The 144179-nt window shown below is 33.7% G+C and overlaps 6 protein-coding genes, 1 long non-coding RNA gene and 1 other non-coding gene across 10 annotated transcripts in view; 5 read left to right on the plus strand and 3 right to left on the minus strand.

The window, feature by feature from the left end:
* Positions 1-271: 271 nt before the first annotated feature.
* LOC136989905 (medium-chain acyl-CoA ligase ACSF2, mitochondrial-like) lies at positions 272-31379 on the plus strand. 3 transcript variants are annotated; one of them, XM_067288208.1, is made up of 16 exons: positions 272-486; positions 14311-14491; positions 14572-14700; positions 15189-15242; positions 15767-15885; positions 15967-16014; positions 16858-16975; positions 18245-18340; positions 22604-22752; positions 22819-22910; positions 25131-25204; positions 25284-25376; positions 25456-25604; positions 26919-27060; positions 28655-28765; positions 31229-31379. In XM_067288208.1, the coding sequence occupies exons 1-16, from the start codon at positions 416-418 to the stop codon at positions 31346-31348; spliced, it is 1746 nt and encodes a 581-aa protein (XP_067144309.1). In that variant the 5' UTR covers positions 272-415; the 3' UTR covers positions 31349-31379. The 3 variants fall into 3 exon arrangements, 2 of the variants coding, with proteins under 2 accessions (XP_067144309.1, XP_067144310.1); XR_010882972.1 differs by lacking the exon at positions 31229-31379 and having other exon boundaries at positions 26921-27060; positions 28655-28747; XM_067288209.1 differs by lacking the exon at positions 272-486 and having other exon boundaries at positions 14405-14491; positions 14606-14700.
* Positions 31380-33841: 2462 nt separating this feature from the next.
* Positions 33842-68358, plus strand: LOC136989845 (medium-chain acyl-CoA ligase ACSF2, mitochondrial-like). The gene is made up of 16 exons (XM_067288129.1): positions 33842-33965; positions 42675-42861; positions 44148-44276; positions 44617-44670; positions 44753-44871; positions 45800-45847; positions 46038-46155; positions 47163-47258; positions 47338-47486; positions 47570-47661; positions 51682-51755; positions 67456-67545; positions 67616-67764; positions 67839-67980; positions 68042-68152; positions 68242-68358. The coding sequence occupies exons 1-16, from the start codon at positions 33901-33903 to the stop codon at positions 68356-68358; spliced, it is 1740 nt and encodes a 579-aa protein (XP_067144230.1). The 5' UTR covers positions 33842-33900.
* Positions 68359-76353: 7995 nt separating this feature from the next.
* Positions 76354-93463, minus strand: LOC136989746 (medium-chain acyl-CoA ligase ACSF2, mitochondrial-like). Its single transcript, XM_067287997.1, has 16 exons — positions 93329-93463; positions 90837-91023; positions 87505-87633; positions 86876-86929; positions 86676-86794; positions 83884-83931; positions 82945-83062; positions 80278-80373; positions 80050-80198; positions 79875-79966; positions 77587-77660; positions 77200-77292; positions 76981-77129; positions 76765-76906; positions 76593-76703; positions 76354-76503 (listed from the first exon to the last, which is right to left on the minus strand). Exons 1-16 carry the CDS (start codon positions 93382-93384, stop codon positions 76384-76386), a joined length of 1737 nt encoding a protein of 578 aa, XP_067144098.1. The 5' UTR covers positions 93385-93463; the 3' UTR covers positions 76354-76383.
* Positions 93464-94874: 1411 nt separating this feature from the next.
* LOC136989846 (medium-chain acyl-CoA ligase ACSF2, mitochondrial-like) lies at positions 94875-110295 on the minus strand. The gene is made up of 21 exons (XM_067288130.1): positions 110196-110295; positions 107776-107961; positions 107671-107713; positions 105920-106106; positions 104563-104691; positions 103950-104077; positions 103137-103323; positions 101538-101666; positions 101149-101202; positions 100948-101066; positions 100847-100894; positions 99972-100089; positions 98596-98691; positions 98368-98516; positions 98193-98284; positions 96071-96144; positions 95709-95801; positions 95490-95638; positions 95274-95415; positions 95102-95212; positions 94875-95012 (listed from the first exon to the last, which is right to left on the minus strand). The coding sequence occupies exons 1-21, from the start codon at positions 110293-110295 to the stop codon at positions 94893-94895; spliced, it is 2454 nt and encodes an 817-aa protein (XP_067144231.1). The 3' UTR covers positions 94875-94892.
* Positions 110296-114881: 4586 nt separating this feature from the next.
* LOC136989912 (uncharacterized) lies at positions 114882-116355 on the plus strand. The gene is made up of 3 exons (XM_067288215.1): positions 114882-115121; positions 115568-115771; positions 116237-116355. The coding sequence occupies exons 1-3, from the start codon at positions 114973-114975 to the stop codon at positions 116298-116300; spliced, it is 417 nt and encodes a 138-aa protein (XP_067144316.1). The 5' UTR covers positions 114882-114972; the 3' UTR covers positions 116301-116355.
* Positions 116356-121259: 4904 nt separating this feature from the next.
* TRNAH-GUG (transfer RNA histidin (anticodon GUG)) lies at positions 121260-121331 on the plus strand. The gene has a single exon. It is a non-coding gene; the product is annotated as a tRNA-His (tRNA).
* A 9691-nt stretch (positions 121332-131022) lies between these two features.
* LOC136989906 (uncharacterized) lies at positions 131023-131585 on the minus strand. The gene is made up of 2 exons (XR_010882973.1): positions 131504-131585; positions 131023-131132 (listed from the first exon to the last, which is right to left on the minus strand). It is a non-coding gene; the product is annotated as an uncharacterized lncRNA (long non-coding RNA).
* A 3668-nt stretch (positions 131586-135253) lies between these two features.
* The window catches only part of LOC136989904 (medium-chain acyl-CoA ligase ACSF2, mitochondrial-like), a 13296-nt gene continuing 4370 nt past the window's right edge, over positions 135254-144179 (plus strand). The window contains exons 1-7 of the mRNA XM_067288207.1: positions 135254-135423; positions 138647-138836; positions 140458-140586; positions 141993-142046; positions 142121-142239; positions 143474-143521; positions 143902-144019. Coding sequence (XP_067144308.1) covers positions 135362-135423; positions 138647-138836; positions 140458-140586; positions 141993-142046; positions 142121-142239; positions 143474-143521; positions 143902-144019 — 720 coding nt within the window. The 5' untranslated portion in view covers positions 135254-135361. The remainder of the gene's footprint in view (positions 135424-138646; positions 138837-140457; positions 140587-141992; positions 142047-142120; positions 142240-143473; positions 143522-143901; positions 144020-144179) is intronic.

Genomic DNA, 144179 nt, shown 5'->3' on the forward strand with positions numbered 1-144179 from the left:
TTCCATTTGTGTCTCTCAGAATTCATATGTTCAATCAATCTATAAAATTTAATTTTAAAATGCTCTATTTACATACACGCGTCATTATTTTAAAAAAAATTGTAATGGCTTGTCTTTGATATGTCAATATCTATATCTATATCTAAAAAGGTAAAGTGCATTTTATACTGATTAATTTAAAACAAAAATGTTTTTATCTCAGGCGTATCCAATCGAAAATTATTTTCGAGTATTTTATTTACTGTCGATTTTATCTGACCTTGAGGCAATACAATAGGAAGAACTTTTCAGTCTAACCACAACTGCAAGTGCAGTTATTTTAAATGTTTTTTAAAGTATTGTCATAAAATTATACTCACTAAAGTAGTAGATATAACTGTCTACCGTAAAATTTTATAACATTCTATATAAAATAATGTTTTCTATGTCGTGTATTGGTCGACGTTTGAGTAAAATTAAAGTGTTTAGAGTAAGAAGCCAATGGAGGTAAGTATAAATTAATTATAAATTTTATTTGTAATATCTTCGAAACTACAAGATGATCACGGCCGTATACAAAGGAACAAGCAGGGATTATGGTTCCGATTTGGTTTGATGGGATACGGCAAAGCAACACATCAAAGGAGAATGCCTCCAAGCAGGACTTTCTAAGAGAAACTGTTTCTAATTAGGTATTAGACATGCGAAGAAAACCTGGAAAACTAGCGCGTTGGTGAAGCACGAATTCAGACCAGAACTGTGTTTTATCCACTCGGCCACTGACGACTGGTGGTTTTGTGCTTGACACATAGGACTAGAATTAGAGTCTATTGTGGCCGTCGGCCATGATATTGTATATTTTGTATATTTTATATTGAATTAGTCTTAGATTTTCTTTGTTCCTTTGTCTAACTCTTTCTAGAACTTTCTTTTGTCTAACTCTTCCTAGAACTCTCTTTGTCTAACTCTTTGCCCTTGGGGGAGGATTATCTTTCCCTCAATAGTAAGAACAAAAGAGGGAGTGAGGCCCTGAAGCAAAACAGACAGAAAGAGTGCCAGTCTGGGTTGGAATCCCGAAGAGGTAGGAGCTGAAAAGGAGTGCTCCAGAAAGGGAGAAGGGTGATCTAAGAGGATAAAGTGCAGAGAGAGATCATCGAGGAAAGACGACTCAGTCTGAAAGAAAAAGATTATAGACGAAAGATCTATAAGGAAAAGGGCTACAAACGTAACAAAAGAGAGAGATCCGAAGTTGTTCCCCACCAAAAGACACATCGCAAAGAAACCCGGGTATTTCTACTACTTTTCTTATCTTTCCTTATTTCTTCTATTCTTCCAATTTCTTTTAGTTTTAAGTTAGTATAAGTTAGTATAAGTTAGTGTAAGTGAATACGGTCCTCGTCAGATTGTCGCGTGTGTGCAAGATAACTGTTTTTGAGGACAAATATTTAATGCCTATATATATTAAATTCTGGAAGTTGTAAAGTTGGGATCCTATGTAAGGAACCTGTTCAGAGAGAATAAAACTACTTTGTATTAAGTTTTATTTTGTACCATTTCGCTCGCGGGATCGTGTACCTCTTGTTACGAACACTACACTATTGTCCTTGTACATACGTCCCTGTTTGTGTGTAGCATCATCTTTCTAAATGTTATCTTCAGATGCTATTATCAGGAGACTTCATCTCCCAGTTCTCGATGATAACATTTTACAGAATTATCAGATATTTAAAAAATCACACTTTATGACAATGATAAGAAATGTATTAAATTTAATGTAAATTATGTAAATTAATATAAGATAAATATTTTAAAATAATTTTTAAAACTAATCGTTTTCAAATGATAACGATGATTAATATTTGTTTTAAATAAATTAAGAAATCATATTCAATCTATTAAGCGTAAAAGATAATTTGATAAACTGCGATAAATGAAAGAATTTGTGAACTTTGTAATCTCATCAAAGATGTTAGATTAAAATTCTGCTAAATCATTTTCTGTACATTCGTGTTGACAGAAATTTCATAACGTAAAAATGAATTTAACGTAAAATCGACGGAAAATGTTTAATCAATCTTCATATTTTTTATATTTTAACTTACTGATAAATCCGCCGGTGGCCTAGTGAATAAAACCACTGAACACCAGTAGTTGGTCGTTGGTGTGTGCCTGATCAACAGGCTAGTCACGAGGAGTTTTCTATTTTCTTTACGAATCCCTGTAATACCTAAATACGAACGGCAGACCGGTAAAGCAAAACGACAGATCGCTGTGGGGGATCCAAGATTGAATCCAGGAGATTGAAAAAAACCTTAAAAATTTTTAGGGGCGGTTTGTCACGGATACGTAGATCCATCCGGCCGCTTCTTTGTGGGCCAGATGATGTTATCTGGACTTAATGAAGTTAGTCTCGGGGTGAACATTGGTCAGTATTGGAAGGCTCTTATGTGACAGACTGGGGCTATGTATTATCACAGCATGTAATTGGACAGCTCATCCCAAGCCTGGGCTCCTGTCTATTGTTGTGTATAATTCATTGCAGTTTCTTACTATACTTTTACCGTAGCGCAAGGGTTACTTGTTCCTGGAGATTAATAATCCTCATGTTAACATACGCTAGCATATTAGGGTCCTGTTCATATATGCTGTCCTCTAATCTTATGAGGTGTGTAAGTTTGCTATACACGGCTCTTCGAGCTTCTAATTGCCTTCCTTAGGCAAACAAAACGCAATTATGAAGGAGGGAGTTGCAACCCTTTGGTAACGAAACCCTGTAGATCAGGCCTGGCTAACCCAAATTGTTTCGCGGGCCACTTTGATCACGCGTAATATTACGGTTGGCCACAATTTAGACAAACATGCTTTTAAAAAAGTAAAACAAATACAAAATGAATAAGATATTATTGTTATATCAAGAGTTCGTACTCGCACTTTCGCATTATAACAATGACACATGCAAATTTTCATTTATTGAATTGTTTTAATATACACATAACGGGAAACAAAAGTTTTAATAGCTATATAATATCGCTTAGCGGGCCACACAATTTAACGTGACGGGCCACATGCGGCAACGCGGGCCGCAAGCCCTTTGTCAAGGCCTGCTGTAGATAGACATTGGGTACATCTTATTCTTCTTATACTCCATTAAGAAACTCATTTTCTTAATAGCCCTGGTGAGAACCAGGACTTTTCTGCCATAAAGATTGGCTCTTGTAACCATAATTCAAAAAACACTTATAAATGAAACTGGAAACAAATATACCAATAACACTACACTTTACACACTTTTCCAGCACTAGTTTAATCAAAACAAACGTTTTCGACCCCAGGTCTGCCTCAGGTTAAAAACGTATTAAAATACACATTAAAGAGAATAACTGAGTTCTAATGGCAGAACTATAACCGCTATTTTTTAATTTACAAAATTTGAAAAACAAACGATTCACGTATTTTAAAAGTTCTACGAACAAATAATTTACGTATTTTTAAAAACATCAAAATAAATAAAAAAATTAATAAAATAAAACTATATATTGTGACATCGTTACAATGCTAGACTATAATTTTTAATCATATTTTTAATTTATTTAATGGGGGGACGCTATAGTCGCTGAGGCTGTTGGCGTGTTTCGAAGTGAAGTTGTACCTGTTGCGGCTAAGTTTTCGTAATTGCTTTTAATTATGGATAAATTTGTTAAATCTAAAGAGTATGTGGATCGGGATAGTGCCAAAGAAAGGGAAGCAGCTTTTGAGAAGAGCGCAAGGATATTAAGAACACCACCAGGTAAACGTTTGCGGTCCTGTTCCACTGGAAGTGCTGTTAAAGCCAGAGACACCAGAAAGAATTTGGATCAAGAATTATTCTTGGAGGAGATAAGAGGTATGTTGACTGAAATGAAGGATGCTATAGAATTAAAAATAGAGACGGAATTACGGTTAGTAAAAGATAATTTTGTGCAAATGAACGATAAGATTAATATACTGACGGAGAGAATCAATAAATTAGAATCCGTGCACGACTGCGGAAATGACTGTAACAATATGCAAATTAACACTACTCTAACCAAAAGAGTTAACACACTTGAAAGCAATCTAAGGAAAAGAAATTTGGTATTGTTTAATGTGAAGTTGAATGATGGGGAAAATCTTTTTGATACAGTATCGAAGTTGATTCGGGATGTTGTTGGTTTATCAAATGTCCTTTGTGACTGTGTCAGACTTACAAAAAATACCAGAAATAATACGATGGTTTTGGTTACCTGCATTTCCATACAAGCGAAAAGAGATATATTGAGCAGCTGGAAGAGTAATTGTACCAAATTGGATGTTTCTGACTGGAGGAAGGCAGTGCGCATAAGGGAGGACCTTTCCGCTGAATGTAGAGAGAAGAGAAAACAACAGATGGATAATTTAAGACAGGCCAGAAAGGAGGGGAAAATTGCATATTTCAAAGGCGATAAATTGGTGATAGGTGGAAACATTCGCAGGGTTGACAGGGATAAAAATGAGGCTAGCTGTGTTAGTGATTCTTTTTTAGGAGTAAGCATGATTCATTAAAAGTTCTCAGTTGGAACATGAACGGATGGAAGAAAGAATATGAAATGGAGTATTGGAGCATTGTGAGAAAGTTTCATATCACTTGTTGGATGGAAACCTGGTTGGGTGAATTAGATTCAAGAAAGCCACCGACAGATGTAAGTAATACATACGAATTTTATAAGATTAACGCTACTAGTATATTTGATAAAGGGCGAAAAAGAGGTGGGATGGTGCTGATGATTGCTAAAGAATTGAAAGAGATGGTGGTTCGTCCCATTGAAGATTGGTTGTTTGAAGTACACTGGGAAAATATTAAGTTAGTTTTTGTTTATATTAGAGTGGAAGTTTATGTTAAATGTTATAAGTTACTTGAGTCATTGTTTGATTCTTTTCAAAATGAAGAAATATATTTATTGGGCGATTTTAATGGCAGAATTGGAACTTTGAATGAAATGGAGTGGGGAGGTAGTGTTTTTCCATCATTGGATTATAGCGTGTATCGGAACTCGCAAGATAAATGCATCAATAAGATAGGTTTGAAGTTAGTGGAATTGTGTCAAGCAAAAGGGTTGATGATTGTGAATGGCCGAGTTAAAGAGGATGTACAGGGAAAATATACTTTTTTCTCACACTTGGGTAAAAGTGTAATTGACTATCTGTGTATAAACGGTTTGGCAGCTGAGAAATTACTGTACTTTAGTATAGATGACTGTATTGAGTCTGATCATATGATGCTGCATCTTGAAGTTTCTGTCAAAGGGTTGGAAAAAAAGGGCTACTCTAGACAATCGGTCCAGTTTAATACACGATGGAAGAAAGAATGGCAGGAGGCGTTTGTAAGCGAAATTCAAGGTATCTGTTGGGACAGGCAATTTGATGATAGTATGAGCAAATTAAATAATCTTACTGATATGGTGTCTGGTATAATGGATAAATTTAGATATAGAGAAAAAGGAGTTAGACACTTCTCTAGGAGTAATTCAGAGTGGTTTGATGATGAGTGCGTAGAACAAAAGGCTGATGTGAAAAATAGGCTCAGGAGATGGAGGAGACTTGGAGAGGATTGGAGATTGGAAGAATATTTATTATCGAAACAAAATTTCAGAGCGCTATGTAAAAGTAAGAAACAGGAATATTTGACCAGTTTTAATCAACTGCTTTCAAAGTGTAAGTCAAGTCAAATGTTTTGGGATTGCATTCGTAAATTACAAGGTAGAAGTAAATTTCGTATACCGGAGGAGATTAAAACTGAATTGCTTGTGCATTTTAAAAGCTTACTGTTTAGTGATAACCTAGATAAAGAAATTGTTTGTTTGGAGATGATAACGGTAGGTTATCTTGACAGGCATATTTCTCTCGAAGAATTAGACATTGCTTTGAGAGAGGCAAGGTCAGGTAAAGCAGCTGGCCCGGATGGTATTCCGATGGAATGTTGGAAACTGGTAGATGAGCGATTGCGACAGAAGCTGTTGGATATTTTTAATGAAGTCCTGGCAACCGGAATTTACCCTGATGGTTGGAAATTGGCGAGAATATTTCCCATTTTTAAATCAGGAGATATAAACAATACAAGCAACTACAGAGGAATCTCATTGTTAAATACTGTTAGCAAAATTTTTTCAACGATCCTATGTAAAAGACTGATATTTTGGGTAGAGAGTGAGCATATTATATCAGAGATGCAAGCGGGTTTTCGTCAAGGGTATTCCACAGTGGACCATATTTTTGTTTTGTGGAATTTATTAAAAGAAAGGCTAGTCAAAAAACGCCGAAAAGTATATACGTGTTTTGTGGATTTCCGGGCTGCATTTGACTCAGTGAATCATCTGAAATTATGGAGGAGGCTTGCTGATTTGAGGTTAAGTCATAAAATATTGAATTTATTGCGATCGATGTACACGAATATGTCAGCATTTTTGATGGTTAATGGTACTACTACTGAACCCTTCCACTGTAACAAAGGAGTTCGGCAGGGATGTCCGCTAAGTCCATTACTGTTTTCTTTATATATCGACGGTTTGGTAAATAGACTGAATGAGATACCAAGATTTAATGGCCTATGGTTGGGCAATAATACTTATATCAAGGTTCTGTTGTATGCAGATGATGTGGTGATTATGGCTGATAGCCCGTTTGAATTACAGCTGGCAATTGATGGTCTTATGAGTTTCTCAACTGAGATGGACTTACAGATTAATAATAAAAAAAACTAAAATAATGGTTTTCCAAAATGGTAGTAAAAGATCAAGTAAGCTTAAATGGTTTTTGGATAAACAAGAGATTGAAATAGTGGAAAAATATAAGTACCTGGGCCTTTGGTTCAAATATAATCTTAACATGAAAGACCACTTTGAGATTACTGCGGGAAAAGCAAAAGGTGCTTTGGTGAAATTATCTAAAACCGTTAATATCCCAGGGTTAGCCTCGTATGCTCCACATTTTAGGTTGTTTGATTCAACAGTTAAATCTGTTATGTCGTATGGTGCTCAGGTCTGGGGATTGGCTAATGTCAATAATTTTGAGTTAATTCATAGAGACTTTTTGAAGAAAATGCTGGGCCTCAGATTTCACGCATCGAATGTGGCTGTTTTGTGGGAAACTGGACGAGTACCACTGAAAATCTTTTTTATTAAAGCAGTTCTAAAATATTATGTAAGAATATTGGAATTACCTAGGGATAGGCTACCTAGAATCAGCATCGAAAGAATGTGGATGAAAGCGGAGAGTAATTCATGGTGGCTGGATTTTAAAAATTGGCTGGAACGGCTGGGATTCGGTGATATGGTTATTGAGAAACAAATTGATAGATGGAAAGAACGGATACCGTCCATAGTATTGAGATGTATAGAACTAGAATTACAGGAAATGAAGAATGTGCTGAATAGTTCTGGGTTGCTACGATATTATCGTCTGGTTAAACCTGATTTTGGCATGGCAGGATATTTAAGAGACGTTGGAATCTCTATTGCGATGAAAAAACAGATTGCGAAACTGCGGTTAAACTGTTTTATGTCAAGAAGTGCCTCTTTGGTGTGCATAATTTGCAACCAGATTTGTAGTTATAGTGAATGGTGCTTCCATATGTTTAGTAATTGTGGAAATGATATGTACGGGGAATACTTAAGAATGTTGCGTGGTGGTTCTAACTCCAATTTCGTGGATTTGTTAAAATTTAACAAGATGTTAAAGAAATTAGATGGTTTGAGTTAAGAGAATTTATTGTTTTGTTCTTCCCCCCTTTGATATTGTATCGAACTATATGTCAAATAAACTATTATTATTATTATTATTATTATTATTATTATTATTAATTTATTTAATTTAAAATATATACTCCACTTGAAATTAGTTGTGACTTACCCCTGTACATCATACTTTTCCTTAAACAATAGAGTCGTGCCGACTATCTATCTAACACCTTTTCAGGGAGAATTTTTGAACTGAAATAAATGACTTCCAGTTTGCAACGGAAATTCTTGTATGGTTAATCGGGGCCTTCTGTCCCTGAAATTTCCAAATCTGTCTCGTCTTTCATTTGTCTGACTCCGTTCTAGAGATTAAGAAATGACAGCCAGACAGTGGGAATTTATAGGTCTACAATTTTTTCAAATTACACCGAATAATTACTCATATTATTAACAAAAATTTTTAAAGTCGAGCCTATGTCATTCTCTTGCCTCATCGGGTTATCAACTAAAGACTGCCATGCTTTAGATAACGTTTCTTTCTCGTTGAAATTAATGCATTCCCTTTTTCTAGATGCTTGGAATATTTCAAACGCTTTCATTGATTGTAACTTGTTGACGTCAAACACCTTTTTAAATAATTTAGCTTGATTCCAACATGCTGACACCCCTCGGCTCGCTCGCAAACTGGGCAAGTGCTGCGGATAGACTATTTGTACGAACATCGTATTTATGTTAACCCGAATACCTAAAGAATGTTAACCCATATGCTCAGGGCCTATGGGTTAACATTCTTTTAGTGGCGCCTATGTATGATAACTTTCGACCAAATCTATCATCCCACACTGGGATAGTGTATACCCCAGGGGCTAAGTTTCTATCTATAGAATCTTTACTATTAGCTAGAAGCCTAAATATAATTAAATTACGTCTATAAGCTATTCTGGAATTCATATGCTTTGCTAATGAGGAAGTCAGTCTATAATACAATATTATACAAAAAATCTTTGAAACACAAGTTAACAAGGACACAATTACTGGGAGTCAATTTGAACCGTTTTTATACACTGGAAACAAAACAGCACGCCTCCAATCCTTTAGTATTACTCGCAGTCTTCAAAATTCTAGTGAAACAATTAAATAAGATCGAATATACAAAACCAACCTTCAAAATTCTGTAGGAATACCATCAACACCGGGTGCGATGCCAACTTTTGATTTACATAACACGTATCTCAACTCACGCCCCGACCAAAATAATCACTCATAAAAGACTATTAAATCCACAGAATAAGGGTGAACAGAACCATAAAAAATATAAAAACATGTAAACCACTCCTGAAAAGAAATATTCACCTTGTTATAACTACAGTACAGTACATCTAATTTTATATAAATTTGTTGATCTGTTTGATGAAACCGTGTCTTGTTCTATAATTTAGACTTAATAAACACTAGTGTTGTGTGTTTTTTCTCAAAGATACTTGGCAAGTTTTCTATCAAATATCTTTATTCATTCTGGTTGAGGAAGCAGGAGTGAAGTCCTTTAAACAGGACTTCACTCCTGCTTCCTCAACCAGAATGAATAAAGATATTTGATAGAAAACTTGCCAAGTATCTTTGAGAAAAAACACACAACACTAGTGTTTATTAAGTCTAAATTTATATAAATTCCAAAATCATCTACTGTATTACTTCTACGGAACATACCAGAACTTTGTGGAATATTTAAGAAACCTTCTTTTTATCTAAAAAACTTTCTTAACTAAATTACGAGACACAACAAATATTCTACAATGAAACTCAAACTTTAATTATGATTACCTTGTATTTACAAGGGAAACCTTTCAACCCATACACAAGTGATGTTTTAAATAATGATTTGATGTATTTATTTCTGAGAAAAACAAAACTTGCGTTTATTTTTGTGTTTTGTTCCTCCAAGTGCCAAATATTGGCTTCAAAATTTGCAACATTTACATAGACATATGACTACCTAATACTTTCTATCTAGCTTCTCTATTGGCGAAGTAGTAATAACAGGGTGCATTTTTTTACTTCTCTACCTTTGTCATTGTGATTATAATCTAATTTGTAGATATACCCATGTATTTTTTAATACTGGCTGAGTTGATTTTTCTGTATATTAAAGTGTTTATAACTAATTGTCGCCATTTTTGGTAAAAGTTTTACAACACAATGATTAATTTATCATTTTTGCTATCTTGTGTATAATAATAAATAATAATAATAATATAAAATTGTTCGAATATGAAGCAAAAATGAAGAATTCTGGAAAATTAACAGATAAAAAATATAACTCTTTCTGTATTTTTCTTCATTTTAGTTCAACAATAGTTCAGCAAAATTTTTTAATAAGTAAAGTCACACATGACTTTATTGTAAAATTCCTCAAATAACATAAACACACTTGTTTATTTTATTATGGCGAGATGGCCAACTTCAACAATTACGTAAACAAATAAAAATCTCGTTAAAAAACAATAAAATGCAATAAAAATAATCACCATCGAATTAAATAGACTTAAATAGAATTAAAATAATGACATATCCGCCGTAGACTTGTTATTGCCTCTAAAAAAAAGGCGTGTGAAAAGACCAAAGGATATGGACTCATGTATATGTATAGTCTTGTAAGAAATATATTCTTTACCTAAATGACATAACTTTTACGAACTTATTTTCATTGCAACAACTGTACAAAATTTCCAATTGGTAAAATTCCAATCGCCTAAAATAAACCGAAACTTTAGAAAATATTTAATTCTTTCTAAGCTGTGCTTTGTATCACCAGATAATACAAGATATAACCACATCCCCACCATTGCAGCTTGAAAGACATGCACCACTTGTGTATAAATGTATGCCGTTATTTTTGAAGACCAATTTTTGGCACTTGGAGCGCCGGACGCAGAAATATAAACATATTTTTGTTTTTCTCAGGGAAAAAAATACGTCAAATAGCGCTTAAAACATCATTTATTTCTTCTACAGGTTGTAAGGTTTCTCTTGTGAGTGCAAAGGTCAAATCTTCTTTACAAACAAAGAATACTTGACCTAAAATTAAGTATATATGAAAAGAATTTTGAAAGGATATTATAATAATAATAGAAAGATAATTGGTTTCATTATGCATAAGTACCGTAGGTTATTATTTAGTAAATTTTATGAATTTTTTTCCTGTAATTGAAATATTTATCATTTATGTAATCGTTTATTAAATTTGTTATAAAACTAAATTTCCAATTTTTTTATTTAAGCCAGAGGTATAGATAAAAATAAACTTAATAATATACTCTTGATCTCAAGATATGAGATAAAGAGTGGCCAGGCCCTTAATATGCGATATGATTTATGTTTTTGAGGCCTATAATATATTAAGGAAGTTAAAGAAAAATCATATTTTTATAATATAAATTTTATATACTGTATCAGTGTTGCAAACGTGTCAGTTGTCTCCAAATTATTTGTATCTAGCTTTAAAAATACACTGATAAATAGATGATGGCTCAGATTCTACTCTTGAGAATGGGGTGATGTAAGCAACGTAACACATGTATGATCTTTCAAGAAGGAGGTCTTCCCGGAGGATTTTATATAGGTAACCGGCTCCTACGTAGACGTTAGAAAGGTGAAGAACCCCCAAAAACTTCATTTAACTAACCCATTGGTGGGGTGACCAACTACCAGTGTTTACTAGTTTTATCCATTCGGCCAGTAGTAAGCTTAAAAGTTAGGTGGTATGTTCTGACTCGTTTCCTCCTTAATAATGCTTCCATGTACTGTACAGTACATAAAAATTTTATATTATAGATATAAATACTTGATGTAACTATATATGTGGAAAGTAAAACGCCATCTGCCGGCGAGACGACGAGGGCGGGACGAGACGCGACTTCGCGAGAGGAGACGACGGTGGAAGAAGAACGCGCGAAAAGACGGAAGACGAAAAAGAAGTCCTACATTTGTTTTTTATAATAATCACAATATTTTTATATAATTTGTATTCCTTAAAACGTTCCTGTTATCCAAACCTTTCTTATCTCAATTAAAGTTTTTTCAGAGACAAAAGAAAAAGTCTCATGTATATATATATATATATATATACATATATAACATATATATTCTATAAACACAAGTTGCATATATTTCTATGGACATACTGTATATGATGATTTTTAATGGCAATAATTATTACACTTACAAATTTTCGCAATAATTCTTTTTGGCAAATATGGCGACAGAAGAGACTTCCACAAGGATGAATTTAAGGGTGCAGTACACATCTGCATGTGCATTCTAAGGATGTTTCCCGAATAAAGCCGGATACCTCAGTTTTAAAAAATTTGTAAGAGATATTGTTTCCTTTCTGCACTCTTTCTACAGATCTCTGGATCCGCTACTAAATATTCATCTTCATTATCATAGTGGATCATCTCTAATTAAATTAGCTACTATCTTCTCACCCATATGATGAAGATAACAGAAACTATAAACAACCACTTCTTGGAATGATTATGATGAAAAGTCCAACAGTAAATGAGGGTCTACTGTAGAAACAAAATAATGGTTGTTCCAGTTAATTAAATCCATGCAGATTTATGTTGAGTTTATGTATTCCTTCTAACAATCTAATTACGGATTACTCCATATTAAAATTGTGATATTTTTTTATTACTCTGTTCACACACTAAATTTACAAATGCAGGTTGAGTTATCAGTTTGTACTTGCATAAATAAGGCATTCGCTTAATTATGCAATCACTTCTATTCACAGAACGTATTCTGCATTCATAACGTTTAACTAAATGCGCATTTAAATACATGTTAACACGTCTGATAATTTATACATAAACCCACCCAATCTAATAATAAATTTTTGCTATGGAATGAAATGATACATACATGGTATAAAATTTAAATTTTATTAGTTTGAAAGATGTTAGTTTACTTCGTGATATTTAGGTTTTGTATGTGATTTTAACGATAGAAAGTTTAAATTGATAAGATTTTAATGGTAGCTAGTTTTAACGACAATAGATTTTTAGTCAGTCCGTTAGTCAGATGGGAATCCACGACTAACTACAAGTAGTTAGTGATGTTATAATTTAATACACAGTTTTTTTTAAAAAATAATTACTGTATTTCTCTAGTTTTTAATATATTCTGTCAGTTGTTATATGAAAGAACATTTTTATTAAATTAATGAAATACTTTAAATTTTACAGTTATGCTCAACTGTCTTCGTAGGATAACAAACATGGTTATCTTAACATAAGTGCTATGATATTTTATTTTTACGCTTTATAGCAGGGATGGCCAACACGTAGACCGCAGTCGACCGGTCGACCGCAAAGGTTTTGAAAGTAGCCCGCGAAGCTAAAGTTGAACAATTTGCTTTCTCTTAAATTAATGTTTAAAAATCTTGATTCAATAATTTATTCTTACAATAATAGACTGTCTGCGCAACGTACCCATACTGTTTGTATTTATCCCGATGAACAATGCAAATGAATGTTAACTTTTAAATTAATTCTAGTCGCAACGCATGCGCATATAAATGGCAATCGCATAAAATGGCGCAAAATCATGTGTCAGACAGTAACGTGACAGCCCCTGGCTTCAATGCACTTGTTACTCCTTGTTTGGGCACTTGAATCTACTTTCAATTTTAGTTTTTTTTTATTTATTCATACAGCGAACGGAAGCAGGTATGTTAGTTTAGTAATTATTGTTTTAAATGTTAATAACATTTAACCTTATTATTTTAGAATAAATAAACAAAGTACAGGCCGGAGTAAAATAAAACCTTATCATTATTAATTATTTATTAAAATATCTATGAAAAACCCTAAAATTGTTTGCCCATATTCATAGTCGCCCGCAGACTATATTTTCCCGAAAAAGTAGCTTCTAAGGGATAAAAGTTTGGCCACATCTGCTTTATAGTATTCTTCATTTATCTGATTATAATTGTACTTTTATATTTTTCAATGAACTTTGCTTTCCATTTGAGTTCTCAAACTCCTTCCCTTGCGCAATCCAAATGTGTTTTGCAACAAAGTTCTACAATCCTACCAAGAAAAAGAGAGAAAAAAAATAATTACCCATTTTCTTCTTTAAAAAGAAAAATAAATGTATAATTTTATGCGAAATTTTAAATGAAAATAATAGTTGAATTTTGAAGTCTTCTTTTTCTTTAGTGTTCTGCTGTTGCCATCACATCCATACAGCACTATCTTTTTCACCAGGCTTTCCTGCCTATGGCTCTAAGTTTAAGTCCTTGTAGAATATTTCTTCCTTCAGATCTTTAAATCCTCATGCTTGCGCGTGGATTTCTCGGTGTTTTTTCTTTTTTACTTGTGTAATACCTAAAAAGGACCAGTTTTCCTAGAATGTCCTCCAGAGAGACACAGTGCCTTGGCAGATTGCCCTTGTTTTTCCTTATCAATCCTCAACCCTTCAAACAGTTTCTCAATTCGTTGTTGTAAATGATTATTTGTTTAGTTTTTCCAAATTATACATTTTCAAGAAAAAAGAAAAATATTTATTAAGTTTCTCTTAACATTTATCTATTTTCTAGGTGCATTTCCAACAGAAGAGAAAAATTAATAAGTTATCATCATGAACTAGGAGAAACTCCTTTGAGTCCATTGACTCTTGGTGAACTTGTGGATATAGCTGCTGATAATTGTGGAGATGACATTGGTTTTGTTGTACCTTACCAAAATATAAGAAAGACGTTTTTTCAATTTAAAACAGACGTATGTATTATTTACTTTAGTTTTATGTATCTATTAAATTTATTGTCAAAATATTTTATTTAGTTTATTTTTTAAATAAGGTAGATGAAGTTGCTTGTGGTTTGATGGGTTTAGGTTTACAGAAAAATGACAGACTCGCCATTTGGTCTCAAAATTGCTACGAATGGATGGTTACACAATACGCTGCTCATAAAGCTGGTCTTTTAGTGGTAATATTAATTTTTTTTGCTATATTTTATACGAAATTTATAATTTTATTAAGAGTTTCTCGCATTAAAATGTTGCAAGTAAGAAATATATTAATGTTTTCTAATGATTTAAGCATATTACAATCGAACCCCAAATAACGGCCATCTGAAACAGTGACCATTTTTAGAAACAATTTTTTTGAACAAAACTGCATACAAAATAACCTTCAAATCATTGCCACTTACGAACAACAAACATCTTTTGGGTTTCCATCCTAAAGGCACCAGAAGAACCGTTTTCTTTGTAGATTGGATGAACCCATAATGAAATTGTGGTTTTTCATGGATATGATTGGTTGACAACCAATTATATTATTGATTAAAAACACCCATCCACCTTTCCCATATTTTAAGAGACCAGTCAAAAGTCCAAACAACGCATCCAATCATATAAAAATTGTATAACAGAGTATTGTTTAAAATATACATATAATTTTTATTTCTTTAAGGTTTGTGTAAATCCTGCATATCGAGCAGCAGAACTTGAATATACCCTGCAAAAGGTATTTGTAAATATTGTATTATTGTGTTATTATTTTTTTATTAAAGTGACGTTAATAATTCAGAAGTAATTGGACTGTAATTTAAACAAATTATAGATTTATAAATTCCCATTTGTCGTCCGTCTGTCTGTCTGTCTTTCCTCAATCTCGAGAACAGAGTTATTGATAGCTAAGTGTAAGACGAGATCGGATGTGGAAACTTTAGGGACAGGAGGTCCCGATATATGAACTTTCGATGCAAATCGAAAGCCACGTTTTTTCAATTCAAATATTTTCTCCTGAAAGGTGTTAGATGACCTGCACGACTCTATTGTTAAAGGAAAAGTATGATGTACTGTGGCAAGCCACTACTAATTCGAGGTGGAGAGCATATATTTTAAATTAAATAAATTAAAAATATGATTAAAAATTGCAGCCCGGAGTTGAGACGATTTCACAATAAATAATTGCTCGTTGTTTTTATAATTAAAAAGCTATTTTTATATAAAATTCTTAAGGCAAGTCCTTCGAAATACATGTTTCAGATGCAGTGTAAAGTACTTGTTGCAGGTGAATCTTTCAAGAACCAATCGTATTACGACATACTTTGTGAACTTATTCCCGAAATTCCTAATTGTAAATCTGGAAATATACAATCTCAAAAGTACGTTAAAGTACTGTATATATAAAACGTATGAAAATAAATAACTAGCATTATATAAGTGTGTATTTATTTTAATTTCAGGTTTAAGGATCTTAAACATATAATTAAAATTTCTGATAAATCTTTCTCGTAAGTAATCGTTATAAATTATTTTCTTTTTCAAATCTTTTGTCAAATATATTTTTATTAATTAAAATAATCATATTTTCTATATTTATTGGAAAATAATTTTATGCAATTCTTTATTTATTTCTGTATATAAAATTTTATTCATTCTAATATTTTGTTTTTCGTGTATTGCCGGATAGATTACCCGTAGTGATATATCATTTGTTTTTACTTTTTCTGTACTGAAAGTTCAAAAATGACCCACAAAAATTTCTAGAGTATTTCGATCCGGATTCCTCAGGGCGGCAATCTGCCCGTCAATGTATCATAAAATAAAAATATCATTCTATTGCTCGTCCATTAGCGGACAAATGGATAAAATATTTATCAGTTTGTCGCGGGTTAGTGCCTCACCAGTGGGTTGATTACATGGAATTTTAGGATTTAATTCACATTTATAACACTTAAATAGATGCTAGTTTACAACAGAAAGTCTTCCTGTGAGGGTACCTTTAACAGATAGCCCAAATGTGGCATTGCTTTATTTCATTAATCCAATCCAATCCACTTCATTCGTTGTCTACGGTTACTCTGGGCTCGAATTACAGTGATTTTTGATTGCATGGTTACGCTATGATTTCTGAGGCATAACAATATTTCTAAAAGTAGATTAATTAGATTAACTTTACTCATCATCCTTTAATCATTTTAATTAATTCCCTTGAGAGTCAGGCCCACCCATATTCGATATAACTGGCCGGCTATATAGTTTTATATAGGGTTCTCCAGTTTAACTAATCTGTCAATTTTTTATAATAAAAGAAATATAGATGAATTAATTTTTATTTACTTATTTTTATATAGAGGAACCTATTCTTTTAAAGATATAAAGAAAAATGATGGGACAGACAATAAGAAACTGTTAAATGAGAGGATGAAAACTGTTCAGATGGATGATCCTGGCTGCATTTTATTTACATCAGTATGTATCGTTATAACAAATTAAAACAACTTTAAAACATTACATTCGCAGAACTGCTAGTTTTCTTATAAACTTAATCTTAATTGTTTTCAAAATATTAAATTTACAATAATAAATACAGAGTGAGGGTAGAAACACACTAGATATTTTCTGAACATAAAAATGCACTTTATGGCAGAAAAAGCAAATTATTTTTACGACCAAAAGAGAACTGAAAACAGAGTTTTACACTGCTCAACTTGTTTGTTTCTGTGTACGACACATACTAATGAGAGGGATCGTCTGCGATTGTTATCGAAACATCATATTATTAAGACAAAGGAAAAGAAGACGTGAAATATCACAACAGAATTAGAAATATTTATAATTCTATAAATATTCATGTAAGAAAACATCCCGAATTATGTGATAAAACTCATAAAAAATTATAAGAATTGTTGTTATGACTAAGCTAGTAGCCATATATGTTTTATGATTTTACGTTTCTAGCTAGCATTATATATTTGTTGCAGTGGTACCCAAAATACGGTCCCCGGGAAAAAATACGGCCAGCGAACATATTTAACACATCACTTAGGGACGACTCAAATATTACGTCAGCAGTTTATAGTGAGGAGATTCAGTTGTATTTGACCATTACTGACTATGAGGGAGTGAGTCTTCGATGATGTAAGATTGCACCCATCATTTATTTCTCTTCCCATTGTTACAAAATCGACTGAAAATAATACGTGTGTGTTTGCGAATGGTTGACCAGATGACATAATTACGAGCGGGAGATACCTTGATTTCTTCTGACTGGAATTATGGGAAAAAAGATCAAATATGGCAAATTTCTGCTGATGTAATTCTTGAATGACTCTTCGTAAGTGGTAAAAATAGGCCTACGTTTTGTGTCTATAGAATTTGCAAAACGTTAGTGGCCTGCCTATGTACAATTTATGCGCAATTTGGAGCAAAAACTAAATTAAATTAATGTATATTTACCAATACAATAACTTTATTTTATCTTCAAGTGATAGACAATGCCATTCATTTGAGACTGCTCATTTGAGACTGTATTAAACAAACCTCTTTGAGTCGAACTAGATATAATTTTCATCCCTTTCTTCCAGGCTACTCTGCCTGAAAGACTATCTCCAGTAAAAGTGAACATTAATTTGAATCAATTTTGTTATAAAAAAATAACAATCACCAATAAGATAACATTAGAATAAATTTATCGTTGATTTTCGTTATTTCAACTAATTTATTCTTTATATTTATTAGGGAACGACGGGTTTGCCGAAAGGAGCTGTTCTAACACATTTTCAGATGTTAAATCAAGGTATAATCTCTTGTAAACTTCTTGGATTCTTTGAAAAGGTAAACTTTATTTATGGCTCAAATTAAATAAAAAATTAAGATAAAAATAAAAGTAAGAGAAACTTTGTTTTTTCAAACTGGTAGTTGGTGAGGGTTTGTGCCTGACACTTAAACCGGGAACCAGTTTCCCATCAAAGACCTCCCTGGTGGCATCCCCCTTAGCAGATTGCCAATGTATTGTGTCGCCTTACACCAGCGATTCTCAACCTTCTTAGCTCCGCGACCTCCCAAATAGTAAATATAAATAAAATTAATATTTCGCGACCCCCTCCAAAGGTAATAATAACAGTAAATTATAAATGTAAATTTTTTAAATATTATGTAATCACATCGCACTAATTTTATACATTAAGAAAATACCGACAGTATAAAAAATGTGATACAACTATTCCTATTATTTTATGTCGCTGTGTTTATAGCGACGGGTATGAACACGCATGTATGACGTGTATTGTGTGACTTGATGTGTACGTGCTCTTTGTGATTTGATCTCCTTCTATAATACTCGCTGTGAGAGCATGTTTGAACATGCATATGGATGCGTTTGAACAAGTCGTGCTGTCACTAGTATAAAAGAGGCGCTGGCGATTGCACCACTTCAGTTAAGTTTCGAATGAGAAGCGTGCGTCTGGTGCTTTTATTTTAGTGTGCGGTCAACCGTGAAACTGAATTGTTTTTTTTTTTTAAATTTCGAATGAGAAATGAATAAATTTGTGAAAACGAAGTGAGCCACTACATCCAGTGAATCGGTTGGTAAAAAGACAAGGTTGTACAATGACAGTTAATTAAATTATGGTTTCACCCGCGACTTCCAGGTTGAGAAACTCTGCCTTACACCATCAACACAATTCAACGAAGATTTTATACTTAAGTTAATACTAACATTACTGAATCGATAAATTTATAATTTTCTGGTTAAGTAATTGTTCTTTTATAAAATTTGGCTAAATATATTTTAATTTTGTTAAAAATTTAATAAAACTGTTTTTAGTTAATAATACAGCGATAAATTGCTTTGAATGAATTTCTAATCCTAATAATAAATATGTTTCAGAAATTAACTTAGAAATACATATTTATATAAAGGAAAAATATATATATATATTTCTTTCTGCATAATATATATTATATATATATTTATTTATTTATTTGTTATTTAAACATGAATTTAATTTATTATGAAAGAAATTGTTAAAGAAAGGAAATCAATAATTAATTTTGAAAATGGTGATTTAATTAAAACATTAAAGACATGATAAAGTCTTTACAATTAAATTGTTTTAAGGATTAAAGGATTAAACGGGAAAAAAGTTTAACTGCGTTATGAAAACACAGAACAGCTTCCACTCTGAAAACTTAATCCTTGTTAATGAGAATGTTTGTTTTGAAATTATTTTTTAATGTTTAATTATAACACCTGCCGGTTTAATAATTAAAAATAACTTTTTTATAAAATAAAAATAAAATTAGAACATAAATTAGAATTTTTGAGTTTTAATATTATTCGATTTCTCTTACTTGTGAAATTTGGCAAACAACGATAAACATTACATGTAATAAAAGTCTCAGCAAGTTTTTCATCTCAGACATTACGTGTGCTCATCCTCGTAACAGGATACGCATCTAACCTACATTCAGATCTCTGCCACACATTGGTCAACATGTCTGGCATGATGCTTTGAATTAAACTTCACCCCACGTGATTTCTTTTTGTGGTGATATGGAAATGTGAGAATCCGAGACTATAATTATTTATAGTTTGATGTAAAATTAAATAATTTAACTAAAAGTCTATTTTATGTGTTGTGAATCAAAGCGGGACTTTCTTTCGTTTTTAAAGGAAGTTACTGAGGATAGATGTTAACTTTGATACCAATTCAACTAGGAAGATCTTTGTTGCTTTTCTCCTCAGGTGACCCAAATTGTCCCCAATGATTGGACAACTGAATTAAAAAAATAAGAAGAAGCGCGGAAGATTTAGTCAAAGGAGCATCATCTTCTTCTTTCTTTTCTACAGGTGTTTGATATAGAGATTTTAGCTCAGATAGGCTCTTTCTCCGACTAGACATGTGTATATGATCGCTACGCGACTGAAGAGCCAGCCGTATTTCGAACGGCCTAAACGCACGCGCGGGAAATAGTGCCTTCCGGGAGGACTTTTATGGGGAACTGGCATCCTATTCAGTCGTTATTGGCTAGGAGAAAACCCGGAAAACTCCTAGCAGCCAGCCTGTCCGAGTCGCGCCGCAACCCACGACCAAACTTCCCAGTGTTCAGGGTCTGGTCACCACGGCGATGAGCGGCAACAGAGACCACTCGGCCACTGGTGGGCCTATCAAAGGAGCTGTGCAAAGAAACGCCTTTATATCCTTGTGTTTCCCATCATTCCACTTTTCTGCCTTCAGTCGAGTTTGATCTTGAGATCGACAATTAAAGAAACAGTTCATCCTAAAATCTCAAGCCGAGAAAAATGAAATACCGTGGTAACAAGTTATGTACTTATGTAAACTCTCTCTCAAACAGAAAATATTAATTTTAACGTAATAGATCGGATTTTGGATAGTTCCATTTTGTAAGAGGGAACTCTAAGATATAGTCGAGGATTACAGTGGAACCTTGCTTAACGAGCACCTCGATCGGTCTTAAAATCAGCAAGAAGCAGCAAGTACTTTTTACTTGTTAGTATTAAAACTCTTGGAACTTGTAACTAATAGCTTGTAATTTGTAATTTTTATACAACAATATTCAGACGTGCTAACCAGAGTGTGTCCTGCTGTGAAATGTGATGACATTCGGATGTGGGCACACGTGATGTCTCAGGTAAAAGCTTTATGAGGGGTTGCTCTTTTATTTCATGCAAACATTGTTAGTGTATATCAAATCTAAAAGAAATTAAACAATATTAAATCTCTGATAATATTTTATGAATACTCTGTTGAGCTCTATGGAACAAAATATATATTTTTTTTTTTTAAATACGTTTATTAAATTCATGCTGGTTTTTCTTGTTTTAGCATCATTTCAGCGTAGTACGAGCATTACGGTAAACGTACAGTAGTGAACCGAAAATCGGAATCAATTGGGGTCGGGTTGTTCAGATTAGGGATTGGTTCCGATTACGGTTTATGTACGAAAAAATATATTAACCTGTCCGATGTTCAAATTTTTCTTCGTTGCGTGTCGCTTCGTGTTGAATTTTCGTCGATTTTAAGCCTAACGAAAATTTTTATAATAATAATCGAGGCTATCGTATCGTTAATTTAAAAATTATTTCTGTATTTTGTACAAACAAAATAAATACAATATATTGAAGAATATAAAAACATGAAAATTATACTTTAGAAGTAAATTTAGCATCAAAAACGTTCGATTCAGCACGACACAGTCCGACTGAAAATCGTGCCGATTACCGGCGATTCCGATTACCGGGGTGCCGATTTACGAGTCTCTACTGTATCTCCATAATGAAGTAATAAGATGAAGCCCGAAATAATCATAAATCTCTATAAACCCATATAAATAAAACCAATAAAACAAAAGAAATAGAGTTTTTTTTAATGTAAAAAACTAAATTATAAAAATTTTCATGTTTTTGTTCTGGTCTCTGCTTGTTTCTCTCTCCATTGTCTTGTTTATTCATCATTTACATTAGTTTTAGTTTTTTACATTGTGTCAGGTTCTTCATAAAAAATAAAAACTGAGATCATATAGTCTTTAAGAGATTCACGCGTTAACAAATTAATCACTAATAATAACTTATTTTTTCCAGTTTCGCGTGTTAATTTAAATTTTGGTCAGGTCTACTTCAATATGAACAATTTTCCTAAATTTAGTTTTAGAGAGAATTCTCTAATTAAAGATTTGCAAACAGGGTGACTTCCGAGAGGACTTTCTACAGGAAATGGCTCCTATTTACGTGTTAGACATTAATTAGACACTAACCCGCGGTTTTATCTATTCGACCACTGGCATTTAATTATTTAAGAATTCTCAGAATTATCTCTATAAAAATTGTGTTATTTGGAATTAAGTACAAAATTGCTACGAAGAACTTATCATACAGGAACACTTTTTAATATTATTTATATTTAATCTACTTTTTTCATCGTTCCTGTATGTAAGATTAATTCCAAAGGACACAACCAAAAGAGAGAACAATAAGCAATTAAGTACTATGTATAAAAATTGTTTGGTGTTTTGAATTTTTAATATTTTCAGTAATTAATACAGTTAATTAAGTTATGATTTATTAAATTATCTCAGAAACCTATAATTTGCGTTCAAGTTCCACTTTTCCACATATTTGGTTTATCGGGAGGAACACTTTTAACATTGTTATGTAATGGCACAGCTGTTTACCCATCAGGACATTTTCATGCTCCGTCTTCGCTTAAAAGCATAGAGGAAGAAAGGTAATTAAAATATTAAAAGAATTGTATCGGTCTTACGTCATTTAAATTTGTAAACATTTTCATTAGATGCACAATGGTATATGGAACACCAACAATGTTTGTCGATATGCTAGTCCACATCTCTAAAGGGAATTATGATCTTAGCAGTTGGAAAGAAGGTATTATGTTTTAATGTGTAATATAGATTATTGCATCTCATTTAAGTAAAATTCCTGAACTTTTTAATGAATTACGCTAAATTTTTTGTTTTTCTATATTTTGCAACTAAATGAGAGTGTATTTTTGAAAAATAATTATATAATTTAAATTTAAGCCACTTGGATGCTGAGGCAGTTAAGGTATCAGCCTATTGTTCTGAAAACCCGGAATCATATCTGGGCGATAAAAAAACCCCATAAATTTTTTCAGCTCTGGTCTGTTTCAGATGATCGATCATCTGTATCAGATCCGGGGACGGATCTACATGGGGACTAATAGGGCTAGGCCCCAAAAAACCTAGATCCGCACCTGATCAGACCCGATCTTTATGTCAACCGATTGGGTGGAGTGTACAGTATTACACGGCTTAAGTGCCTGTTAGTACAGAGAGTAATGGCAGCGGTTCTTTTTTATGGAGAAGTTAATTAGCCAATTATGACGGTATTTTAGGTCACGTGGATACCTTCAAAATGGCCGATCTGCTACTTGAGTAGAGGTACTTTGAGCAAATTTCTCAACGTTTAAAAAAAGTAAAGATATTTAAAATATTCTGTCAAAAATTTAACAAAACTTTTATTTTTCAGTTCTTCAGTTCATCATCGCCATAAAGGTATTCTCGATTAAAACTTAACTACTAACTAGCCTGCGACTGTATTTTGAAACTAGGACTTTAACGAAAATGTACTCAATAATGAGAAAAATATCACTTTTTTTAAATTTTACATATGTATAATACACAATTCTAAGATATTTTAATTAAATATGACGTTTAAATTAAAAAAAAATTTCAGTTGAAAAATCGTTATTTTTGAACTGCGAATTTTTTATAATAACTTTTTAAATAATGATTTTTAAACTGAAATTTTTCTTGGGTCATTTAAATACATTGCATTCAATTTCATTTTATCTGCAGCATGGAGGTATGCCATTATTCTCTCTACTTACAGAAAACATTTCACTTTTACTCTTTACTTTTGATGAAGTTATGGGAGAGATGCTAAGGTCTCGACACCTGCATGCCCTCACAAGTATAAAGCTTTATATACATCAGTATAATCTATAATTTAATTCAATTGTCTGTCCGTTTGTTCGAGTGTCAGAAGGTGAGAAAGGTTAAACCGATTTCTGCGAAACTTTATAGATGCATTTAGGATAGTTCTGGAAAGAATATAGGCTATTTTCCAATTTCTTTCGGTTTATCTGTGTTCCTGCATCATACGAGTAAATCCTTCTCAGGCTATAGAATGTGATTACAATAAGTTCTGATATAAAATTGTTTTTGATTACTCTATTACATCCCAATTTTTCTGACCTCACAGACCACTAAACTCACAATTTTGAATCCCGCGGATCCCTATCATGAATTTTTTTAAACGATACAAACATCTATAAAATAATAATCCTAAAAATTCTATTTACTTTATTAATATGAAATCACTTTTATAATTATTACAAATTAGTGTGAAGTTTGTTGCTGCTTATTAGAAATAAGTTTATATGACGAGGCTATTCAAATTTGTGACATATATTCTGTCATACAAAAATATTCTGATTAGAAGCATAAGGAAGTGGATCAATGAATTGACTGCCACAAACATACAAAGATCCAACCTACATTGGAGAAGAAACTTGTGTGAACTGCCTGAAGCTGTCAGCTTTCCCACAGAAGGCGGAGAATAAGAAATTCTATGAAAGTCTGTCAAGTGAAGCAAGTGATAAACAATATGAGGACATTGAAGAGGAAGACATTAACAGTGGCTGCGAGTACTCGAAAATGATATATGCAAACTTTTTCATGTGAAAAGAACTGCAGAACTAAAGTTCCTGGGAAGAACAGCACATGTCAGTTACCAAAAGTTAAATTTTTCTTGGGTCCTTTCAAACGCCCTGAATACACCAAAACCTTCAGAATAACTCAATGTTTTGGCAGATAAGAGCAAAAGATGTCTATGTGCAATGCAATTTAATAGAAGTGGTTTTTATCAATTTTCTCAACAGTGTATTTTGACATATACTGTTTTTGCAATTATTTAAGGTACCGGTACTATATGAAAACTATAAGATTTCTAGTGGTAAAAATTTTAAAAATATTATTTCTGTCACTATTATTTTAAAACATAATTTTTTTTTGTAAATAGATATAATCTATATAAAATAAATTTTAAAAACTTTAATAATAGTTACAATTGGAGCCGCTCCAGTTCATGAAAATTTGATAAATGCTTTAAGGGACAAGTGTAGAGTAAAGATTTACGTAAGTGATGTTGAATAATAATAGAAAAAAAGTGAGTAAAAATTATAAAATTAATTTTTAACAGAAATTTATTTGTCAGAATGTATATGGTAGCACAGAAATAACTGGTATGGTTTCCATGGACAACAAAATGAAATTTCCAAGTGCAGGAAGACTTTTTGAATACACAGAAGTATTATTTAATAAATTTATTATTGTTGTTAAGAAATTATAATTAAATGCTAATCACGATTAGAATATTATTTCTGTAGATAAAAATTGTTGACACAGATGGGAGAATAGTCCCTATCAATACAAAAGGTGAAATTCTATGTCGTTCTCCTTTCGTATGTTCTGGTTATTGGGATGAAAAAGAGAAAACTGCTGAAACGTTTGATAACGCAAGATGGTATCACACTGGGTAAGTCTTCTTTTAACAATATCTACTAAAATTAACGTTTACTTTTAATTTTCATTAATGGAACAAGGCAACGCAAGGCATGAGCAATCTGACAAAAGGAGTGTATCCCAGGAGAGCAATCTATGAGAAACTGACCCCTATTTAGGTATTAGATATGCGAAGAAAAAACGAAAAACTCCAGCCGTTAATGAGGCTTGAACGCAACCTATTCCTAGCAGTTTTGTGCACTTGGCTACTGGTGGGTGGAGGGGAAACTTAAAAATTGATAAAATAAAAACTATAGAACTCATCTGCATAAAAATAATCTTGAGATAGAGTGATCCGGATTCGATTTCTATATTGAGCGAGCCTAACAACTTTTTATGTTAGTTCGAATCGGTATATCAATCTCTATCCTCCATCTGAGCCAGTGTTTCCCAACCCGTGTGCCGCGGTAGTGCCTGAGCGAGTCGCGGAAATATTAAATATTTTTTAGAATTTTGAATAAGTTCTGTTTTTAAAATTTCATTTATCTTTCGTCTTTTTACTGCCGGCAGACCGAAGGGAGAATTAAGTATTTGCTGAAATGTAGTGTTGCAAAATTTGCGGCATCGGCATATCCCCTGAAAAAAGTGTGTAGGAGCGTACCAACTCTTTTGAGCTTCTATAAATGTTATGGCGTACCAGCTTAAAGACTCACAATAGTTTTAGTTTTTTTTACGTATTAATTCAAATAGACTTTTTTATTTTTATAATATATTTGTAAAATTGTGAGGTTTTGTCATGGTAAGTTTAACCTCCGTATTATCAATTTTTTAAAATTAACTGTTATTCATTTTAAATTTTCCTTGTCAACTAACTACTCGAATAAAGAAATTATGTAAACAACGAGCACAAATATCACATTAGAATTAGGACTCTTTTTGGTCATTTTTGTTAAATAAATAACTTTTTAAAACCATACTTGGTCCTATTATATTCGATACGGTTATTTTTTTCGTAATAAACAAAAACACACATAAAAATGTATTATGATTATCGCAATTTTAAACATTTTTATTTTAAAAATTATGATGTGCCGCAGGAATCTTATTAAATTCAAAGCGTGTCGTTAATCCAAATAGGTTGGAAAACACTGATCTTAACTATCGCCTCTTTTGATGTTAGATCGACCCATACATTTGAAATCAAGTATATATAGTCTTTGTGTATTGATCTCGCAATTAAGAATCCATTAAACCACACCAATGCACTCACACCATAATATATAATTAAAACTAGATTATTGGTATTTTAAATTAAACAAATAATAATAAACTATTGTCTATTACTTAGAGACGTGGGAGTTTTAGACGAGAACGGATGCATTATTATTACTGGAAGAATTAAAGATATGGTTATTCGTGGAGGTGAAAATATATATCCTCAAGAAATTGAGAACTTCCTTCTTTCTCATCCAGCAATATCAGAAATATACGTAAGTATATATGCATTCTGAATTGAAAAGTTTCAAGTTATGCTTTGCTATCAGATTCTTTTCTAATTTATTTTTGAAAAGTAAAATAACAAACAAATAAAAGAATGGGATAAATCTTCTTTTAACAATATCTACTAAAATAAACGTTTAGTTTTAATTTTCATTAATAAAACAAGGCAACGCAAGATAAGACAAAATCAAGAGAAATGTCTCTCTCGGAGGCATTTGAACTGTTGTTGCCATGAAGTTTGGAGAATTTACGGAGAGAAATGCGTTGCGGAGGCGAAACTTTTTCCCAAGTAGTCAGTCGCTAATCCACGACCCGTGCAGTGTGATGCATTCTTTTGAGGCTGCTAAATTTGCAACATGTCGGTAACATTGTAGGATTGATGGGATAAGGCAACGCAACACATGGCCAATATGCCAAAGAGAAGTGCACCACTGGGAAGACATTCTAAAGGAACCGGTTCCTATTCAGGCATTAGATACATGAAGAAAATTCGGAAAACTCCACCTGACCAGACGCAAACCAGTCACTAACTGATGCAATACAACACCGGTAAAATGTATAATTAAAATTCCAAAAGGTAAAAATTTCTTAGAAATTTCAAAACCACAAGACAAGCCGAAAATATGTTAAACACGACGAACACTAAAAAACTTGGTAGCATCAATCCTTTCTTTCAGGCTTTAGGCAACAAATTTCCACTTGCTCCTAGCAATTCATTAATTGTCAGTTGCAGCTGGTAATTGCAGAAATGTAAATGTTTCTGTACCTAAAACTTTTATAATAATTTACATGTTAAAATGTTGGTAACAAAGAGGAGAGAAACTAAACTGCAGAAAATTGAATAATATCAGTTTATGAGAAAATTTTTGTTAATGAAATCTCAGAAAACTTATTTTCTTAAACGACTGTAAGAATAGGCACTGACATGCAATTTTTAGTCGACCGGCAATTTAGTTGCATGGATAATACCTACAGACTCCAGGAGTTCGCTCAAACGCAACAGTCCGCAACGCCGGATTATTTAGTTCATAGCTCAAACTGAACGATTGCCCAACTACGACCTGAACTGCGTGTTTAATCGTGTTCTCATTCCAACAAAACATTCGGACTTCTCAGTTAAATTTTGGTGTTCACTATAATAGGCTACTATGTTGCGATGTCTCCACCAGAAGGAGCAGATTTATAATATTCAATATATTTTTTAATTAAAGTAAGTTACAAGATAGTTTATTAATAAGTTATGTTTTGCGAATAAGTACAGTATATTTTTACTAACTGAAGAAATGATATACAGTACATTTATTATTTTAATATGATTTAATAACGTATGTACTGTACATGTTTGCGAACTTTTTAATAATTGAAACCGACGATGATTGAACTGAAGGGTTCATTTGCGCAGTACAAAATAAATCTTCCATTTATGAAAAAAGCTGCAAAATCCATGATGAGTTAAAATATGCGTTAGTTCGGTTAGTCGAGTGTTTGGTTGTAGTGAGCGCGTAATGACGATCGGTCGATCAACCAGTCTGTCCACTAAAAATTGCATGTTAGCGCCTAGCTTAATGTAACGTATTTTTCTAGGTGGTAGGAGTTCCAGATTCGAGATTAGGAGAAGAACTTTGTGCTTGCATTCAGTTGAAACAAGGACATAAACTAAGCGAAAAAGATGTAAAAGAGTTCTGTAAAGAAAAGGTAAATTACATTATTTATTTTCAATAACATACTAGACGATTCAAATTGCAGTTACTCTACTCAACGTCTTCTGCAGAGAGGGAATTAATGGGCAAAACTTCGTTATTTTTTTTATTTATTTATTCAGACCATAGAGATGCGCGCTCCATGAAAAAAAAAAATAGTTTCAGAAATCACAATTAAAGATGGTATGTGAAGTCCGAGTTAGTTAGCATTTGTAGTCAACCGTAATTAACTTATTCAGGCATAGACACGCTTGACTACTGACAGGGATTTTAATGCAATTATAATGATTGAAAATCAGTGTGAGCAAATCATTGCTGCAATGAAACATACTGCTGCTAGAGGTACCGATATTTTCAGTGTCATACTGTTAATGTCAGAGAATGCGTTCATGGTTGAAATCAATTAACGTTAACTCCACATTATGAAACTATAAATAACTGGAAAGGAAAAGGCTGGTCAATCCCTGAAGCAGGTGTACAGGAAGTACAGGTGCGCGCAGCCTGGTGGTATTTGCGGGGAAGAACGAACATTTATCAAAGTATTGCATGCTGAGTTTATTTGTTTAAACTATATATAATTAAAGAGTAGCTGACAATAGAATAAAATTCGATGAAATTATACTTTTATATATATATTGTTATTAATTTCACTTTTATACGTTTGTAAATAGACGAATATTTGATTTCAACAGATGCACTTTACTTTATGTTTGGCTGCCTTAGAGATCCATGATGAGTAAAATAACTTATTAGTATTTTTGCTAATTCTTTTGGGGAAAGGATGGGAAATAGTGAGAAAATTTAAATAATGGAGAAACAGTAGATGTAAAGTGTAACTGTAAATGCTGTAAAGAAAAAAATGTAAAACGAGAAAAAATTTGTGTGAAATAACAGGCAAAGTTCTGTAATTTTAAAACACTACAGCTTTTATATGGAGTTTCTATCCATTGACTACTAATTTTCAAATCTTAACGTCACTTTTTCTAATAAGTTTTTTTTTAATTGAGGCCTTTTTTTTGCAAAAACAACAAGTTAAAATTGGGCAAAAATGTGTTTTTCATTGCATCTGGTAACCCTAATGATAGGTGACTTGCCCATGAAATATTATGAAACAACAGAAAATGCCAACAGAGATATTCTATGTGAAAGATTTTGAGATTTTACAAAAACAACACGTCAGCAAATATCAAGATTTATTCACAAAAACAGCACATGTCCCCAACAATTACTGTTTTTGTGAGAAAGATTGACTTACAAGATGACCAACTATATTAAAATGTATTCTGGATTGCAGTAACGTCAGCATCATATTGGTGAGTGTTTATGGCCAAGAAAGAAGAGGAAAGAAAATGTTATTTGATAAGACAAAGTTCATGGAATTAGCCACACAAACCACAAAAGGAAGGAAATAGTAATGTGTGTCGTGGCTCCTTGTGGGTGGCGAAAGTAACACCCATTTATTGAGTAAAAGTTGAATTTCAAATTAATAAAGATTGTAAAAGTCACTGATGATTAAGAAGCTGTTCAATTTCGTAACACACATTCTAGGCCATACAAAAACATTCTGATTGGATGCACCAGGAAGTGGATCAATGAGTTGACACTGCCAGAAGCATAAAAAGATCCAATACCTATACCGGACAAGAAACTTGTGAACTGCTTGAAGTTGTCAGTTTTCTTTCAGAAGGCAGAGAATAAGAACTTCTACGAATGTCTGTCAAGTGTTTTAGGTGATAAACAATATGTGGACATTGAAGAAGAAGACAACAGCAGTGGCTGCAAGATAATACGTGCAAAAAGTGAAAAAAGAACTGCAGAAATGAAGTTTCTGGAAAAGAACAGCATATGTCAGTTAGCAAAAATTTAATTTTGCTTGGGACCTGTCAAAGTCTATATTCCGACAATACAACAAAACCTTCAAAATAACCCACTGTTTTGGCAATGGGAGCAAAAGATGCAATGCAATATAATAGAAACGGTTTTTATAAATTTTTCTCAACAGTATTTCGACATGTGCTGTTTTTGTAAAAAAAGGCCTCAATTTTTAAATTTTTATGAGCTTTGATTTTTTTAATAACATGTTATACAAGTTTTATTTTGAATAGTCTTTAAGTTTTGTTGTTGTTATTTTTGTGTGTTAAGCCTCGTTTATTATTTCCGATCTATATGACCCGTATAGATCGAACTTAATGCTCTTTAGACGATTCACAAAATCGTCTAAGGCCTGCTGATGGTGTAAACGGCGAGAAGGGAAGATAATTTTCATTTGATTCACCTTGTACTGTACTGTACATGAAGGGATTCGATTAAATGTCCCTGCTATCTTCTTCTAAGTCCTCCTTCTAGCTCTCGCTAAGAGAGAAACTCATTTATTCATTTAATTAATTAAATTAATTAAACATCTGAATTATTTTACTAAAAGATTAAAATGTATTAAATATATTTTTCTATTTTTCAGATTAGTTATTTTAAAATACCAAGATATGTATTATTCTTTGAAGACTATCCAAAAACAGAAAGTGGAAAAATTCAAAAATATATTTTACAAAAAAAATGTATTAACATATTAAATTTATAAATATATACTGTATATAATAATTGTATTATAAAACTTATTATAATCAAGAAAATATAAATTTAATAAACAGTATATTTTATAATTTCATTTTTGTAAATTTCATTGTCAATATTTATAAAAATAATTACTCCACCTCTTTATTACAAATGAATTGGATTGATGGCAACACAGGCCATCGTAAAATTAAGACTTGCTACTGATTCTTGGGAGACGCATGACAAACCGATAGGTGGTGCAATTCGTGATGAGTAGCAAGGGAAAATTCATCCTTCATACACTTCACTCGCTCATGGACTGCACAACTTAGTCCTTCAAAAATTCTTCTACGACGTTCAGGATCACATACACCTACAATTATAGCATCCATCTTAACGATCTAGCTTCTCAAAATACTAAGAGACACAAAAAAAACAACACAGTTTACACTGTCACACCTCATGTACATGGACAACATAAAACTTTATGCATCCACAAAAAAACAACTTCATCAACTCTTACAAATCACACATTCATACACCAAAAACATACAAATGGAGTTTGGCCTAGATAAATGCAAAACACTTTACATAGAAAAAAAAAGTCTTGAAGAAAGATTTTGCATTTAGAAATAGCAATATTATTGAATGTATGGAAGAGGGCGTGTTCTACAAGTATTTAGGATTCCAACACGCCAAACTAATAAAACAAATAAAACAACGGATTAATTAAAGAATAGAAAGTAGGTTAAACGCTATTCTCAGAATAAAATTAAATGCAAAACACATATGTCGTCCCAGTACTCACATATTCTTTTGGAGTTATATATTAGACTCACACAGATCTCGAACAACTCCAAAGGAAAACAAGAACAACACTTACTAAGCATAAACAACATCATCCTAAATCCGCCACAGAAAGATTAACTCTTCCACGTAAAGATGGAGGACGTGGCCTGATTGACATAGTTAACTTTCACTACAAACAAATACAGTCACTGCGAGAGTTTTTCTACAGAAAGCAAGAAAAATCACAGTTAAATAAAGCAGTAACATTAGCAGACTCAAATAACCCACCATTAAATTTACACTCACAACATATGAACACGACACAAGATAAAAAAAAATAATCGTGGGTTCAAAAGGCACTCCATGGAAGGCATCCTACTACCTGGTCTAGGATTTTGACAAGAAAACTTTGTCAAACAGCTGGGTAACTAAGGGATACCTCTTTGGGAAGACGGAAGGATTTTTGAATGCCATACAGGATCAGGTCATAAATACTAAAAACCACAGAAAACACATACTCAAAGATGCAACACTTACAAATGACACATGCAGAAAATGTCACATCATTCTAGAAACTATACAACACATCACTTCTGGTTGCAAGCTCTTGGCACAGACAGATTATTTACTTAAAATAATCAAGTAGCAAATATAATACACCAAGAGCTTGCAAAGAAACACAAATTAGTAGACATCCACAAACTATACTACAAATACATCCCACAGACAGTATTGGAAAACAACACGCACAAAATGTACTACGACAGAACCATAAAACAATTTACCACAACAGACCAGACATCACACTCATTACAAACAATAAAATCACATACATTATAGACATATCCATTCCAAACACTCACAATATACACATGCACTGAAAAAGTCAGCAATAAACGGAATTCGCCCAGGAAATAAGGCATCTGTGGAGGATGGATAGGGTGCTTATTGTACCTGTCGTTCTCTCTACAGGTGTCATACCATACACACTACACAAAAGCCTGGGAACATTACAGTTGAATAGAAATACATACATCACACTACAGAAGGCCACTATATTAAATACGTCATATTATTAGGAAATTCCTGAATACAGACACACACACTGATACACTTCAAATTTTTTGTTTTGGTTACTATGCTTTGACTCTGACCCGGCATAGTTCACAGCCACCGGTTCAACGGAGTATAACTCACTAAAACCAACATAATAGTAATCAAGGGAAAAAAGAAATGTTCCGAAAGTTGTAGGCTTATTTTTGCTCATTACTTTTTCAAGTTCGTGTTTTTTCCAGAGTTTGTTCTGAATTTGTTATTCAGAAAATTGACAACCCTAACTTACATCCCCGACACACACACATATGCAAACACATTTGAACGTTTGTTTTACATTTTTGGATTCATAAAATTTCAAACCGTCCAGAGGGATTCAAAATTTGACCGATTACCATTTTTTGACAGCCGAGAAGAAAAATGCTCTTAATAAGTGAAATCAGAACCTATTGTATTGTACACTAGTCTTACAATTGATAAAGCAAAGAATTGTTTTAATCTGGTGTAGACTCATCAGATTATAGTTTAAACTTTGATATTTAGACTATAATCTGGAAATTATTGTGCTGATTAATGTGAGAAAATCACGTGGGTCTCACCGATAAGATTTCCAAGTTTTCTCCGTTGTTATTGATTAAACGGATCAAAAAAATCAATCACAGTGAACTAACTTCTTTGATGCGTTTCGTACTCGACTTTTTATATTAAAAAGTTAGTCTACTTGTAAAATAGATAATGTGGCATTGCTCCAGAAAAATTCTAAAATTAAAATATAATGTAAGAAATCATAATTATTTCAGGTAAGCTAGTAAATATGAAATAATTTTCAAGATAACACTACTAATAGTAAATATCAATAACATGGTTATTTATATGGTTAGAATTACATTGCCATAGAAATGATTATATATATAAATTTAGAGAAAATATATTTTTTTACGTTTTAAATTTAATAGTTTCTCATGTTTATTACAAGATGAAGCATAAACATCTGATAGGTTTGGTTTGGTTTATTTGTATATGGTAAAGCAACACATGGACGATCTGCCGAGAGAAAATGTCTTCCGGGAGATCTTTTATGGAAAACTTGCCCCTATTTAACCCTAACCAGTAGTCAAGCGAATAACACTACTAAAGGCCGTGTGTTTGCGTGTCACAACGGGCTGACCACGTGGACTTTTTACGTGTCAGGATTTTTCACGTTCCTAAAACCTAAATAGGGACCAATTTCTCACAGAACTCTTCTCCGGAAGCATTTTAAACAATTTATAGAATTTTATAGAATACAGTCAAACCTTGGGTTTCGAACGCCTCGCTTTTCGAATAATTCGGTTTACGAACAAAATTTTGAATTCATTTTTGCCCCGGTTGCCGAACAAGCTACTCGGCAGAGCTGGCCACCGATGGTCAATTTCCTATACTTCCTATGTTAAAGAAAGTCGACGGCTGGACCAATCAACGACAGCACTACCCATTCAGAAGTTAGGGACTAGAGAACGTCTCACGTCACGATACATTTTATCGATGATGTTGCTATGTAAATTACATTTCATTGTGCATGCGGGAAAGATACTACCGGTATTTTCGTTTTTCGGTATACCCAGAATGAAATTTAAATCAAATTAATGAATAAAACCGCGTTAATCTCTTTTACATTGTCTCTAATGGGAAAATTTGTTTCGGTTTTACAACAAATCCGTTTTTCGAACAACTTTTAGGAACGAATTAAATTCGAAACCCGAAGTTTGACTTTATATTTTAACAAGATAAATTTTGTCTTAGCAAGTAAAATTTTAAAACTAGATTAAATAAATTTACTTTTAAATAATAAGAAAAACAATAGAATCCGATAAATACTTAATGTTATAGTGGACTTCTTACCTTAACTTATCAATTAAATATTATTTTCATAAAAATAAATTTTACTTTTAATTTAAACATACGAATAACATCACAAAAATGACTAAACTGAAGTGCGGTGTCAAAGGAAAGTGAGCAAAATTACATAGAATTTAATTATTTGGTAAACAATAATTTCGGCTGTTAAATTAAATCAATCAGCCCACTAAATGCTTAATTTTGCCTAACTGTTTTTGGTATACTTTTCGTATGACCACCATTGGCAGAATGAACACTGGTCGTGGGTTCTCGTTTGTCCAAAAGGCTGGCTGCTTGGAGCATTCACCTGTCTAATATCTTAATAGGAGCCCATAGAAAGTTATATCGGGAGGCTCTCTTCTTCTTGGAAATCATCTATGTATTGCGTTGCAATATCTCATCAAACCAAACTATAATTTTCATGGGTGGGCTGGATCCCCACTTAGAGGCCTGGAATAAACCCACCTATTATCTTTATGACAAGAAGCGTAAAAAACGTCTTTTTCAAATTTTATCCAATACTACAGCGTATATAGCATATAATAAGTAGGTGTTTTTAAATAGAGTTTAGATGTCATTGTTTTATTGTTATTATTATTATATTAAATTCTAAATAGACAAATGAAGGATACCGTTATCAGTTTCAGCTTTTTTAAAAGTGAATCTCTTCCATTTGACCTTAACACATTTTTTTTCTAGTGTTTTCTTCACGTAAACAAACTGAACACAATACTATCGAACAGAGTTATCCTTGATAAATTACGATAATAAGAATCTATTTATGATTCTTGAGATAAATAGCTTCATTTTTATACCATATTTAAACTATAAAGTAGTTATTTGTTGATGTGACTGAAAACAATTTTAAAAATTCAACAACGAGTTGTGTAACTTTGCCGGCAATAAAGCTAAAATTGTATGTTGCACTATATGTTATGGGATTTTATTTTTAAAACTTTTCATATTATTAATTATTATAAAATGGCAAACCGTTTAATTTTGAGGAAAGTAATAGATTTTATAAATAAATAAATAAATGCTAATAAGGAGTAAAATCTTTATTATGTCCGATCCTACTCGAGATTTGAACGATTAACCCCCATACTCTATCTCCTCATTCCCTAGACCTTTAACTACCAAAATTTAACATCAATGATCCTAACACTCAAACATCTCAGTAAAATCTCTGACATTTTCGACAAAAGGCACAGAAGTTTTAAGCTTCAAATTGGGTGAACAAAATCGTGTCACACACACACACACACACACACACACACACACATATATATATATAATATATATACATTGACATTCATACATACAGGAAAAATAACTTTTTTGCATTTGAGAGGTGTATTTTTTTACCTATCGCAATACATTCCCTCTGTTATATATGTCAGCCGGGAAAATAAAGCTAAGTTCTACAGTAGATATGTGTTATTATCGGATAAAAATATGCATGACATAAATACAGTCTGAAAATCTTGCATTCGAATTGTGGATTTTAATAATATTTTTCCAAATTTTTCTTCTGCAAACAAAATTTATTAATGTTTGAAGAAAAAAGATTAAAACGTAAAAATAAAAGAAAACATTAATAAAAAACTAATGATAAATAAGTTATTTCATTTTTCATTATACAAATTAAAAATAAACAAAAGTAAGTTTAATCAAAGGTCATCTGGTGTAATTGAACAATAGATTAATTTGTCATATTAATGATAATTATCATATCATATCCTTTATCTGTGTCCTTTATGTGTGTTTAAAACGTCTTCTTCAATACCGATAATAATGTCTATTTGACATACCGGTGTACTTAGACAAAACTAATGCTCCTATAATATTAAGTTTCTACACATGATAACTGATAACGTACGACCAAGAATTCTACCTGGCACTAGAAGATTTGGTTGTGTTAAATAAATCGATAACAAGTTATTTCGATAACTGAGTTATTTCGATAACAAACACGAACATGTTGATGCTGTTGGTACCAACTCGCTCAATGAGAACATTCAAGTTCATGACACGTGACACTCAAAACACATTCGTATTACTACTCACAAAACTTGAGAGCATAAAAGGTTCAATGAGCAAAATTTATGTTTATTTAGATACTTAAACAAAAACAATATTTACGTAAATTTTAATTTTACAAAATTCCACTACGTAACACAAATTTCACTTTTCAAATTAAATTTTAAACATTTCATGTTTACAAGGGAAACATTTCTGTGCACGATTTCAGTAGATCTTTGCTTTACAACTCCATGCTTTCGTAATGGCATGATTTTTTTTTATTAGAATTATAATTAAATATTGTATTTTATGTTGTTCTTAAACCTACGTCACTTCGTATTCACCGTAAAATATTTCTTTACAATTTATAACAATGCTTAGCAAGAAAGTTGCTAGCAATAGAAGTGAAGTGAAACATCAGCAAAAATATCCAAATCAAAACTATAGGAAAATAATGCAGATAGAATATACAACTGTACTAAAATTGAAGATATTGACGTAGTTCGGATATGTTAAAAGAATACAAAAGAAGAAAGTACAGTAACACAAACTTTATTATGATATTTTCTTCCGTGAAGAGAATACTATACAAAAAGTTTTAAAATAAATGTCATAGAAAATAAAAAAAAAGACCTAAATACACGTAGATGGGTGGATAAAAGAAAAATACGGAGGAAAGAAAGAGAATTGGCAGCAGGAGCGACCGTACATTGGAAAACTTGAGACACGTGCCACCCTCTTTTCGTCTCGGTTGCCCTTTTCCTAATCCTCATTGGGGTCCCAAACAACAGGAATTCGTGACTTCTAGCCTATTATGCAAATATAAATGAAACTAATGAACGGTATTTGTTTATTGACCAATGTAACTTCGTCGTATGCTGACCAAAACCTCATTTCTTGTTTTCGAGGCCAAGTTAGCCCCGAGTGCAACCAACGTCACCTTGTGGAAGCGCTGATCCGATGTTGAATCATAGAGTTTAAAGTTCCTTGCGTAATGTACGATGCTCTTTTTCATATCTTATGGAAATCCCCATTTTTATAGTTTGCGACTAAAACGCCGCTGGTTGGAGGAATAAAATAAATGGATTGTTTTGATGTATAAAGTAACGCAGCACACGTGCAACTGCCAAACTCCCATTGAAAGTCCTTCCGGGAGAAGGATTTTAAATCAGAAACCGATCTTTATTTAGGTGTTAGACACAAAAAAAAAACCCGGAAAACTCCACATGGTCAGCGCGTTTTATTGCGGACTGATGACGTTCAGTTTTTGCTGCGGCCAGTTTTCAGTGATTTTAACTACTTGGCCACACTTAAATAATTAGAAACTAAATATAAAGTGTATGGCTGTCATTTGATTTAATGATAGCTATACACTTTATATTTTGTTTCATGGTTATCTTTCATCCAAATCAGGGTGAAAGATAACCACGTTAACACGAAAATTAACATAAAAGTTGTTTGCAAAAATTGACAGCATCATATAATAACAAAAAAAAATTCTATATAGAAGTCACTATGCATTTCTTTGTTATTGGGATGACAAAGAAAAATATTGAAGAAATGTTGAAGAAGTGTTAATGCTCGATGGCATGTTACTGGATATGATGATGTTTTCTTCATAAAATTTATTGACATTACAGTAATAATTAGAGACATTATCTTCATAAAGAAATTTATCCCTATTGACAAATAAGCATAGCCTCGTCTAATCATTTTCAAAAGAAACAAATTTTTCTATTTTGGAAGCTCTTGTTAGGATAAAAGAAATATATTTTCTTTTCAGATCGATAGTCACGACAGTGATTCCGCATCAAGTGAAAAAGTCACTGGCCGACATATACAGGAATCAGAGTTGCCGATTTTCAGGGGTCAATTTCTCCGCCCTCAAACGTTTATAGTAAATCGGAATATCTCGTTGGAAAAATAATTATTTTCCTATGCAAATTGTTAGATTTTTTTAATAAAAAGATGGTCGAAATATAAGCAATCAAAAGGTAAAAAAAATTGCCATAAAAACTGCATTTTCTTCTTTTCTTCATCCTGCACTGCAGACGCTTCTAGAGAAAAACCTATTGGATCTTGAAAGCTCAAATTTTAAACTTAATCCTTTCTCGTTATCAGTGAGGTGCTGGCGAAAATCTTCCGGGTCTTTACGGTGTTCCCTGTAGAGTTGTTTAACTTTTATCGCTTAATTTTTATACTCGTAAGGATAAAATTGCATTAAAATAAATCATTTTTATTCAAAATGTTATTCAAAATAACAAAATTTCAAATTTACGTAAATTGAATTAAGTTCATCTGATATAGTAATATAGACAATACAGTAGAGCAGGGGTCGGCAACCTTTTTTGGCTGCGGGTCAAAATTAACCAAAATGTGTGTATTAAGAAGACGTTAAGAAGTCGGGCATTTTAATTTTAAAACTTTTTGGTGAATAATAAGATAAATTTTATTGAGAAAATTATTACAATACGCTTTAAACTTTAAACATAAAAATTAAAATTATAATTCTAATTATTATAAAAACAAATAAACTTTATTTTTCTCTTCGATATCAATGGCTCTCCTGATACTGAACTTGTGACGTCAGTTTAGTCAAATCTGGCTTATAGTTAGTCATCTTAAGACGAATACAAGCATATGAATTTTCGGTAGTTAAGCTGCTCCTGTTCTTATTTAAAATAAATTTCATTACTTGCTCACATTTATAAGTTGAACCGAATGCGGACAAAATGGCAAAGCCAATTTTTTTCAGAGACGAATACTTCGTAGGAAGTGATACTCAACACGTTGATATCATGAAAAGATTATAATCTGATTTTTCCAATAATTTTTCTTGGAATCTGGAACACTATCAATCAGTTGTTATGGAAAACAATTTACTTTTAAATCCAATATTTACCCCATTTTTGAAATTAGTAAACTCTTGTACTTGACGAAAAATGTCAGTGCCTTTGGTCGTGTCATTCATAGAAGCAAGACCGCAAAGTTCTTCATTGACTTTTAAACAATTTATTGATGCATATCTAATAACAACTGCAAGCCTACCCATACTATTTACACTGGTACTTTCATCGAGTGCAATGCTAATTACATCACTAGATAAGAAATCATTTTTGACCTGTTCATCAACATTTTCGGCTGTATCTTCAATGCGACGCTCAACTGTTCAAGCTGACAATGGCATCTCTTTAATTCTCTGAATGATTTGCTTTTTTTATTTGCGAAGTCATTAAATAAGTGTTCGGAACAATTTATAAATGTGTTTTTCAAAAATTCGCTGTCTGTAAACGGTTTTCCGTTGGTACCAATGGTAAGAGCTGCAACAAAACTGGCAGATGTATGTGACCGCAGGGTCGGTGCCTCTTTGGCACCCCATCAGGATGACACCACTGTGTCTTATACCGAAAGACACAGAAACCGTTACGTTCTCGCGCAAGCGGTCGCGTATGTAGTATTTTAGATTCGGAATGGAGACGGAAGGAGAGTTCCGGAAGAAGTGCGCTCCACAAGGTTATTCATTTAACAAATATCCGCTTATTCAGTCTATGTACAGAGTTATTTACAGAGGCTAACCCTAATAAAGAGTGAAAGGAATCGGAGCAGTTCGAGAAAGAGAGTTTACAAAACTTTCGCGCGACGACAAATACTTGGAGTCCAAGTAGGTCCTCGTTGAAGGATTCCCGTGGAGGTTGAGGGAGGTTGAGTTCAGGAGTTGGCTAGAGTTCAGGTGCTAGTCCACGTAGGGTTCAAATGTTAATCCAGGTTTGGGTCTCTTCCACGCGCTAATCCAGATTTGGGTTAAGGATGGCGATGGCGGGATGCACACACACACACACATACCGAAAGGTTCACGACTGGTGACGAAAAAGTCTCGATCGTCATCGTTCCCTAATTTTTATACGGGGGTCTTTGTTGGGTTTTTTCTATTACTTCATTCGGAGTTTTAGTATTTTAGGCCCAATTACCGAGTTTCACCCGTTGAGTCAAACAGACACATTTAATGTGTCACTCCCAACAAGGAACTAAGTCCGTGGGAAAAAGTTTTAATTGCCGAACTAATCAGTAAATTTTAGTGATGTAACGAATAGTACATTCGGCCTCAGGCCGAAAGCCAAATATTCGGCCAAACTATTCGGCTTGATTAACGCACGTACGAAAATTGGCGCGCAAACCGCATTACGGCAAGGATCGCGCACCCTGCTCTCTATTGGCCCGCTGTCACTACGATTTTTTCTTCTAGTAGGTCTAAATTATTTAAATTAATTAATTAAATTATAATTATTAAAGTTAATATGAGATGAAGCCTAACATCTATCTCTAGTGCCAAATTGGTTTATAATTTATGTAATAGCCGTAAATAGCTCGATATGATTCGGCAGTTGTTGGTATTTAGATGTAAGTTACAATTTATAAGTTATTTTATTTGCAATCGATCTTTTTAACTCTTTAATTAAGCACAAAAATTTTGTTTTTACTACGTATTTGTAGACTGAATAGCACCTTAAAGATATACTTTAGCGGGGAAATATGGTCTAGTTTCTCCCCAGTTGTAGAACAGTTCAAATATATTATTGGGGGGGTTTCTATTTGTAAAGTTTTGTGATATTTTGTTGCTATTGTTTTTGTCAATATTTTAGAAATTAACATGATTTCAAATGTTATCTTTTGCATATAATGAGAAATGCTCATTCTTTGCTTTATATATAAAATAAATTATATATTAGTTACTCATCTTCTAGAAATAGATAAATAATTATTTCATTACGAAACTTATAATTACGAAACGATATTTTAAAATGATTTACGAAACGTTTTATTGAAACTTATAATCCATATAACTTATTGAAACGTTTTAAAATATCGTAAAAAATATTAAAATATACGCGAATACGAATATAACGTAATTACCTAAACAATAACATTAATGCCCAATACATTCTAACTTACACGCCATCAATGCCATAAGATATCGGGCTAGATAAAGGCTATAATATTATTTAATTACGAAATAATTTAATACTAGAGTTAGATGTTATTTCTTATTAACTTTAATAATTATAATTTAATGTTCAGCATTAAATTATAATTATAAGAATGACCCATATTTTGGTAGGATGCCAAAGCAAAACGAGGCATTTTGGATGCGATCTTCTTCTAACGACATTTGCTTAAGGAAAGAAAAAGAAAGCAACCAATGAAACTACATGACTTCATCGCAAAAACCAAAAATTTCAGAAGAGCCAGGACGTTCGTCACAAAAAATTAACTTTACATTTTTGTGCGCATATGTTTATGTTTTATTTAAAATATATTATTAGGCAAAAGTTTATATAAAAATAACTTAAAATGATAGTAAAATTGCTTATTTTTTGGTCGCGTGTTTCCCTAACCCTATTTACTCTGTGTTAAAATGGTCTCGTTTAACGCTGTTTCGCTTAGCGCTTTGTCGTCTAGGAACGCATCCCCCGCGTTAAGCGGCGTTTTACTGTATTAGTTTTGATTCACTAAAATTTTTAAACATTTAAATAACAAATCAATGAAAATGTTAATTGTTTATAAGACGTTTATACTTTTCAATTTCAATAATATAAAAATTCATTTTTTAGAAATTATTCTAGACAAATATCTAACCAAACGAGAGCAAGTTATTGGCACACTCGCGGAGGTTTTACTTTTTCTAATGCCACTCTCGGCGATGTAGTAGACACAGCGGCTGATAAATATGGAGACAGCGTGGCCATTTCTGTACCATTTCAAAATATAAATAAGACATTTACACAGTTTAAACAAGAAGTGAGTATATTTCTAAAATACATTTTTAGTTTACTTTAATTTTACAAAGTTTAAAATTTGTTTGATTTAAGATTAATAACGTAACTATTTACATTCTGATCGCGCGAGGAAGGCACTTTAGAGAAATGCGATGATATCAAGTGAAAAAAATTCATTTTTACAAATAGATATGTTTAAGATTTAAAACAGACGGCTGGATGGCCGATGTGTAAGGTAGCATTTTCTGCCCTGGAGGATTTATGATAGAATACGGACGATTCTGAAAACTCCAGGAATTTTTCATGTGGCGGTTGGTCCGGCTATATCTGACTCGTCCCATTGTGGGCCTGGCCGAACCCACAATGGGCCTGCTAGAAAAAAAGGCTATCTTTAGTGCGGCGAAAGTTGAAAGACTCAAAAATTAAACAGTAAAATACAAAACAGAATACGATCTAATACTAAGTAATTTTTTTCTACATAATAATTATTAATATTCTTTTCTATTCTACTTCTAACTTGGAATCGGCAACAAAATACTTCTAAAGCAGTAACCGTCGTATGATTGGTTTCAAGCAGCAGAATCAAATCTAGAGAAATACTGCTATTTATCAATAACCAAATATAAAAGGATTGACATTAAAAGAATGTTCCTGGATTGATGACAACATCAATCCAGGAATATCAAGCTAATATACTATTCTTGCTATATATGTTAAAATAAATAAGTATGAAGCCGGATGACCGAGGCGGGTAACGCGTCATCTAACTCGGCCATCCTCTTTGTGGGCGACTCGGTAGTGAGATTTAATTGATCCGGCATAAGCTATAGGCCTACTTACTACAGTTGTTGGCTTTATGGGATAGATCAATGCCAAGTGAAATTGAAAGAGGACTTTTATGAAAAACCGGTTCCTATTTAGGTGTTAGACGCGTGAAAAAAACCTAGAAAGCTTCATGTGTCCAGGCCGTTGGTCGCACGAAAACCCGCTACATAACATCAGTGTTCGATGCTTTTTTACACTGGTCACGGGTGTACTCCCTAAACAATAACAGACTAATATGTCTGTCGATAGCTGTCGTCAGATGTTTCCCTCACGTTTACAGGCTAATTGATTGCACTTCAAAATGTCATTATTCGTAGCTAAACTTAAGACATAAAAATCATTTATAGATGATTTACACGAACTACGCACATGATTGAAGTCTTGCTTAAACGTAGGAAAAGTTTGAATGTAAATATTTCATATTGAGCAGTACTTTATAAAAAATTCTGTACGAATTTTATGACATTAATTTTTTATTTTCAGGTCGATCAACTTGCTGCTGGTTTGATTGGATTAGGTTTTCAGAAAAACGATCGAATTGCAATTTGGTCTCCAAATAATTACGAATGGATCCTCTCGAAATTTGCCGTTCTTAAAGCAGGATTGATTCTAGTAATTGGATATTTATTAATAAATGATTAATTTTTTTATTTTGATTTTCTAAACTCTTTTCTTCCTGTGGGAAATAAAAGGGCTTTTCTACCGTTTTAATCGTGATACGGCAATAGGCAGATCGGTTGGTGAAGAACAGAAGCCCACATATTTCGGTCAGACTATTTCATTCTGAAAAATTCTTGCGGTTTTCGACCCGCTGGAATTCGAATACGGCTCCCCGGAGGAGTAGAGCCGCTGGCTAACACCTCAAATAATGATATGATTAAAAATATAGCAAAACAATTGTGATCACATTATTTCTGATTATTAATTTGAATATTTTCAATGATCTTTGTAGGTGTGCCTAAATCCTGCATACAGAGCTGCTGAATTGCAACATACTCTTAACAAAGTAAATATATTACTTTAAATAAACAAATAAAACATTAAGTTGATTACTATCAATTATAAAACAAGAAATAAAATATTTTCAGGTGCAATGTAAGGCTATTATCATGACTAAAACTTTTAAATCAGAAAATTTATATGACATAATTTGTGAAGCGGTGCCCGAGATCCCTAACTCCGATCCGTCTCAAATACGTTCACAAGAGTAAGAAAAGTACTTCATTTTTATTTATTAAATAAAATGAATTTTTTTTTTCGTTTAAACTCACGAATTCCTGAAATCATCGAGCCAATTGTTTTTCTTTGCGTTTGTTTGTTCAATTAAGTTATGACAACGCGACACTTGGGAGATCCGCCTAGAAGAATGCTTTCCGGAAGTCCTTTTAATGGTAACTGGCCTCTATTCAGGTATTACAGACGTGGAGAAAACCCGGTAAACTGCACATGGCCAGCCCGTCCTGACGAGGTGCAAACAAACACTTGACGAGGTCCCAGTGTTCAGGGAATGGAACCGCTTGGCCACTGGCGGGCCGTTTTTCTTTCTGAATTAACTCTTTTAAATCATTATGCACCGAAATCCAAATTCAATTACTCGGGGACGTCTAGAAGAGAACAAAGTATATTAGGCTACTTCATTTACTTCCTTTAATACAATCATTTAATTTGCTTTAGACCCATAATATGATCTTTACCTTCCGGGCGACTCTGCAATTACAGCTCGCCTTTTAAATTGCTCCTGTTGAATAATTAATCATCAATGTTTTAAACTATGGATGAAATTTAATACTCTTTGTTCTTCTACGCAATGATCATCTCTTAAGCCCAACGATCAACTTTAAACGATCAGGAAATCTCTTTAAAGTTTAAAATGTTTAACTCTCCACTCGGTCGCTGCAAAACACGTATCATATGAAACTGAATGAGCTCTTAGTTTCTGTACATAACTGCTTACAGTTTACACCATTATTTTTTCTGTTTATTGATAACGTAAGTTATTCTTCGATTAATTAAGGAAAAGTTGAAGTATGAAATACAGTACATTCATGGTTAATTACAGAGAATTCAGAATTATAGACAAAATTTCGTTCATTTTTAAATAAAATGTCTCATTTCGTTCTTTTCTATAATTTCAGAGTGAGAAGTCTTCAAAACATAATCACATTTACAAATGAATCTTTACCGTAAGTAACATCCACTAATTTTTGTTAATTTGAATACAAATACACTTTAACATTTGGTTATTGATAACACAAAAATTATTTTATTAAATACCTGATTTAGAGTGCATTATATAATAATTTATTCAGTAAATATTTATTATAAGAAATTTAACTTAATGAATTTTTTCTTTTTAAATTTAACTCATTACAGAGGAACGTATAAGTTGAAAGATATACAAGAAAATGATGGAAGTGAAAATAGAAAAATTTTTCACCAAACACGGAAAATAATCCAATTTGATGATCCCTGCACTATCATGTTCACATCGGTTTGTATATTTTATCGCATTATTTTACATTATTATGATTTTCAGGGTTAGCATTAGGATATCCAGGCTTCAATCCGAAAACCCTGTACTCTCCTTATAATCTAAACATTTTCGTCCTTTTAAACTTGGCGTATTTATTGCATATGTTCTATATTAATGACAATGTCGAATACGTCATTTTCGGAAAGAGTGGCATCACATTCAATGTTCTTCGAATGGTTCTTTGCTCGATTGTCACTCTCTCTAGAAAAAAAAAGGATTGAAGAAACCAATATGCGTTCGCCATTTAATTCGTATTATTCGGAAATATAAATGATTTATTTATATTTTCGTGGGGGTGGGATAAGATTTTCTATTCTATATTTTTATATTAAATGTTTGTGTGTTATTAGTTTTCCTTGTCAAAATGTTAATACACCGAGACCCATTGACTCGACCCTCTGTGTACTGAGCCACTTCTACCATACTGCGTTACATATATACTAACGAAGTTGAGGCCGAAGTTTTAAACGCGAAAACGTGTACGTCTGACGTTTAGCGCCGCTTTCCTGTAAGCCTAAAAGTTTGACAATGGTGTTTGGAAAGTCAGTGGAATCATGCTCGACATTCCAAGCACCATTGTCAAACTTCTTGGCTTACAGGAAACCGGCGCTGAACGTCCGACGTACACGTTTTCGCGTTTAAAACTTCGGCTTCAACCTCGCTATTATATGTATGAATGTCTTTACGTTAAATTAATAATGCATATAAATTTATATCATCAATCTATTAAAATTAAGTTATTAACAGTAAAAATTTATTTATAATGAACTTTAATAATAATGCATTTATTGATCTATATCTTACCACTATATTCAACATAATTTTTTGAATTTAAATTTTGATTCAGTAAAAAACTTTTGACTTTTATCATCACTTTAATTAATTTTAAAAATATTCGTTAAATTACATTAAATGTTTGTATTAGTTAAAATATACTGACATACATTTTTTAAATAAAATGAAAGGGTACAACAGGTAGTCCAAAAGCCGCTACATCCAGCCATTTTCAATTAGTGAACAGTTCAATTGCTTTTGCAAGAAAGATGGGAGTCGATACAGAGGTATAAAAGTAATTTTATTTTAAAAGATTTTGCTATATTTATGTACAATTAACAATAATTTTATCGATGTACTTGTTAGCATGTGGTACTTTGCTTGCAAGTGCCACTCTTTCATGCCTTTGGTTACAGTGTGGGACCATTGATGACGTTGCAGCTTGGAGGAAAATGTGTTGTCCCTTCGGAGGTCTTTCATACTCCTTCTTCTCTGAAGAGCATCCAGAATGAAAGGTATTACATACTTGAGTATATCATAGGATTTATTTTTCAAATTTATATATATAATTACATTTGAGACGTTATATGAAATGCAGGTGTACGTTAGTGTATGGAGTTCCGACAATGTATTTTGATATGTTAAAACATCTCTCCGATTCAAATTATGATCTCAAAAGCTGGAAAAAAGGTAGAATTATAAAATATTTATTTTTAAATCTTTAAATAATGTCGTTTGAAAAAGTAGGAATTCTTTTAAAAAGTATTTATGTAAACGCTAATATTAATGTGAAATGCGGAACTGTTATTGAAAAATTGATTTTTTAGGTTGTTTTCAAAAATGAAACAAATGATTTTCCTAGTTCATTGAAATCTACAAAGATAATCAGGAACATTTAGCATAATATTTATAGAACTCCATCAAAAATGATACAAGATTCTTTTTATCTAAATAGCGAAACGACAGTTTACATAAAAGAAAATAATTAAAAATATATTATTTAGCATTTTCTTGAAATTTCTTATTAGGGTCATAACCAAATGGTTTCATTGGAAAAGGTTTATTACACAATGCATTAAAATATTTACATCATATCATTTTCAAAGGAAACTTCTACAGCTGCACATTTAGTATCATCTTGTAAAAGCAGTTCCGGAACACAATTTTTGTATAGTCTTTCAGGGATTTATTTGCTGTGACTTCTATTACTGCTGATGATTGAACCTGTAACCATTTAATTTCTGTTTTATTTTAGAAAAGAGATACAAGTTTGCAGAGCAATATGGAAACAGTAATAAAATTTTGGAAGCAGTGTAATATCCTCTAAGTCATATATCCGTTAACCAGAAATGATCAATGGACTGAAATTCTCATAGTGTGAAGGACGCAGTTTGTTTTTTCCACAAATCAACTCTCACTTTTGTCGTACAACTTTACGCAGACAGATGAAAATTTCAATATATCTTTCCTTGTTTGTAATGTGACTTTCCACTTGAAGGATCCAATCAACAGAAAAGGCTGATACAATGGTTTATACAATGATACAATATAAAACATAAAATAGTTTATAGAAGCCATTGCTGTTATAGATTGCTGTGGTATCAAACAAAGTATCGTATCATAGTATAAAGACGATTGATACATAATTGGTGCAATCAAATTAACCATGAAATTAGTAAAATGCCCTAGGGTTTCTTTGGAAAATATCAACTTCGTTGTAAATCCGCACAGCTGTCTTTTAAACATTTCATTTGAATATTAAGGATTATAATGAATCTCCTGTGAATGCAGTCAGTACCTTAGCTGTGTTACAATACTTAGCATAATGATAGTTGTCCACAGTGAGAACAGCAGGAAATACGCCGAAGACAGTAATGAGGGACATGTGCAATTTATGTAGCATATGTTTAAATATGGCTATGATCAATCTATCATTTAATATTACAAGTGTAATATCATGTAAAAGAAATTAATCAGTTTACAAAAAAGGACTTGGGAATAATTAATAGTCATATAGAAGGAGTGGTTAGATTAACCAACAGTGAAATCAAACCCATAGTGAAAATATTATTGGGGTCCGTATATGATAGGAATCTGATTATTAAAGAATTCTGGAAAAAGAGAGGCGACTTCAATAATAAAGTGAAGGAAAAGATAAGAGTTACTTCGGATTTATGCATGAGATCCAGAATGAGAAGAAAAAAATTATTGGCAATAATTAAAAAAAGAAAAACACAATGAGAATAGAATTATTATAAAAGATGATTATTATATTAAAGACAACATAAAATATACGTATGATATTAATCTAGATAAAGTAGTCCAATTGAATGATTTTTCGAGAAGGAATTGATCGTCATCATAGTTCTGATTATGGCTAGATAGAAGAAATAATAGTTAGTTTGAATGTTTAAATGCTAAAACTATGGTAATAGAAAAATTGAAACAGATTTGGCCTACACTTATTCCTTATGATAATCATTATTAAAGTGTTTTTCTAAGTTAGGGGATCAAAAAATATCAACTATTCCACCGAAGTCATTATATGAAGTACATAATTGTTATATTCCTCCTGAATTCTGCCTATCTTAAGATTGCTCTAATCTGTCAAAATTTTGTGTGGTATAATATAATTTCAGAACCTTATATAGCAACCGATATATGTTTCAGAATTTTTTACCATTAAATTTCTCCACCTGGCTAAGGTTTAATAATAAGAAGGTAATTCAATTATAATAATAATTACCTTGCAGTTGGTGCTATCCTAGATGTAGGGGTTTTTATTCCCCAAAAATTATAAGTGTCGTTTTATAGCGAGGCACTAGTGTTACGAAATAGATATAACCTCCGTGAGACGAACAAGATCAACAATGAAATACTAACTGAGCATTTTGTATGTGGAAAAAATTACAATTTGATGATAATTTGTATAATTTAAAAATTTTTTGTAGTTATGTAATATGTTATATTATATCAAATACATATGTTTGCAGTATTGCAAATATATATCAATGTTGTACAAATTAGATATTATTATAAGACGTCAATATTTTATAATTATTAAATAACAAAATCAACTATGTTGGTATCAACTGATTCTCCCCCTTGTAACAGGTATACCCTATTACAATATTACAAGTGCAAAATATTTAGTTTAACTACTTAGATCAGCACAAATGGTTATCCTCTTTTAGCACTGATCATCTGTTAACGAATGAGGAACATTTGTGTTCCGCAGGATGGGCCATTCTCAGTATTCTAACAGAATAGTATGACAGCTACCACGGGTGATATCTGCAATATTATCCACGGTCTGGAAACAATTTTTACAGCAATACGTTGCATCTCCTGAATTTTTTCAACCGTTCTCGCCGTAACGGCCGGCCTGCGTGCAGTTTATTGTCAGCCGCAGCTTTACCTTTTGAGAGCAGTCAAACGTTCGAGGACTGGTGCAGTGAGCAGCACTGTGATGGCACACGGCACAGCAGCACATGTATAAAAAACCGCGCGCAGTTATTCGTCAAACACAGCAGGGAGTAGACGCACGAGAGATTATTTCACATAGAACAGTACATTGTTAATAAGAGGTGAAGACACAACGACAAAATGCTTTGTCCCGAAGTTGGAAATACGAATAAGTATCAAGTTATGCCAAAAATTAAGCAAATTCTCTACCTAAAAGTTCCAGATGATACAGCAGGTGTACAGAAACGCTGATGTGACTTGCTGTCTTTAATTGGCACTGGTTCTTCTCATAAGATCTAGATCAGTGGTTCCCAAAATGGGTGGTGAGTAAATCTAGGGAGAGAAAAGAAGCTCGGTGGCGGCAGGGGCACTGGAAGCACAGTTCTGAACGGGGACTATAGGCAAAGATTGGGGTGACTGATAGCCTTTTCCTTTACTCTTTTAACACGAGCGAAAAAAGCGTTGCGTTTAATGGTTTCCAAATGTAGAGAACAATATACGCTAAAGATGTAAAGTGTGAATTTCGTAGCAAAATTTTTCTAAGAATATTTCCAAGCCTTTCTCAACAAGGGAAAATTGGTTAGGAGGCGTTGGAGTATAGTTAAGAGCATTGAACATAATTACGAATATATTTACGAAACCAAGGGGTGGTGTCTCGAAAAAGTTCGGGAATCACTGGCCTAGATGCAAGTTGACAATAACCTGTATGCAAGCCATCCGGTTACAGCAAGAACGGGTAAGAATATTCAGGAGGTGCAACGATTTTGCACCGGTGAGTGAACACTTGGATGACATTGCAGGTACCAATTGTGGCGCTATGCTGACAGACGACTGAGCATGACCCATCCTGCGGAACACGACATTTCACACTTATTAACAGATGATCAGTGCCAATAGAGGATAACCATTTCGTTGACAACACCGTAGGTGAAGCGTCATTTCTGTAATGCATCATAACCGAAAATGAAACCGAGTGCTTCCTGTACTGTCAGCGAGTAAGGCAGCAAGCAGTGACGTGAAAATCTTCGTCATCTCCGCATGCAAACAGATGCCACCAACACTGGTTCAAAGATAAACTCTTGCTAGAATTGCTTTTTTAATGCCTTGGGCATTGTGCACATGAAATTCATTCGCGAGAGCGCTACTGTAAGCAAAGAACGGCATGTGCAAAATCTGCGGCATAAATACTAATTTTATTGTAAATTTTAAAAGAAAGAGTATAAAATGAGTATTATTATCCGAAAGGTTTATTTGGAGCATCTTCTGTTCCTGAATATTTGGCACAAGAATTAGAAAGAAGATTAGGAATAAAACTTATGGTATGTATTCTTTTACGAGTGTCATTTAATTGTTCGTAACATTCAAATAAATAAAATACAATAAATCATATCTCCTGAATAAGAATAGAATTAACTTTGGAATCACGTAAGGTAACCCGGCGGAAAAACGTCACTGATTATAAAAAACAAACGTTTTTTATATAAAGTGAAAATGTTTCAATCCGCGGAATGATTGTGTTGATGGGGTGTGGCAACGCAATATCAGAACGTTTTTCCGAAGTGAAGACCTCGTTGGACTACTTTCTACTACCCGTTTAGGTAAAGGAAACTCGAAAAAATTCACGTGGCCAGCCCGTTGGCAGGCGCTAACCTGCGACCTGTGTTAAGAATTTTTACCCACTTAGCCATTGATAGGCAATAGCCAAAGATATATATATGTTACAGTAACAACCCGTTTTTAGTGAAAACGCGTTTTAACTAGTTGAAACTAGTTTTTACTGGATGTCATTGTTATAACCCGTTTTGTCTAGTTAAAACTAGAATTTACTGCTGTACATATTTTGATTTTAGATAAAACTAAAATCAAACATTAACTTTTTAACTTTTAACATTAGTTAAAACTAATTTTAGCTACATAAATATATTTGGGGGAAATAAATAAAGTGATGATTGGGATTAAAACATTTGTATTATTTAATACGATATTTATTGAAAATATTGGTCACACATCTGTGTTATTAACATTAATTAACCCTTTGTCCCTGAAGGCACCGATCGATCGGTACCCTGGCTTTTTAAGCAAAACTTCGAGGGTACCGATTCATCGTTTCTTTGGTAAATATCGATTTTTTAAAATTTATTAACAACAGATATAATCTCGTTCGATATGAAGTGAATAAAGTATAATAATTCGTTATATTAGTTGACAGCAGTATAAAATTTTGATTTCAAACAAATGTTTGATATAATGTACGATAATTTCACTACGAATAAACATACATGCATAAGTGCTATATATATATATATTTTCCTCATAAATTTTTCTAATAAAATGCATTGAAAAATATCATATTTTAAACTAAAGATTTTAATTAATGTAAGTGATTTTTTTTCATATAGATATAATGATAATTTGATTTTTGGTGAACTTTTAAAATAATATCGCCTGACTGACCTATATTGCCTTCGGAGGGATCGCAAAATAAACGTAAACAAGATGTCTGGGGAAAAGGGTTAAAGCGATACGAAATTCATCATACACTATAAGAACGTGTTAGCTGAATGACCTTAGTCAAAACAGTCTTTACTAAGCCACTTTGTTAAAACCCGTTTTGTCTAGTTAAAACTAATTTTAACTCAAATTCGTTTTTGACTAGCAGTAAATTTTAGTTTTAACAGTGACATCCAGTATAAACTAGTTAAAACGCGTTTTCACTAAAAGCGGGTTTTTACTGTAACATATATACGGACTCTGTAGATTTTTCTTTCTGGAGTGGTTGTAGACTTCGTGGTGTTCAGACGTGTGTAGCTCTGCTCTTCAGTTTTCTAGCTTAGGTTGTGTTTTAGCTTTCTTAGCCCTAGTTGAGTCTCCTCCATACTATTGTATAGGAGGTTAGGCCCTTTTTAGGCTTAGCTAAGGTGCTGGTTTTGCTAGGCCTACTTTTAGGCTTAGCCTGTTTAGTTGGGGCTGGTGCTGCTAACCCTAACCTTAGGCTTAGCTGTGCGCTCTGGGATTTTCGAGAGCTGCTTCTTCTTTTGGCAGTAGCCATGTTGCCCTCCTCGCCATAGGAGTACAACCTTAGAAGTCAGTGTGGGTTTGCCATTTTGTAGATCTACCCTCTTGGTTATTGTGCTTGTTCCTGTTGTGTTGTGTCTAGTGCTGTGCCCAAACAATGGATTACTGAGTGATTACTGTGTGGAGTTGTGCAATCGATACCTACAAGTGTTTTTGTTTGTCTAGCCAGGGCTGTTGGTGACCAACAGTTGTCTAACCAACATAGACTGTGTTGGGATAGCTGAACACCTCTGCATCTGTTCTTGGTTTGATTGGAGGGAGCCTGGGTGCTGGACCAGTTTCCTTCCCCCTTCTGTCTTCCAGGTCCCCCACGTGACAACAGGTGTCTTGTTGACACTGAGGAACAACAGCAACAGGTGCACTGCCATCTGCCAATGTTGACATTGGCCAAGCTAGCTTGGCCTACGTCTGTGTAAGCCGGTCCCTTATAGGCAGGTGTTCTCGGCCCTTCTGGTGTGGATCCGGTTTTCAGCTCTTCCTGTTGGAACTATACTGTGAACTGCCTTCTTCTTGTGACTCGGACTTGCCTCTAGCACCCCTAATTGGATTACAAAGTAACTTTTGCATCATTGTTTTCCTTGGCTGGCAACACTGCAACTAACTTCCATTCTCTGGGTGAGTGTGTTGTATCCATACTAACCTAGTTTTAGCTATCCTATCTTTTCCCCTCTGCACTCCTTGATCTCCGGTCAGCGGTGCAGAGCTACCTAAGGCATTTGGGCCTCTCTTTCTCACCCTTTATACATATTACACTTCGGTATGGCTCAGGACGCCATTACTAACTTCCTAGACAAATCCACCGCGATTCTCAACGAGGTAAAAGTTTACTGCAATGGCAACCGAAATGGACATATTAATAGCATTCGGCATATAAAATACATCACTGAACAGTTTGCCAAAGTGATTAGTATGGCTGAATCCACCCTTCGAGAGCACACATTCACTGCTGCAATCGAACAGAAACTGGCTCTTCTACCCACTAAGGAAGACCTACATCAAGTTATCACTGCGACGAAGGAGAATACAGAGGAACTGATTGCCAATCTTAAACAGGTTAACAGTCGCCAAGATAATACAAAAACTCCATCCTACAGCAGTGTCCTTAAATCCGGCATTAAAGTCAACACCCCACGTGGTATAAATTTTAACAAACAAAACAAAGAAGTCCTTCTTGTTTACAAGAAAGGAGAAAATAATAACAGTGATCTTACCCGTAAAATATTACAAGAAAAAGTTCAGCCTTCCAGGCTCGGCATCGGAGTTAACCGCATTCGGCGTATAGGATCTGGAGGTGTAGCGATAGATGTGAATAACAAAGAGGATGTCGAAAAACTTGAAAAGACCATTCTGGACAACATACCCGATTTACAGACTAAACGACCCAAGAAAAGACTGCCACATATCATAATCTTCTCTGTTCACAAAGAAATTGCCCGTGATGAACTAACCAAAATTATCTATGATCAAAACCATACGCTCAAACAAATTTATAATGAAGAAGACTTTACTGCAAACTTCAATATTAAATTTAACACGGGCAAACGTGACAGCCATTACTCCAACTGGGTTGTGGAGGTTTCCCCCCAATTGCGACGACAACTCCTTGCTTGTAACAAACTTAACTTAGACTGGTCCAGATGCCGGGTAGCTGATTTTGTCCCTACTATGCAATGCTACAGGTGCTGCAGGTTTGGACACAATGCCAAAAGCTGTGCCATGGAAAATCCCACTTGCAGCCACTGTATGGGTGAACACACCTATAGAGAGTGCTCTAACCATGATTCGACCCCAAAATGCATCAACTGCCACCTTGAAAAAGCCAACGAAACTACCCACAATGCACGTGAAGGCTCCTGCTCTGTTTATCTCCGGGTCAAAAACAACATCATAGAAAGAACCGACTATGGATCTTAACCGTAACAACAATATAAGTATTCTGCAGATCAACCTGGGGAGAGGAATCGCTGCCACCTCCCTCCTTGCCACCAAGAGTTACAAATACGACATCATTCTTGTACAGGAACCGTACTGCCGTTACAACTACAAAGCCTGCCTTCCGACTCGCTGCACAGTATTTAAAGGTACAGAGGCTTACCCTTGGGCCATCACCGTTGTTACTAATCCCAACCTCTCCATCCTGCATCACAAAAACCTTTCCGACGATCATATCATTTGCTGCGAGCTCATTTACAACAACAACAGATACATTCTCATAAATGTTTACTGTCCCCGGAAAACCAACGTTGAAGCAACCACTAACTGCATCCAGAGAGTCATCGACAACTTTGCAGGTGCTAATATAATCCTCGCCGGCGACCTCAACGCTCACTCTCCTGCTTGGGGAGGCGACAATCTAGATCAACGTGGAGAGGTTTTCGGGGAGTTCATCGCCCACAACGAACTTCAAGTTTTGAACAACCCCCTCTCCCAACCTACTTACACTTCCTATCAGGGCGACACCTGGATAGATGTTACTGCCTGCAGTATAAACTGTGTTACTGATTTTGACAACTGGAGGGTCCTTGGTGACTGCAGCTTAAGTGATCACTCATACATTTCCTTCAATCTCCTTAACAATAACTGCACTGCCAACACTCCCTCTTACCCGAAAGTTAACTACAACCTCGCACTCGCTAACTGGAATGATATTCAGACCTTCTTGAACACCAACATGACCGAGTGCAATCTCAACGACAGGGACGAAGCAAGTAGTGCTCTCGAACACAACATCAATTTGATCCAACAAGCCTGCGACAGATACATTCCGAAGTCTACTCCAAGGCACCGTTCTGTTCCATGGTGGACAGACAGGCTTACCCATCTTCGTAAAACAAATAACCGACTAAGGAAAAACTTTCAAAACTGCAGCTCTGATCCAGGTCGCTCCAACCTTAAACAACTTTACCTTGACCACCAACGAATATATAAAAATGAAATTAAGATAGCTAAATTACAGTCATGGAAGAAATTTTGCACCGCTGCCTCGAGTAACCCTTGGGGGTACCTCACCAAACTTTGCACAAACAAACTTAGGAAAACACAGTTTTTGGTTAACAACAACTCTGATGCAGCCAACAGCAACTACCACGACATCCTAGACGCACAGATGAACTCCTTCTGCATTGCCGACAACCTAGACAATGATACTCCCTGGCATCAGCTCATCAGAAGAAGTATGAATGATCCAATTCTTACCGAAAACTCTCCCATCTTCACTCACGATGAAATCAATAAGGCCTTCCTTAGCCTGAAAGAGAACAAAGCGCCAGGCATCGATGGCATTGACAGTAGGCTGGCTAAGGCCATATGGAACCTCATCCCTTGTCAAATTACCAACATCTTTAACAGCTGTCTTCAAACTGGGACCTTCCCTACCAAGTGGAAAACAGCGAAAATAATACCTGTACCAAAACCTGGCAGGCCTGATGAGGCCAGACCTATCTCCCTTCTTCCCGTGTTCGGCAAGGTGTTGGAGCGCCTTATTACAAATAGACTAACCTGGCACGTTGAATCTCACAACGCTCTTAGTGATTCTCAGTTTGGTTTTCGCCGTCAGCGATCATCCTGCGACGCTATCTACCAAGCCACCAACAACATCAATCACCTCCTTGATACCCACAAATATGTACTGGCCACCAGCCTCGACATCTCCAAGGCGTTCGACTCGGCCTGGTGGCCTCTCATTATTCATCAGTTGAAAGAAATTAACTGCCCAGCAAATCTCTACTATCTACTTAAAGACTATCTTAACGAGCGGAAGGCCGTGCTTCAGCAGGGGACTCAACACATCGAAAGAAACATTGTCCGCGGCTGCCCCCAGGGTTCCGTTTGCGGGCCGTTGTTGTGGAACCTCCTTTTTGACACTTTTCTACAGAAGAACTTTGGCCAGGATTGCACTATCGCATATGCGGATGATGTTCTGGTCATCGTAGGTGGCAACTCTCGTGCTGCCCTAGAAACTAAAGGCAATGAGATCCTTACAAAAATTCATGAATGGGGAATACAACATAAAATTGACTTCAATCCAAATAAAACAAAGTGCGTTGTTTTCAACAAGCCCGGCCATCCGAACTTATACCTTCGTACACCTACCATTCGTATGAATTGCCACTCCATCAAAGTCGAAAAATCTATTAAGTACCTTGGAGTCTGGATGGATCATCGCCTTGGTTGGGACGATCACATTAAATATATCACAAACAGGACCAACCTAATCTTTCAGGCTTTCTCTCAGATTGCCCGCAGGAAGTGGGGTCTAAACTCCGAAGCTATGGGCGTCATCTACGATTACATCTATATGCCCATCATTACTTATGCCTGCGGCAGCTGGGGATGGGCTGCCAAGAAGGTCCATCCTCACAGGAAATTGATCTCTTCGCAGCGCAAAGGCCTCATCCTCATTTCAAAAGCCTACAGAACTACTCCCAATACTAGTCTTCAGGTGATTACCAAGAAACCACCCATCACTGATATCATCAACAATAGGTACCAGCTTTGGAGCCTCAAGATGGGGCAAGACATACACACCACCAGCCTCACTATCCCTGCAGCCAGGTATGAGGGCTTGTGCACTACTGCTGATCTCCCTGCTCCTTACATCAACGACTATATTATCACTGACCCTCCCATGGACTCTGACCTAAACATCTACACCGATGGCTCTGGAATCAACGGCAATACTGGATGTGCCTTTGTTGTTTATGGTAACAATTCCGAAATCTTTCATCAGGGCTTTAAGCTTGACAGTCTTTGCTCGGTCTTTCAGGCCGAGCTGAAAGCAATCCACTTAGCTATAATCTGGATTGAAGAGTATTACAACAACCTGAAGATTACCATCTACACTGACTGCCAGTCAGCTATCTCTCTCATCAACAGCGACAAACCTCATCCCATAACCATTGCCATCAAAAAAGCCGTCCTCCACTCTAGCAACCGATACTACATCAGCTGGACCCAAGGACATCAGGGTACCATCGGCAACGAGCGAGCTGACCAGCTTGCTAAGCAGGCCGCGAATGACAACTCACTCCAACCCATTTACAGTAAACTCAGTCTGTCTACGATTAAAAACCTACTCCATAAAGACCTGATTAACTGCTGGCAAAGCTCCTGGAGCCAAAACCATAGCAATTCTACCTTCAACTTTATTCCTGACATCACTACGTACCTCAACCAGAAGATTACCATTGACCCTGACACTATCCAACTCATCACCGGACACGGTAAATTCTCTAGTTATCTCCACAGATTCACGGGCAAACACTCCCCTCTCTGCGCCATCTGCAGGGAGGTTGATAGGCCAGACCACTACTTGTACAGGTGTGTGTGCCTTGAGCGGGATAGGCTAGCCATCGAGATCACTGCCAAAGATATGAACATTCCCTGGCCCTGTCCACACCACGAACTTATTAACAACGAGGATCTCTATCCTCTTCTTCAAAAACTCGCTCACAACTATTCGAGGATTGCAACCAACAGCACAAGGGATTGACTGACTGTTTTTCTAGTTGTGCTCAACCCTACAATGTTGGCCGGATGGCCGAGCGGTCAAGGTTAGCAGCCTACCGCCCTGGGGGACCCGGGATCGAATCCGGACGGGTCGAGAAATCCCCAGGAATTTTTCGGGGGGTGGTCTGTCCGGATATGTCGGTCCCCGTCCCTCACCACCCGGCCGCCCCATTGTGGGCCTGGCCGAACCCATAATGGGCTTGCTATAAGAGGCCCTCTTAGTGCCCACAGGGCGGAAAGAGTTACAAAAAAAAAAAAAAAAAAACCCTACAATGTTTACCGTACCTTTGCACTTGTATCATATTGTATACACTATTGTATTATACCTGTTTTTTATATCTCTTCTTTATTTTTGTAACCATTCTGTATTTGCTATTTTATTACTATATTATTTTGTAATCATCTCATTATATTCTGTAACCATTTAGCTTTATCCTGTAAACACTGTTTACCTATGTGAACATTGCTTATTGTATTTGTACTGTCTCCTGTAATCAACTATACTTTTTCTACTACGTGTTATATCATATTTCTGTTCCACTCCCGGCAATGCTTTGCGGTACCGGGCATGTACTATTTTGTACCTAATAAAAGATATTGAATGAAAAAAATGAATGTAACATATATACAGGGTGGGCCAGCGAAAACGAAACGGCAGTGTTCGTGTTCGTCCAAGCAAAGCGCTCGGACAGGTCGATTTTACTCTCGAGGGGACATCTTTTGCAATAAAGTTTTTGCGATTCTGAATATTAACTAAACAAACATTTTTTTCGAAATAAATGTTTGTTTAGTTAATACAAAATAAATGAGTTTTTAAAATGTTTTGTTGTCTGTTGTATTCAGAATCGCAAAAACTTTATTGCAAAAGATGTCCCCTCGAGAGTAAAATCGACCTGTCCGAGCGCTTTGCTTGGACGAACACGAACACTCTTCCGTTTCGTTTTCGCTGGCCCACCCTGTATATATATATATATATATATATATATAGAATCATGCCGGATGGCCGAGCAGTCAAGGTGACAACATACCGCTCTGGGAGACCCGGGTTCGGATCCGACGGCGGGTCGAAAAATCCCCAGGAATTTTTCGGCGGTGGTCCGTCCGGATATATCGGGCCCCGTCCCTCACCACCCGGTCGCCCCATTGTGGGCCTGGCCGAACCCATAATGGCTTGCAAAAAGAGGCCCTCTTAGTGCCCACAGGATGGAAAGAGTTAAAAAATATATATATATCTATTTCATAGATGTGTGAAGCTTCGGAAGTGGGCCTACTATTTGTGCAAATAAGAAAATTTTTTTTTTGTAATTTTTGTATAGAAGCAAATAATAATAATTGTTGTTATTATAAATTAACGTTATAAAAAGAAACCGTCAAACAAGAAAAAAAATAGTAAAAACAAAAAAATGAATATTACATGTCATAAAAGGACATGTCTGTAGAAATTTCTGAGAAAGTCATTCTTCTCAGGTTGAAACAATAGATGAATTTGAGTACTTAGATCGAACATCTTCGATAGGAATCGAATTGTCAGACGATGTTGACTCATCCAACGACCTGGGTTCCGATCTCGTTACAATGCGTAACGAGGGGGGGACCAATTAGAGAGCGGAGGCAAGTCGACATCGACCTATCGGAATGTTCGATCTGGGACTCAAAGGAAAGTTATAAAACCCGAAGAAAAAGAGGAGATGACGTTCTCGGTCATTAGTTCTCTCTGATCTTGGTTCGTCCTATCTTGGACGTGTGTACTTCCGTAAAATTAGGAGGAATTTTTCGGACATCGTGGAACCAACCCCTCTGTCGTGTCGCCTAGTGCCATCCAGGTTCCCGGGAGAAAAATCACCTGAAGTCGTGCCCAACGCTTCGAGGTCTACGATCATTTCACCGTCCACGCCGAACTGTAGGAAAAGAAATCCCGAACATTCGAACTTTATTTGGACTTAATTCTCGTGCTTTGTGCTGTGTTACCCCTTTGTTCAAGGAAAATATTGTAAGAAAAATTTTTATTTTATTAAACGGTTTTGAGATGGAAAACCTGTCTCCGTGAAATCCTTCCACTCCCACACGGCAGTGTTGACCGCTCGACTGTCGCGACATTTTTTCACCCAATCGGCAAACCTCACACTGGTGTCAGGAAGCGGGATTTTTCTGATTGTTTTTGCGACAATTGCAAACAATTTCAGTCCCACAATAATTGTTGAGGCAGCCGAGAGAAAAGTGGGAAAGAACTATGGAAACAGAGACAGGTTTTCCAGCGCCGACTCGCGACCTAGGAGGCGGCTCAATTAGCGCCCTTTCAGCCTTTAGTGTGATGATACCTACCTACTCGGGAGACGCGGGGCGCGTAACAGATTTTTTCGATACGTTAGGGGAAGTCGCAGGATTAGCAGGTTGGACCCCTAGACAATGTTTAAGCATTGCTAAGTGTAAACTGACAGGGATAGCGAGAGATTTTGCGTGGCGCGACCTCCAAATGAAGGAAGTAACGGAGTACGCAAGCTTTAAACGCTTAATGATAAGTAGATTTGACCGAGAACCATATTCTATTAGGGTACAGAAATTCCACGCGTGTACGCAACGCAAAGATGAAAGAGTTCAAGAATTTGCCGTTAGGTTACAAACGTTAGTTAGCGCGATAATTGTAGATCGAACCGGGTCAAACGAGCAAGAAAATGCCATTATCAAGCGGTGTCAGCAACAGGAATTGGACGAGAAGCTCCGCATTCAATTCTTGCACGGCTTAAATGAAAAAATGAAACGTAACGTAATGACCCATGACCCAGCTACATTTTCGGAAGCGTTAAAAATAGCGATAAGAGAGGAAACAATAGAGCAATTGACTAACAAACAGCGGAATTATATAGGAAACGTAGAGGAGTCTGCAGAGAATTCCCCAACGAAAGCCGACGAGACAAAACCCCATAAGGAAGATGCATTAGAAGCGAAAATAAGTCAAATCGCTAAACAGATAGAAACGTTAGGGAAGAGATTAGACAATCGGTCCTCGACAGCGCAAACAACTAGTACGCGAGCAGGAGAATCCAATCAAAATAGACGAATGCCATCACCCGCGTTACGAGAGAGACAGGAAGTAGGTAACCCCAATACCTATTCGAGCTCTCAACGCCGATTCGCGCAGCCGCAGCGCTTACAACAACCACGTTTTCCTACAAATAACCGATCGTCATTAAATTATTCTGCCCAGATTCCTTCTAGACGATACTTCGGATATAATTCATTTCCTTTTAGGCCGAATTTCGAATGGAGACCAACAAATTATTGGCGATCCACTCCAAATTGGTTAGATAGTCGAATTTATGCGTCGCCCCACCACCCGATTGGTATGGAGGAAATACCTTCCTCCCACCCAATCGAGAGGAGTGGAGAGGAAACTCTAACACTCCAGAATGGCAGGTTCCTGTTATAAATAATCCGTTTTCACCGCGATATTGGGAACAAATGCCCGTCTATCGAGAACAGTATAGACAGATAGGACCTAGGAATGATCAGAACTCTGAATATTTGCCTTTTAACCAGACGCGTTACGCGCAAGGCTGGTTCGTAAACAATCCTAATGCCGAGCGAGCCTTAGAGAACGCGACCTTTCCTAAATACTTAGTGTTGCCCAGTCCGGAGGAAAGTCTTCGGCAAACAAATAATGTATCACAGGAGTTAAATAAAGATAGTGTAAGGTTTAATCGAGACGGACGTAGAATAACTTCGGTGAACGCAAAAGAACAGCGTCGAGATTTAGAGCAAATAGTGGATTATCCGCGCGAAGCTACTTGTTTATCGGGTGTCGGAGAATCTAAATTAATAAATGAAGATTTATTCCCTTGCACTTTAGTCTGTGAAATCGAGAATAAAAGAGCAAAATTAACAATAGACACAGGCGCGGCAGTTTCTTTGATATCAAAAGATTTCTTTTCGAACTTACGCGAGTTAAAGAAAGCTGAAACCAGAGAGGTAGAGTTACTTAGTGTCACAGGACACACAATAGAGACGCTCGGAAAATTCGATTTAGCATTTAGAATCGGGCAATTGAATTTTAGACACGATTGTTATGTAGTGGACCCCAAAATAACAGAACCTAATGACGGGATCCTAGGTAGAGACGTGATTGAGAAATACGACCTTACGATTTCGATAAAAAACGCGAAGCTTATTTTCCCTACCGGTAACGAAGTTACGTTCTGGAGATTAGCGAACCTTCATAATAATGTTAATAACCCACGTAACATGAGTAAGAATGACAGCGAGTTTGCAATGGTAGAAAGACAAAAGAACGGGAAGGATAGTCTATGTCAAGGAGATTTGAGGGATTTAAACCGAACAAACGGTCATAGAAAGAATAGCAAAATGGGAAATAAGAAAAAACAAAAAAGGAATCGCACGCGAACAAAACAACCAAAGAAAGGAATTAAGATAGGCACATTTTTCACAGCAGAAAACGAGAAACAAAACGAAACGTCGCGATCATATGTTAAACCAACGCAATGCTTTTCCAGGACGCTCAGAAAAGCACACGCTAATGCGGACGCATTAAGTCGAGTACCTATAGCTCCAATAATTGAGATGCACCCAATATGTAGTAAAGCTCAGATTCGGGAACAACAATTGGAGGACCCTTTTTGTAAAGAAATCAGACGACGCCTAACAGAAAACCTATCCCCGTCGGAACAGGGTCTGAACACAGATGATAGCGAATTTTATTTAGACGCAGATCAAATCTTATATCATAGAAAGACAAACCCGGAAAGAAACGAAACTTGGGACAGATTAGTCATCCCTAAAACTTTGGTCGAATACGTTTTGAAGTTGTTCCACGATATTCCAAGTTCGGGACACTTAGGCGCAAAGAAGCTGAGAAAAAAATTACAGGCGCAGTTTTATTGGCCTGAAATGAACAAAGACATCATACATTATTGCCAGACGTGTCAGGAATGTAGTTTGCGACGACGTCCTCTACACGGACATCAAGCTCCCTTACAAACATTCCCTAAAATCACAAAGGTATTTGAGAGAACAGCTTTAGACATACAAGGTCCTTTTCCTACCTCTAATAATGGCAACAAGTATCTCTTAGTTTTTGTAGATCACTTTTCTAGATGGGCAGAAGCAGTGCCATTACCAGACGTTACTGCTAAAACCGTCGCCAAAGCGTTCGTTACACAGGTGATCTTACGACATTCAGTACCCAAACAATTATTGACTGATAGAGGTGCAAATTTTACTTCGAAAATGATGCGAGAAGTTTGTGATCTCTTGCACATAGAAAGACTTCTCACCACTGCATACCACCCACAATGCAACGGCATGGTGGAACGCTTAAACAAAACCTTAATAGATATACTAACGCATTATGTAGATAAAGACCAGCGCAATTGGGATGAAATGGTTCCTTACGCCCTATTCGCGTACAACACCACCGTTCATTCCAGTACCAACGAGACGCCATATTATTTAGTGTACGGAAGAGACCCAATTTATCCATTTGATGTCGTAACTGAACCCAACCGACCGAGTTACGATATTAGCGAAAATTATGCAAGCGAACTGAGGGCGAGACTAGCGATAGCACACAAGCTGGCCCAAGAGCATGCAGAAAAAGCCGCACTGGATAGAAATGCGTATCAACAGCGAAGGAATAAGCCCTACAAATTTTCTATAGGCGACAGAGTTTTCGTAACGGAAGTAACGGTTCCATCGGGATTAAAGCGAAAACTAGCTCCAAGATGGCAAGGACCCTATAGGATAGTAGCGGAGACAAGTCCGGTCGACTTTATCGTCCAGCATGTGCATAACGGGAAAAGGATGCACACTCACGCTAACCGGATGAAGCCCGCTTTGGCGCGTATGGAGTTCGGATCTTTTGCGACGGACGAAACTAAGTCCGAAGCAAAGGCTACCGAGTCATCCGCCTCAGAACATCAGTCGCCTATATCTAGAGACCCTTGGGACGAATTTATTTTAGAATCAATTCAGCCGGACCAACTAGACACAACAGAAACGCTAGTAGTCAACCAACAGACATCCACTGCACAACCTTCACATAATTATGCCCTTAGAAGTCGGGGGTCTGTGCAAGAATATCCGTGGGTTCTTCCGACCTCGTCAAAAATCACACTACCGATTGACGCGATGGGAACAGACGCGGAAGTAACAAGGGCTTTACCGCGAGGCCAGGGTCACGAGCGCTTGCCGCCACCTACACCTATCGGACTCTTCAAAGATTGTAAATGGTAGTCTCTATCACCCAGCAAAAGAGACTATCATAAGAAAAAGAGGAGGAGTCATTGACGATTAAAATATAAATGAAAGTTTTGATTAGAGGCAAAAAAACGGGATTTTTATTTTTATGTCGCGAACCCAGAACTATTAGTTATGTCAACTTTGTAAACCTTGAACGTGAAATTTTCTGTGTACACCAGCGTTTTACGAGTTTAAAATTGTCGCGAGAGAAACACGAGCGCAAATATCTGTCATAGATTGAGTAATTTATATAATCGGAATATGAGGAAAATTTTTCCCTCCCATTTTTAAACGCGTGCAAAACAACTGTCTGTCACAACCAAAGCAACCATCAAAAGCACCGATTCGGAAGAAAATGACGATATTCGAAAAGAGAAAGTTGAAATCATCATCAGAAAAGGTTCAAGAAACGTCGAACTTTCAACAGAATAAGTCAAAATTGAAGAAATTGTCATCTTCGAACTGCATGACCTCGATTAGTGGTAATCTGCATCAACTCTGATGACAGATAACTGTCTCTTGTTCAGAAGACTGACATCTAGAAAACTGGTATGTCTGAGGAGAAAATGGGGAACACACAAACTTTCACTGTCTGTGCAGACATCCCATCATACTCTTACGATTCAGAAATGGAAATGGAATATGGTGATTGTTATGAATTGTTCAGTCTACAAAACATAAAATGTTTGCGTACCGACAAATGTAATTCAAATGTTCAAATCGAATTGAATACAACACCAAATGTTCGTAAACGTTACACAAAAAAAGGAAAGAAATGTAGCATAGAACTTAAATGTAAACGTTAAAATTGTCGGAAAAATTTATACTTTGTTAAAAATTTGTTATTCGATGTAACCGCGATTGTTATTTGATCATTTGTAGAAACCTTTGGATATAGTCATGTGATGTCACGCGAAACCAAACGTGCGCGAGAAAAGCAACCGGAGAATGAACTGACAGCGTACGACGCTCTCAGGTAAAATGTCGCTACTCCACAGCGACATTTTAAAAATGGCGGAGAGCCCTGTGAAGCTTCGGAAGTGGGCCTACTATTTGTGCAAATAAGAAAACTTTTTTTTTGTAATTTTTGTATAGAAGGAAATAATAATAATTGTTATTATAAATTAACGTTATAAAAAGAAACCGTCAAACAAGAAAAAAAATAGTAAAAACAAAAAAATGAATATTACATGTCATAAAAGGACATGTCTGTAGAAATTTCTGAGAAAGTCATTCTTCTCAGGTTGAAACAATAGATGAATTTGAGTACTTAGATCGAACATCTTCGATAGGAATCGAATTGTCAGTCGATGTTGACTCATCCAACGACCTGGGTTCCGATCTCGTTACAATGCGTAACGAGGGGGGAGACCAATTAGAGAGCGGAGGCAAGTCGACATCGACCTATCGGAATGTTCGATCTGGGACTCAAAGGAAAGTTATAAAACCCGAAGAAAAAGAGGATGATGACGTTCTCGGTTATTAGTTCTCTCGGTTCTTGGCTCTTAGAGCTTTGTCTCGCGATTTTACGACGGGGTTTTTTTTTGTGATCTTCGGCAGTTGGATTACATCTCTTTTGGAAGGTCACCCACTCCCTTGGATTTGTCACCTGTAATCTGAATCGTCCCTGCTTCCGGAACTCTCCCTCGAGAAACTGAACAGTGCGCCCCGGGGCCATCATACTCCTGCGAAACATCGGAGGACTTTTCTTGTGGACTTTCGATTCCGAGAAGGGGGCCCAGAAGACTCGAACGCCGCCGCTGATAAAAGTGTATCGTAGCTGTAAGCACCTTTTGTTATATAAACGGGTTACGAATGAAAACCTGTCTCTTGAGAGTTTCTTTCACTCCCACACGTGGATCGTGACCGCGCGACATTCTGACTAACGCAGTCGTTCGGCAAACCTCACAGATGTGTCAATTTCGTAAATATTTGTAAAGAAGCTATTGAAGACTGTAAATCCGAATTGCATATTCTTTTATTTTGAAAATAATTGAATGTTCTAAGGTTCTTGTATCTACAGACGGTGTAATAAGTCTAGGAATAAAGAGGCCAACATTGTGCTCACAAATCAGTTATCTATTTATTTTAAAATATTTGTAAAACTTTTATATGAGAGAAAATTTTATAGAATTTTGTTGAATTTATTTTTCTGCATTTTTAATATGTGTCTTTGTTTTAAAGAATGGTTATGGCTCAACGGAAATGAATGGAGTCTCCGTATCCAATTCTCCCACAGACAAATATTCAGGAAAACCGATCGAACATGTCGAAGTATATCAATTTAAATTATCTACAAATACTTATTTTTCAATTTGTAATAGTGATTTAATTGTTACTGTAGGTCAAAATTGTCGGCAAAGACGGAAACATACTTCCATTTAACACTAAAGGAGAAATTCTGTGTAGATCTCCGTACCTATTTCTCGGCTATTGGGAAGACAAGGACAAAACTGACGAAGTGCTGGATACTTCCAAATGGTATCATTCTGGGTACGATGCTATTTTCTATATTAAATGTATTGCTCTTGTGTATGTAAATGAATTTGTCGTGTGAATTTGTGTAGTGATATCGGCAGCATGGACGAAGAAGGTAACATTTGCGTAACTGGAAGAATTAAGGATCTTGTCATAAGAGGTGGTGAAAATATATATCCTCAAGAAATCGAAAATTTACTTATTAAACACCCTGCTGTCTCCGAAGCATACGTAAGTGAATAAATAACTGTTTTCTTCTAAAACTTATTAAATTATACGTTGAAAATTACAGGTTGTGGGAGTTCCAGATACGAGAATGGGAGAAGAGTTGTGCGCCTGCATTCAACTGAAACCTAATCAAGGAATTAAAGAAAAAGATGTTAAAGAATTCTGCAAAGACAAGGTAAATAGCTTCGATTTGATAATAATTTGTGTCAATTTATTCAGTGTTTAATTAAAGTTATGAGGTTTATTAATTTTTATTTTAACCAGATAAGCAAGTTCAAAATCCCAAAATACGTCGTATTCGTTGAAGAATTTCCAAAAACGGAAAGCGGAAAAATCCAAAAATATAAGCTGCAAGAACAATGTGCAAAATTACTGAAATAATTGCGAGATCGTTTTATTTTTAAACGTATATTTAATTAGAATGTATTTTTATCAAATGAACGTTGGGTTGTTACATTGTATGATGGATTGTTATACGGTTGATACATTGTATTAATTAATGTATTTATAGAATGATATTAGAGTATGATATTTTTTATCTTCCAGGTGCAGTTATGTATAGCTTAAAATTAAAAAATTTATTGTAGCATATTTAGTGAATGACAAAAAAGTTTTTAATAGTTAAATAACGTTAACGAACTTGACTCATAATTATATAAAGAAATAATATTAAAGTCAGTTGACAAATAGCTTTTAAACGTTTATAAATCGTAATCCACAAGATTCAAAGAAATGATTTTTAACATTTAAAAAAAAGTTATTCAATACAAAGAAGAGAATTGGAACGAAGTGTTATATTAATTCTTCGACCGTTGAAAAACAGTGCATTTATTACGTCACAATTGTATTATCAAGGATTTAATCTAATAATTTAAATTTGATAACAGATAACCGAGGTGTTCATAAGGAAGGTAAAAAAATTTTCAAGAAACTAACTTCTACTCTGCATAGAGATTATCTTATGCCCAAAGTTTTTTTCAGTCTGTAGTAGCACATATATAAACATCTGAAAGCCCTATAATAATTATAGGACTTTGAGATGTTAATATATAATTATTATATTAGAGCCAAATGATTGATGGATTAAATCGGTTATGTAGTTCGATTTAATCCGGCAATCGATGATATTTTCTTGAATTTTCTTAAATTATTTAATAACTACTAATTTAATTATAATTATTAAATTTAATAAGAGATGGAGTCTAACGTCTGCCTCTAGTGCCAAATTTTCAGTATTTAATTAATAATACTGGATTAATAATAATAATTAATAATCGCTGGATTAAAACTGGCTACACGACCGCTATTAATAGCGGTCGTGTAGCCAGTTTTAATCCAGCGATCGTTGACTGAAGTAGTTCAACCATCAAAAGCCTTTTCTATCAGAAATTTGAGCGTAATAAGCAGACGAAAATTACAAATCAGTCAATAAGCGCTGAAATAAGAAAAACCAAGTCATGACCAAAAAACTAATGCTCACTAATATTAATTTTTTTAAAAATCTGAGTAGGAAGCAGCTAGCAAAATGGTAAAATTGTGTAAGATTGCAGATGTGAATAACACTGTTGTTAATGTCTCATAGGTTCAAAAATTAAAAGAAACTATACCTTTAAACGAGACCCTTCGCAAAATATAGCCCCTCCCGAAATCAGCCTATTTCCGAGATGTCATATGTAACAGATAGCCCGGCACTGTGGTCAGTCATTCTTACGATATTTATCGGTAAAGAATAAAGAAACGTTCGAAATGCGACCCTTCGGAATGTGGAACCCCAATGGCAGTACCGGTTGCCATGTTGTTTGCGGAGATCATGTTTGCAAGCAAGTTATCATACAGGCAATGATGGCCGTGCCTATATATAAATGCTATATATAAAATAATAATAAATGCGTTAACTTCTACCGACCGAAAAGAGTTTGCTCCCTAAACAGAGATTTTAATGTTTCGTATTGGTCAAGGCTAAACCCCTAAAACTTTACAATATCCTCCACGAACAGTCAAGTTGTCCACTAAAGCTGATATAAATCACGCGGGCTAAATAGTTAAGCGTTCCGCTAGGAATTTAGAGTTTATTATTATTATTTTCACATTTTGTTTCAAACCGCCAAGCTTATCTTTACCAAAAAAAAACCTCTTAAGAAAAAATTTGACTATCGTTTAAATTGTCGCAAGTTTTTACACCGAGCAATTTTTTACATCTCGGATGTTTGTTTTTCAATTGTGTTTTAATTAATAATTGTATTATTATATGAAGACCGAACGCGCAACCGAACACTATTCAATATTCATTTCGGTCAGTGCCGAAATGAATATTGAAAGTTCTGCCGACCAATACAGCACTAACCGAACGCTTCCGATGCACCGTTTACAAAAATCGTTATAAAAAGTTTTAATTTGATAAATGTGAGCTTTCGTTATTCTGGGTAACATTTGAATGAAAATCATTTGTTTCGAAGCAATTTTATCCTTATAAGCATAAAATAAAGCCATAAAACCGAATTAGCTCTATGGGAAACCCCCGTGAACATTGATCTATTGACCGGGAAGTTTCGCCAGCTTCTCACTGATAACGAGAAGAGTGAAATTTGAGCTTTAGACTCAGTAGTTTTTTCTCTAGGAGAGAGTGCAATGCCGGATGAATATAAAGAAGAAAATACAGCTATTACGACGATTTCTGCACCTATCGATTGCTTATATTCCGGCAATTTCTTTATAGAAAATGTTGACATTTTACACTACATTTAAAAAAGAAATTACCTTTCGAATGAGATATTTGAAATTACCTTAGACATTTGGGGCGGAGAAATCGACTCCCGAAAATCGGCGACTCATGATTCCTGTATATATAGTCAGTGATTTTTTACTTGGCGGGAAGTCACTTCCATGACTCTCAATATCGCATAGTGTCGAATACACAGGCTAGAATATATATTGTGTCATTTATGTCTAAGAACAGGTGTGAGAATCTAGGGGATGTTTTTTCTATAAATTTTTAACGAAAAGATACGTTTTAGAAACTTCCCTTTTTACCGTCCGTTTCCCACGGAGTTAAAAAGAGAAAGGTTATCGAATGTTAACTGTCAACAAGGAATTCATGTTTATAGGTCTTCGAAATGACAAAGTCTTCCCTCTCGCATCGATTCACGAAATTAACGAAAATATGTCAAAACAATCAATTGTAAAGTGTATGAAAGTTGACACTTAGTCCACCCGGGAAAATCTAAAAACAATCGAAGGAAATACTAAACCTTCGAATTGACTTTGTTTAATTTTCATCGTCCAGCTGTGACACCTCTGACGTGTCATCGCTGCCAAACAAACGATCACCTGACCAAATTCCCACATCAGATGGGTAATATAACGGCCAGACACCCATTCGTCAGGGCGATTGTTCTACAAAGAGCTAACTTTTTACTTTGTGTCATCTCCTCTAATGCCAGCAAGTTCCTATGGATTTATCTCTAACTTTGTGAAGGAAGTACGTGTCGTCCCAAGCCTCTCCCGGGATAATTAGCCTGCGAAGTTACATCTCCTGCTGCACAGAGATATGATATATGACTGATCTTATGTACAGTACGTTCTCTCTCAGAGGCGGAAATAGTTATTGGTAGGCATAACGCTCGCTTGATAGTAAAAATGCTCTCTAGATTATCTGTACTAGATTGAGGGAACTGTATTCCTCGCGCCTAGATTTGTGTTTGTAATCTTTTTTGCTGTATTAAATTTGTTTAATTTTTCTAATTATTGATCTTCCTCGAGTATCGCGGACGTCTTATCGGTGACCTCGCTAACCCTCCCACTCGATTCATAGCCCTCCTATTTTGATACAGCCATCCAGTGACAACGTGAGCGGGTTTTACCAACCCGTCGCCGATCAAAAGGGTTTAGAGCTTGACATTCTATAATCCTCCCGGTTTCTCACACAGGTTGAGATACTTCAAACCAGATAGTGCTATTGTCACTACTGTCACACTATTTAGATGTTTGTTATTATAGTGAAATCAGAAATCCCACGACTTTAAAACAATATTAGTTATTTCTACAAAATTAAAATAAGTTTTATATTCAATAGAATTAAAGTTATTTTTATGGAACTTCTAAATTACTTCAATTTATGTCAGAGTTTCATCTTTATAGCGATATTTAAACTAAGTAAACATCAATTCATTAACTCGATTTATTAACGTATTACTAATTATATAATTCAAACTTAGTATTATTATTTGTAATGGATTGAAAAAAGCCTGTTACACACATTAACATAAAAACGTTTTATTTCTGACTAAATTTTTTTACATGAACTTATTTTGTATACCTTATTTTTAAATACTGTATTGCTTTTTTTTTCTTCTTCTTCTTCCTGAGATTTCTGTATTTGTTCCAAATAAAAATGCATTCTCATTACAATGTAAAATTTTACAATTTTTTCATTTAAAGGGATTTTATGAATATCACAACCTATATACATTAAGTGCGGTGCAAAATTATACGCCAGTGTATTTTTTTTAAAATCTTTTGAATTATTTCAATTCAACTATTGAAAAATAGAATTATAGAGAAAATTTTACATAATTATTTAACATTGTCTTCTAATGACTTACACCAAATATCATCCTAATCGATTAATCCAAACATTAATTACTCAAATACAGACATTTAAAGGTGGTGTAAAATTATTCGCAACCTTCTATTTATTCACTGAATCGGAAACGAAAAAATATTTATACATTTATCGATTTTCCGTGTTTGGAAATAATTGCAAATATACCCTTTGGCATTGAAATAATTAAATTTTACAGACCGCTAACGCAGACTTCTGCTACTCTCTTATGATAGCAAATTTCAACTCTCCAACTGTTTAGAACTGTCTTCTATTTCTATGCCCCATGGATTTTTGATTAGATTCGGGTCAGGAGAAAATGTTGGCCAGTCAATTATACTGATGTTGTTTAATGCTTGTTGTTATCCGAGTCTTGAGTTGATCAGGCAAAAAAATAACAGCAAAGATTAAGATTATTAGATTATAACCGATTTTACCCGTTTTCATCGAGTGCAAGAATTAGGTCCCCCTTTTCCGAGACTAATCAGAAAATGTTTAGATATCTGCTTACCACACTGGGATAACGATAATTAAGTTTCACAGCAACCACTAACCGATGCGTAGTATCCCTGACAAGTAAGTAATGAATAACAAACATTTTCGTAACTCTGGGTTCTTCTTCAGGTTTACTAAATTTCAAAAATAAGCTGGATCTTCCAGAATCATTCAAAAATATAAATTCGAACATAAAATCGAACATTAAGACGAAGAGTTCGAATAAAGCGAACTCATGCGCATGGGCTCCCGGTGTCAACTTTATATACGATAGAATACTAAATATCGTTGAGAATTTTTAGAAGGTTCTAAAAATACGTTCGATTTCCTGCATAAATGCAAAAAAGACATCTAAAATAATACAGTAGAAGCCGAGTTCTTCGGGGTAATCCTTAACCCCCCTCTCTCTCTCTCCCCGCGGAGAAAATTTCGAAAAATCCCTTCTGTACTTTACCTAGGAAGTTTAATTACCTCAGACGAAAAGAGTGGAAGAGATGTTTCAGCGAGAATAGCTCAAGAAAAAAGGCAAAAAACGACAGATATTAACATCGAAAAATATATCAATCGATGTTAGGAAGCGATTCATTAAGAGTTTCATCTAGAGCATAGCATTGTACGGTTCTGAGACATGGACCCTCCGAATAGCCGAGAAAAGAAAACTGGAGGCCTTTGAGATATGGTGTTGGTGAAGAATTATGCGAGTGTCGTAGACGGAGAGAAAGAAGAATGAGGATGTTTTAAAAGAGGCAACAGAGAAGAGACAGATTTGGACAGCGAAAGTGAAAAGGAGAAATGACATGATTGGCCACCTAATTCGACACTCGGAATGGATGAGTGTTTTATTGGAAGGAAAGATAGAGAGCAAAATTGAACGTGGAAGACCCAGAGTGGAATATCTCGATGACTTATTACGGAAAAAGACTTACCAACAGATAAGACCAACAGATAAGACAGCTTGCTAAGCGAAGAGAGAAGCTATAAGACTGCACACATTTATATTTGCTCACCAATCATTGGATGAGGAGAGAGAGATAGAAACAAGCAACGATCGCCTGTAAGATCGGGATAGAATTTGGGTAATTAAATGATTAATACAAAGTAATTTGTCACTAGAGGGAGGCGTTAGGCACTATCTTTTAACTGCATTAATAGTTATAATTTTAATAATTTAATTAAAGAAATTTATAATTTTTTTAAAATTTTGCTTGTCATCTTTTTGTGTTCAGAATTTGATAATTAAATTATCTTCTGCATTTACATCGTGCAAAATGTCCACAGTGGAGAGGTAAAAGACGATTCTCTTAAATTCTACATCTTGAGGCTTGACCATATCCGAAAATTGCACGAAATTCGTTTGAATAAGTTGATAAATATCTTTTTCGTCCATTTTCGGCCATCGGATGAAATAAATCAAATTCTCAAGATTTTGATTTATTTCACCCACTATTATTTCGCCTATCGGAAAGATTCCTCGATCGCCGTCGGAGTAGCACATTTTAAGCATCAAACTGAATAAAGTCAATATTAAAAAAAAAACAAAAAATAGTTATAATAAGGCGGTACGAAAATGAAGTCCGAGACAACAGGGAAACCGACAGAGAGGAAAAACGAATTGAGCCGGGGAGAAGCGACCGTTCTTTCTCCTTGAATTTCAGGCTATTTAAAGGATCTCTCCTCTAAATATTTAATTTGATCGGTTAATTAGTTTGACACTTCCGTTTGACTTGGTCCGCAAGTGTCGATCCAACTTTGAAACTTTCTCTAGTATCTCAAGCAATAATATTTTCTTTTCTGACGGCTAATTTTTTTGTGTCTTCATTATTTACAACGCCATAATTTGCATTAAAAATAATGCTACATTTATTTCCAAATTTTGTCAGGTCTACCAGAGTCAGAGTCAAAGCTGGATTTTTCCGATTGACATTCTAAACATTTTAATCCGTTAGTTACCGTCGACCTGTGACCTCACGGGCTGCAAGTTAAAAAAGTCGTAGACCTATAAATTGCCACTGTCGTCTGTCCGCTGTCTTAATTTCAAGAACGAAGTTAGATGAAAACCGAGACCAGAATAGAAACCTCACAAACAGGAGGCCCCAATTAACTATATATTAACTTCGATTCAAAGTTTCCTCCCAACGGCGTTAAATAGATGACCGACACGACTCTATCACTAACAGGAAAAGTATGATGTACAGGGGCAAGACCCTACTAAAAGAATTGAGAACATTGTGACGAAAAGTTGCAGCCCCGGCATTGCGACGATGTGACAATAAATAATCGCTCGTTAGTATTAGTTTTGGTTTATTTGGTTACGGCACTTGTGATCTACCGAAGGGAATGCATCCCGAGAACAAAGGTGGATTAGGGTGTGTTGATGCCCCAGGTGCAGAAGAAAATGTTGGGTCCCTTAAAAAAGAAAGAGAGACAGGGAAGATAAAACTACACGTTAACCATTTTAAATACTGTAAATAAAACATTAAGGTACTATTAAGGTTTTATTTCAAATAAAATTTGAATATAATATATCATATATTACATTCAAATTTTACCGTCGATTGTAAACTTGTACGTAATTAAAATTGCCCGTATAAAACCAAACGGTGTCATTGGAAAAAAGTGTAAAGTTGGGGATTTGCAGGGCCTTTCAGAAGTCGGGGGCCAGGGCGCGAGTCCGGTGCACCCGCTGCTAAATCTGCGTCTGAACAGGAAGACTTTTATGTAAAGCTGGCCCGTATTTAGTTTTACTAACGTGAAGAAAATCCGAAAAACTGCACGTGGCAGTTTTTCGGATCCGTTTTTCGTGGCCCGTTGACCATTTCCAAACTTACATTAAACTACCGGTGTTCGGTGGTTATATCCATTTGGCTACTGGAGAGGACTTGTTAAGAAACTATCGTTCAGAAATAAACATTCCGATTGACAAGTGCTATATGCTACCTCTCGCAGTAATTAAGTGAATGCAATATATATATTTCTTTAAATTATATTTATTTTGTAAAACTTATATTTAGTTTATAATTTTGTTAAATTTTTTGCCAACAGATGGCGCAAGTGTAAAACAGCAAATCAAATCGAGTTAGAAATTGATTGATTTACAGAAACCCAATAAGTATTTTGAGGTGGAATGTCCAATATTAACTGAGGTAGCAGTATATAAACGTAATTGCCGAGTTTCGTAGCAATTTGTCCAACGGCCTAGGAGTGTATAGCGAACAAACAACCAAACAAACGAACATTCTCATTTATATATATATGGATAAGATTAACACATTCTAATTAAATATACGTTTAAAAATAAAAAGATCTCGAAGTTATAATTTCAGTAATTTTATACATTGTTCTTGCAGCTTATATTTTTGAATTTTTCCGCTTTCCGTTTTTGGAAATTCTTCAACGAATACGACGTATTTTGGGATTTTGAACTTGCTTATCTGGTTAAAATAAAAATTAATAAACTTCATAACTTTAATTAAACACTGAATAAATTGACACAAATTATTATCAAATCGAAGCTATTTACCTTGTCTTTGCAGAATTCTTTAACATCTTTTTCTTTAATTCCTTGATTAGGTTTCAGTTGAATGCAGGCGCACAACTCTTCTCCCATTCTCGTATCTGGAACTCCCACAACCTGTAATTTTCAACGTATAATTTAATAAGTTTTAAAAGAAAACAGTTATTTATTCACTTACGTATGCTTCGGAGACAGCAGGGTGTTTAATAAGTAAATTTTCGATTTCTTGAGGATATATATTTTCACCACCTCTTATGACGAGATCCTTAATTCTTCCAGTTACGCAAATGTTACCTTCTTCGTCCATGCTGCCGATATCACTACAGAAATTCACACGACAAATTCATTTACATACACAAGAGCAATACATTTAATATAGAAAATAGCATCGTACCCAGAATGATACCATTTGGAAGTATCCAGCACTTCGTCAGTTTTGTCCTTGTCTTCCCAATAGCCGAGAAATACGTACGGAGATCTACACAGAATTTCTCCTTTAGTGTTAAAAGGGAGTATGTTTCCGTCTTTGCCGACAATTTTGACCTACAGTAACAATTAAATCACTATTACAAATTGAAAAATAAGTATTTGTAGATAATTTAAATTGATATACTTCGACATGTTCGATCGGTTTTCCTGAATATCTCTCTGTGGGAGAACTGGCTACGGAGATCACACACGAAACTTCCGTTGTTCCATAGCCGTTCTTTAAAATAGAAACATTCCTTTTGAAATATATTTTATTAATTATTAATAAACAAATATCGTTTAATGTATTGATAAAAATTTATTTAATTTTAAGCAGACAAACGTAAGCCTATTTTAAATTATTTTATACATTTCTAAAGTCAAACATTTAATAGAAATCGCTCCAAACAACAGCCGGTCTTTATTACGGCTGTTGTTTGGAGTGATTTTTAATTTTTGAGAGTTTTTTAATATTAATGTAGAAATTTATCTGTATTAATTAAATAAGATGACGTTCAGAAAACGTACGTACCAAAATTTCTATACCTAATCTTTTCTTTAATTCTTGTATCAAATATTCAGGAACAGGAGATGCTCCAATTATACCTTTTAAATAATATTTCATTTCATTTATTGTTTTATACTTATTTTTAGGAAAATTCGTATTATTAATAGAATCTAAACAAACATAGCGGAAACAGACATATAAATGTTCAGAAAATATAAAAGAATTTTATAAAATAGCAGAAATACGTTAGGCCAAAGCAAAATGTGTGTAGCGATATTTTGATATTTCTTATACAAGTTCAAACAAATGCATATCCAAACTCTGAAAACGACTGTAGTCTACATATGTGAACTACAGTAAACGTATACAGTAGGCCATATTCGAGCTGCACGGTTAATTCTAGGCGGTTAATTCTTCAACCTATAATTCTGAAAGACTCGGAATCAAATCGAATACCAATAATTTTAAATGGGCGGTTTGTTTTAGTATATTTAGTCCGTCTGTCACCTCTCGCCTTCTCTATCGTGGATCTCATCAAACTCATAATGAATACGATTAAAAGGCGTTCTTAATGTCCTTAGCTAGGAAAAATGTCAAAAATGAAAAAGTTTGTTAAATTGATGTGATAAGGCAAGGTAACAAATAAGCTACCTGCTGAGGGAATGTTTTTCATAATAGTTTATTAGAAACTGGTCCTTACTTAGGTGTTAGACATGAGAAGAAAATCCACAAAACTCACTTGACTAGTTAGTCTACATTCGACTAGTACTTGGCCACTGAAAAGAATATTCAGTATAGAATATAAGACAACAGTGCCGAAACTTTTCATCTGGTTGGGATATAAGCTGTATGGAGGTGAGGCACAAATACTTTATATATTCCATATATATGAAAAATGTGTGCCGCGGGTTGAATTTGGCCCAGGACCATAGATTGGGCACTATTGGTGTAGAACAGTGTTTCCCAAAGTGTGGTACGCGTACCCCCAGGGGTACGGGAAGAGTTTAGTGGGGGTACACGCTGCATCGTGCTTCGGCTGTTCCTGGTCAACAAGCAGTTTACTTTTTTCGATTACAAACATAGAAAAATAATAAAAAACTTTGTTACTTTTTAGCGGTTTCGCCGGGTGCTGTGATTCTGTGTATTCCTCCACGCTATGGCCAATACAACAGTGTCATACAAAAACCTCCAGTATCTACACATTGAATTGTTACAATGTGCGCGTGCGTATTTTTAGCTTTTGTGCGATTTTTCTAACAGGAAAGGTTTGTTATGTGCTTTAGTATTAATAAAAAGCTAAAAATGCCGAATAAACCAATTTTCCTGTAGCTAGTTACTACAACTAACAATTCTTAGCAGAGACTTACTTTGACAGTGCTTCTAGAAAGACGAAAATGAGACCTAAAGTCCATATTGCTATATCTAGGAACAATATTTTCCACATAGTCTTCTATTTTGGCTTTTTCGATTTTTCAATTGCAGCAGCATATAGAAATAGAATATCCTCGTTATCTTTGGTTTTTGATTTAAAGTATATGCAATTTTTTTGACGAGGGGTATTCAGCATTAAGAAAATTATACAAAGGGTACACAGATGTCAAAAGTTTGGGAAACACTGGTGTGAAACATAACACGTAAAATTTAACCAATTAAATAGACAAGTTAGACAAGTTAAACAGAGCAGTTGTTTCAAGACTGGTAATACGTCGCTTTGCTTAAGTAGCAGTTTTCAAGAACTTATCTACAACGTTAAGTGATGACTTTTATATATTTTATACTGTATATACTCTCTCGATAAAGTATATGATTATAAATTTAAATACAGAAGAAGAAACAGAAGATTATTATAAAATAAACATGTACAGTACAGTACGTTCTTGTTCAAAAGACGAAAGCATGAATATATTCGATGCGTATGGAGTTCATTGTTTCTAATTGTTAAACGAATCATATATAGCGGTGAAATGTATATCAAGGACCATCTGAGCCTGGTTGACAACAAGCAGAGTATAAAACGCAAACGTGTAAGTACTTGCAACATCTTTCTTCATAATGTATACTATTTGGTACTTTACAGAAATTTTAGTTATACAAATCTCTTCTGTATGTTAATGCGAAGTTTGATTAAATTGTTACGTTCGTTCGTTTTACTTTTCGAAATATGAAAAAATCTGGACCGTTTTAGTGTTATATAATTTATAACATTCTTCACATTTCACAATGATCTTTACGGTTTTATGAATGTAATATTTTCTGTTTTTTTCCTCGTCAAAATGCTCTTTCATTGTAAAGTAAATACTGTAAAATATTACCTGTTTTCCAACTTTTCAGATCATAATTTGAATCGGAGAGATGTTTTAACATATCAAAATACATTGTCGGAACTCCATACACTAACGTACACCTGCATTTCATATAACGTCTCAAATGTAATTATATGTATAAATTTTAAAAATAAATCCTATGATATACTCAAGTATGTGATACCTTTCGTTTTGGATGCTCTTGAGAGAAGAAGGAGTATGAAAGACCTCCGAAGGGATGACACATTTTCCTCCAAGCTGCAACGTCATCATTGGTCCCATAATATTACCAAAGGCATGAAAGAGTGGCAGTTGCAAGCAAAGTACCACATGCTAACAAGTACATCGATAAAATTGTTGTTAATAGTTTATAAATATAACAAAATCTTTTAAAATGAAATTAATTTAATACCTCTTTATCTAATTCCATCTTTCTTGCAAAAGCAATTGAGTTATTAACTAATTGAAAATGGCTGGTTGTTGCAGCTTTTGGATTCCCTGTTGTACCCTTTTATTTTGTATTAAAACAGAAATAAGAAAATACGTATATTTTAGTTTACTTAATAAAACATTTACACTTTGAAGTGACTTATAAATATTAGGTGGAACTATTGATAAATATAAATTTCTTTATTGAGTCTATCAACCCTTTTCTGAACTAAGTTCTGCTTTCTTTAGAAAGCAGACAACTTTATAATCAGCATGTCTTTCTTTGTCGAAATTATTTAGCAGTGATAAGTAATGAAAACTAAACATTGAAGAAACAAAGTGATCACTTCATAAATGTTTATTTGTACTAATATCACATGATCCTTGAGTTTGTAAGCCTACTTTCTAATAATCACGAGTTAAATTAAGATATCATCTAATGTCTCAGTTTGTAGTGATTTGTTTATTATTTCCCCCTCTGAGGGCACTGTGGTGTCTCACGGGCCTGATAAAAGGTCTTCGTAGTGCCACAGAGTTTAAACCACACCAACAATGGGCTACCAGGTAGTGAGGAAAGCACGGAACGAACTGTCCTCCGAAAAATATTTCTAGATAGTTAGGCTACAAGGATTCGATATCGGGTTCCATAAATTTAAACACAAACAAATTTGTTTTAATTAAATGTTGTGCCATGAATATTCCTATAAGTGGCCTTAACTTAAGAACACTCAAAAACTAGAGAGATACTTAACATATTCGAATGTGGGAATCAGAATAACTGACCGCCACAACAACTGATCGTCTGTAAAGATAACTGCTAGTGACTGACCTCTCGGGTCAACTGATTGGCAAAAAGTTTTCAATTGCAGTTTGTGTCTTCCATTTAATTAATTTTATAGAATGCTAGAATTTTTCCAGTTAGTTACTGAATAATTTCCAATAAGGAATAAAATAATTTCATTGAAAAAGACTTTAAAATGGCAAGTAAAAAAGACAAAATTTATTCAGCTATTCCTTGACAAAATTATGTGATAATCCACGCAAATAAATTACAATGGAATTTTGATTACCCGAAATAGTTTCCAAAACAAAAAAGTCTAGATTGTGTAGCATTATATATACCAAAGGGTATCATAGTACATACAGAGATCAAAATCCACGTAACTAAAATTTATTACATGATCTATAGATTGTGTACATAGATATTTAGCAATCCAAGTACAGTAAGACCCCGTTTAATGCTGCCTCGTTTAACACTGATTCGATATAACGCGGTCTGCTCGAAGCCTTAAAAAAGCTCAAAATTTACGTTGGTTTTAATTATCGCGGCATTTTATTGATTCGTACAGTACATAATACGATTATATACGAACACGAACCAATCAGCAAAAGGTGGCAAAAAGGTATACTTTCTTTAAATCACTTCGCTTGGCAAGAATTAACTGATAAATGCGTGAACAGAGTGTGGAAGAAGTTATGGCCGAATGTATCCAAGAATTTTCAACGAGAAGAGCCCATCGTAGTATCGTTAGGTTGACCAAATTGTCAACCCAATCGATACAGCATGACTAGGATATAGAGACGAGCAGGATATTGAGGAGTTACTGCAGATTTCTGGTGAGAGCCTTATCAACGACGACATTCAAGAACTGGCAGAACAAGGAATTCATGTAGAACTGGAAAATATAAATTCTGTAAACGAAGAATCCCAAAAATTTCTTTACAGATTTCCTTAGTAAAAGTTTGGTAGCGATAATCGAAATTGTTAATGAAATTGTAGCAAATGATCCAGATTTTGAAAGGAGTGCAAAAAACAAGACGAGGCATTTTGGATTCGATCTCTTAATACAGACATTTGCTTACGGAAAAAAGTGACAAACTACTTGACTTTATCACAAAAAACAAGAATTTCAAGAGAGCCAGACCTTCATCACAAAAAAAAATGAACTTTACATTTCTGCGTGCACATTTCAGGTGTTATTTAACATATATTATTATACAAATTAATATAAAAATAACTTAAAATTAAAGTGAAATCTGGTTATTTTTGGTCGCGTGTTCACCTATCCCTATTTACTCTATGTTAAAATGACCTCGTTTACCGCTGTTTCGCTTAACGCTTTGTTGTCTAGGAACGCATCCCCCGCCTTAAGCCGGGTCTTACTGTACGACCAAATCTGGTGTAGAGACATGCAGAAGACATTTCCATAAAAAAAGGATAATATCAAAACTCACCATTATGACATCTTTGGCACTGCAAAGTAATAACATTAGAAGACACTAGTGCATACAGAACTGAGAATTAAAGAGCCAAAAGAAACTGATCAATATGATGTAAAACTATGAAGATGTAGAATTGAAGGCGATTAACAGTGTGTTCAGCGACTGATCTTGTGTAATGCTTTTCACATGCAATGTGATACTATCTTACGAGGTTTTCAAACTTGTAGCTTATCTTCATAAAACATTTTTAAAGTGCCCCCACAATTAAAAGTTGTTTTTTTTTTTTTTTTGTTGCTCGCAGCACCGAACTTTCAATATTAAAATTTTGAATCACTTGAAAAGAATACTTATAGTTTATTTTTCTGGCAGAGAATTTAATTTTAAAATAAAGTAGTGATAAAAAAATAGTGGAATAAGACATACAGACCGATGTAAACATGATAGTACAGGGGTCATCAAACTGAATTATTTTCTGTCGTTGGTGAAGAACTTTCCTATTTTCATTTCCATCATTCTCCTGTATTTCCTTCAACTTATACGTTCCTCTGTTAATGAGTTCGATTACATTTCTTTAATTTTAAAATCTTTACCTCCACGACGAATTTCTTTTTAAATTCAATAAATATATGTTTAATAATTTATAATAAATTATTGTAAAAATATCTAATTTAAACGATTTTAATAATTCAGTTCATAATATAGAATTAACGAAAATACAAGTGTTCCCCTACTTACGAACAGGTTAAGTTCTCGAGGTTTTGTCGTAAGTCGAAAACTAACCTAGGAAGTATGTTTGTACAGAAAATAACCACTCATTGTTAGTATTTGATTTTTCAATGTATTCGATAGAATACATTACGCTCGTTTACCCGCTCGCTACAGCTTAGTAGAGAGTGTTTTCGTGTTTTTTTTAACCTAATGCACTTAGTTTTTATAATGTCTAGTTCAGTTTCCATTGCAATAGAGTAACACTTCTTGTATTTATCTCCACTGCTGGATTTATTATTGTGTTTTGAACGCATCTTTGAAGCACTAATCGTAAAATTTTGTAAAAATTGCAAACAATAATGAAAGTCTTCGTTATTCCTACGTTACCAACTCGAACGTCATCTCATGAGCAGCAATGGAACCTCAGAATTCGCGCGAAAATGAAAAATGATGCCCCGCAATAGAAATAAGGGCACAGTAATTATTTATTAAAATAATAATTATTTATTTCTGGCCAAACACTGACTTCGACGCCTACTCACGATCGGCAAGAGAACTTCAGTTTCCGCGCGAAATTTAAAGTTTAGACATACAGTCAAATCGTTCGTAAGTTGAACGTTCATATGTAAGGGAGCACCTATATATGTATATTACTTACGGCAAGGATTTATTTGCAAGTGTAATTAGGTATTGAAGACTCTTCACTCTGAAATTGCAAAAGAAAAAAAAATTTAATACAGTATTAGAAACTTTTTAAAAATTATAAAATTTCTGTTTCTATTTATTAAGTTTTTTACGAAATTTCTAATTAAGTCTGATTGTAATCTCTTTGGTTATGTATGCGGTCTTCAGCAGATGACGTTGAAAATTAAACGGTGTTTTAATGAGAAATTCCAATAATTCTCGAAAACGGAAGATCTGCGATTTTTTAATTTTTTCACTTTAAAAGTTCGTAAAGAATTAACGAATTCGATTCTTTAAATTCAAAATCGTAACGTTAATAGAAGAATTAAACTGAATTCTAACGCAAAACTGTCTTGTTTTATCTGCTTTTGTTAAACTTTTCCAATAGAAAAAGCATTAAATTTTTATCCTCGCTGGTGATCGCGTGCATAACTAAAGACCTCACAATTGTCCTTAATTTACTGATCTGCGAGTGATTGGAATGAAAAACTGGTCAGGGAACACAGAAAGTTTGAGAAGCTCTCTATTACATAACAGTGAAACTAATGCTTAGACTAAATAAATGTTAATAAAAGTTTCATTATTTCATCGTGAAATCGTTGGCAAGATTTCGGTTGTTTTTTAACTGATCCGATAACAAAGTTTGTTAAGTCGTTGCTCTGTAGTCTTTAACTTGCGGATGTAGTCAATGGATATTTGTATGCTATCTCTTTTAATGGTAAATGTATTTAGGTAAAGCTGCCATAATAGTGTATTTCTATAAACAATATATTAAAATAAAATGTAATCTTATATTTCACAAATAATAAATATATAAACTCATTTGAATTCGAGAATTTTTAATGCTTACACTATTAATTGAATGGCTATCATACGACACCCACACTAAGAAAAATTTTATTGATCATGAATGAATTTTAATAGAAGTCGCTAAAAAATTGCTTTAGATACATTTTTAAAAAAGATTCCCCCTACATTTTTCAAAAATTTACGAAAATATCCCGTTTATCCTTTGTCATTTGAAATTCCTTAAATCTAGGCAGAAAAAAATTCGCAGAAAATATTCCATGGGGATAAAGCTTGTATACGAATAATCACATCAATAAATTTTTAGTTAATTATATATTTTTCTGAAATTTTTGACAAGTAGATTATAGAATACTGTATTGTATGTATACAAGAAGAGAGAGAAAGCATCCAAGCAAACCATGTTCAAGGTTGTAAGGTTACATATCTGAATCACTTTTACCATTAGAATTTGTGGAGTATTTTATTCGATTCCAGGGGAAACAAGTACTCCGGTTTTTTCCCTCTGCAGACGCCCATGAATCTAGGAACAAATATCTAGACTTGCAATGCTAGCGCCGAAATTGAAAAAGAGCCACTCAATGAAAAAAAAAATTTAAAAACCTAACAAAATTCTCTCGATTTATCATTATCGATAGTTGCAATAATGAAACTTTCAATTGCGGAGTATTATTTATAATCATTAACATAATAGATTTCTGAAAGAACCCTGAAATAGTGTATGCTAAGCAGAGCTTAAAAATAAAAATTCCAATTCACTTTTTATTTAGCATATTAAAAAAAACATACAAAAAATAAGTCTAATGAATTCACCCCGATTGAGAATCAAAACAGATTCTTCGGGTAAAAACACAATATATTTGCAGTCGAATAGGAGCTTTCAAGAAGCAACATGTACAAAGTTAAAACAACGATAAAAATATCCAAAAACGAATTGCTCAACTTTCTCGGCAACATTTAAAATTTTGGTGGCACCATCTGTTATGATATTTTATATAAAAACTTGTTAGATTTTTAACTATTATAAAAGCTTAATCTTGAGGATAAAGATAAGTTTTGCAAAAAAATATTGTAAATGCTAATAACGAGTAAAATCGTCATTAAAATCGCCCGACTCTACTGGAGATACACACGATCCCCATTATCTCCCCAACACTTCGACCTTTAATCACTAAAATTTTATAGCATCAATTCCTCTAATAAACAAAACTCCCTGCAAAATTTCAGAAATTTTTAACAAAAAGCACGGGAGTTATTAAGCTTCAAACAGGGTGAACAAAATCATGCCCTATAAACACACACACACTAACATCCATACATACAGAAATTACCCCCGAAGTGTTTTGAATTTCTCGACGTTCCAAGGTCGCCTGATTTCAAAAATGTAAAAATCTGAAGGGTTCATTTTTCTCTGGATTGCCATACTTCCCCTCCGTTATAATAGCCGGAAAAGTGAAAAAATATAAACGGTATGGAAGTGATCGTTAATAAAAATAGTTTCTTAAGTAGTCATCTCAGTATTTTTAAAACATTGAACGAAAGAATCTCTAGATAAGAATATTAGTCGTACAGTAGAAGTAATACTGAAAGTTGTAATTGCATTTTAATGTAACGATGCTATTTTTAAATCAAGTTAGTCCACTAATGACCGACAATAAACATTGATAGTTAGTAGCGTTTAACAAACAAGCTGGCCACGTTTTCTTCACATAACACCAGAATAGAAGCTAATTTTCCATAAAAGTCCTCTCTGCAGATACTTTTCTTGGTAGATTGTTCATGTATAGCGTTGCCTTATTTGTTGAGTTGCCATCAATACATTAATACATTAATCCAATATAATCCTATATTTAGCTACAACGTTTTCACGAATTTATGAATTTAAACCGAAAGGAAAATATATCGATAAAAGTCTATCGTATAAATAAAAAACTTACAAGAGTAAACAATTTGTCTTACTTTTGTGAACGCATTTGACTTGGATTACAATTAGGAACCTCGGGCATCGCTTCACAAATTATGTCATATAAATTCATTGATTTAAAACTTTCAGCGGTGACAATAGCCTTACATTGAATCTGAAAATATTTTATTCAGTAAAATTCTTTTTTCATAACTTATTAATTTATATTATTCTATTTTTAAAAAAATGTTTTCACTTTGTTAAGAGAATATTCCAATTCTGCTGCTCTGTATGAAGGATTTAGGCAAACCTGTAGTAATAATAATGGCAAATATCAGTATTATTAAAATAAAAATTATGTAATTATAATTATTTTACTACTAAGGGATTTCGCCCATTTGTTTTCATACAGATACTGATAAAAAATTTCCTGATAATTTATCTATTCTCGGTGTCGCCGTTTCTATTTTCTTTTTTCTTTTTGTGGCGGAAAAAGTTTTGCCACGATTTTAAGCCAAATATTTTATTTATAAAATTTTAAATTTATGCAAAAAATATATATAAGTAATTTTCTGTAATTTATTTATATATAAATTTTTACATTTATATACAGTACTCCTCGAAAGGTAATAATGGAAAACAATTTCGAGTAGCTAGTATATAAATAATTTTCTGTAATATTCTGTAATTTATTACCAATTTTCAAAAAATAAATAAATAGAGTAAATTTTTACAACCAAAATTCTAAATTCTGAAATTTCAATTTAATTCAAAAAATACTTTTTAAATATTATAAATATTTTAATAAATTTCCCCTTTTCTTTTCTTCTAAGTTAAAGTATAACTGCTTTTATATTTTTTGAAATTTTCTAAATGTTTAATTACTAAATTCAATCCTGCTTTAACAGCAGCAAACTGCGTGAGGACCCACTCGTAATTATTTGGAGACCAAATGGCAATTCGATCGTCCTTCTGCAAACCTAATCCAATCAAACCAGCAGCAAGTTGATCGACCTGAAAATATAAAATCATTGGTAAAAATATTAAATAAATACGAAATAATTAGGAAATATTAAAATTTCTTAGTACAGGATTAATTTTACAGAAACGATGCACACAAGTAGAATTTATTTAATTATTTTGCTTTCAATTTAAAGTTTTAATTATCAAAAAATATTTACAGTAACTTTATATCATCACAAGCGTGTTACTTTCATCTAAACTATAAAATAAGTTATTTAATAAGTATTTTAGCGGTTAAAATTTCTCATTTTTGAACTGTTGGCGTCTAGAACATAGTAGAAAACGTATGTAATGATACCAAAATAGGAAAAATCAAATTTTAAAAAGAGGGACGTTCGACATTCAAATGAGATTGCACTTTAGTGATGCTTCGTTTATCTATTTTGAACCTGATTTAAAATTTGTAATAATTACTTAATGATATGGGCCTATATCTAAGGAACAGTGCTTTGTAGTGAAGATACATTACCAATTTCTTTATTATATGATAATAAATAATTATTGTGTAGACAGTAATGTTAAAAAACACATTGCAGCAGGATATATCTTGTTTCTGCTGTGAATTAGCTAACTACAAGAGTACGAGAGTATAGGTAATCGTTAGTGGGCTATTCGACGTAGGGCGTATTCACTTTGCCCATTCTCATTGTGTCAAATATAGCGAGAGAGTTTAAATTACAAAGACGTAGAGCGTCTCAAGATCCGATTTGTCGTTTGTCATACGATTGAAATACTCAAACGGGAAACGCCTGTACACCGTCAAAAAAGAGTAGTGAAACTGTGTGGCATTTAGAGGCCATGCAGAGAAGTCTCGTGCACTGATCATCCACTCAATATTTGTTGGTGTCCAGCTATTTTCTCTTTAAGCATTAAAACTGGACAAAAAATGTTTTGTACTGATCTTCAGATTCTCTACGAATTTGTAATTTAATTTTACTGCTATAACAATAGAAACGAAATTCGAGCGATGGACATATCTGTTCTTGGCAATTATGAAGTTTTGATAAAAACCTCGACTTTATAAATGAAAGTGGTATAAGTTTGTTTGGAAAAAAAATTTTGTGATAGCTTTAGTGAGACATGGATGTTCTTTATATATATATATATATATTTAATAACACAGTCAATGGTTATAATATCCTCATAAATTAATTAAAAGAATATTAACTGTAAAATGTTATCGAAAGAATGTTTCTTTTTTAAGTGGAATAAATATATAACGATATAATTAGTCTATTGCCTTATATACTTCCGATTTACCATAACTGCTTTACTACGCTAAGTGTAAAAGAGAAATAACATTGAAATCTAAATAAGTTTGTTATTACTAGATATCTAAACAAAGTAACTTGCTTTTTATTTTTGTTTGTTTATACATTCTTATATAATTTAACTGAAAAAATTTCTTAATAAAGTTGATTATTCGTTTACTTCCATGTTCTTATTTTCATTATTACTTTTTACATTAAAACGAGCAATTATTTACAGTATTGTGGCATCGTCACAATGCCAGACTGCGGTTTTTAATCAAATCATATTTTTAATAATTTAATCATATCAAAATCTAAAGTATATGCTCTCCATGTCAAATTAGTGGTGTATTACCCTGCCCCTGTACATCATACTTATCCTGTTAACAATAAAGTCATGTCCGTCATCTATCTAACACCTTTCAGGGGAACTATTTGAATTGAAATAAGTGACTTCCGCTTTTCACCGGAAAATCGTATATAGTTAATTAGGACCTTCTATCCAGAGCTTTCCGTATCTAGTCTCGACTTTCATCCATCTAATTCCCTTCTTAAGATTAAGGAAGGACAGACAAACAGAAGACGACAGTGGAAATTAGAGGTCTATGTTTTCAAATTGCAGCCCAAAAATACATATCGAAAAAGCCAACTTCAAAACTTCAATTAAATTATAAATTTAAAATTGTTATTATTCATATTTTTTACAATTTGTTATTATTGAAAGTGGTATAAGTCCATTAGTGCCTTAAACAATCGTTTATTTTCCTTAACAACTTTATTAATTATTATTACATAATAAAATTTAAGTTTAAAGTTTTAAAAATTTGTTAACGTTTGTCAATATTTTTCAGTTGGTTCAAACGAAAACCCTTAAATATCTCAATGTATGCATAAATGGAATTATACCACTTTCATTTATAACGGTTCATATATTATTTTATGTAACATATACATTCTTATTTTCTGAATCAATAAATCTGATGTAATGATTACTATGTTAAAAAGTACATGGTTGTTTACCAAAACTGTTCACACATTAAAGTTGCTCAAAAACGGATCAATTGTCTCCTGTTAAATTGTTTCTATAATAAAATAAATAGTTGATAGCTCTTAGTGTCGCCAGTCGAATAGCAAATATGGCGTTTTTTTGTTTCCGTTACGTTTCCTATAAATATTAAGAGTGCTTTTATTTTATACTCATTGCGGATTCAACCAGGCCCACAACTGGTACGGTCGAGTGATAACAGACAGAGCCCCACAAATCCGGAATAGACCACTCGCGAAAATTCAGTTGCTTGCCCAAATTCGATCCCGAGTATTCTCACAAAGATAAGCTTACTGTAACCTCTTTGGTTGTGTCCGCGGTTTCCAACAGATTGCGTTTAAAATGCAATGCTTTTTCTATAGAAAAGTCCTTTTCCAAAATTCTTGAAAAAGAAGTAAATAGAACCAAACAGTTTTTTGCGTTAGAATCCAATTTAATTCTGCTATTAATTTACACTTTGAAAGTTTCAAAATCGAATTTGTTAATTCGTTACGAATTTTCAAAGTGAAAGAAAATTCAAAAATAATTAACAAATCCGATTTTAAAAATTGCGATTAGTACTTTAATAGAATTAAATTGGATTCCTTCAACCAATCGGCCATCTTTGGACACTAGGTATCATATTCTTTGTATTGTTCAGACTCATATCATGACAGATGTAAAACTTAAACCAATTGTATGATCAAATTACACCACTTCTCAAGTAATTGACCCCTATATGTTCGTTTCAAAACGAAAAAGAAAAAGAAAAACAACATGATACTTCGATATGAAAGAAAATATTTTGAGCATTTTCTATGACTATTTGTACTACATATTGAAAGTAAATTTTTTGTTATAATTTAAAAACACTGAATTAACATCAACCAAGAAAATGTATTATTTCTGAAAATACTTACCTCTTGTTTAAACTGTGTAAAAGTCTTCTTTATATTTTGAAATGGTACAGAAATGGCCACGCTGTCTCCATATTTATCAGCCGCTGTGTCTACTATATCCCCGAGAGTGGCATTGGAAAAAGTAAAACTTCCCCTTGTATGCCAATAGCTTCCACTAGTTTGATTAGATATTTGTCTAGAATAATTTCTGAAAAATTAATTTTTTCATTATTCAAAACGAAATTGGTATTATTATTATTTATTTATTTAATGTTTAAATGTTTAAAATTTCCCTTCAGTGGCAGATTGGTAAAATTGACTGAACACTGGCAGTTGATAGTGGGTTTGCGCATCGCCAATGGGCTGGTCACGCAGAGTTTGCTGAGTTTTCTTCATGTCTGTGACATCTAGATCAGTATTCCGCAATCTTTTTCTACTTGCGGCACACCCATGACTCAACACCGCACACCAAAATGTTATTCCCCTCAAAAACCTATGATATGATACTAGTAATAGAATTACGTAATGCCACTAACCTATTATTATTATCATCATTCTTATTATTATTATTTATAATAAAGAATAAAGAAACATCATCTTATTTCATCAGCGCTGAGGTAGAGAATGAAATACAAGCATAAGAAACACAGCAACTCTGATAAAAATATATAAATAAAGCTTGGCAATTGTAAAAGTTCACGTCACACCTTTGACATTGTGACGGTACACCGGTTGCGAAACACTGATCTAGATAGTGGCCATTTTCCCATAAAAATCCTTCCGGGAGGCATCCTCTCTAGGCAGATCGCGTAGCTGCAACCGACTAAACCAAACCAAACCAACACCTTTATGCACTGTACCACCAGCCGGATGATTAAAGAGCATGCTTAAACAAATGGGAAAAATACAACAGCGTTCCTTGCGCATTGGTTTAGTTTTCGTATCGTGGGTCATGGCAATCTGCCAAGTACGAATCCCTCCCGGGAAGACTTTCTATGGGAAACTGGCTTCTAATTACGTGTTATACACGTGAATTAAACCTGGAAAATTTCCCGTGGCAGCCTATTGGTGAGGTGCCAATTCGAGACCAATTACCAGTGTTGAATAGTTTTATTCACTTGCCTCTATATTATGTACTGTACTCGGAGGACCAACGTCCTCCGAGTACAGTACATAATATGGGGATTTGTCTGCAACGTTCAGTTCGCATACAACCTATGAAATTTTGGAAAAAATATCAAAATGTCCACCACTCTAATCCCGCAGCTCGCCAGACTAATTAACTTATACCGTAATTAAGTTTTTCAATCTTGTTTGATGTGAGCGCTCACTTGTAACATTATTCTTAAAGTTAAATAAAAGTTTAAATATATTTTTATAAAAAGAACATTTAATTGGAAAGTTATGATATCAAACAAATAATAATTCATCAGATTCTATTGTTTTTCTTATTTACTTTCTACAAAAGTAATTTATTTAATCTATAGTATATTTTCCAGAACAAGAATCGATATGCTGTATCTTAAATCTGTATCGCTGCGCCTTCGTAGATAAGCAACGAAAATTCTTCGAAATGCGATTACGTCATTTTATAATGTCAATATATATTTTGCAAATATATTGCAAAAAATATATATATTGCAAAATATATATTTTTTTACAAAATATATTTTTGCAATATATTTTGCAAAAATATAAAAATATTTTTACAAAATATATTGCAAAAAAAATATATATTTTTTTGCAAATATATTGTACATTTTAAACCGATTATGCGTTTAAACATAATATTTTATAATTTTATAATTTTATAATTTTATAATTTTATAATGGCAGAGCAGATAAGATGTCATTGTACTGGTACACACATCTCATAGGGACCCGAAATCGAATTCGGTTTGTTCGGAAAAAATCAAGATTTTTTTATTGGAAATCCGTTCGAGATATATCGGGTCCTGTCTCTCGCCACCCAGACCCCCCTTTTTGGGTCTGGCCAAATCCAACATAGCATTGATAAAACAGGTCATTTTAAATTGCCCTTAATAAAAAGTCCAAAGAACAGAAACAGTTTTGAATATATATACAGTTATTATGTTCTATTTCGTAACAAACACAGAATTATTTTCCTTTGAGTAAGTAGACTAGTGAATATCGGCGCCATTCTTATTTTCGGAAAGACAATAGTAACAAAACGTTTCGATGTTAATAATGAGTCCAATGACAAAATACATCGCCTTAAAATATATTGTATAAAATTCTAAATTTAAACATAAAAAATATGTTATTCTCTTTAATATTTTAAATCAAATACGTCTTTTCTACATATCATCTTAAGTTCGGCCAGGCCCATATTGGGCAAGCCGGTAGTGAGATTACAAGGCCTAATATATTCGGGACAGACCAAACCCCGAAAAATTTTTGGGATTACATCCAGGATCTATGAGCTGTAGCCGCCTTAACCGTTGGGCCGTTCTAATTGATTTCTTAGATAATATTAACTATTTATCGCTTACCTGAAATAATTACTTTTTAGTTTCAATTTTAGAATTTGTCTGCACCAATGCATCATTACTTATTTTACAATTAATTTCTTTCTTCAAACAGAAAATTTACTTCGCGCTATGACCTTCTTATAACAATAAGAAACGGTAACCAATAATAAACAGTCAGAAATTTATCTGTTAAGCACACGTGACTGTTCCTGTCATTAATCACAATAATAATTTTCGGAATACAGTTTAAAAATTAAAGTCCGTTATCGTTTACTATAGCAATTCTCTGCGTTATCTGTCGTAAATGAGATAAATAAATGAAGAGAGAATTATTATTTATCATTTTGTAAAAAATAATTTCGAAATAATTAACTCACGCAAATATTTAGTTTCTTAGCTGTTTTATGTCGAAGTATGTCAATATGCCCCGTTCACGGGAGGACCTAATTTACATATCCTCGCGAGGGGCCTACTCCCCAACGACGCCCGGAAGGTCAAAGGTCTCAGACAGACAAAACGGGCCGAAACTAGCTATCCGGGACGCCTAATTTCCATAACGACACGAGGGGCAACATCGCCGATGACACCCGCTTTAAGGCAGCGAAGGTCAAAGGTCAGGGAGCCCCGGAAAGGGCCGAAAACGGCGGCCCCAGATCGCCTAATTTGCATAAGTACAGTACGTGCTGCGCAAAAGCTATATCGTGCCATAATTGTGCTTGCATCAGGGGGAGGAGGCATTAGATATCTGCAGTCTTATGTTAAGCCTATCCGGACATTTCAATTTTCAACACGAGTGTTGAGTGTTGAAACGAACAAGTTGACGTCATCAACGAAGTTTCAACTTCCAGTACGAAGTGCTTAGTTCCCATAATTCCATTCTTAGCAAGATGGATTCCATTCAAATGTCGCACCAATTATCCACAATTCATTGGAGGGTAGCGGTCAACATATCTGTTGAGTGCTGAGTGTGTTGAGTCAGCGTTGACAACAACGCACTTCAACGTTGTAAAAAGGAACGACTTTTACCGAACGTTGAGATCAGCGCTAGTCAGCGTTGAAAATTGGAATGTCCCGTATACAGATACCTGAGGATCTCAACTATAAATAAAATGTGTCTATAACTATGAAATTTTTTTATTGTTAACTACATTTTAGAATATTTTCTTGCGATTTAAATTTAAGTTAATGTAATTGCTGATTTACATTTCATTCAAACATTCCATTTGCTCGTATACAGGTAGCGCCATCTATTGGCGCTACGTGTAAATCAGTAAATCGAAAGTTTTACATTTTCTTAAATATTTTTGTTAACAGACGGTGCTACGTATAAACCAGCAAATCAAATCCAGTTGGAAATTGATTAATTTACAGAAATCCGATAAATATTTTTGGATGGAATGTTCGACATTAACTAAGGTACACAATATAAAAGCGTAACTGCCGAGTTTCGTAGCAATTGGTCCAACGGCCTAGGACTGTATAGCGAACAAACAACCAAACAAACGAACATTCTCATTTATATATATATAGATAAGATTAACACATTCTAATTAAATATACGTTTAAAAATAAAAAGATCTCGAAGTTATAATTTCAGTAATTTTATACATTGTTCTTGCAGCTTATATTTTTGGATTTTTCCGCTTTCCGTTTTTGGAAATTCTTCAACGAATACGACGTATTTTGGGATTTTGAACTTGCTTATCTGGTTAAAATAAAAATTAATAAACCTCATAACTTTAATTAAATACTGAATAAATTAACACAAATTATTATCAAATCGAAGTTATTTACCTTGTCTTTGCAGAATTCTTTAACATCTTTTTCTTCAATTCCTTGATTAGGTTTCAGTTGAATGCAGGCGCACAACTCTTCTCCCATTCTCGTATCTGGAACTCCCACAACCTGTAATTTTCAACGTATAATTTAATAAGTTTTAAAAGAAAACAGTTATTTATTCACTTACGTATGCTTCGGAGACAGCAGGGTGTTTAATAAGTAAATTTTCGATTTCTTGAGGATATATATTTTCACCACCTCTTATGACAAGATCCTTAATTCTTCCAGTTACGCAAATGTTACCTTCTTCGTCCATGCTGCCGATATCACTACACAAATTCACACGACAAATTCATTTACATACACAAGAGCAATACATTTAATATAGAAAATAGCATCGTACCCAGAATGATACCATTTGGAAGTATCCAGCACTTCGTCAGTTTTGTCCTTGTCTTCCCAATAGCCGAGAAATACGTACGGAGATCTACACAGAATTTCTCCTTTAGTGTTAAATGGCAGTACGTTACCGTCTTTGCCGATAATTTTGATCTACAATAACAATTAGATCACTGTTACAAATTGAAAAGTAAGTATTTGTAGATAATTTAAATTGATATACTTCGACATGTTCGATCGGTTTTCCCGAATATCTGTCTGTGGGAGAACTGGCTAGGGAGATCAAACACGAAGCTTCCGTTGTTCCATACCCATTCTTTAAAATAGAAATATCCCTTTTTGAAACATATTTTATTAATTATTAATAAACAAATATTGTTCAATGTATTGATAAAAATTTATTTATTTTTAAGCAGACAACATTTCTAAAGTCAAACATTTAATAGAAATCGCTCCAAACAACAGCCGTAACAAAGATTGGCTGTTGTTTGGAGTAATTTTTAATTTTTGAGAGTTTTTTTTTATATTAATTCTGAGATTTGTTTGTATTAATTAAATAAGATGACGTTCAGAAAACGTACGTACCAAAATTTCTATACCTAATCTTTTCTTTAATTCTTGTACCAAATATTCAGGAACAGGAGATGCTCCAATTATACCTTTTAAATAATATTTCATTTCATTCATTGTTTTATACTTATTTTCAAGAAAATTCGTATTATTAATAGAATCTAAACAAACATAGCGGAAACAGACATATAAATGTTCAGAAAATATAAAAGAATTTTATAAAATAGCAGAAATACGTTAGGCCAAAGCAAAATGTGTGTGGCGATATTTTGATATTTCTTACACAAGTTCAAACAAATGCATATCCAAACTCTGAAAACGACTGTAGTCTACATATGCGAACGACAGTAAACGTATACTGTAGGCTGGACTATATAATTTAACCGTACGATGTCCAAATGTTCTAGGCGGTTAATTCTTTAACCTATAATTCTGAAGGACTCGGAATCAAATCGATTACCAATAATTTTTAATGGGCGGTTTGTTTGTTTTTAGTATATTTAGTCCGTCTGTCACTACTGACTTTCTCTATCGTGGATCTCATCAAACCCATAATGAATACGATTAGAAGGCGTTCTTAATGTCCTTAACTGGGAAAAATGTCAAAAATGAAAAAGATTGTTAAATTGATGTGATAAGGCAAGGTAACAAATAGGCTACCTGCTGAGGGAATGTTTTCCGAAATAGTTTATTAGAAACTGGTCCTTACTTAGGTGTTAGACACATGAAGAAAACCCACAAAACTCCACTTGATCAGCCCGTCTATACTCGGCTACTACTTGGCCACTGAAAAGAATATTCACTACTAGCAAGTAGGCCCGGCGTTGCTCGGGCAAAAGTAACAATAGCGAAGATTAAGATTATTACGTTATAGTCAACCTTACCCGTTTTCACAGAATGCAAGAATTGGGTCCCTCTGTTTCCGGACTAATTGGAGAATTTTTACATGGGTCTAAAAATAAGTTCGATTTCCCGTAAAAACGAAAAAAACTGCATCTGCATCTGCATCTTGCACGTCGCTTTCTCTTAACAATTGCATTGTTACTTGACACATCCATTGTTACTTAACATTTCCATTGTTACTCAACACTTCCATTGTTGATGGAAGTATTAAGACTTAATCTTGTCCCTCTCTCCCGTGGAGATGTATTTCGAAAAATCCCTTCTCAGTATGCGTTCTGGTGACGTACCCTAACTGTGTACCAAATTTCAACTTTCAACTCCTATCCATTTGGGCTCTGCGCTGATTATTATTATTATTATTATTATCAACTCGTCTCGATTATATATATAGATAAGGCAATAGTGCCGAAACTTTTCACCTGGATGGGGCATAAGCTGTACGGAGGTGAGGCACAAATACTTTGTATATTCCATATATACGAAAAATGTGTGCCACGGGTTGAATTTGGCCCAGGACCATAGATTGGGCACTATTGGTGTAGAACATAACACGTGTATATAATTTAACCAATTAAATAGACAAGTTAGACATAATAAACAGAGCAGTTGCTTCAAAACTGGTAATACTTCGCTTCTCATAAGTAGCAGTTTTCAAGAACTTATCTACAACATTAAGTGATGACTCGTATATATTTTATATTGTATACACTCTTTCGATAAAGTATATCATTATAAATTTAAATACAGAAGAAGAAACAGAAGATTATTATAAAATAAACATGTACAGTACAGTACGTTCTTGTTCAAAAGACGAAAGCCTGAATATATTCGATGTGTATGGAGTTCATTGTTTCTAATTGTTAAACGAATCATATATAGCGGTGAAATGTATATCAAGGACCATCTGAACCTGGTTGACAACAAGCAGAGTATAAAACGCAAACGTGTAAGTACTTGCAACATCTTTCTTCATAATGTATACTATTTGGTACTTTACAGAAATTTTAGTTATACAAATCTCTTCTGTATGTTAATGCGAAGTTTGATTAAATTGTTACGTTCGTTCGTTTTACTTTTCGAAATATGAAAAAATCTGGACCGTTTTAGTGTTATATAATTTATAACATTCTTCACATTTCACAATGATCTTTACGGTTTTATGAATGTAATATTTTCTGTTTTTTTCCTCGTCAAAATGCTCTTTCATTGTAAAGTAAATACTGTAAAATATTACCTGTTTTCCAACTTTTCAGATCATAATTTGAATCGGAGAGATGTTTTAACATATCAAAATACATTGTCGGAACTCCATACACTAACGTACACCTGCATTTCATATAACGTCTCAAATGTAATTATATGTATAAATTTTAAAAATAAATCCTATGATATACTCAAGTATGTGATACCTTTCGTTTTGGATGCTCTTGAGAGAAGAAGGAGTATGAAAGACCTCCGAAGGGATGACACATTTTCCTCCAAGCTGCAACGTCATCATTGGTCCCATAATATTACCAAAGGCATGAAAGAGTGGCACTTGCAAGCAAAGTATTATATGCTAACAAGTACATCGATAAAATTATTGTTAATAGTTTATAAATATAACAAAATCTTTTAAAATGAAATTAATTTAATACCTCTTTATCGAATCCCATCTTTTTTGCAGATGCAGTTGAGTTATTAACTAATTGAAAATGGCTGGATGTAGCGGCTTTTGGATACCCTGTTGTACCCTTTCATTTTATTTAAAAGATATATTTCAGTATATTTCAATTAACATAGACATTTAATGTAATTTAACGAATTTTTTAAAAATTAGTTAAAGCGATGATGAGAGTTGACAGTTCTTTACTGAATAAAAATTTAATTTTAACAAATTATGTTAAATATAATGTTAATATTTAAATCACTAAATGCATTATTATTATTGTAAGATAAGTCCATGCTAAATAATTTTTTTACTGTTAATGACTTAATTTTTATGAATTAATAATATATAAATTTATACGCATCATTAATTTAATGTAAAGACATTCATATATATGTAACGCAGTACTGTAAAAGTGGCTCACTGCGCAGAAAGACGAGTCAATGGGTCTCGGTGTTAAATTCGACATTGTCACAAATATTGTCACATATACAGTAATACCTCGGTTTTTGTTGACTTCGGTTATCGTCGGTTTCGGTTTTCGTCGATTTTTTTTGCGAAAAATTTGTCTCGGTTTTCGTTGATTGCTTCGGATTTCGTCGGCATGCCCACGTGATCTCGCTGCTAATTTTCGAAAACACAGGGTGACCGACGCGTTTACCTGCTAAGTGTGGCGTTGTTTCTCGTTGTGTGTGCATTACCCTGCTCGTCTAGCCAAACAATTCCTTTGATTTCCTTTTAGCTTTACTATGGAGTCCCACCAGTGGCCAAGCGGTTCCATTTCCTCTACACTGAGAGTTCGGTCGTGGGTTCGTGCCTCGTCTGGACGGGCTGGACATATGAAGTTTTCCGGGTTTTCTCCACGTCTATAACGCCTGAATAAAGGACAGTTACCCTTGAAAAAAGACTTCCCAAAAGGCATTCCTCTAAGCACATGGCCTAAGTGTTGTGTTTCCATAACTTAACCAAACAAACAAGCTCCATCAGGGGGCCAAAGAAAGTTTAGAGAGCCAGCAGCCTTTCGAATGCCATGTTAAATGTTCATTTAGTCTTTTATATTGTTTTTAGCATTAAACACTATAAAATGTATTTTTGGTATGTATTTTGGAGTGTCTAAAACGAATTATTTGGATTTATATTGATTCATCTGGAAATAATTGCCTCGGTTTCGGATTTCGCCAATTGTTTTCGAACGAATTATCGACGAAAACAAAGATTTTACTGTACAATCAATACTTAAGTTTAAAAGGCCGAAATTGTTTAGATTACAAGGTAAGTACAGGGTTTTTGGATTGAAGCATGGATATCCTAATGCTAACCCTGAAAATCATAATAATATAAAATAATACGATAAAATATACAAACCGACGTGAACATGATAGTGCAGGGATCATCAAACTGGATTATTTTCTGTCTTTGGTGAAATATTTTTCTATTTTCACTTCCATCATTTTCTTGTATATCTTTCAACTTATACGTTCCTCTGTTAATGAGTTAAAATTAAAGAGAAAAAATTTATTAAGTTAAATTTCTTATAATAAATATTTACTGCATAAATTATTACAGAAAGTGTTTCGAAACTCATGGGCGAAAATTTAAGGGTGATAGAAAACATCTAAACAAGCAATTTTCACCATGCAATGCATGGGCGGAGAGCAAGTGATGAACCGCTAGGAGGTATCCGTTACTTTCACATGAAAGAATGAAACACCAAACGGATAGAGGAGGTACTAAATAATTTTATTGACAGCATGTGTGGTAAAATTACAGAAACTGCTCAAAAGAGCGATCGCCTACGGTAACGCAGGCGTTACACCTGCGATTTTTCCGTCTGGCACATGTCTTCTCGGGAAACGCTGCCTGTACAGTCTTTCGGCTTCCAGATCATTCCCATTCGCAAGACCATACATAAAATGCATGTCCATCTTTTCCTGATTACTGTACGTCCCCATGCCTTCTGAGATCCACGGTAGAAATGACGATGTGTAAGAAAACTCGCGCTTTATGCTTTCCATTACAGCGCCGTCTAGCGGTTTGCTCTCCGCCCATGCATTGTATGATGAAAATTGCTTGTTTAGTTGTTTTTTATCATTCCTTCAATTTTTGCCCATGAGTTTCGAAACACCCTGTATAATGCATTATAAATCAGATATTTAATAAAATAATTTTTGTATTATCAATAACCAAATATAAAAGTGTATTTGTATGCAAATTAACAAAAGTAAGTGGATGTTACTTACGGAAAAGATTCATTTGTAAATGTAATTATGTTTTGAAGACTTCTCACTCTGAAATTATAGAAAAGAACGAAATGAGACATTTTATTTAAAAATGAACGAACTTTTGTGAACGTATTTGAGACGGATCGGAGTTAGGGACCTCGGGCACCGCTTCACAAATTATGTCATATAAATTTTCTGATTTAAAAGTTTTAGCCGTGATAATAGCCTTACATTGCACCTGAAAATATTTTATTTCTTGTTTTATAATTGATTATAATTAACTTAATATTTTGTTTGTTTATTTAGAGTAATATATTTACTTTGTTAAGGGTATGTTGCAATTCAGCAGCTCTGTATGCAGGATTTAGGCACACCTACAAAGATCATTGTAAATATTCAAATTAATAATCAGAAATAATATGATCACAATTGTTTTGCTATATTTTGTAACATTATTTGAGATGTTAGCCTTCGGCTCTACTTCTCCGAGAAACCGTAATCGAATTCCAGCGGGTCGAAAACCGAAAGAATTTTTCAGAATGAAATAGTCTGACCGAAATATGTGGGCTTTCGTTCTTCACCAACCGACCTGCCTATTGCCGTATCACGATTGAAACGGTAGAAAAGCCCTCTTAGTTCCCACAGGAAGAAAAGAGTTTAGAAAATCAAAATACTAAGATTAATCATTTATTAATAAATATCCAATTACTAGAATCAATCCTGCTTTAAGAACGGCAAATTTCGAGAGGATCCATTCGTAATTATTTGGAGACCAAATTGCAATTCGATCGTTTTTCTGCAAACCTAATCCAATCAAACCAGCAGCAAGTTGATCGACCTGAAAATATAAAATTAGTGTCATAAAATTCGTACAAAATTTTGTTTAAAGTACTGCTCAATATGAAATATTTACATTCAAACTTTTCCTACATTTAAGCAAGACTTCAATCATGTGCGTAGTTCGTGTAAATCATCTATAAATTATTTTTATCTTTTAAGTTTAGCTATGAATTAATTATGACATTTTGAAGTGCGATCAATTAGCCTGTCCGCGTGAGGAAAACATCTGATGGCATTAATATAAATGTTTTGCTGTACAGTAGATATTATTACGAATTTATTATAGATATTAGTCTCTGTAATCCAAAACACTTTTGGTAGACTAATCTCACAGCAATATGGTTGGCAAATTGATTTTATTTGTATGTAGTGTAGTTTTATGATGTAGTTCTAAATAAAATCAATTTGCCAACCATATTACTGAGATTAGTCTACCAAAGGTTTTTTGAATTACAGAGACTGAATTCGTAATAATATCTGATGACAGCTATCGACAGACATATTAGTCTGTTATTGTTTAGGGAGTACACCCGTAACCAGTGTAAAAAAAGCATCGAACACTGATGTTAGGTAGCGGGTTTCCGTCTGACCAACGGCCTGGACACATGAAGCTTTCTAGATTTTTTCACGCGTCTAACACTTAAATAGGAACCGGTTTTTTTTTTATAAAAGTCCTCTTTCAATTTCACTTGGCATTGATCTATCCCATAAAGTTAACTATTGTAGTAAGTAGACTTATAGCTTATGCCGGATCAATTAAATCTCACTACCGAGTCGCCCACAAAGAGAGTGGCCGAGTTAGATGACGCGTTACCCGCTTCGGTCATCCGGCCTCATACTTATTTATTTTAACATATATAGCAAGAATAGTATAGCTTGATGTTCCTGGATTGGTGTTGTCATTAATGATAAATAGCAGTATTCGCTAGATGTGACTCTGCTGTTTGAAACCAATCATACGACGGTTACTGTTTTAGAAGTTGCCGATTCAAATTTAGAGGGTGAATAGATAAGAATATTAATAATTATTCTATAGAAAAATTACTTAACATTAGACCCATTCTGTTTTGTATCTTACTGTTTCATTTTTGAGTCTTTCCACCTTTGCGGCACTAAAGATGGCCTTTTTTTCTAGCAAGCCCGTTGTGGGTTTGGCCAGGCCCACAATGGGACGAGTCAGATATATCAGAACCAACCGCCACACGAAAAATTGCTGGAGTTTTTAGAATCGTCCGTATTTACGATGGATCCTCCAGGGCAGGAGAATGTTACTTTTTCCATCTTTTATATCTTGAATATATCTATTTGTAAAAATGAATTTTTTTCACTTGATATCATCATATTTCTCTAAAGTGCCTTCCTCGCGCGAACAGAATATAAATCGTTACGTTATTAATTCTAAACTAAACAAATTTTAAACTTTGTAAAATTAAAGTGAACTAAAAATGTATTTTAGAAATATACTCACCTCTTCTTTAAACTGTGTAAATGTCTTATTTATATTTTGAAATGGTACAGAAATGGCCACGCTGTCTCCGTATTTATCAGCCGCTGTGTCTACCACATCGCCGAGAGTGGCATTAAAAAAAGTAAAACCTCCGCGTGTGTGCCAATAACTTCCTCTCGTTTGGTTAGATATTTGTCTAGAATAATTTCTGAAAAATGAATTTTTAAATTATTCAAATTGAAAAGTATAAACGTCTTATAAACAATTAATATTTTCATTGATTTGTTATTTAAATGTTTAAAAATTTTAGTGATTCAAAACTAATACAGTATGACCGCGCTTAACGCGGGGGATGAGTTCCTGGACGACAAAGCGCTAAGCGAAACAGCGTTAAACGAGACCATTTTAACATAGAGTAAATAGGGTTAGGGGAACATGCGACCAAAAAATAAGCAATTTTACTATAATTTTAAGTTATTTTTATATAAATTTTTGAATAATATTATATGTTAAATAACACATAAACATATGCGCACAGAAATGTAAAGTTAATTTTTTGTGACGAAGGTCCTGGCTCTTCTGAAATTCTTGTTTTTTGCGATGAAGTCGCGTAGTTTCATTGGTCTCTCTCTTTTTCTTTCCTTAAGCAAATGTCGGTAGCGGAAGATCGCGTCCAAAATGCCTGGTTTTGCTTTGGCACTCCTATCAAAATCTGGATCATTCTCTACAACTGGATCAACCATTTCGGTTATCGTTACCAAACTTTTACTAAGGAAAACTGTAGAGAAATTTTTTGGGTTCTTCGTCTTCAGAATCTCTATTTTCCAGTTCTACACGAATTCCTTGTTCTGCCAGTTCTTGAAGTCGTCGTTGCTAAGGCTCTTACCAGAAACCTGCAGTACCTCCCCAATATCCTGCTCGTCTACATCTCCTGTATCGATTAAGTCGACAATTTTGTCAACCTAACGATACAGCGACAGGCTCTTCTCAATAAGAATTCTCGGATACCTCCAGCCGTAACTTCTTCCACACTCCGTTCATGCATTTATCAGTTAATTCTTGCGAAGCAAGTCGATATTTCCTATGGCATCCATGATGTTATATTTTTTTTCCAAAATTGCACACGGTTGAAACTCGGTGTTGGGCCTAAAACACTAAAACTCCGAATGAAGTAATGGAAAAAACCCAAGAAAGACCCCGTATAAAAAGGAGGGGGAGATGGCGATCGAGGCTTTTTTGTCACCAGTCGTGAACCTTTCGGTGTGTGTGTACATCCCGCCATCTCCATCCTTGACTCAAATCTGGATTAGCTCCTGAAGTAAACCCAAATCTGGATTAGCGCCAGGAAGAGACCCACATCTGAATTAACACCTGAACCCTACGTGAATTAGCAATTTAGAAAATCAAAATACAAAGATTAATCATTTATTAATAAATATCCAATTACTAGAATTAATCCTGCTTTAAGAACGGCAAATTTCGAGAGGATCCATTCGTAATTATTTGGAGACCAAATTGCAATTCGATCGTTTTTCTGCAAACCTAATCCAATCAAACCAGCAGCAAGTTGATCGACCTGAAAATATAAAATTAGTGTCATAAAATTCGTACAAAATTTTGTTTAAAGTACTGCTCAATATGAAATATTTACATTCAAACTTTTCCTACATTTAAGCAAGACTTCAATCATGTGCGTAGTTCGTGTAAATCATATATAAATTATTTTTATGTTTTACGTTTAGCTATGAATTAATCATGACATTTTGAAGTGCAATCAATTAGCCTGTAAACGTGAGGGATACATCTGACGACAGCTATCGACAGACATATTAGTCTGTTATTGTTTAGGAAGTACACCCGTAACCAGTGTAAAAAAAAAGCATCGAACACTGATGTTAGGTAGCGGGTTTCCGTCTGACCAACGGCCTGGACACATGAAGCTTTCTAGGTTTTTTCACGCGTCTAACACTTAAATAGGAACCGGTTTTTTTTTAATAAAAGTCCTCTTTCAATTTCACTTGGCATTGATCTATCCCATAAAGCCAACTATTGTAGTAAGTAGACTTATAGCTTATGCCGGATCAATTAAATCTCACTACCGAGTCGCCCACAAAGATGGTGGCCGAGTTAGATGACGCGTTACCCGCTTCGGTCATCCGGCCTCATACTTATTTATTTTAACATATAGCAAGAATAGTATATTAGTTTGATGTTCTTGGATTGATGTTGTCATCAATGATAAATAGCAGTATTCGTTAGATGTGACTCTGCTGTTTGAAACCAATCATACGACGGTTACTGCTTTAGAAGTATTTTGTTGCCGATTCAAATTTAGAAGTTGAATAGGTAAGAATATTAATAATTATTCTGTAGATAAGAAATTGCTTAGTATTAGACTGTATTCTGTTTTGTATCTTTCTGTTTAATTTTTGATCCTTTCCATCTTCGGGACACTAAAAAGGGCCGTTTTTTCTAGCCAGCCTATTTAGATTCGGCCAGGTACACAATGGGAAGGGTCAGATATATCTGAAAGAATGCCACACAAAAAATTCTTGGAGTTTTTAGAATCGTCCGTATTCCATCATGGATCCTCTATGGCGATAGAGTCCAATCGTTTGCTTTATATTTTGAACATCTCTATTTGAAAAAATGAATTCTTCTCACTTGATATCATCGCATTTCTCTAAAGTGCCTTCCTCGCGCGATCAGAATGTAAATAGTTACGTTATTAATCCTAAATCAAACAAATTTTAAACGTTTTAATATTAAAGTAAACAAAAAATGTATTTTAGAAATATACTCACCTCTTCTTTAAACTGTGTAAATGTCTTATTTATGTTTTGAAATGGTACAGAAATGGCCACGCTCTCTCCATATTTATCAGCCGCTGTGTCTACCACATCGCCGAGAGTGGCATTAGAAAAAGTAAAACCTCCGCGTGTGTGCCAATAACTTGCTCTCGTTTGGTTAGATATTTGTCTAGAATAATTTCTAAATAATGAATTTTTATATTATTGAAATTGAAAAGTATAAACGTCTTATAAACAATTAACATCTTCATTGATTTGTTATTTAAATGTTTGAAGATTTTAATGAATCAATACTAATTTTGATTAATACTGTATTTCCAGTTTCAATTAATTAGAAAATAGATTTTAAAAGTTAAACATATTACTTATACAAGTTATGTAATCATATATAAATTTTGCAAGTTTTCGTTACTAGTTAATTCTTTATCCGAATTAATATACTTAAAATGTTTGATGATTCCAACGGGTCTAATAAGTGTGCAAGTGAATAAATCCACTGACGTCTGGAAATAATTTGCGGGTTTGCGCTACAGTAAAAATATATGCAATGAGTAATCAACAGTAAATGAATCTCTGAACCAGAATGAGTCATGAATATCTTTACAGTCACGTAAGATTCGAATTCAGATTAAGCGATTAAAGTAAAATAACTCTAACGTGAATCGGCATGAACTTTAACCTATCAACCCGAAAGTTTCGCTAGCACCTCATTGATGAAGAAAGAGGGTTAAGTTTAAAACTTGAGCCTTGTAGACCCATTAGTTTTTTTCTCTGGGAGCATCTGCAGTGCCGGATGAAGAAAAGAAAATACCGCTATTACAGCGATTTCTGCACTTGTCGATTGTTTATATTTCGGCAATCTCTTTACATAAAATCCTGAAATTTTGCACAGTACCTAAGAAAATAAATATCTTCTGAACAAGATATTCCGACTTACTATAGGCGTTTGGAAAGCGGAGAAATTTACCCCTGATAATCGACACATCTGATTCCCGTATATATAGTCAGTCAGTGACTTTTTCACTTGATGCGGAATCACTGTCGTGACTATTGATTAAGATTTTAAATTATAAATTATAAGTAATAATTATTATTATATAAATAAAATTTTTTTATTGTTATTGAAAATTATTAACTTTTTATTAGCATACCTGAAGTAACAATGACTTGTTAAATTAAATTTTAATTGTAGAATTCATCTGGAACAACGCAGCATTTCTTATTTTACAAGAGTTATAAAGGAAATTACCGAATAGGGCAACTTTCCTTCTACTTAATCGTTATAAATATAAACAAATTGAATATATTTAGCAATGAAAGCCATGTGACATTTTGTACTTACCAATGGCCAAGCAGATAAAACTACTCAACACTGTGGTACGTGGAGTTTTCAGGGTTTTCTTTGCGTATCTAATATCTAAATTGGAGTCAATTTCTCATAGAAAGTTCTCCCGCAGACACTCCATATTGGCAGATCACCTAAATATGTGTTGCCTCGTCCCACTACTCCACTCCACTCCACGTGACTTATTTGCCTTAAATTAATTAGAATAATTTCAAAAATACTCTGTAAAAATGAATCCGTTTCTATTTCATAATATCACCACATCAAAGTAAATAAATTTCGTAAATTTTATTAAAAATTGATATTTGTAAATTCTTCAAACAGTTTACTGTACTGTTTACTGTATAGTTTACTGTTTCATTAAGATTTATTTGAATATAAGCACACAACTTTCTCCCACTCTTGTAGCTGGAACTGCAACAATCTTTTTTGAATAAATAACTCTGAAAAGAAAATACATTTCCTTCTTACGGCCCGAATGATTGTTTGCGAACTCATCGGATACCCAAAACTGGGTATCCGATGAGTTCGCAAACAATCATTTGTATGTCTCTGTCACCTCTATCGGTCTTCAATTTGCATGTGGCTACACGCATTCCTTCGTGGTGTTGCGATTTTGGTTTGAAAAGTGTACGTAAATGTATTATATGATTGGGCGCGTTGCCCTGAGCCCACAGTGGCATTAATTTAACTGAAATAATAATTTAACCGAATTAATTTAACTGAATAAGTAAGCCAATAATATAAGCTGTTTCACTTGAAACTGACTTGTAATTGGTTTGTTTATCCGGCTGTATCAAAGCCGTTTTCCTGGGCAATTCGCCCATTGGCTTTTCTACTTAGCTTCTTGCCACTTAGACAGAAAAAAAAACTGCATTCCTAAGTAATTATGCAAATCACGCGCATAAATTTATCATGCCGATATATTATTTTTAATGGCCGAGTGAATAAAACCACTGAAATCTGGTAGCTGGTTGCGGGTTCGCGCCTCACCAACGGGCTGTCTACGTGAGGTTTTATAGATTTTCTTCACGTATCTAACGTATAAATTTTTCTGTAAATCTTCGTCCGATGGCGATAATTATGATTAATTATTTGAAGACAAAGTCCTTCCCAAAAATAAGGAACCACCATTTATTGTGTCCAGGACATTACATTTTTGGCGACTGACCTTTCCTTTGAGGCTACTGGTCGCCAAACATTCCTTTAAAAAACACAAATGTAAAGTAATTAAAAATATAATCATTTTTTAAAAAGCAGTTACTGGTGATATACGGACGTCTTCTATTCTTCAAAAGGTCAGTCTTTGTCTTCAAATAATTAATCATAATTATCGCCATCGGACGAAGATTTACAGAAAAATTTTTAAAGTATCGTCACCAGGGGGTAGCTTTTCTCATCTACATTTTACCAGCGCCGATTTCGTTGTAGATAAAAGCCGAAACGACCCCAAGAAGGTATGATGGAAGAAGAATAGAAGACGTCCGTATATCACCAGTAACTGCTTTTTAAAAAATGATTATATTTTTAATTACTTTACATTTGTGTTTTTTAAAGGAATGTTTGGCGACCAGTAGCCTCAAAGGAAAGGTCAGTCGCCAAAAATGTAATGTCCTGGACACAATAAATGGTGGTTCCTTATTTTTGGGAAGGACTTTGTCTTCAAATAATTAAGTATAAATTTCTCTTAGGAAGTTCCCCACCGAAGATACCTCTCTTTGACAAATCTCCCTTGCATTGCGTTGCCTTATTTCATCAATCCTATCTTATCGTGTTCACATTAATGTGATTGTAAAACGATGTTTTAAATAAATTCATTAAACAAAATAATTAGTTTGTTTCATTTAATTAATTTAAAATTCCATTTTTGCTTAATATGAATAACAAATTTTTATGTTAGAATTTTAAATTTTCCAGGATGTATTTTCATGTAAAAACTTTGATATTATAAACAGGAAAATTTTAGTCAACAAATTTAAATGAGGAATAAATAAGGAAAATATATCGATAAATTATTAAATTTAAAATTTATTTGATATCGCAAGATTTCGATTATTATTTCAATAAGATTAGAATTAAAGTTTTAACAGGCGTTTCTAAAAGCCTTATTCACTAACTGGAGAGAGATATTTTCAAAATGCTTTGTTTATTATATACAATATTTCATTCCACAAGGCTGAGGTGTTTAGTTAGGTTTGGTTTGACGGGATGTGCCAAGGGTGATGCTTCTCGGAATGACTTCTATGGAAAACTGGCCTCTATTTTGGTGTTGTTTTATACACTTTCCTCCATATGGGCACTAAAAAGACTGTTTTAGTAAGCGCACTATGAGTTTGGCCAGGCCCACAAAGGAATGGCCGGGTGATGAGGGATGGAGCTTGTTATATGCGGACGGTCATTCCCGGCCCGTCCGGATTCGATTCACAGTGATTGGTGATTGGTTGCTTGTCTTTAACGCTCGGTCATCTCTACTCATGTGTTAGACACCAGAGAAACTCCATTTGGCTAGCGTGTGTTTACGCACAAATCTGCGGCTATCAGTGTTCGATGGTTTAATCCACTCGGCCACTGGTGGACTAAGTTGTAAGGATTCGTACTCTTACACAATATCATAGATATAGACTACTGCTCGATATTTTTTAGAGTTTGATAAATTTCGGTTGAACTACGAAAAGTTATCCGAGATTTAAGGAAAAGGAATCAGATTTACCAGTCACTCATTCAGTCCCTCGCCCCAGTAGATGGCGCCACGTTACCTAGCTCTTCGATTGCATGCCCGGCTGTACCGATTTAAAGGAAATAGCATTTCCTATCGCCAATATGTCAGCAGTTAAGCTTAGTTCACACTGAGCACGATACGCTGGCGAAAGCGAAAAACAGAGTGAATAACACGTCAGACATGACGTCGTTTCCAGCGAATTTTACCATTTCGCGAATCTCTTCGAAATTCGGAACAGTCGAACTGTTTCGCTAGCGAAAAAATTTCGCCACCAATCGTATTACCGCAAGTTGTCACGTAGTTCATGTTGTTTTCAAGATGGCTACAGAAACTTTCTCACGCAATACAGTAAATGTTGTATTTACGGATTTTTGGTATTTCTCTCACCCAGCATCGTTTTCTTTTTGACGTATCTTTTTTCTCAAAAAAATATTGAAATACAAACGTGGTTAACGACGGAATATCGGAAGCGGCCATTTTGTTTTTCGCGATTAAGTTTTCTCTTGCTTCCAAATGATTGGCTCTTTAAAATTCGCAATCTCTTTTCGCTTTTGGTTGTATGGGTCAATTTCGCTAAGCGAATAAAACTCGTTTTTCGCTTTTCTCATTCGCTTTCGCTATTCGCTCAGTGTGAATTAAGCTTTACACTCAACTCCTCTCTCTCATTCTCATTGAAATTTTCCACTTTTGCTAATATGAATAACAAATTTTTATGTTAGAATTTTAAATTTTCCAGGATGTATTTTCATGTAAAAACTTTGATATTATAAACAGGAAAATTTTAGAGTCAACAAATTTAAATGAGGAATAAATAAGGAAATTATATCGATTCCTAGCATTAATTTCCTATTTCAAATATATGTTTTTGATTCGTGTCAAGCAACTCACCGACGTATGTACAGTACGTTATGTTTCAGACGCAGTTCCCTCAGTCGAGACTGGACAGAATCTCAAACGCGACTGCTTTTAACAAGCGACTCCAATTTCTCAAGACTTTTCCCGCTTAAACGCGAACTGATTTTATTTTATTTCTTATTTTTTAGTTTAGTTTACTTTATTTATTTACTTTAGTTTCGTTTACTTTAATTTAATTTCTTTATTACACTTTTCGTTTTTATATGTACTTTTCGTCATATTTTTTTTATTTTTTTAACAATAAATCACTTATAATCTTGTGACATTGCTGCTCAAACTGCTCCCCCAGGCTAATTACATCGATAAACATCGTTTCGAGTTTCTCGATGTCACCTATCTAGTACAGTGGAACCTCGCTTAACGAGCATAATTCGTTCCAGAATCTTACTCGTAATGCGAAACAGTCGTTCAGCGAAACAACTTTCCCATACAAATTAATGTAAAATACGATAATGCATTCCAAACCGAAAGAAAATACTCAAATATTTTATATAGCCTATAATGTTTATTCAAAAATATTATACAATATACATTGTTAAGGAGCGTGAGTCATCTTTATCTTTTCTTCTAGCGCGAAATGAACCAACCTGGAATTCGAATTCGATTTGCAGAAAACAAAAAAAAAAACAAAAAAAAATGAAATACAGTAATTTCTAATATTTAATTATTGCCTTTACATAGCCCAAGAATTTAGCATATCGTTTACCTTGTTTATTATATAACTGGCTATATGGTTACAATTTGTTTTGCTCCTTATGCGAATTACTCCTTATAAGAGGTGAGGATCCACTGTAATTAAATGCAATGTAATTTGGTCTTCAAATAGGTATTAGGCGTAAAATTAAATTAATAATTATAATTAAATTAATAAATAACGAAGTATAATATAAATTACACAAGGCTTTCTTTGTACCTGTATAATTCTCTTTTTTTATTTGCCGAGACGCGTTTCGGGTCTTTGCCCCTTTTCTGTCCGCTTTTTCCATTTAGGTGTTATACATTTAATTTTTTGAAAATGTATAATAATGTGACTTTTTTTAAAACTCTTTCCGCCCTGTGGGCACTAATAGGGCCTCTTTTAGTAAGTCCATTATCAGTTCGGCCAGGCCCACAATGGGGCGGCTGGGTGGTGAGGAAAGGGGCGCGACATATCCAGTCGAATCATCCCCGGAAAATTCCTGAGAATTTTTCGTCCGTTCGGATAAGATCCCGGTTTCCCGGAGCGGTAGATTGCTACCTTTACCGCTCGGCCATCCGGCCGTCGATAGTGTAGCTTTTGCCTTTAAAGCACTAAAGTACTTATAAAAGCTTGGGTTCTTAAACGGCACTTAAGCTCTCATCTTACAGCTTAATAAGCTGTCAAACAAAATTGCGAGCTTCACCCATGTTAACGCCCTGTCCAAATGTTAACGCCTGCATTATAGTTCTTGTTAAACGTCGGAATAGTGGTCTCCCATTTCCTTCCATAATGGCATGGAGATTGACAACGTATGGGAGGGAATGGGAGGGGCTAAAAAGCAAACAAACAGAAAGGAAGACAGTTAGAAATGCCTTAGGGATTACAACATCAACACCGCCTAACTGTATGTCTAAAAGAAAAACAGGTTAGTTCACTATTCAGTAAATACATCCAAATAATGGAAGTTGTAATAATAGTTGTAATTTGTACAGTTGTAATTTTACCGTCATAATCACTGTAATAATTGTATTTATTCCAATTTGTAGAAATGTAACACTTGATGAACTGTGCAAGTTACACAAAAAATCTTGCCCCGTGTTGCACAGTGAATAAAGAATAACGATGCCTATCGCATTTCATCAGAGTCAAAAACTTCTGAGTGTTATACTCAGAAGTTTTTGTCTCTGATGAAATGCGGTCCAAACAAAAAGAAAAACAAAGATTTAATAATGTTTTACTATGTAAATTATTTGATTATAGTTAGCCACCAAGGGGCCGTTTATTTAACGGTTGTGTTGTAAAACATTTCAAAACCGGATGACAGTTAGTTACTGTTTTTTTTTTTTTTTTTTTTTGACCTAGCAGCCATTTCTAATAAAGTTATTAAGTTTATAGTGTTGCCACCAGGCCGGTTTTTGAATTCATGGTCCAGATTGATTATTAATTTGTCCGGTTTTCGTGTAAATTGTGAAATTATGATAAAAAAATAAATTTATAAACATATTTGCGAGTATTTTATTTTAACAGTTAAACATTCCGCATAGGTTTTTATCAAAAGCGATACGAACCTATGCGCGGCTTGATTTCGGCGCAGTAAAGTCTACGCTTTTTAATCAAAAGCGATACGAACCTATGCGCGGCTTGATTTCGGCGCAGTAAAGTCTACGCTTTTGATGAAAAAGCGAAGAATTGTTGGGAAAAGTTTTTTGTACAGAAATTTATCTATTAATTTATTATTTATAAAATTTTTTTTTTTTGAAACAATTTAACTTGAAGTTATTAAAAATTTTGACGTTAGTAGTTCATAACCTTTACTTATAACTTTTTCTCTTTATAAAAGGCTATAGAAAAACGCGAGAGAAAATCTAGGCTCTCACATTACTGTATGATTTTTTACGAAAAGATCATTCGGTTTATCTAAAGATTTAACTTGTTTTCATTTTTAACTAATAGTAATTACGAATAAAGCTTTCGTAATTACGACCAGAAAATACCACAAAACGAGTCCGGCTATTAGCGCTAGTTTACGCAGCGGCAACTTTAGAACTAATACTTGCTCGGGGTCTAGACGCTTGTGTATTTTTATTGGCTGAATCAAAGATTCGCCACAACTTCACAAATGTTGAGCTGATTTTGTATTAAATTAAGCCCATAAAAACTAACGGAATTTTAGCACGGCTTTCCTGATGACATTAAGCATCAGTTTAATTCATATTGAAGTTGCCAACTAAATAGTTATTCGGCGAGTGTGATTCATCAGGTCCACGTTACAATGCACGCGCAGTTCACCTTTGTTTTATAATTATATACAATCATTTCTAGAAAAGGTAATTTAAGTGGCATTAAATAATCATCTCTCCCGATATTACGGTAAAAATATCGAGTTGTTCTTGTATTTTCGCCACGTATTTGCTTTAGTTTCGTCTTATATTTCTTTGTACGGTCTTGGTTAACGCGAAATGTTTATATTTACATGTTCGTATTTCACGTCAGCTTCACCACGTGCATTTATCGAACCGGCCCTATTCTAACTCCTAGCCCCACACCGGTGTGTTTTTTAATCGTCATTATACACGCGTGAGATTCTGAAATTATAATTTTAAAAAAAAATCAAAAATTGTTGATAAAAATTCCCTGCTTCTCGGTTTAACGCGTAACAAACGAATTCAACAATTGAACTTGTTGTTGTTGCGTTTTGCTCTTGTTACGAAGAGTGCGATTTGGAAAGCGGTTCGAAGATGTTTTTTGATGGTGGAGAGTATCGACCCCTGCCCCATCCCCCTGGGTATGAGACGTTTTACATTTTATTATTATTTATTCGGATAAGAAATTCGTTTTAGAGATTAAAGGCTTTATAGAAAAACTTTCATCTACAATATGTAATTAGGCCTAATTAAATGAAATATAAAGATTCCGACTCTGGTTTATATCTGAAGTAGACTTTACGATTTTTGTGTCTTCCTGTAATGCAGGGCTTTATAAGACACAATTTAGGGCTTTTCAATATACAGTTATTTAAACGAGTAATCGGGCCTCTTTTATATTACAGATTCGTGTCTAACTCTGGTACGGAATATGACGAAATTTACTAAAATTTTAATCCGAATTTCGTTTAATAAATATAAACTATAACTTTTTAAATTTTAATATGCATTGTTTTAAAATAACAGAAAAAGATTTAGACTAGTCGAGGTTAAGCTACAGTTCATAAAAGGCTTATCCCCTGTCGCGAATAAATTTAAAAGCACCAGGATGTAAACTATAGTTTGAGAGTAGAATTAAATAGTTATTGTCTTTGCATATTTAGGGAGGGATCGGATAAACATGTGGACGTGCGAAGATTCGTCAGTCCACACAATTTGGATGATTTTAAATTTCGAGGCAGCAAGATGAAGAAAGGCCTCTTGAAGCAGTTCGAACCGTCGACCGGTGCTTTCGAAGGTTTGGACGTTTTTGAAAATAACATCAAGCCTGCTTATAGACAAGTTTTGATGAAGGTTCGACCAATCTGTCAGACGGCCTGCCAACGTTTTAACAGGTAAATTACATTACTGTTTGTATATGATAAACTTATGTATATTATATATACAGTAAGGGTATGAGCTGTTTAACGAGCGGGGTTAAGGAATTATCGTAGAATTTGGTTAAGCAAACTTTACTTGGTTCCATTTGTTAAGTGATAATAGGCAGTTGTGTATCTTCTCATATCTAAACGTAGAAATTCTGCCAATTGTTTTTGATTCCGTTGTAATCTTATGGATCCTCCGTCACCATCTTATTGTACTCGTATTTAAGCGGCGCCTACTCCTATATATAATCAAACTTGGATGTAGTGCCAGTGTTTGTTACTTTGTGTGAATCGAATATTTTCCAAGTGTTATAATTTCTCTTTAACATTTTTTAAATATTCATGGTTGAAGCTTCGTAATTCAATTTCAAGATTATATAGTTATTTTATTACAAATTCTTTCTTTTCTTGTTTAGTGAGAGATTGGTCGAGGATGTAAAGGACGAAGAAGTGTATAATAGAGAGAGCGCGGTTCCTCCACGAAACACAAATGAAATGGCAGAGCACGAAGATTGCGTGCAAGATAATCCTGGCCATTACAACACCCGTAAATATCGGGAAAGAAATACATTGAAGAAAGTCGGGTCGTTCTTTAAGAGCATGTGGAAACCCGTTAAGAGGTAAGATTTTGTACGCGATTTAGCCTCAGCTCTGAAATTGGCAGTAAATCGAGTGCGGTGCTCAGCGGAAGTATCGATTACACCAAAAACTTTTATAGTATTAAAATCTGAATCTGAAATTCGAGTTAGAAATGTTTGTGAATTGATGAGAATCGCGTAACTTTCCCGTGTTGTACGGCGCTGTATCGAGAATTGGCGGCGTATTCTTCTGCCACGCCAGTGTCATTACGAATGCAATGAAAAGTTGAGATAAAAATGAAAAAATAAGCTATTTTGAGTGAAAAATTGAATTCTAGACATTACCGAACCAAGGAATTAGTAGAAAATTTCATTATCAGGCCAACATTTGCAGTCGATCGATAGAAATAAGGCGGAACCTCGATATAGCGCCGCAATATGTTTTAATGGAATTGAGATCGAGTTAGACGTTTTCCATGAATAATTATGCTTTTTTTCTACATTTAGATCAGTGCAGAAGGTGTGTAAAATGGCCAAAGGTGGAGAATGCGAGTACGTTCAGTTCGAGTAAAGGTCTCTTGGCTTCCATCTTTCCATCGAGAATAAGATCCTGCTCTATAATTTGCTGGATTTGGTCCGAGTTGGCTTTGGGTAAGTGTCTATGGCAACTTTATTGTATTTTACGCCAAACACTTAGGAGATTTTACGGTCTCAGTTTATAAACTAACACGTACAATACGCAATTAATGGCCGGACAAGAGGAAAACTGGAAATATTTATGTACCGTGGAAATGCATTATATTTTGATGCGATTGAGATCGTACCTACAGAAAACCCAAGCTTTTAGGGTATCGGGCATACATAGCCTGTATATTCTTGTTCTAGTACTCACAATAACACATCCTCGTGACACAGCGAAAGCAATAGTATAAATGAATGTATAAATTAAATTATCCAGTAATCTTACATGATTAACAATGGCATATTTGATACATGACACGTGGCAGTATGCAATTAATTGCCGTAAGCAATATCATTTCTGCTTGTTGGCATGTAAGTGTAAGTTAGAAAGAAATAAAGTTATTGATGTAAAAATTAATTAAATAATTGAATATTTTATAGGAAAATCTTGATTATTTTCTTTTATCTTCACAGAATTCGGAGGAAATTTAGAGATCTTCATCTCTATGTTCTGAAAATTATCGATGACTTCTCCCGATTTTGACATCTCGATTGCGTCAATACCAATTTCGATTATGACTTCCCAATTTTGACTTCGTACCGGCTGAGTCTCCTTATTATTGTCTTAATAAATTTGCATTTTTCCAAATTGGACTACACAAATTCTGACTCTCGAATTATGTCTACCCCGAATTTGACTCCTGAATCGTGTCTGTACTCGAATTTGGACTCTCCCGAATTACGTCTACCCTCGAATTTGACACCTGAATCGTGTCTGTACTCGAATTTGGACTTTACCGAATTTGTTTGTTTTTCTCGAATTTGGACTCTTAAATTGTGTCTCTTGGAATGTATCCATTGCTTAATTCGTCGTATTAATTTACTCAATATCCGAAGAACGAAAAGATGAAGAGTTAATACAGAAGACGGATTATTTCCGAAATTTCTCGTCAAGTACGGAGTTTTCGACAGAAAAATTGCGTTGAATGAAACTGGAAGTGGCACTATCATTATGAAAATACAAATTGAAATAAATGCCGTTAAGCATTGTTTATCGCTTGCAGGATCGTAAAGTCTAACGAAGATACATTTGGACAACTCGACAGAATTGTAATTTACATAAAACAGATTCCGAACTAATCGAATTAAAGACAGTTGCAGAAGAATTGAAATCAATTTAGGATTTCTACAAGATATTCTGTGGCAAAGCTTGGTGTTGGATCAATTCGAGAATTTCTAAATTTATCATCTCCGTACGAAGGCGATTGGTGCATAATATAAATGTAATTACGAAGAAACGTCGTAACAATTGAATTGTTACTGTAAACTATTTTATTTCTGTAATAAAGTCCCTCGTTTGAATTGGCATCGAGTTATTTCAAAATCACTAGAAATTGTCACCTTTTAAATTGTGCCCAACTGGGTTTAATCGACTAAATTTAACTCCTTGAATTAACCGTTGGTTTCTACATCGGTGATAAGAGAAACCTCCCGAATTCTGTGGCACGGCATTTGCCAATGCAAGCGAATCACTTACTTTTACATTCGAGTCAATGGAAACGATTCGCTTTGCTAACCAGAAATGGGGATAAATGAGCTCGTATTTCAAATAGAATAATAGGAATTGTATCTTAGACAATGCAACTATTGTTTTTATGTGGGTGATTCTCTTGGCGTTAGACGCCCCACTTTGTATAACAATATTAAAGCGGGCGTTTAAATTATCGGTTAAAAATCGATATAGGGATTTGCGTTTTTTGTAATAGTTAATAGGTGTAATTTTTCGAACGCTTTTTTCTATAAATAATTCTGTAAAGAGTGTAAAAGCTGTAAAGATCACAAATGACGTCATACCGAATATCTTCCTGTTATAATCTTACGAGTTGGAGCATTCCGTTCTAAACATTACTGTGACCATAGGGTCGGCACGTCACAATGCCCTGTCTGGATGACACCAGTATGTCGGAGTCGACATAAGATCTCGTTCTCGCACGAGCGGTCACGTATTAAAGGCGGCCGGATCTGGATGGAGACGACATGAGAGACAAGGCGGTTAGGGAAGTGCACCAAACACACTTCTAACAATAACAAATATTCATTTATTTAACTAAGTACACAAGAGACTAGTAACTTATAGCCTAATTTACGTCTTCGATCTAACAAGTTCGCGAGTCGGGGTAGAGAGAGTTTACATCTAGAAACTTTGTATAGATACCTTTATTTTCCGGATTGAGGAATTCGGATCCCGAAGGAGTTCACTGGGAGTTGCTTTTTCTCTTCCTTCCGAAGTTGCTTTTGTAGAGTCACGTCACGTCAAAGGAGTTCACTTATTTAAGGTGTTCTCTTCTGCTGGAGTCACTTAAAAAAGTCCATTTGGATGGAATTCTCTTTCTTCCGAAGTTGCTTTAATAGATCTCTAGTCATCTTCTGAATTGAAATATAGGTTTGTGGCCAATGACAAAGTGTGAGGTTTTTAAAATCGAGTCGAAATTACGGGTAATTATAAAGTTCCGAAGTCGGGATATTTCGGAGGTTAAACCGGAACAAGAGCTTGTGTTGGTGATGTAGACCAGACAGGAAGGAAACAACATACGTGTTTTAAAACAAACGCGACGCGATGATAAACGAGGAGGGAAATGTCAACGGAGAGAGAGTGAGAGTTTTGTCAAGGTGCTCGCGAATGAGTGTCGGGTCTAGACAATCGAGAAAGAAGGGAGTTAATGTTAACCGCTGAGGGGAAAACAGCCACAAGAACATCTGGTAAATCGTTTGAGTCAAAACGTTAGAGAAAAGGGCCATAACAGAGTAAAATACGAGCGCAGCCTTCAAAAGCTCGGTCAACACCTCTTGAACCTTTCCCGACCCTGATCGGTCTCGGTTTCTGTTTAAAGACAAAAGAATGTCCAATCGGGGAAGAGAGTGGGAAAACAGGACCAATCAAAAGGGTGAGATTCGAGGGAAAATCCTATAAAACTCCGAATCTCAAGGTCAAGAGTCGGTTCTCCTCCAATTCTGGCAGTGGTTGATCAGCGTCACATCTTCTCCGACCCTGAACTGTTCCATCTCAGCCGACCCATCTCCGTCTTTTCAAGACTTCTTAACTAAAAAGACACTCTCGCCTATGTCGTCTCTGCCCCGGAGGTGCATCACTGTCTTCGACTGTTAGACAACCCTATGAGATCAACGATCATTATTCCCAGCGTCTGATCTTCAAAACAGTCTGTTTTTGTTCGTAGTGTAAGTTAAACATAAATAATAAATACATTAACTTCTACTGACTGAAAAGTTTTTACGTTGAACCGTACGACTACATATTCTCCATGCTCCGCGCGGATCAAGGCAGCGACTGTGACATTCGCATTCGCTTGCATTTCAGCGGCCGGGTGGAGAAGTGCTCCCACCCCCTAAAATTCTATGAGATATAATACCAAGTACTCCACGAACAGTCAGGTGGGCGACTCAAAGCCGGCATAGTCACCTGGACTGAATAGTAAAACGCGATAGTCTTGGCGGAGACTCTTGATCGCGCCCTGGAAGTAGGTTGATTTCGACGAGCTATATCTCGTATAACATAAGAGTACAGTTGTCTCCTGAACACTATAAAATGCAGACACACGGACACTTGGCAATCTTCATCTTAAGACATAGGTGCATGTATTTCAGTTGATACATGCACCTGTGTTTTGTACAAGTTTCGGGCTTTTTAAGGCCCTCCTCAGCCAACTTGAGATCACGAGTTCTGAAAGTTCAAATAGGTTTTCTTTAAAAATCTTTAAGTAGTTTTACATTTTCACATAACAAATGGTCGGTTTTAAAGTCTGCCATCACATATTCTATAATTTCGAATGACATCTATTTCCCGTGAGGCAGTGTGCGTAGGTTTTCCGACACTTTACACAAGACCGATAAACTTTCATGTGCTTTATGGTTTCACATGCCGTACACCAAAGGGAACTTTTTCATGACATCTATCTATCGTGAAGTAGTGTGATAGTATGGATTTTTCGACACTTTTCACAACAAAAGCCGATAAAACTAAAATTTATAGTTTCACATGCCAAACACCTGAAGGGAACTTTTTCCGTGACATCTATCTCTCGTAAAGCAGTGTGATAGTATGAATTTTTTTCCGACACTCTTTACGTGTTTTAGTTTCGTACGCCGTCCATTCTAAGGGAACGTTTTACATAACATCTAATTCTTCGTAAAGTAGTGTGAAGTAGTATGGATTCTTAGACACTTGTTGGTTTTCCCTTTCATTACTTTAATTCATAGTAAATTTATAAACCATTCACTGGTACCTGTTCATTTTATATTCCTTTCTATGGACAACAAAGAAGTTTTATCTCGCAAACGAGCTTCCGTATACTATTCCCTCCGGAAGCTCGAAGCTCGTTTGCCTATACGGAAGCTCGTTTGCGAGATAAAACTTCTTTGTTGTCCATAGAAAGGAATATAAAACGAACAGGTACAGTACCTGTTCGTTTTATGTTCATTTTATATTCAGAACTTCGTTTGTAGTTAATCGGGGACTCCTATCCCTAAGGTTTCCATATCTTGTCTCAACTTTTGTCTATCTAACTCCGTTTTCGAGATTAAGAAAAGACAGGCGGATGGACGAGGTGGGAATATATAGGTGTAGGATTTTTCTCAAATTGCAGCCCAAAATCAATTATTTGTTAATAATATTACAATTATATGCTAAAATGTTAAAATGTGATCAATTTGATATCTGTAGTATTGTGCGAATGTCGTGTTGAACTACTTTTCGTACTTTTTCATTCTGTTACACTTCAGTGACTTCAGATATTTATAGGGAATAAGAAGAACTTACAGATGTGTCGGAGTTGCCGTGATCGTCTAGTGGTTAGGACATTGCGTTGTGGCCGCAATAACCCAGGTTCGAATCCTGGTCACGGCACTTTTTTTTTCGGTTAATAACGGTGAATTCCTTAAAGTCCTTTTTAAATATGGTTTGTATACGTAATTTTACATTTGAATTTTTATTTACATCGTTTAATAATAGCTTTTAAACGTTTTTAAGCTACATTAGTAAACAATTTTACTAAATTTCAAAATATAGACCAGAACCTGTTTAGAATGTAAACAAATTCATTTCTTTTATTACTTATATAAATAAAAAAAGGATAAATAATGAAAATCAAATTAATAGAATTTGATTTGCATTATTTACACCAGTGTCACCAACAATGTAAAATAAGCTTGCTTTATTTGTTATTTAATATTCACTGAGTACAATTTAAATTAAATTAAACCGACAATGAAGGAAGAATATTTGAGAATACAGAGAACATTAAATGCGTTGTTATATTGACAGTAAATTTATTGTGTTTAAATATTTCCAATAGTTCTGTGAGCGAGAATAAAAGCACGTCGTTTTTCAAAAGGGATTACTTTGAACAATATTAAAAGAGTTTTCTCATTATGAAAATTATTTCACTTCATATAGTTATAAAGTATTTGACAATTGAGTTTCGGAACTATTTTCAGAAAATTTTTAATTAAAAGTAAGAAACTATAGAAGTGTTCGTTGTCTTTCATATATCATTTAAATTCCATATAATTGTCTAGAGAAAAGTTTTAAAATTTCGTCTACCGGGAGTGCATGCCATTTGATTACAACATTATATTACGTATTTTTCAAGTAATTAATTCCTGAAAGTTCATCGCTTGTATATTAATGCTCTCTAATCACTCGTTTGCATTTTTTTCTTTTTTTTTTGGCTACATTAATGCGGATACATATCGTTTTTCCTCCTGATGTGTAAATATGTCTGTTCTTTGTACAATTGTGTAGAACTTGCGGATTACATTTTTAGAACTCAAAATACTTTGGGAGAAACTCACATCTTTGATTCATTTGGATGAAAAAAGAGTATAGACAGAATATAAATATGACAGATTATAAGTTATCTGTCGCATTTACATTTTGTTTACATTATTCTACTTGGTATGACAGATACCAGAAAGATTAAACTTCGTTGTTTGTTTTTAATATTGCCACACGTCGAACAATTTCTGATAAGCGTGATATTTACGCATCGTATTCTTCTAAATATATCTAATATTTATATGTACTGTGCATACTTGAGTTTTCTATGGTAACTAAATAACAAGAATCATTGGCAAAGCATTATATTTTGTAAATGTTCAACGTTGTCTTGAGTTTAATGCGACATTGTGTGCTAATGTTTGTAATGAAAAACGATAAAAATGAAAACAAACATTTTTCCTTTTGATTAAGACTTTTCAGACAGTTATTTAATCAATATCGTATGATTAGAAATAAAAATGTATCGTTCGTAGTCGGTAGAATTTGAACTTGCATACATAGAATTTCATAAACTTCATCTTCTTAACCACTCGGCCACGATTGTATTGATATCTATTATTATATTTTAATTATTGCTGTTAGTAAAATAATATGGAAATCGATAAAAGGAATTAATAAAATAAAGTGGTAGTACAATAACATCGTTTGTCCATTGTATTAGAAAGGGTTATGGAATATAACGTTAATTTTGTTTCTATATTAAGTACTGGAAATTGTAAAAAGAACTGAACGAACCTCTTTTCAATCAGATGCAGAAATAATGATCATAAACAACCGTTGAATAGTAGCTATTAGATAATTGTTTCTTAGTATTTTATTTTATTTTCTATTATTTTCTGCCCTATAATTACAGTTTAACGTATCTGAAATAATTTAATACTAAAAAATTACACACTGTACTACACACTAAAAATTTAAACAGTAGAATAGATCTTTTGTGTATGTAAAATTTACATAAAATGATAAAAATATTATAACCTAATTTAAATGGTTTCATAATTTACTCTAATCGCAAATAAATACGCTTAAAAAGTTAAACGTTTAGCTGGAAATGTCTGAAGCTAGAAAATTCACTGAGAGCACAGTTAAAGTCGGAGTATGATCAATTGATCCAAAGCCCTTCCTTTATATAGGGATACATTAATTCTGAAGGTTTGGATATAAATATCCAGCATATCATAGAATTAAAACATAAAATTAAATCTGTTGTGCAAAGAATACTATCTGTATGTTAATTATAGTTTGATATACAGTATCTAAGAATAATGCCAAAGTTATATGCAACTTACAAGTGATCAAAAGATTACTTCTATCGTTTATATAAAAATAACAGATTATAAATAAAAACAGTAAAATAAAATGGTTTGGATAATGCATTCCTAGCTCGAACAATTGCACTTAAAAATGAAATGTTTGGAGGAACTTGAACTACAGCCGGAGAGAGAGTCTAAACTAAGAAGTTCCCGTGAAGTGGAGCCGGAGCCATGGTCAGAACACTTGCTCTTGCTTAAAGTTCTACGTAAGAACTGCCTTTTACGTTCTCTTGAAAATAAGTTAAGATAGTATAATAGGAACAAACCTGAACCCTTTTAAGGAATGTGATTTTAGTGGATCATCAATTCGACGGTTAGTTCATCTTAATTCTAAATACTCGTATCCAAAAAGCAACCTTACACATTATTTTGTTATTAAAACGCTTTTATGTAACTTGTTTTTTATAGCATCCTCAAATCTTTAACTCAGATTTCATCCACTTCTAATTAAGATAAAAGGCTGAAAAGTTGAGAACACACCTAAGTCTGATCTCCAAGACATAGTCTTGTCCCAAATACGGCTTTGCCGTTTTACTTGTTTACAAGTGCCTTTGTTAGAAGATCATAATTGAACTTCCTAAAACTCCCTGTGATCTGATTCCTCACTATTTTACATACTTTAACACATTCTACTTTTGATTTTGGATCACTTTTTATTACTTTGAATTCTCTACGTTTTATTTATTTTTATCAATTCTCTTGTTTTTTCTGTTAATTTCTTCGCTGGCTTTGTTTTCTTTACCGATTATTTCTTTTGGAACTTCTTGTAGGGTTCTGGTTAGTAATTATTAGGTTTTCAATACTACTTTTTACACTTTCGAAGCGGCTCTTTAGTTCTAATTATTTCGGTGTTCCTGTATACTTGCCATATTAATGGGTTTCTTTTTAATCTTAATAACCTTCATCCTTTCAATTTTCTGTTCAATAGCAGTTTGCATCTCCCGATTCCATGATTATTTCTGTGTTGAAGTTGTTGAGAACATCGCAGTTATGGATTTCAAAAGTTCTTCCTTGATGTGATATAGTCAATTTTATTATTAATTTCATTTGAACTTCTCCAAATCTGGTTCCTCTGTGGTTTCTTCTTGAAGAAGAAATTTATAATGTATAAATTCTACAAGGCTGCTTCTTTTATTTCTTATACCATAGCCATAGTTTCTAACCGAGCTTTCGCTATCTTTGTTTTATCCAATTGCCGCGTTCAGGTCATCTATGATTATCTGAAGATAATGATTTCCTTACTGGTTCATCATCCCAACTTCCTCGTAGGAATATTCAATATCCTCATCAGAATAGCTAGTTGTTCGTGCATAAACTTAGATGACAATTGGATAATTTTGACAGTGGGATAACTAATCTTGCTACCCCGTCTGATGACCTATCAAACTCAATAATATGGCTTTTCCATTTTCTGTGAACAAGAAAACCTATTTCATTAGTTTTACTATAATCTATTCCCCTATAGTAAAATATATGTACTGTACTACACTGGAGTTCAATTTTCTCTTATCTTTCCCTTCTTACCCTACAGACTCTTAAGATATCCCAGTTAATTCTATCTAGTTCTTTTTCAAGCTCCTGTAACCGAATTTCAGAAGATAAGGATCGTTCATTATAAGTAGTCAAGGTCATGATCGTATAGCAGTCTGGTCTAACCCAGAGATTCTTAGCACCCCTGTCTTCATGTCTCTTTGGTCGCTGCCATAAACAGGGACACCCCGATCGTCGGAAACTGAGGGCCTTATTTAAGTGAATTCATGGATAAAGCTAGAAGAAAGTTGCAGTGGCCCCCCCACGCTGGTCAAGGCGGGTTGGACGGAGCCCATCCGCGTTCGTTTGTTATGTACTGTACATGATTGCTAACGTACTGTATCTATCATAGGTGTCTCTATCTACTTCCTTGAGGCCCAGAGCAATGTGCTCCTTTTGTTTCCCCTCTGGGCATCCTTGCTAAATTTCTCTGTTTCTTCCACTTCTAAACACTACACTGACAAAACAAATAGTATTATACTATTGTAATGAATTCAACACTTAATTGTAAGAAAAATTAAACTATATACTAACAGGGGTGACCCTAGCATATTCGAAGCCCTAGGTGCATTCCATCCTTAACTTCAACTTGACATAACCTCAAACTATGTTTAAGTAAGAAAATGATCATATCATTTTTATTCGTTTGATTATTTTTTTATTCATAAAAATTTCTGATTAAAGTACTGTTATGCATATTTTCGCATTTTTCCTCAAAATTTGGCCGCTATCGGGATATCTGTAGAATGCCCAATAGAAGAGTTGGTCCTGCGTACGTATATATCTATAAGAAATTGTGTATATATAAGAAGCAAAGCATCAAATCACTAAAGGAGATTACCACTCATCTTGTTCACCACAAAAATAAAATTTAGATTTTAAAGTCACCAATAGTAGAAAATCTTGATCAGAATACAGAAAAAGTCGTGAGTCAGAGAAAGAGATCTCCAGATCAATAGCAACAGTTATAGACATACGAGGTACATAAAAATTTTTAAAAATATAATAGTAATATTAATAGATAGAAAAATCTTAAACAATTATCACATTTCAAGTTACAAATTCCATTTACCTTATCTCTTACATTCGGATGTTATAACCTATGTCCTACAGAATAAAATGAATTGTGGGAATATCAGTACTTACTTCGTCATAATGTGATAAAAGTGGGTTTATTGGCTTAGGACTTATATTTTCAGCATTAAATATTTAAAGCTGGATATTTATATTGGAAAAATAAATATCGTTGTATTTTTCAACTTTAACAAGTTATAGTTGAAATAAAATTAGTAAAATTTAATTAAAATTTTAATATACTTTAAAAAAAAACACTTTTATTGGTCATTTTTTTCGAGATCCGGAGTGGAGGATTGTGGGAGCCAGGACACCACCCGCAATATACATCCCTTCATTGCATTTATATACACATATCAGATTAAATTTTACATTTGGTTATATTTATTAGGTACCGGAGGGGGAGGATGATGTGGATCACTATAAAACATCATTAAAATGCATTTTCACTCTGACGCTCAAGGCGGGTCTCGTTCTCATTCTCCAATCTTCTTTGGTATCGCTGGTTTTGAGCTCGATCGTTCCAACTTCGCCGGCCTCGGTCACGGCCACGGCACGACCACGAGGTCATCCACTATGCATTTTCGGTGAAATTAACCTATCCAATTTCGAAACTTCTCTCCTTTGCGTGTCGCCCAGGTTGAATTTTTGTCCATGCCTAACGAAAATTTCCCGTTTTTGGAAAAAAATAAACCTGGCTATTGTATCGTCCGAAATTATTTTTTATTTTGCACAAACGAAATGTATATATTAATAAATGTAAAAAGAAAAAATAATTATATTTCGGAAGTTAGGTTTAATTACGGTTTCTCAAACGGGATCCCGGTTGTTTTTTTAACCCGGGTTAATATCCCGGAAATTCTCCCGGAATATTAATCCGGGAAATCCCGCAAATTTCTTAAAAATTTACGTTTTTCTTATTTTGTGTTAAGGTTGAGGAAATTTTGCAAATAGAAAGTATAATGAACTCATAAACTGTCAGAATACATTTGTATTTATTAATTTTAAACTTGTGTTAGGTTTTTAAATTTTTCCTTGTTATGGTATGTCATAAATGGTCAATAATTAATAGCAATCGTAGCTTACTTATGGCAGGACTGTAAAAATTCTTTACTTGTCAGAACCTGTAATATCTGGTAATATCTGGAATAACTGTACTTATGCTCTCTTAATTTTTAACCACGCCTAGTATCTTCAATAACGCCAGGTTGTGCAACGCCAGGTTATCCACGCCTAGTATCTAACGCCAGGTTGTGCAAATTGGGCAAGGATACAAACGAGTACGAAGTTTTTCTTCATAAACCTGATTATTAAAGACAAACAAACTGCCGAACTATTTGGCTATAAGCTTGATGTTTCTATTAAAGCAGCGGAGGTAGACAAATCAAGAATACCAGAAAGCAAAAGAAGTACTACAGTCTCGAATACGAACTAGAAATCTTTCAGGCTACACGCGATAAAACACATAACATCTGTCTTCTCTTAAATGCATTAAACACTATTCCATTAGCATCAATGGAATCGGAAAGAGAATTCTCGGAAGCAGGACTTTTCATTACTAAAATACGAACCAGATTGAGTGATCGGAGTATTGACCATCTTTGTGTTTTAAAATCTTGTTATAAACATTTACAATAATTTTTTTGTATTATGCTTTATTTAAAAAACGAAAATTCCCTTTTAAGTTAGAAGTTTGATCTAAGTTTATTTATTTTTTATTATTTTAATTTTCAACTCAATTGAAAGCATTTTGTAGTTCTTGTTGTATACAGTTTACAGAAACTTTAATGAATTTTTTCTATTTGTGAAAATTTCTACGTAATTAAAAAGTAATTTTTAATATATATATTACACAGCGTTATTAATATGATTTTAGAGGTTACAGAACGTATTAAATTACTTTAAAAAATGAAAAATAATTATATCATTTGATTTCAAGATATTTTGTTTATCTTAAAAATAATTAATTTTATCCTGGGAATCAGTTCACTTTTATCCCGGAACCCCGGGACAAGCAAAAGATCGGGAAATGAGAAACCCTAGTTTTAATATAAAATTATAAAATTATAACGACTAGAGCCATCTATTTTCAAAAACGTTCCGATGATAATACGAGATATCTCAGGTCAACCGGTCAAGGTCAGCACGTGGTGACGACATATCTCTGTATGTGGGGAATAACACGGGACAGGTAAATGGGTTTTTTCAAAGATTTGTTTGTCAAAATTCAATTTCGCAACGTTTGCATTCCCAAGGAGCAACGCATGCGTAAATATCGCACTACTGCCTGTTTGTAGAAAGAGTGTCACCATTTGTATTTTATTTTGACTCGGTTCTCGGTCCCCTGAGTACGTAAAAGTCTGTTTTTTTTTCTTTTTTTTAATGTCTGCATGATTTGTGCACCTAATACTCTGCCAAATTGCAACTCCTGACATGTACTCCTTCATACCTCTCAGCTGGTAAGCCAGGACAGCATCGCGATTTTATAAAGAAGACATAGTCTTGTCAATAACAAATATTTGAAAACAACTAAACAATAATTCTGTATTAGAAAGAAAAATGATTTTTGCTGTAAAGAAAATAGAACAACTACCATAAACAGCAAAGAAATCCTTCGCATTGTTAAAAGGCTGTACAATATGCTCTATAAATATGACAAGGACAAGACCCAAAGTAAGATAAGCAATGACAAAATAGACAAAAATAACAAATAATCCCTACAGAAAAATAGCGCTATAAAATGCATAGAAAGATAAAAATCTCTTGAGGAAGACGAAATTTCAGTTGATCCTATTCTCTGCTGAGGATTTCGGTAATATTTTAACAGTTCAATTCACAGTGCCTTAAGAAATCTGATGTACTAGTACCAGAATATTGGAACAATGGTTCTCCTTTTCAAAATGGAAGAGACCCATCAGTCTTTTGTCCAATATATATAATATCTTTACTAAAATACTGACAAACATAGTCAAATCTAAACTGGACTCCCTCAACCAAGAGAACAGGCAGGATTCAGCAGAAGATTTACCACACTAGATCACATCCAAACAATCAGAGAACTTATGAATGCCATAAAGAATATGAATTATCACTTTGTTTTGCTTTCATAGATTTTAAAAAGGCCACTCTGTTTTCCCAAAGCCTTGGAATATAACAATATAGAAAGAATAAACACTAACATAATCAGAAACATTTATAATAAAATAATAACCTGTTTGAACAAAAGAAAGGTAAGGATTGTTTGGAAAGGGATTAGAAAGGAGACACAATATCGCTAAAACTATTCAATGCTTTAATAGGGGAAGTTTTCAGAAGTCTGGCTGGAGCAAGATAGGTATTAAAATTAATGGGGAATTTCTCTGCTTTGCAAACTATATAGTTATCACTATCAATAAGCCGTATGAATTGGAAATGTTGCAAGAACTAGCTGGGGCAAACATTCAAGTGGAATTGAAGATGAATCGGCAAAAGGCAAAAGTAATGTTTAATGAATACTATGAAAAAGAAGATTATGACAAACAGAACAGATTGAAGAAGTACAAAATTATGTTTATACTTGGGTCAAGAAATAACTATGGCTAACAATATCACAAATGAAATAAACAGAAGACTTAGGATCGGATGGAACACATTTGACAAAAATAGCATAATTCTAAAAAGCAATCTGTCAATTTGTGTGAAAAAAAAAGTACTCAACCAATGTATTCTACCAGCACTCACGTATGGAACAGAAATGTGGACACTAACAAGCAAAACAATACAGAGACTACAATCAACATAAAGAAGTGTGGAGAGATGCTTGCTGGGCATTACGCGCATTACGGCGTAATGAACTTCATATGTTTGTATACCGCTTTTGCCAGAGATTGCCAGTTGCTTGATATAGGAAGAATTCGGAATTTTCGGTTAACATTTTAATTATTATTTAAAAACTACTAAACTATTGTCCGTATTATAGTATTGATATTATTGATTACGCTTATATTTGATATACATTAATTTCGTTTAATAAACAAGATGTGTCAAGAATATATCACCTAGCCCTAAAATAAAGAAAAAACAAAAGATCTGAAGCTGGAGCCAAGAATGTTTTTAAAGAATATGTGGCTTCGACTCCTGTAAAAAGTGAGACTTATCTTCGGTTCAAAGCCTTGTTTCTGGCAATAGATATTTTAATTCTATACTAGTAAATTAAAATAATTAAATGCCTAATATGACATGCAATTATAAAAGAAACTTATATCAACCGTAAAAGCGAGAAATGTAAAATCTGGGTATACAATATTTTTAACTTGCATTATTATTATTATATAAATAGTTTTTCTTTAAAAAATAAAGCTGTATAAATAAAAATTTAAGCTGAAAGAAGCAATATTTTGCATAAGTTTGCAATTTTTTAAACTTGTTATTTCTATAATAAAAACAATATTTTTTTCCTTGAAACGTCGATCTTGATTTCACGTTACGATAAATGGATACCATAATGGATACAAAAAGTAGCTATTTATTAATATAAATTAATTATAATATATGAAATAGTTCTACTCAAAATTTAATTTATACATTTTATTGATAACTAAGAACATTTTTATAAAGTTATTAATAAACATAAAATAAAAATAGAAAATTTGCATCTTAAAGGCCTTTGGAGATAATGCTCTAACGAAGGTCATGAACGATAATCTCTGTTCGGAGTAACGATTAATGAATAAGCTCAAGTGCATTTGCACTTGCAGCAGAAAATCTTTGGATTTTGATACTTTGACACACCTTTAATGTAATCATCTCTGTCCAATTGAAATCTAAATTTCGTGTCCTTTAGACTTAAAATACTTATTTGAAAATCATTCTGTAATCTTATCGTTGGCTTTTTTTTTTTTTTAATCTATCTCCGCCTTCTTGCTGAGACTGTATAACCCGCATCTCTATTAAACACGTGTTATCATGCTTACTGAAACATACAATAAAAAATTATATTCAAAATATATATTAAATGTTTTTTATGTCGAATAAGCAACTTAAAACATGGGCCTACCTCTTTCCGAAAGCCAAAAATATATTTTTAATCACTTATATCATTTCTTTTTACAAAAAATATATGTAAAAAGAAAAAAAAAATAACTTTTTTTAAAAATATTAAAATTTAATTTATAGTTAATTTATAAAATTAGTTTAAATTAATTTTATAATTATTTTTAAAATACAGTGGGTGATCGGTTAACGAACAAATCGGATAACGAACACTTTCGCGAAAGATTTTTATGTTCGGACAACGAACACCTCACAGAACAAACACAAGAAGCGACGTAAAATAATAAATACCGATTGGTCTTTCCTTGTCTTCAGGCGGAACTTTACAGAGCGCGAGAGACGTCGACATCGACGCTCAATCCGGTATATACTTACTGATCGGATAGTAATCCTCCAAACTTTGAAACTCTCCCTCGTAATTTCAGTATTTTATTTTTCTGACAGAAACAATAGTATTTGCGAGACTGTCGGACGGGCATCAAGTTTGGCGTCGGTTTTTATTTTCGAAAGGTGAGATATAATAGCAAAGGTAGAGAGTGGGCAGAAGATGTCTGATGTTGCTGGGCAATATGGCTTGAACAGGTCTACAGTAGGCCGCAGTTCAATGTTATCTAAAAAAGATACAGTATAATCAAGAAGACTCAAGCAGCTTAAGGAGTAACAAAAATCACATTTGAGAAATAAGGAACATTGAAGAGCTCATAATGGAATCTGAAACTGATCTGACGACAGAAGAACGCCATGAAGCTCGACGAGATATGTTTTCTTCTGAAAAAGAGGATTAATGCCGATATCTGCTATTAAAAATCTTTTGAAGAAGTGGGAAGATGTCAGAACAACGTCTCAGAATGGCACCCAAACCAGGTTGAAGTTAATAGGCTTGGGGATCTCTACAATTACAATGCTATTAATTACTTCTGAAAAATCCTGAAGAAGAGAGAAAAGCAATCGAATTAGACAGATTCTTTAACCCCTGCAAACGGAAAAAACATGACTAATATAAATGCAAGACTGTGTATATATGTAATTTTATTATTACATATAAATAAACGTAGTAAGAAAGTATATATGTTTTTTAATTTTTGGAGGTATCCAGAACGAATTAACCAAATTCCCATAAAAACCTTTGGTAAATAGATAATTGGTTAACGAACAATTCAGATAGCGAACAAAGTCTTGGAACGGATTGTGATCGTTAACCGATCACCCATTTTACATTAAATATTTATAACTAAATTTACTCTTATACAGGGTGTAGATACAAAAATTGCGCCGGGCTGTATCTCGCCTTTCCTGTAATAAACAAATGCAATTGCCTAGAATATACGTAATCTGTAATGGGATATTCGTTGGTTTAAACTCCATGCAGCCTTAATCTCTCTTCTTAAAGGAGCAAATCCTATCTCGAGTCCTGTAAAAAATAACGTCATAATTTAAATTACAAAGTCCTAGTGTGTCTTAAGATCAGTACAGTTTTATTTTTCTGACAGCAAAAGTATCAAAGTGGATGGAAGTGGCTGGATATCGTCAAAATAGAGGCTCCTCTGCACGGCCGGACAAAGCATGCTTTTTTTTTTCTTTCTTTTTGCTCTTGGCCATTTAGAAAAGCTTCGTATCGTTTTGAACTTCTGGATCTATCAGCGAACGTATTTAAAATAGGAAAACGTAAATGAACATGTATCCAAAAATACCACCGTCAATAATTTTTGTCTCCCAATTGAAACCAAAAAACAATATATACTATAGTATCTTTCTAATACAGCTCCTTCAGCATATTACAAGAAGCGAGAGCCATACAGTATAAGATATTTTCATTCTTAACTTCAAGTTTTTCTAGCCATTTTAATGCCCATCATAGCCTAAAATGGAATAGCTGGAATAGTTGTAAGAGACCGCCCGACTTATCCGGTTAAACCCCCTATGAAATTTCTAACCCGAGCTGAGATCATCCTGGGCTGAAGTGCAATCCAAGAGCGACATGTCAAAGTGGGATGCTTTAAAAGGAGTTTCTATGAGGAACTGCTCAAATTTAAGTGTTAGAAACGTGAGAAAAACCCAAAAATTACAGAGATTTTCTAGAGATTGATTCCTATATTGTTCTCACTAATAGTATTGCTATATGAAGACGTTCTTTTAATAATAAATTAACATGTAGAAATATAAGATTTCGGAACGTATTATATACGTGCTGCTTTATCTCAATCTTCCAGATACGAGTATACCTTTAAAATGTTATGTTGATAAATACAGTGTTTATCCGTTAACAATTACAAAAATTATTAAAATGATACCATTTAGAAATTAGCACGCAATTAATTCACTTATTGGATTAAATGTATGCATACAATTCTTAGACAGCTAAAACGAATACAAAAGTGCTAAACAATATATAGTATTTTGGTTTTGCGTTTATACTAATCGTTTCTGCTACATCACTATATAAATTGTCATATTACTCTATAAATAAATTGTTTCAACTATTTTTAGAATAATAATAATACTATTTATTCTTATTATTATTAGAGAATAGAGCCTATTCAAGAATTTTAAAAGAAGAAAGGAAACGATTGAGACAAGGATACGAAAGAAGAAGTCCCAGCAGGGTACCAAGAAAATAATCTTCTTAGTCCATACTAAAGTCAATTTAAAATTAAAATATAATAACATTAACTGATACTGATACTCTCAATTATGTCATTTACAATTTTTTATTCAGAATTTATTATTTATTTTGCTTATAATTTATATATTTGTCATAATATGAAAGGCCTACAAAATGAATTAACTTAAATACTATATAACAAACCTTGCATTATTTAAAATATGAAATATTTATTTCTATGAATAAAAAACGATGATGCGACAAAAAGTCGAGTTATAGAAGGTGACATATATATAAAAATAATATTTATTTTTTCTGGCGATTACGTTAAAAAGAAAAAAAGTTGTTTATCCTCTTTCTCTCAACTGGTTGTGTTAATTATTGAAGTAAATATTTTTCTATTATGCAAGAGTTAATTAAATTATATTTAAAAATGCTATTAAGGTGAAAAATGGAAGAGTGTTCAATTAGGTATCCTCAAATATGATACCTAATTTTATACATATTTATATAGTATACATAGCCAGGGACGAATTTAAATTGCCCTCCAAACTGTAAAACACAAAATGCTCTTTCCCCTCAAATCAAATAATTAATTTAAAAGCGCGAAACCTTCGTAGCCTTAGGTTCTATGTTGGCATGTGTTTGGTATATATAAAAATGTGTGTAACGAAAACATTCGTTAAATTTAATCAGTAATGGTTTTAGACATAAGCAAACTAAATTTATGCTAAGGCCTGCTGCTTTTAGTGGCTTCAACATGCACGAATATATGTTTGTCAATCGTCCTGATCGAATTCTAGATCATCTACGCTATCACATAGCTTGTTATTTCATACAAGTTTTATATTACATAAATTTATTTTTTTAAAAGGGGGCGGAGACCACGCGACTCTACGCTTGACTAGGGTCTGGCCTAATTTTTTTTTCTAACGTAATCGCGAGTGACTTGATTCACCTAGCAAAACTTAAAAAAAATAATTTAAAAATTCTGAAATAATTTAAATTATTTTAGGGAGCTTTCATTATAATTCACCATCTTACATATGAGTTATTTCTGCTTACGAATCGAAAAAGTATTTACAACTTTATTACATTTTAAATATTTGAGAATAAGTAAATGGAAATAATTTACGAGTAATTAATATGCTTAATTTGTTGAAAATATATAGAAGAAAGAACAAAACTACGATTAGAGACCCGAATAATCTATTTATGTAAATGAGCTTTTACGAAGGACAGCAGTTAAAGAGTCTCCTTGATAAAGTAAAAACGTGAATATTATATCTTTAGAATGATTGTAATAGATAAAGTAAAGAGGGGAAAAAACTGTTTTCATAAACGGAAACGGACTTTGACATTTTGAACTACATTCTGCAAATTATCATTGTCATCAAACGTGAAAAAAATTAAAGTCACGTGGCCTTCGTAGATAAATAGCCTTGAAATGTGCTATCGGTTAAACAGACGATAAATTCTTTGCTGTCTGCAACTTCCTTGTTAAACATTTAACCTTATAAAAAAAATAATTAAGTAGAAACTAAAAAATGCTAAACTGGGCGAAACAAATTTTAAAACTGAAATTTAATTTAAGCTCTAATCATTTCAGGTAAGAAGTAATTTTGTTAATAATTCATATATAAGCATTAATATTTAAGGATCAAACTAGAGTTTTGTTAGCTTAAGTTACCAAAGCTTAAGCTACAGTCTGTAAATTATTTATTTTGCTTTTTATATACTGTAAATTTAAATGAAATTTATCACTTAGGTGAATGTATTTCACCTAAATCCTTCACCGGTAATATTTAAAAATCACTTCCTTCCATATCGATTTTTGGTGATTTTATCATAATTTAAATCTACGTATAAAATGTAATTTTAAGATTTTGAAGCGTGTAACTTTATTTACCTTGTCATTTTTCATCTGTAAATAATTATATATCCATTAGTATTTTAAGAAAGCAGTGTCGTACATTTTCTAACTGATAAAAATATAAACTTGGAACACTTCCAAATGTATAAGAGTGATGATTCATCAATGAATTATCCAAAACAACACATTTTGTTCTACTTAAACAACGGAATCATTTCATTTGTCAAGTAACTATATTTAATTAAGTTTATTTATCGCTGTCAAAAGTTTAAAAAAAAAAATTGAAGCTTTTTGTGGGTTTTGAAAGTTAAAAAAGACTTTTCAAATTTGACATTTAAAAGTCAAATTTATATAATCTATTATTTGAATATTTTATACTTTTTATTTTGTATAAAATGCTTTTAAACACGCACACAGCCCACATGCAGAAGGTTTGAATTCGAAAGTAAATAACTTTACTTTACTTTCGAATTCAAACGTTCATATCTTTGTTTACATTTTTAACTCATTTTAATATCCTTCAAGCATTTAACATCAAAATTAAACTTACTTGCGTTTAATTGTAATTATATAAACTTAGGCTAAATAATTAAACAATTAGTTATGTCTAATTACAGAAATTATGTATATAGTAATATTGTTTATGATTATTTGGCTATTTAAAGCATAAGAATGTGTTGAAAATGTGACGTAACTTCAACGCCTTCCCGAAACTGTTCATTAAAATAATTCATATTACGTCACTTAAAAACAGGTTGCCACGTGGTATGAACTGGTGTTTGTTGCACGATTCTATACGATGATCTTCGATGCAGTAGACATTCCTTTCGAGTTGTACAATAAATTAGGGTGAATTCATGCGGATAGCGTTGCTTTAATGACAATACCATACTAAATCTAAATTTTCTATAACAATAAACATTCCAGCAAATAAAATAGTTATTGTTTAAAGCTGAAACGAAATTTTCTCCTTGTATATTCCTCTCATCACGAAAAAACCTTTCTTATCAGATTTTTAAGTACTTAAAATTATTAGTTATACTCACGATCGAATATTTAAAAATTAATCTAGTTTAATTGAATGCATAATTAGAAATTAAAATAATTATGTCGTCGTATATGAAAATAAGACTCAGTAGATATAATGGGCAAACAATTCGGGGGATAAGGGGTCCTCGCAAATTTGGGAAAAACAATGGAGAAAATTGGAACAATGCAAGAAGGCTTATCAGTGATGACAAATTAAAAACTGATACTTGTGGTTTTATCTGTGTATAATTTCGGGCAAATCAATCCCTTCTGTCCTCCTTAAACTGTCCTTAATACGTCCATAGTCATTGTCGTATATAATGTTATACAGTATATATAAAGCCCTCGTGGATGTATAGTGTTAGCACTATACGTCCCCGAGGGCTTCATATTATAATGATCATAGGCGTATGGGGACACTTTGGTGTTAGGAGGGAGTCGATTTACCCGACAGAGAATATGTATAACATTATAATATATTATGTTACATATACTATAACACGCCGTCCTGTTGGCTGTTTAATTACGCTCGTCACCAGTGAGCCAACACTGGACAGCTGAGAGCGAGGTATGAGTCCTGACGTATCCTGGTCAAATTGTCCATGCGCTGGTGCAAAAAATATAGAAAAGTCTGCAACGTTCGGAGCGAATATAACAGGACTTTTCGAACTTGTTTGATTGTCGATCCCGTCAAGAATTTCTCGACTTTTTATCCACCTGAGATGCCTTATCGACCACTTTGATTTTTGGCATATAACTTATCGAATTTTGCAAAAATACTATAAACATGCGCTAACTCAGCAATACTGAGCTGCCGGATTAACGAACTTCTGTATTTAAATAAATACATAAACAATTAAGAATTTATTCACAATTTCGGATCATGAAGTTAAATTTTAAAATATTAAAATAAATTTTAGCAGTTGGAAACGTATTTTTTAATTTATTTTAAAATGGATTAATTACTTTAATTTCTATTGAAATCTTCTAATTTCGTTTAATTTAATTGATATTTTAATTTATTTTTTAAATTTATAAGTCTTTAATGGAAATTTGTACTTTTTCAAAATATTCATCACTTTTATCTGAACAATTCTTGAGAGTTTGACGATAAAGAGTGAGTTAATCAGTCACATTTATATCTAATCTAATCTTATTTTTCAACAAATAATGAAACAGTTGATATGTTATTTTATAAACCAAAATCTTAAAATATATTTTATTTTATAAACCAATCATATAATACTATTATTTTTAAATAATTATTGTTTATAATCATTGCAAGCTTATCGGCTAGCAGTGATAACTAATTACTGTAAACTTCTTTATCCGCCAATTAATATGTTACACGTGCAGAAATTTATCTTCATTATAATCATCAGCCTAAATGATTTTAATATTTCAATACAATAGTTGAGGTTTTAGATTGAGCGAGGCTCTGTGGCCACCGTAGGCTTTATCTAAATTTATGTAATGTGAATCATATATCACTCGATACTTTACAAAGTTAAATTAACTATTAACTACGGTTTTAATTTTATTTTTGTTTAATACGTTAAAATGTAAGGAAAAGAGTTTATCTTAATATATTGAGTGATATAGTTTTAACCGTGGATAATTATTACAAAAATAACAGTTACGTAACTAGATTCAATAGAGGAAACAAAGTGGCCAAAACCAACTATTATCAGGGATTAAAGTTTGAAATTTTATTTAATCTTGTAACTGAAGAGGATTAACAGATCGAAAGGAAGTTGGGAAGAACTACATAAAACTTCAAAGTATGATAATGGTTTGCGTTAAGCCGATTTTTTGCCGATGGATTGCGTTTAGCCAAACTATTGTCAGTTGTCCGTATTACATTAACAATTTACTGCAATTACAGGAAAATATTTTTAAAAATAATTTTATTTCGAAAATTAATTTTCAGAAATTATTCTAAGGACGAAAGCTTTAATAAAATAAGCGCAAGTTATTGGCACAAGCCTGGAGGTTTTACTTTTTCCAATGCCACTCTCGGCGATGTAGTAGACACAGCTGCTGATAAATATGGAGACGATGTTGCCATTTCTGTACCATTTCAAAATGTAAATAAGACATTTACGCAGTTTAAACAAGAGGTAAGTTCTTATTTAAATAAATTTATTTTTAAAATACCAAATAACATAATTATAATCGCCTAAATTTACACCAATTAATTGAAACGTTAGAGATTTTTCGCATTGTGGCTTTTAGGCCACACTCGGTTAACCCAGATGTAAAATTCTTTTAGGAACGATTAAAACTTTTAATAATATGGCTGAATCTAATAGCAGAATACAGCTCCTCCAAAACAATTTTCTAGCAAAGGATAGCACATGAATTTCATTGATGGAGTAAGACAATACAACAATAAATTGCGCCGCTACTAATTTTGCAGTCGGCAATTTCCTAAAATACATTTCGGCGAACCGGTTTTTTGTCCACCCTTTATTGATCGAACGGGCGTTTTATCAAATATTTTAAACGTCAAACCAAATTATATAATATTCATTATAATAAAAATAACATAATCAATAATAAGGTTTTCATCATATATAATATTTTTAAAATAATTCAGATATATTAAACGCAGTTAAGCTATGAAATACCCTAATTTTTTTCTGTTTCGATCCAACCCATTGGTGAGTCGAGTGGATAAAAACACCGAACACTAATGATATGACATCATACGACACACGACCCTTCTCTATCTCTCCACCCTTCGGACTGTTACTACCAAAATTTAATAGCATCAATGTCCCATATATAGAAACAAACCTACTAACTTTCGAAATTTTTGGTTCATCTAATCCTGGGATATAATGCAAAATACACGCTCGCAGACACACAGAAAGAGAATTTTGTAAAGATTTGTTTGTATGTATTTTTGGACTCTTGGATCATCAGAATGTCGAGAAATGCAAAAAGAAATAAGGGAGAAATCAAAATATGACCGAATATAATATAAGGAAATACGGTTTATATTCCATAACAGATGGGAAAGTAAAATTATGACCTTTATTAAAAACGCAGTTTGTTTTTCCTTGTAGACGTTTATTCGGTTATTTACTTAAAATATGTCTCGATAGATTCATTCTTTCTGTCTCTATGTCCTGACTTTTATTAATTTTTAATTATATCCTTGTCTACTTTGGACTTTAATAGGACTATTAATAGGACTTATTACGCTGGTGTAGTTTCAGTTTAGCAAATAGAGAAGATTCTAGTCAGTAAAATCGAAACAAAATATCTTACAAGTGAAAAAAAAAATGTTTTGTTTTGATTTTCCTGACTAGTGCTCATCTCTCCGTACCCGGCCAGCAGAAAAATCGTGACTCTCGTGTTCTGCGGGTACAAGGATCGCCTCTTCTGTGCCTAACAAGTGCAGGGATCACTTCTTTTTTTTCCGACTCCGCCTCAATTCTATCGCGATACGACAAAATCGCGCGATGTCCTAGTAATATTTAACAAAAAGAAAAAAACATTTTTCTTAATACACAAGAAATGCAAATGAATAATTTGTTAAAAAAACAAAAATATCTGAGACCTGCAAATATAAAGCTTCAAATATACTACGAGCTTTTCTGTAATAAGAGGTGTTTATATCAAATAAAAAATACGTACTTAAAATAACAAATATTTTTCTCATTTTTAAATAATGTAAAGTTATGGAAATTAATAATTATTTTAACTCTTCTGGTGATATTTTTTTAATTGCAGATTGATCAACTTGCCGCTAGTTTCATTGGATTAGGCTTGCAGAAAAATGATCGAATTGCAATATGGTCTCCAAATAACTACGAATGGCTCCTTACGCAATTTGCTGCTAGTAAAGCCGGATTGATTTTAGTAATTAAATATTTATTTATATTTCACAACAACCTAATGATCATATACATTAATTAAAGTATAGTTGAAATGAACATTTATAAAAAATCAACTCGTCCCTATATATATATTAAAACAGCCTTTATTCATAGTGTGACCTGAAGGATGGAATATGTGTACTGAAAGGTATTCTATTATCAAAATATAGTTGAAACTGTCTATCTGGAATGAAAAAATAATCGAGATATAAATATTCCTACACAATAAAAAAGTAATAGGTTAATAAGTAACTATATAAATATGATTGAGATGGACAAGTTCAACTGTATACACCTTAGTTTGGAGGTATGGTATTTTATTAATACAATAGCAAGTACAATACACACCTGTATTAGGTATAAATAAAACATTTTTGAAGTACAGTACCTTAACAGTTTGTCAATAGTTTCTGATGCCCGACTTTCTTCAATCAATAAGTTGCAAGCCGAACTCATAACCGATCAGAGAAAAGCAGCGTTAATTAAAACTAAGTCCTGTAGATGTTTCTCAACTGCAATTTATCTTATCAAAATGTATTCGCCTAGTTTCGAATTTGTAATCGACACTTTGGTCCATAATTTGAGATATATAGGTGTTCGGAGAAAATTATTCCAGATAAACACGGAAAACATATTGAATTTAGGTTGTAAATACAGAAGAAAAAATAAATTTCGAGATAGAGGTTTTCCATATAAATATGATTGAGATGGACAGGTTCAACTGTATACACCTTAATGTGAACAAAAACATCATAACAAACGCTGATATGATAGAAAATGGATCCTTTTCTCAGCAGGATAAAAAAACGGTGTTAAAATTAGAAGATAATCGTTTAGAACATAATTAAAGTTCTGTACAATAGGATTCATCACACTTACAAACATCACTCTATTCTGTTGAATGCATGTATTTGTATGCTAAAGATGGTGGCATAATTGACCAAAAATTAGAAGCGCTGGAACAAAATTTTGAATATGGGGAGAACAGAAGAGTAATTAAATTATGGCTCAATAATTATGTTCTAATTTTTAATGATTTTATAATATTATATTTAACTTTAATATACGAAGTAATTTTATATAATGAAATAAAATATTCATGTATAAACTATTTAGTACTTGAAAACATGTTTAAAATGGTAATCTTCCATTAAATATTAATCATAAAAATAGATTTTCAGTCTATTGTATTTTTCACTAATGAGTATGCGGTTAAAATGTATCCCATGATAATTAGGCAGAGGGATTAGTTTTTCCTCATACTTAGTTCCAATGCCACTGCCAAAAATGCTTAATTAGAAAGCCAATGAAACAATTATCTCGTCAATTTATTTATATTTTTATTATTCTATCTAATAATTATATTAATATTTAAAATAATCATTACAGGTATGTCTCAATCCTTCATACAGAGCAGCAGAATTAGAGTACTCTCTTAATAAAGTAAATATATTATTTTCATTATTATAATTGAAGTTACATTATTATTTAATAAATATTTACTTTAAATAAACTAGGTTCAATGTAAGGCGATTATAACGGCCGAACGTTTTAAAATTCTAAATTTTTATAATATACTTTCTGAGGTTGTGCCCGAAATTTCAAGTAGCAAACCGGGTCAATTATGTTCACAAAAGTAAGTAATTAAGTATAAATTAAAATTTGTATAGTTTATTTTATTAAAATTTAAAAATAACGCGCAATTATTTATATTCTCCATCTCAAATTAGTAGTGGTTTGCTCCCGTCATCATACTTTTCCTTTAACAATAGAGTCGTTCCAGTCATCTATCTAACACTGTTCAGGGGAAAGTTTTTGAATTGAAATAACGGAACCTCCAAATCGGAAGTTATAATAACGATTTGGTGGTTCCGTTAATAACTTATATTTAATTGGGGCTTCCTGCTACTAAGTTTCCATGTTTGGTCTCGACTTTCATCTATTTAATACCGTTCTCGAGATTAAGGAAGGACAGACAACGGACGACAATGGGAATTTATAGGTCTACATTTTTTTCAAATTGCAGCTCAAAAATTATAATATGTAGTAACAATTGTTATATTTTAAATTTAAAACAGAATATAAATAAATTTGTCAATCGACTTCCATAGTATATACCAGGGGTGGCCAACTTTTGTGCACATAACATCTACTTTTTATCGTAAAAATGTGTCGCGATCGACTTGTTGTCATAGACATAGTCTAAGTGGAAAGGGGGAGGAGTGTGAAATACATACTATGTTTATACACTGTGTTTCAGTACGAAGTGCACTCACTGCTTATGAGTCGAGTCATAACTGCATGCATACAGTTGCGTTCGGTTACAAATATAATACATTAAGTCAAGACATCGCTAGCGATCGACTAAAATTGGCTTGGCGATCGACCGGTCGATCGCGATCGACTTGTTGGCCACCCCTGGTATATACCCTTAAAACCCATCAGTGGCCAAATACATAGAACTACTGAACCATATTACTTGGTCGCGGGTTCTCTCCCGACCAGTGGAATTTTCCCGTTTTTTCACGTCTAACAGCTAAATAGAGGTCATTGGCCTACTGTAGATCTATAAATTTCCAGTGTCGTCCGCCTGTCTGTCTGTTGTTCCTTAATTTTTACATATAAAGTCTTGCCAGGTGGCATCCCCTCGGTTTGTGTTGCGTTTCCTTATCCCATGAGAATAAATCAAATGTCTCCTATTTATAATTTATTGTCTCCCAGATAAATAAAATCGACTGATCCGTCGGGAATCGCAAGTTTTGATTTTTTAATAAATTTAAGTTTAATAAAAATAAATAACGAACGACTTTAGTTTTCATTTTTATAGAAATTGAAGGATAAAAATAGAGATTATCTTTTCTCTTATTTAGGGTGAGAAGTCTTCAATATGTAATTACTCTTGCAGATAAAGCCTTGCCGTAAGTAATAGTTATTTATTTAATTTCGAAATTTTTATTTTATATTAACTATCATTAAAATTGTTAAATCGATTGTCATAAGTATTGATAATTAAATTATTCAGTTATTAAATATTTTTATTCAAAATGATATTAACTGACAAAATTTAAAATATATTCATTTCATATAAATAAATAACAACTAACCCGTTATAAAGCTATACATCCACCAAAGCCGAATTATGTTCTAGTGCCATGCTCTAGTGCCAAATTGTCTTATTAATTATTTATTTATTATAGCGGACTCTAGCCCGATAATTCGGCTTTGGTGGATGTATATTCATTTCTACACAAATCCGTTAGTAGAAATAAGCATATAGTTTTATTAAATTTATTAATAGAGGGACGTACAGCTTTAAGGAAATATTCAAAAATGATGGAAGTGAAAATACAAAACTTCTTCATGAAAGACAGAAAACAATTCAATTTGACAATGCAACCGCTATCATGTTTACATCGGTTAGTAGCCTATATATTTTATTCTCATATTTTTTGAAATATTCTTTTATATATTCAAAACCTTTAATTTATATACTAAAAGTCTTTGTGTAATTTCTACACGGTCTTAATCATAAGCAGAACTGGTTGGGCTGCAATTTGCAAAGAACGCTAGACCTAC

This window comes from Centruroides vittatus, unplaced genomic scaffold (assembly GCF_030686945.1).
Source record: "Centruroides vittatus isolate TY-2023 unplaced genomic scaffold, ASM3068694v2 scaffold_769, whole genome shotgun sequence".
NCBI lineage: Eukaryota > Metazoa > Arthropoda > Arachnida > Scorpiones > Buthidae > Centruroides > Centruroides vittatus.

Bases quoted from the DNA above. Each gene is read 5' to 3' on its own strand.
- LOC136989905 (XM_067288208.1), top strand. From the start codon at position 416: ATGTTTTCTATGTCGTGTATTGGTCGACGTTTGAGTAAAATTAAAGTG. The intron at 16,015-16,857 runs GTAAGTAATCGT...ATTTTTATATAG, and splicing joins ATTTCTGATAAATCTTTCTC to AGGAACCTATTCTTTTAAAG. The intron at 16,976-18,244 runs GTATGTATCGTT...TATATTTATTAG, and splicing joins GCTGCATTTTATTTACATCA to GGAACGACGGGTTTGCCGAA.
- LOC136989845 (XM_067288129.1), top strand. From the start codon at position 33,901: ATGTGGCATTGCTCCAGAAAAATTCTAAAATTAAAATATAATGTAAGA. The intron at 44,277-44,616 runs GTAATTGGATAT...TGATCTTTGTAG, and splicing joins TTAAAGCAGGATTGATTCTA to GTGTGCCTAAATCCTGCATA. The intron at 67,546-67,615 runs GTATATCAATTT...TTGTTACTGTAG, and splicing joins AACCGATCGAACATGTCGAA to GTCAAAATTGTCGGCAAAGA.
- LOC136989746 (XM_067287997.1), bottom strand. From the start codon at position 93,384: ATGATGCATTGGTGCAGACAAATTCTAAAATTGAAACTAAAAAGTAAT. The intron at 80,374-82,944 runs GTCTGTATGTCT...ACAAAATAAAAG, and splicing joins GTACTATCATGTTTACATCG to GGTACAACAGGGAATCCAAA. The intron at 76,907-76,980 runs GTACGATGCTAT...GAATTTCTGTAG, and splicing joins TCCAAATGGTATCATTCTGG to TGATATCGGCAGCATGGACG.
- LOC136989846 (XM_067288130.1), bottom strand. From the start codon at position 110,295: ATGAACTACGTGACAACTTGCGGTAATACGATTGGTGGCGAAATTTTT. The intron at 98,692-99,971 runs GTTTGTATATTT...ATAAAATGAAAG, and splicing joins GCACTATCATGTTCACGTCG to GGTACAACAGGGTATCCAAA. The intron at 95,213-95,273 runs GTAAGTGAATAA...TGAAAATTACAG, and splicing joins CTGCTGTCTCCGAAGCATAC to GTTGTGGGAGTTCCAGATAC.
- LOC136989912 (XM_067288215.1), top strand. From the start codon at position 114,973: ATGAAGAAAGGCCTCTTGAAGCAGTTCGAACCGTCGACCGGTGCTTTC. The intron at 115,122-115,567 runs GTAAATTACATT...TTTCTTGTTTAG, and splicing joins GCCTGCCAACGTTTTAACAG to TGAGAGATTGGTCGAGGATG. The intron at 115,772-116,236 runs GTAAGATTTTGT...TTCTACATTTAG, and splicing joins ATGTGGAAACCCGTTAAGAG to ATCAGTGCAGAAGGTGTGTA.